Source organism: Brienomyrus brachyistius, chromosome 23 (genome assembly GCF_023856365.1).
Source record: "Brienomyrus brachyistius isolate T26 chromosome 23, BBRACH_0.4, whole genome shotgun sequence".
NCBI classification, from domain to species: Eukaryota; Metazoa; Chordata; class Actinopteri; order Osteoglossiformes; family Mormyridae; genus Brienomyrus; species Brienomyrus brachyistius.
Genome location: NC_064555.1, coordinates 11505341 through 11607572, shown reverse-complemented (window position 1 = coordinate 11607572; position 102232 = coordinate 11505341). Strand labels below are relative to the sequence as shown.

The 102232-nt window shown below is 42.4% G+C and overlaps 4 protein-coding genes across 8 annotated transcripts; 2 read left to right on the top strand and 2 right to left on the bottom strand.

The window, feature by feature from the left end:
* The first annotated feature begins 8433 nt into the window (after window positions 1-8433).
* On the top strand, window positions 8434-19832 carry LOC125718979 (ephrin-A1-like). The gene is made up of 5 exons (XM_048993338.1): window positions 8434-8712; window positions 16488-16783; window positions 16993-17058; window positions 17435-17497; window positions 18487-19832. The coding sequence occupies exons 1-5, from the start codon at window positions 8543-8545 to the stop codon at window positions 18606-18608; spliced, it is 717 nt and encodes a 238-aa protein (XP_048849295.1). The 5' UTR covers window positions 8434-8542; the 3' UTR covers window positions 18609-19832.
* An 8017-nt stretch (window positions 19833-27849) lies between these two features.
* Window positions 27850-30271, bottom strand: LOC125718991 (dolichol-phosphate mannosyltransferase subunit 3-like). 5 transcript variants are annotated; one of them, XM_048993361.1, is made up of 2 exons: window positions 30231-30271; window positions 27850-28290 (listed from the first exon to the last, which is right to left on the bottom strand). In XM_048993361.1, exon 2 carries the CDS (start codon window positions 28240-28242, stop codon window positions 27964-27966), a length of 279 nt encoding a protein of 92 aa, XP_048849318.1. In that variant the 5' UTR covers window positions 28243-28290; window positions 30231-30271; the 3' UTR covers window positions 27850-27963. The 5 variants fall into 5 exon arrangements, with proteins under 5 accessions (XP_048849318.1, XP_048849316.1, XP_048849321.1 ...); XM_048993359.1 differs by having other exon boundaries at window positions 30153-30244; XM_048993364.1 differs by having other exon boundaries at window positions 30205-30234.
* Window positions 30272-53344: 23073 nt separating this feature from the next.
* LOC125718943 (tripartite motif-containing protein 46-like) lies at window positions 53345-79663 on the bottom strand. The gene is made up of 12 exons (XM_048993272.1): window positions 79124-79663; window positions 74961-75216; window positions 74338-74488; window positions 69391-69589; window positions 68357-68503; window positions 67752-67847; window positions 63635-63888; window positions 63126-63247; window positions 61533-61847; window positions 58176-58405; window positions 57851-57918; window positions 53345-56726 (listed from the first exon to the last, which is right to left on the bottom strand). Exons 1-12 carry the CDS (start codon window positions 79145-79147, stop codon window positions 56333-56335), a joined length of 2256 nt encoding a protein of 751 aa, XP_048849229.1. The 5' UTR covers window positions 79148-79663; the 3' UTR covers window positions 53345-56332.
* Window positions 79664-94248: 14585 nt separating this feature from the next.
* LOC125718988 (protein S100-A1-like) lies at window positions 94249-96405 on the top strand. The gene is made up of 3 exons (XM_048993356.1): window positions 94249-94403; window positions 95762-95922; window positions 96158-96405. The coding sequence occupies exons 2-3, from the start codon at window positions 95782-95784 to the stop codon at window positions 96326-96328; spliced, it is 312 nt and encodes a 103-aa protein (XP_048849313.1). The 5' UTR covers window positions 94249-94403; window positions 95762-95781; the 3' UTR covers window positions 96329-96405.
* Window positions 96406-102232: the final 5827 nt, after the last annotated feature.

Below are 102232 nucleotides of genomic sequence, written 5' to 3'. Positions count from 1 at the left end.
AAATCGACTAAGGCTGCAAACAATCTCATATTCGCATTTGCGTTCAATGAGAACCCTCAGTGCCAGGATGTGGTCGATGGCAGATTTATCATATACTATTTTATTTAAATCCATTTAAATCTATTTAAATACATTTTACTTAGCTCTATACATATATATACAACTGTGGAAAAAAATGAAGATTTTTTTGTTTCATTCATTTCTCAATTTATGGGTGCGCGTCTGTGAATAATATATATATTTTTTTGCAAACTGAAGCCTGGTTCTTCTCTGTTTCTCATTAATGAAGGGCTTCTTTCTTGCTTTATGGGACTTCAATCCTGTTTCTAAGAGCCTGATTCGGACTGTCTTAGCAGGGCACTTCACACCTGCATTTAATGTTTCCAATTAGAACATATGAACATAAGAAATTTACAAACGAGAGGAAGCCATTCGGCCCATCAAGCTCATTTGTGGAGAACCTAACTAATGGCTCAGAGTTGTTAAAAGCTTATCTAGCTCTGATTTAAAAGAACCCAGGGTTTTAGCTTGCGCTACACTAACAGGAAGACTATTCCATACTATAACTACACACTGTGTAAAGAAGTGCTTCCTCAGATTCAGTTTAATTCCTTTTTAAGGTCACTTGATGTCATCTGGTGATTCACAAGAAACTGTCAGATAAGCTAACTGTCATCTCTGGCATTAGAATGTCGCTTCTGCCCTTTACCTGGCTGGTTTTTGCTCATTCCCAGTGTCTCCAGCTCAGCACAGCCTTCAGAATCACAATTAAACCAGGATTTAAAAATACAAATTTGCTTAAAAATATAGAGTGGTGTTTTTCTCTGCGTCTGTGTATATATATAAAGATGTGTGTATGTGTGTATACCCTGTCTTTTGTACCTTTTCTTGTCTTCTGAGCAGTTGTGATAAAAACCAATTTCCTCCGAGATTAATGAAGTGAATCTGATTCTCATTCTGCTCAATTTTGCACCAGCTGACGTTTATTTAACGATACAGAAGGACAAGTAGAAAGGTTTTTCTGCGTGGACGGTAGAATGCAGTTCTAGTAATATTTCTTATATGACCATCGAACCATAGATCTGAGTCAACTAGAACATCAAGATCTCTGAACACTGTGTTAAGCCGAATAGGAAGGCCACCAAGGTTTCAGTTGTCGAACTTAATTTCAGCAGCCTTAGAACCAACCTTTAACTATCCATCCCCAGATGTCTAAAAGAGAACAAGATCACTTCTAATAATGTTATTAAGTAGTACCGTATATAAAGTGAAGAGTAACAGGCCCGACACTGATCCCTTTGAGATACCATATTTAACTGTAGTGGGCTTTAAAGATTTGAATTCACATGAACAAACTGATAACAATCCGTTAAATCTGAGTAAAAGAGGTGTCCCCTTAATGCCGGATTCTACACGGATTCTAGCCAGTCAAAGAGAATATTATCAGTATCGAATGGTGCGGTTACTGTGCATTTCATAACACTAACAAAGATATACAGCCACTCTTATAAGTGAATCATTCATTACTTGTACTAGGGCTGTTTTTTTGGTTTTGAGCTCTGAAACCCTTAAAAACATACCCAGAGAGCTGAAATTCTGACCTGATTACCTGGGGATATTTAAGACTTGCCCAACTGGGGATTATTGGATTCTGTAGAGTCTCAGGAACAAATATTCTTTCCATGATATTCCATTTGCGTGCTAGAACCAAGTCTAAACAAGAGGAGTCCTATTCCGCGACTGGCTCATGCTGATATTTTGCCCTCAGTAAAGCCACTTGGGAACTACATACTGTACATAGTGCCGTATACCCAGAACCAGGAAGGAGGGTCTCAGTTCTTTATCAGTCTGTAGCTCTGTCAATCAAAACCTGGAAAATAAAGGAAATAACCAGGGCTGAAGCAGGATTTCTCACTTAGCCGGGTAACTTGTCATAATTAATCTAGTCTGAGCTAAATATAAGTGAAAGAAGATAAGGTCCATTAAACTAGGGTACCTGATATCTGACAAGTTACGCAACTAAGCTAGAAATCCAACTTTGAGATACAGGATTCTGTTCTCTCTTTAGTTCAGGGAACCCCAGTTTAAATGGACTTTATCGTTGTTCACTTACATTTAGCTCAGACTACATTAATTACGACAAGTTATCAACCAATCGTGTCTTGTGTTTTCACACAGTCAGTCAGCAGCGTGTCAGATGGATTGTTGCAGACATGCTCACAATAGACCAGAACAAATATGTGTGATTTTAGGATTTACAGATGTGAGTTTGTGCAGCCAGATTTCTTATAAAAAATAAAGGTTGTAATCATATTAGACCTGTCCTATGTTATATATATTTTATCTATGAAAAAATGTTAGTGGGTTTACAGTTAGTGGAAATAAATTGCTGGAGGATAATTGGTTCATTAATGGTTTTCACTGTTAGCGGAAAGGCTAATTCACTAATGAAAAAGTTAGCTCTGCAAACTAGCGGTTAGCCTGCTCACCACTGTACGTGTAAAATGGTGGTGAAATTTAACAAATCTGGAACCAAAGCAGTGTACTTTCAGCCATCCAAAAAGATATCAGTAACTTTTTGGAGAACAAAAGAAATTTGTGTTGTTTTTATATTGTGTTCCAGTTCATTTCCATGTCTTGTAACATGAAATTCTTTTTTTCTGAGCAAATATACACTTACTACTCAGTTAAATAGCTTTAAGCACATTGTCTTTTGCATGCCACTGTAGGTGTTTGTGTTTATCCAATTGGCTCCTCTATGCTTCTAGTTCTTCACAGCCACTGTGCTTAAAACCTCCTCTACACCACACAGGGACAGCTGGGAGGTGGGGGCTGGGTTGGGGTTGTATGTGGTGTCTGTGCTGAGGGTGAGGAGGAATGCACACGCCAACACAAGGCTTTTTTCGGGGAGTTCCCTGTCCATCTCGTGACAGTTTCATCTGACGCTGATGACTCCAGTCCAACAGGAAAGTGCCCACGCAAGGCAATCAGTGCATTTGACAGTGCTTATTTTGGAAACATTTGGTCTGGAGAGGAAATATGCGGTGCAGTCACTCTCAGGATGACCCCGTAGTGACACATCCAAGGGACAGGGGCACCCTGCAAATTCACAGCCCTCACCTAGACCTGCGCCTGGTTAAGCGGGAACATAGGCACTTCCGAAAACCCACAGTGAAAAAATAAGCCACAGAGACATATACATACAGCAGTGGGAAGGGGAAGATGAGATCTGCGGGCAGTGGTGAGTCCATGGGCCTGTAAGCCGGACATGATTTGCTACTGGTCACGTCCGCACCATGAACACCAACAGACCACCTAATGACACTTTTCCTCTGCCATCATGAACTGAGCTGTATCATAGCTGTACCGCAAATTGGCAGTTTTTAATTGCTAAGTATACAAGCCATACCCGCCCTGAAATAGCTAGCAGGGCTGAAAGAGCGACAAAATCAAGCTGGTCACGCATCTGATTGGTCGAAATGCAGTGAGAAACCGGTGATCTGCACTCATATGTGTGCATTATCTAAAGGAAAATATGAAACATTATTAGATGTATTGCACATCACTATATATATGTGCATTCCTGATGACTTGGAACTTGAAAGTCCAACCTCCTACTTAAAAATCAATGGTATGGAATGGATTTGTGAAAGTGTCATAACTAAACACACCTGAGGCTGGATCCCCCAACACAAACTAGGCACGCAGTCACTTCATAAGGTCAACACTAGACACCTGTATGCTAATGGGGGGCCTAGTACCCCCAGTGAGGGATATGTTTCCTGAAGCGTGTCACAATGAAGGGAGGGAGCTGCAATGGGGAGCAGGAGTGAACATAGGAGGGAAGCAGTTACTGTAAATATCTTTTTATAAAATACCTTTTCACTACCTCTTTGAATGAAGGGCACAGGGAGGAAGGGGGTTAAAAATGTTGCCCCCACCCCCCCTTCCCACATAGCAGACCATATGCTAAACTAGCCTTTATAGAATGATTGAGTTCTGCTCAGTAATCCATTCACAGCAATGGTGAAGCGACACGATGTTATTAGCTTGGCGGGAAGAACCACTCAATTATTGTTTCCTGCCCGGATTTAACTGCCATCATGGACGTCACCACGGTAACCAACAGCATGCACCAGTAAATCTGAGTCATGTAAGATGGGCTGACCTTGCAAATATCCTCAGCATCTATTGCATGATAATGCTGCCATCAGTGGGAATGTGCCATTACTGCCTCTTTATGTACTGTAGGACGTGAAACCAGCGCAAAGGCCAGCTGGATTTTGGAAGTGAAGGGGGATTTCCAGAATCTTCTTTGGCATAAGCAGCCTTTCACTTACATATACACTCGGCTTTGTTTTGCTCTTCATTAATGTCACTTGTCTTGTTCCTGTGCTGCCTGTCACGTCTCTCTCCCATTCCACCTTCTCCGCCTCACATCTTTCATTGTCAAGTGATAGAGGCTCGCCTCTCACTCTCCTGTCTTCTTTCACTGAGGTGGAATCCCCCATAATGCCTTTCTTGTTCCTTTTCTTTTCCAATGCCATCCATCTCTGGCTTGTGTCACTTTTTCCTTCCCCCAGCCTTATTCCTCCTCTTTACCGCTTTTCCTTGATCTATCTTCTCCTGCTTCTCATTCTTTGATTTATTCTGCTTTAATTCTTCATCTCCTGCCTCTATCTCTCCTCTAATTATTCCCTTTCAGTTTCACCATTTACTTACTCTGTTCTTTGATATTTATAATATTTCCCGGTCCTTGTCTTCTCCACCATCTGCATGTTTGTAAAAGACAGAATCTGCTGTAATAAGAAGCTTTGAGAGGAACTCATTGAGTGCAGAACAACCCAGAAAGTCACTGGAGAACAGGGCCATTTTGGAACCCTCTAGAATATAGAGCCATAAGGAACATTCTGGAACACAGAGCCATGGACAAACATTCTGTAACACGGGAGCTCTTAGAAACACATTGGACCACACAATCTCTGAAGACCCAGAGAAGCACAGGGTGTCTTAGAAAACTTTTGAGCACATAAACCCATTGTTGCATTAAATCCCTTTGCATACTTCATTTGAGGATCTCAGGAAGAGAGATCAGGAAACACAGGAACACAGAGCATCTGAGGAACCCAGGAGCACAGAACCCCTGAGGAACCCTGGGAACACAGAGCATCTGATGAACACACAGTATTGTTATTTTAGGGCCAGTTGGCATGATTAGCTGTCAGGTGATGTGGCAGTGCTGGTTGAAAATAGCCAGCATGCAGAATTGAGATAAAACAAGCAAATACAAAGACCTTAATTAAAATGTTTATTTCGATCCTCAAATAAAGCCGAAAATGTCTTGGAAATACAAATCGCAATATTAAATAAAACTAACTATACTTTACCGTAATTTACCATTTTAATACTGACCACAAGGCAGAGCTGAAAGCCCTTATGTATGTATTTCATTGTGTTATCCAGAATTCCAGTGCAAGACCTGCGTTTGATTATAACAGGAATAAAAACACTGTGAGGATGGGCACAGAACAGCTTGAGACACACTTGTTATAACAAACATCCATAAGCTTCTGAAAGCACTGAGTGATTTTTGTCTTCTTCAAATTGCTAAATTGCTTTTCACAGAACACAAATGCAAAGATCAATTTGAGCTTATCCTGACCAAGAAATACACAGGGGGGGGCACAGCTGAAGCTATAGGCTGGGGCTGTTTGAGTAGCTGCTGTCCCAGGGAATGGGGGCAGAGGTGCCGTAAAGGGGGGGGGGGGGGCTAGTTAGGACGATTCCAAGGGCCCTAGAGTGACTGGGGCCTTAAATAATTTGGTAAATAACTGGATTGGTCTGGATTGGCCCAGTATGACATGCTTTCATGGGGCACAAAATTTTTAGCAACGACCCTGAATGGGGGAGAGGATTCAAAACAATAATTCCTTTATATGCCATTTGCACAAGTATTTTAGTACATTGTACCTCTGAAGGAGTAAGACAGCAGGCTGTATTAGAGCCAATCCCAGCCCAGGGCAGTAAGCACCTGTCTCCACAGTGTCTGGGGAATATAGCCGAGCAGAAACAAAATGGCAGTCAGGCTCTCAGACAGGAGTCCTGGCCAAGGATAGGTGAGCAGATGATTAAATTATTCAAAAGATGCAAATCAAATATACCATCAAACAAGTTAAAAGAGCTTCTTTGTTTAGAAATGAATGTTTTAAAGTGAATTTGTGGACTGATTATGATGAAATAAAAGTTAAAGATAAATAAGTAAAGTTAAGTAAACATGTTTTAAGTGTTTCAATGACTTGTTTTCATCATTTTATTAATCAATAATTAATTAGGTTACAAATGAAATGAATTGAATCATTTCAATTGTCTAGTTCACTTATTCATTAATTCCTGTTCATTGATATATTGATATTTCACAGAGTCTAATTCAATGTATGATATTTTATTAAAATATCGATATCTATATCAGCCTTCCAGCAACAGGACAGAACTCAGTGTAGAATCTGAACAATGCTTTATCTTTGACATTTTTTTTATTGTGCCCCTAGTATTAGAAATAGCTCAGTCAAAACAAAAATGCTTTTTAATTAAAGGTTCGACTACACCAAAAAACGAAAGGCCTTATAGAGAGACTGAGAGCCAGGCTTTAGGGGAAGCTCTGTATTCTGTATCCGGAGCCCCTCGATGTAACATGTACATTCATGCATTGGCCAATATACAGCTCTGGAAAAAAAATTAAGAAATAAGTCTATATATTTTTTTAAAAAATGCATTTTAAAACTGTGGTTTATCCAGGTTCCGCTGGCATAAGGCTACACTGTGAGGCAGGCTGCTTTGAAGCCTTCAAAGTTTCTACGACAGCAGTAAACAAGAACAAGATGAAGCAGGAGACACTGCTAATGACCAAAAACCAACCAGGTAGAGGGCAGAAGTGACTTTCTAATGCCAGGAATGACCATCAACTTATCCGGCAGTGCCTCATAAATCAGAGGATGGCCTCAGGTGACCTACAAAATTAATGGGAAACATTAAGTGGTGTGAAATGCACTGTTAGGAAAATTCATAACATGCTCCTAGAAGCAGGACTGAAGACACATCCAGCAAGGAAGAAGCCTTTCATGAATGAGAAGTGGAGAAGAGCCAGGCTGGAGTTAGCAAAAAAATGTATATTTTACACAGGTCCATAGTCATAAATTCCGAAATGAGTGAAACTGATTTGGTAAGGAATCAGTCAGCAGGAGGGTAAACAGTCTTTACAGACAACTGAAGGTCCCTCCAAAATTGATGGAAAGACAAGTCGAAAACTGGTGTAGATGTGTATATATATATGGAAGGAGCGAGAAGACCTTTTTTGACATTTGTATGAATTACAGCAAGGGAATCCGCTAAAGCTAACTGAAATCCCAAGAGCGATGACATCCTGTGGGGTTTATATTCCCATCTGGGCAGAAGCAGGATTCACATTTGGCGGCTTAGTGATTTTGACGCATTTACTATACTAGAGATTTTTGCCGAAATAGTTCAGGTTAAGTACCTCGCTCAAGGGTACAGCGGATCCCCGTGTGGGAATGAGGCTGACAACCTTCAGATTGCTCGTCTGTGTCCTTAACCACCACACCACATGCTGCTCCGCTAATGGCACTTATTAACACATATTTCTATAGGAAGTTATGATAGCTCACAGCTTTGTCGCCGGCATTATTAGTTGCGGAATGGTTTGCAGGTAGATCCTGTTCATCTCGGCTGAATTTTCCGGTGGCCGAAGAGTGAGAAAGCGATTAGTGGAGGTGGTGCATATTGTGCTGCAGAAACATCCTTCACGGCACGAATGGGTTGTTAATCAGTAAATGTCATGGTAGGACACCCACGCCAGACTGCTGCGTTCAGACCGAGGGAAGGTCAGTTTTTAGGACAAAATCTTTCCAAATACATCATGTTTAAAAAATGAAAAAAATTAAAAGGAAAATACGCACGTAGATACAAACTGTTATTCTACTTATATCATACATTTTATGTAGCCTATTTGGCCTAGTGTTATGTTTTTTATATTTCATACAGGGCTTTTTAAATTTATTTTTGTGGTTGTTGTCTATATGGCAAAAGAAAGTCTTTTTTCTCTAAGTATGCATGCATTTGTTTTAGAAATTTATGTGCGCTTCTAAGATAACAGTCCAAGCAAACTACGAAAACTATGCGCAAAAAAGGAAAATCGACAACTACAATTATATCATGTCAAAATGAAATTCACTTTTCAGAATTTACCTAGAAAATAAACTTTCGATTTATGGCTCACTAGGGAGGCGCGTGTTAATTGATAATACGCAAATTACTTTCGGTTGCTAGTTTTCATTGGCTGTCAGTCGCGGAAGGGCGTGGTCCCGTCTGCTCGCCGTCAGACAAAACCGCCAACTGGCACATGAATCATTCATAACTTAATCCAACAGTTTGCGGTTTCTTTGGATGTGTTACTTTGTCCTTACCGATCAGCAGCAGTTTAATATTAAAACCATTCTATGTCTTTTTTTGCAGCAGGTTGTTACTTATGAGTTATAATAGCGTACATAAACGTCACGAGATATTTTGCATTTACGGTACAATTTTGCGCAAATCGGCAATGGATTTGGCGTACTTCATGAGTATGGTACTGTGTTTGAGCGCCTGGTGCACATCGGCCGAGAGGCACAGCGTCTTCTGGAACAGCTCAAATCCTAAGTAAGTATTTATTTGTATTATCGAAGTGTCGACGTTATAGCGTTTGCGTTGCAGGAGTATCACAGTGTTGTATTGCGTCCCCCAACCCTCCGGTCACACACACACACACGTTTGTATTCTTATCTTTGTGGGGACTCTCCATTCATTTATATGGGAAAACCCTAATCCCAACCTTAGCCCCTTTTGGTATGTTTGGTTTTTTGATCGCATTCACAGATTATTATAAATTTGAGGTTTATATTGTGGGAACCAGAAAAGTAACCCCACAAGATAAAAAGTGACAGGTTAATTGTGGGGACATTTGGTCCCCGCAATGTTGCAAATACAAGCCCCCCACACACATAGATTGCATTATATGACATGATTTGTTTTTTAATTTCTTTTGTTTACGTGCTGCCCCGTGCGGAGTTCATGTGAGTTCTCACAAGCCATTATGCCCGAGTTTGGGAATAAGTATAAGATCTCGGTGTAACCCGTGACTTTGCTAACATGACTGAAGTCTGGCAGGGTTTTACGCCATACGTTTTCGTTTTAGTTCGAAATCATTGCATAATCCCATCACTGATTCCCATTCAGTGTCCACGTTGTTTTTTAACCCGTGGTTATACAAGAAGTAATTTCCTGTATCTTAAAGATTATCATAACGAGATTTTGTTTTATTACCTAGGTCTTGGGTAGAGGGGTGTCCATGCATGGGACGTAAATATACGCACATAAATTTCCCTATAAATAGGGACTATAATGAGTAGACTGACAGAAACACACTCGCTCAGCATGTCTCTCTAAATGTTGTATTCTTCACCCAGCAGGAGCCTTAGCGACTTGTAATTAGGATGTGGTGCAAGTACTCATTGAGCGCAGTTACATGAAACTGTTGTGATTTGCGTGCTTGGTATCGTTACAAAGTAATATGTTGTATATTGTTCTTACAAATAATAGCAGCGGATGGCCACTACAGCGTCTGGTGGCGTAGTGGTTAGCAGGCTGGACTTAAGAAACAGGAATGACCATTTAACTTTTTGAGATTTGTTCTACCATATAAATGTGTAATGTATAGAGTTGATTGCTGATAGCTGAGGAGTAAAGATAGACAAATTATAATTTGTATGATAGAACCATGAGTCAGTTCAGACCTGTAGGTTGTCATTCCGGCTTTTCCAGTGACAATGGGCACTCAATGAAACTTGGAGAACCCATGAACGGTGCCAGTTTAGCTTGTCACCCAACTTAATATGTTCACTTAGCTGTTAATTAGCTACATTAAGCTTGTCACCTCTGGCATCCCTCATCTGAGGGGGCGTTGACAGGCAATTTCACTGTAGATAGGAAGTCACCTTTAGGATCAAGCGGCCCTCTTTGCCAGTGCAGTGTTGAAGCCGGAGTCTCAGAAATACATGGAGAAATGGCTGCTGTTTACGGAAATATGCAGCGGATGGGAGTTATTGCGTAATTAGAGGGTGTTACTGAGCAGGGCAGCAGCCCACACAAGGCCCACAGCGTGACTCTGTCAGACACTCATGCTCTGCTGCCTCCTGGACTCCAGACTGCCTGGGGGCCACGTCTATTGTGTACATTCTGTAGTATGCCGATTGGGGGGGGGGGGGGCGTGAGCAGAGGCAATGGGACAAAGGGGACAAAAGAAAGGATGAACCTCTTGGCCCCACAGCAATGAACTGGCAGTGCAGTCCCACATTCTGAGATCTGAAGTGGACCATGTAGGAGCCACAGTGTTGGGCTTGGGAGTTGGTCTGCCTGCTCTCGGCCCCCCCCCGGCCTTACCTCCAGGGTGGGCCCCCATATCCTGGGGGGCCCACGACTCTGCCAGATCACCTTTCAATTAGGTATTCATTTACACCTTAAACAGCAGGTGAGGGGGACTTGCTGTCCACATAATGACTTCAATCACATCATTACGGACTGAGCTGGAACAAAAGTGAGATGTGTAGCCCTGAGCCTTAGGAGTCGGGGATTATGCTGAACATCTGCCCCCTTTACACTGCCTTGTATTCCGGCAGGGTCCCTTTAGCATAACCAAATCCGTAAGAATCATTTCAGCAGGTTAAATCTACCTTATGGCTGCTGTAAATATTAACACCCCTCCCCAGATTAGGCTGCATGATCACACCTGTTCTGGATGCATGACACATAGAACCAAAGGGGCTTGTGCACATTTGTGTGTATCTCTGTACACAAGGACTCATACCTTTACACACGCCAACACGCACGCAGGGCAGGGGGGGGGTCTAACTTCCCTTGGGGTTCTAGACTGACATGGATAGGGGCCCCCCTAAGTTGGTTATTTGAGCTATTTTTTTACAGCCACAAGAGAAAGAAGAGGGAGAACATACTGATCAGGGTGGGGGCTGGAGTGTTGTCATTAAAATTCACAGATCAGGGGGAGGGGAGGTATCACTCCGGTGGATTGATCGGCCAAATTTAAGAAGTTTAACCGTTCCCTCTTTTGCCGTGGCCATAGGCTATGGTGACCTGATTCTTACTGCACCCCTGAGGCTAAGGTTAGTCTTGAATTTTTGCATATGTTCGTTTAATTGTGTTTTCTCCACATATCTTCACAATTTGTCTACCATTCTAGTAGGATAGTATCGAAGACACAGAAGATGTAATGTTAGTCTTGTATCTTTATGCTGTTTTCTTTTAGGCTACTTTGTATTGGTTCGCATGGCAGGAAAATAAGCGGTCGCCTGCCACTAGACTAACGTGGAATGTCAGAGTAGGAATAGTCCTTACATTACTTATGGGACAGGGGGTAACTTAGTCTGGTATTTGCATAGTTTTCAGGATAGACAATCATTTAAATGATCATATATCCATCCATCTTCTAAACCACTTATCCTTCTGGGTCACAGGGAGTCCAGAACCCAGGACAGGGGGCCAGCCCATCGCAGGGCACACTCACACAGCAGTCATTCACACATGCACACCTATGGGCTATTTAGTAATTCTAAGCCTCAGCATGTCTTTGGACTGTGGGGGGAAACCGGAGTACCCGGAGGAAACCCCACGACAACATGGGGAGAACATGCAAACTCCACACACATGTGACCCAGGCGGAGACTCGAACCCGGGTCCCAGAGGTGTGAGGCAACAGTGCTAACCACTGCACCCCATTTAAATGACTATTTAATGTTGTATCCTTAAATGAAACTTCTATAAATTCTATCTTCATGGAACCAGGGACCAGGTGCCTTATGATAAGTCCTCCCCTGACACAAGGAAACACTTAGATATCCTGCACATACAAACACTCATGCAGGTCCCCTACCTGTAGCTCTGCAGTCTGTAGTGCTGACATAAGAGCCTCTCATCCTCCACAGTGGAGGGGAAATTAAGTCAAGTGTCCAGGTCTCATCGCATCATGGAGGGGTTCTGCAGTTTTTTTTTAATTGTATTTCTTTGCTAAATCACAGTCAAATCCAGAACTCCTGCAAAGGAGGGGCAGTATTTTGAATTTTCCACTGTCTTGACCTGCCCCCTCGGCCCCACCCCCCTGCTCCGCCCCACCTCCCTGTTCCATCCCACCTCACCTCCAGGTCCCTCTGCATGTCTCACCCCTCGTCTCTGAAGTCAATATTAATCAGTGTGTGACTTAATTAGAGTGGTACAGCTAATTGAACACTGGCTATTGATCCTAGCTAAACAGGCTTGACCTAATTAACCCATGTGGGATAAAGAGCTGCCTCACCTGGTGCGTCTTGTTTGGAAGGACATGAGGACAGACGGGTGCTATCTATCGCGGGGCGGCTCTTCACGTCTGATGGGTTGAGACTTTCCCTGCCTCAGCAAGCTGGCCACTTTGGGTGTATCTGAGCCTGGCTGTCAGCCTGAACCAGTTCCACGTTACCTGTCAGCGCTTGTTGGTCTGTGTGTGTCACTGGGGCCCTTGCAGGTCTGTTTGCGTAGTATGAAGTGTATGAGTGATGGATTTCTCATGCTGCTGCGGAGCCGGCGGTGACAGGAGCGGCCCCGGGCCGCATTGCATAGCCTTACTCTGACGCACACGAGAATGTACGCTGTTGTGCAAATGTAGATAACCAGGTGATTAGATATCAGTGCCGTGCAAGTTATCACCATGCATGGGTGTGTGAGCACTGAGTCAGTCATTCAGTCCCAGCTCCCCCCCCCCCCCGGCTGTAGCGTGAGTAAACCCCTGACTACACCTGTTTCTACACACCTCACCCCACCCCTGCTCCCCCCCCCCACTCCCCCCCACCTCTTCCTGCCTCTTTTCTAGGCTGCAGTTTAGGTTCAGACTGTTTTTCTGGAAGGCACTGGTTCTTCCAGGTTTGCTCCAGTTCACTGGCTTGAGTTACTCTAATTCCATTTCTGTCTCTGATGATGATGAGTCAAACAGAAAGCAGACTATTAAGTATAAATGACAGTAAGAGCAAATCTGTGGATAAAGGAGCCCAGTGACTTTGATGGCTCTAATGGAAGGTTTACTTTTGTCTTTTTTTTATCAAAGTACTCGTTCTGTTATTTGTAGCCCTATCGAATATTCTTCTGATACCTTTGCAATGACAAAAAATGGAAACTCGGCACTGCTGTCCACGTTCGCTTTAGCGTGTTACTCTTGTAGGCAGAGCACTGCTCAGAGAGAGTCTCCACCTCAGTCTCCACATTCCTCTTTATTCCTGCGTTTTCGCACTGTACTGACATATTTGCTCCCTTTTTCTTTCTTCATTCCCTGCCGCCTCGTTAATCATGTTCCTGTAGCTTTCCTGGCTCGCCCTGGATTTTCCCCGTTCGCCCAGTTTATCATGCCACCTCACCATGGCCTGTGATTCTGACTGTTTTTCAGACTGACAGATTAAAAAGATACACGGATTCTTGCCTTTTCTCCCGATTATCTGATCCCCCCCATCCCACTCCACCCCCATTCAACATTCCAGATCTTATCCTGAGTTTCTCCCCCACCAGACTCTATGATCTGCTACATATAATCCTTTTGCAGCAATGAGCAGAAACACAGATTAAGGAATCGGTAAAGCCTGCTGTTCTGTAGGTGTTTGTGAGTCTCGCCGAACGTCTCTCTTATCTGAGCTGATAACGATCCTTTCTTCAGCTCTGTCATTTTCTTTTGTCTTGTGTAGAAAGATTAAGATTAGATGGTAGCAGGGAGACTGAACAGCACGGGAAGCAGCCAGTGAGAGAGGAGCTCGCTGTGGTGTGTCAGAGGGCATTTTGGCGTGTGTGGACACGTGGGGGTGTCGCTGTACGCTTCCCAGGAAAACAAGGAGTCTTGCCGCTGTTGTAAACAATTCCCTGATCGGCGTGCTGCGTCCGCGCTGTGTGCTGGCCGCCGGGATGCTGCACGCTCCTGGTCTAGGGAGGCCCACTTCCCTCTCACAGGACTCTCACAGGACTCTTCCTACACCTAAGTATCCTTATGTACCTGCCTTCTTTCATTAAATTGTATTTATTAATTCATCAGTAAAGTTGCTGATAAGCATTTTCTTTTGTCATGTGTGTGTGTGTAGAATGATGGCAATTTGTAAGAGTTTCTTCTGTTTGTGAGAAACACTGGATTCATTTACATTTATATGTTGGGTTTTTGCTTGCAGCCTTTCTCTCTCTCTCATTTCCGATAGTTTGTGGTTCGGTGGCTTCTGCAAAGCGTGGTTGGTGTATTCCCACTATATTTTTGGAGGTTACTGCTGCCCCCTAGTGGGCAGACAAATCCCACACAAATTCACGTTAAAATGCAGAGTATGAGAGCAGCAGACGGCTCTGGTGTTATTTGGAAAGAGAGCATAGATGGCAGGTTCCTCCTGCTTCATGCATTCACAGTGATCTCCAGCAAGCCCACTCCATGCACTGACAGTGACGATGCATGCTTCTCACACAGCACCAACCTCATTATGCAGGGTCCAGTGGGAATGAATAGAGGAGCACAGAGCCCCATGTAACCCCCCCACCCCCCATGAAGGGAGGTGCTGCAGATGTTAACTTTTTGCCTTCAGTTACAGGATTAAGTTATTTTTCAAAAGGATTTGAACACAAACTAATTTTAACAGAGCTTGTGGTAACATAGAAGTGCAGCCGACCTGTGAGCAGCGTCTGAATGGAGATAGGCTGTGTGCAGTGGCGCGTCTATCGTGTGTGTGTGTGTGTGTGTGTTCATCTGTCAGATGACTCTGTAAGACTGCAGCTTGTTTCCTTGCCCTCGTGACCCTGTGAAGGGCTGAGGCATTCCACAAGGACACACACGGGGGGGCTGGGCTGGTGAATATGAAGGCCCTCGGTCACGGGCAGTGATGCCACACATCCATCATGGCTGCCATCGTTGTATTAGTGCTCTCACATGACTGGCAGCCAATCCCCCGGGAAACACACACGCATGCGCATATACCCACCCAGGGTAAGCTTTATATCACCCAGCCAGATTCTCCTCCACTACGCTTAACCTTCCAGATGGTTCATATACACATGTTGTAGATTAGCATGGTCTGAAAGCCAGAGCTAAGCTCAGGCAAGCATGAAAGGCCGGGCAGGGAGGACAAGCGTGCAGGGGGTGTAACCAGCAGAGTGGGACTCTGCTCTTAGCAATGGTTTATAATTAAGGTCATTTGGGCATCCCGGAGTTTGGCTGGTTTTACTGGTGATGCCAGTATTGACAGATTCAGGCATCAGAGACAATGCTAATGTCATCCGAGAGTCAGGCCTCAGAGAAGATCTAATGTTAGCAGACAGTCAGGCCTCAGAGATGATGCTGCTGAAATGATGCTGTCATCTGAGACTCTTTATTAAAAATTCTCTCCCTAATACCCAAACTTTGAGGGCAGGGGTGTGGCAATGGAATTACCCCCCAGTAGGGAAACTGCAGTGGCTTTTATGTTTAATTATATAGCTTTTGACCTCCTTTTGTGGAATCAGACCATAAACAGATTTCAGTGTGTGTGCGTGTGGGGGGGTGATCCCTGGGATTGTTTATGGCCCCTGGAAAGTGCCTGGGGGGTGAAGGGCTGTTTGAGCTTTAAATCCCTCCTTTTACAGGGAGCAGAAGCTTTTCAACAAGCCGGAGGCAGTGTGGGTACATGCAAGGCAGTGTGGGTACATGCAAGGCAGTGTGGGTACATGCAAGGCAGTGTGGGTACATGCAAGGCAGTGTGGGTACATGCAAGGCAGGGGACAGCAGCGAGTTTGCCTTGAGTTTACTGGCATTTCTTTTAATCTTCTTGAACGGAGGCAGAGGAGTGGAACTGGGAATAAGACATCTCTCTCCGGCGAGCTGTTCCAGCAGGTCGCTGAGGCTAATGGGGTGTCGGGATGGGGGCTGGGAGGCCACAGGAGGCTCAGGGTCAGCCAAGCCAATGCCGGCCAGAAAATGGGAGTCGTCTTCTCCTTATCATTGTGGGCTTTGTTGCGTGTGAGCGGGACGCCTCGCCTGGCCCTTCGCACCCGGGTGACGTTTCCCTCAGCAGCAGAGCAATTTCCCGAGCAGGCCGCTTCGCCCTTGAGAAGAGAGCGGCCGGATCCCGTCTGTTTTACTTGGTGATTCCTCTGTACTTGTGATTACTGTTACGCCTCGGGCCAAACCACTGAGCAAAATGAATCAATGAGGCACCAGTCGCCCTCTGGCATGAAGCAAAGTCATGGACTAGATGTTGGGGGGGGGGGGGCTCTGTTTTTCTGTTTCTCAGTGTGTGCCTTAGTCCTCCGAGACTTCGAATGTTGGGAAATCATCTCTTCCTGTGCTGCCAGGCCCTTATAAATGGAGCTAAATGTAGTCTCTCTTCCCTCCTCCCTCATTTCAGATTCCAGTGGGACGATTACACAGTGAAGGTGCACATCAATGACTACCTGGACATCGTGTGCCCGCACTACCCGCTGGGCGTGCTGCCTTCCCAGGAGGCCGAGCGCTATGTGCTCTACATGGTGGAGCAGCGGGACTATAACGCCTGTCGGCCACAGTCCTACGAGCAGCTGCGCTGGGAGTGCGCCCATCCCTTCGCGCCCCATGCACCCGAGAGGTTCTCTGAGAAGTTCCAGCGCTACACGCCTTTCACGCTGGGGAAGGAGTTCCGACAGGGCGAGAGCTACTACTATATCTGTGAGTGTCCAGCATGTGGTAGGGGGCGGTTTGTGAGGCTGCTAACTAAGGGACTGGACTCACTGGATCGGTTTAATTGGGACTGACTCACTTAGTGAATTTTGTGTCAGATTAAAAGACTGGTACATTACCCAGATCCAGAAAGATTTCAGAGTAGGATAGCATCTTGACGGGTGCATCTGAGCTTCTGCCTCCTGCTCCCCCCACAGCAAAGCCCCTGCACCTCCATGGGTCGAATTGCCTGAGGCTTCGGGTGGATGTTGCAGGCCCCGCCGGTAAGACCATGCCTGTGCTGTCCGTATGAAGGAGTGCATGCAAGATGTGACCTTAACTGGGTTTATACAGGGGGCTTTTTTCTATATGCTAATTCTACACCTGACTATGTAAAGTAAATTTTGATTTTAGGTCCCCTGAAAAAATATGAGCCGTTGGTTTTGGGGTATCATTCCATTCTAATGCTGACTGCGTGTTGAATTTCCCATCTTTAAATTACCTACAGCTTTTCACATGAGACTTCAATAGCCAAACCCTAAATGAAAGCTATATGCCACATCTGGGATAAACTTCCTGCAAAAATATGAAAAGTCAGTCTTTTGTGCAGATAAGAGTGTATAGAGTTTCTCTGTAAATCCAACCTCTCCTCCTCCCCAGGGTCCCAGGAGTCAAGGCCAGGTGGCGGAGGTGTGCATAACTCATCCAACAGACTGCCTGCAGGTATGCCATCAAGATTTAGGCCTTTATGTAATATTCTGGAAACACTGTGTGCTCTTGGATGAACTGGAGAGGTGTTCGTATTGCACAACAAAATAAAGCCTTTATGCACTTTGAAGGCATGATGTGCAAATGATGTGCAAGTGTGCAAAAGGCCTAAAAACTACAAAACAATTTTTTTATTCTACCAAACATTATTTTTTGATTTTCTCTTAGGCATGTATTGATCCACTTTTCTGGTATTCTAGTCCAATCCATTCAGTATTTATGTCTGCTGATTCAGAGTCCCAGTCCCATACACATGAACATGTAGTGGGTGTCAGTGCATTCTCCATCTGAGTAAGCCTTGCCATTTCACAGTATTTCCTTATATGATGTTTCTGCCTAATTAGACGGTTACTTCCTTCACTCAAAAGGATGGCATTGCAAACATTGCAGGTAGCTCTTCCGCTACTTTCAGTTCCAATGTAAAGAATTTCCACATGGCTGGCATCTCCATAGTTTGTACTTTCTAGCCATGTACCTCAGGTTTCCTGTAGCATGTGACAGAACCTGACAGTCTGCGCAACTGATGTAAATGAGGTGGACGTGGGAAATTAAATAGATTGTTCTTTGGATCGGGCTGTGGTAGCTGATACCGATCAACTAAAAATGCCTGAATCGGCCCCAGTTCTGATCCTTGATATCAACTCTGTACATCAATGTTTTCTACCTATAAGTGCTTTGAACGCTATGAAGACTGTTCTGAAGCTGCCCAAACTAACAATAGGAGACTCTGGATTATTAGAATTAGGCTCTCAAAACTATATTAAATGAATATACATCTGAAGTACTTGCAATGGGCTACCCCTTTATGCTAAATGCTAAACCTGTGAAATGAATTGTTGAAAACAACTTACATTGTGTCACTAACAATAGGACTGCATATCAGTGTTTGCCTTTGTGCTCATGTTTTCCTGTGGCCGGTTGCTGCATTTTCCCTTCCTGCACAGATGAGCCCATTGTCCTGCCCGAGGTGCAGAGGAGTGTGGCTGCTGGCTCCGGAGTGGCGACAGTGGCTGTTTCGTCTTTCCTGACATCAATGTCTGTCTTGCTATTGCTGCTACTGCGGTGAAGAAGTACGAACTCCTCCTGTGGGCTCATGGATTACAAATCTGCCCAATTTGGGGCAAAGAACAGTAGATGGGTCCCTCTGGCCCCATGCATAATGGTCAAACTAAAATGACAGTGATCCACGAGGCATCTAAAGGCTGTTTCATACCCCACTGCTGGTCACTGGAAGGAAACAGATTTATTTTTTTAAAGAAAATAAGAACAAGGCAAACTTTGTATGTGAAGGACTGGAATGAATTTTTTTAAAAGCTTTGATAGACTTAATAGAACAGCTATATTTCTGTCTACCTGTGTCACTTTTAAGAAGTGGATTTTTTTTGTTTGTTTCTTTGTTCGACAATCCAGCTTTTTCCAAACAAATTAATAGTTATCACAGAGAGATGTTAAAAACTGGAACAAAATTCTGGACTTGCCTCTGATCCACACAGCAGTCCATTCTGTAACTGTGCTCATGCATATTTTAGCATGGAATGTATTTAAATTCCTAATGATCGACACTTACAATGACTGTCATAATTAGAACCGACTGTGACTGTCGCCCTGCTGATGAATATTCATAATAGGCTGCTTTTTCCAGTGCTTGAGTTAAATGTAGAGCAGGACTTTCCAGCGATTTTCTTTTCCAAAGAAAAATCCTCCTGTCTTCTTTGTAAATTCCATGTCCTGTGTTTTAGGTGCATATGTTTAACTGAGAACTAGTGTGAGGTAACTCAATGCAGCGTGCAGTTTGGTGGGGGGGAGGGTAATCCTTTTGCAGAATGGACCAGCAATCGGCAGCTGCTGCATGGAATATAGAATGAACAGACAGCATATGAAGGTGTTGCACTTTCACTGGCTCAAATACACAGTAAAGAACAAGATATGTAGGATAGGCCCTCTGAGGAAGAGGAAATGACCTTCCCCAGGGACGGGGGAACTGGGGCTCTTACGGGGAAAGGCAGACGAGCTGTGTGACTAGAGTGAAGCGCAGCTGGCCTCGTTTTTGCTTGATGAACCTTCAGGAAAATCATTTCACAGCACACACACTTGCAGATTGGCACTGTGCTACGTTACACAAATTAGCAGGGTTAAACTGGACTGGGATCATGAATACATGGGCTCCTTACTAACTTGTACAATTGTATGTAAGATGTTAAATATGTACATAGAATATTATATGAAAGGGTTTTGATAAATAGAACTAAATGTGAAACTGGCAAATAAATTTTTTTATTAAAAATGAAAATTTAGTTTTGTTTGTCTATCTTCAAACCAAACCTCTGCTCAGCGTTAAACAGAATTTAGCTGTGTAGATCGGTTCTGTATTTTTTTTTTTTGTTAATTTCATATCCTAGGCCATATTTAAAGTGCTGTTTAAAATGTGGAGTTCATGAAAGTGTGAGTAATATGGTGATACTTGTGCAGTTTTTAGCTGCCAAAGTGAAAATTTTTGAAGGCTTTAGAAAGCCTTGAATTAAAGTTTGAGTTTATGCAGATCATAGTTTTTGCCATTTCTGTTTAGTCGTTCAGGATTTTATGATTCTGTGATCACAGAAATTGATGCATTTTTTGCAAGAATTTTCAAGCAGCAGTATATCTTTTTTCAAAAAAAAAAAAAAAAAAAAAAAAATATATATATATATATATATATATATATATATATATATATATATATATATATATATATATATATATATATATATAGACAACAGTGACCCAAAACATTATGACCACCACCCCCCACACCTATCATGACACATTACACCCATGATTATCATGAAAATCATCTGCCATTTGTGCCACATTCATATGTTTTTCCCTCCTCTGAACATGTGCTCACTAGGGCTGACCATGAGCAGCCCACAAGCCTTGTTGTCACCTAGCCATAATGATTTGGCCCTTGTCAAGATCATTTTTCTCTGCTTTCAGCATGTCAACTTCAAGACCAGTACCGAATGTTAGCTAAGGGTATCTAAGGGTGTACTCATACATGGCCCGGATACCTTGTACTGTGCCTGAGCTCAATTGCCACTCCCTCGCTGAACTGTGCTCACACTGTACTTAACATTCTGGGCCTGAGCAAGGTTTCATCATCACTGTGAGACATTCTGTGAAAAGATAGAAAGTGCTATGCACAGCACAATGGAGTTTATGGTTAATGTCTTTATTTTGTGGCTTATTTGAAGTCTTTTTGGCCATAATGACACACTGCCCACTTACAGATTTATTGCATATGCAAGTCTGCGATTTTCATTTAGTCATGCTGCACATATCTGGTATTTTACCAAAAATCTCTTAAGTTTTTGTGTTTTGCATCTAGTTGTTCCAGACATTTACAGAAAATGCTGCACCTCTAACTGCCATGTTTGTTAAGTGTTTGTCACTACCAGATCTGTACAGCCTACCCGATCTGTTCCTTCCTGATCCAGTTCATGTTTAGTGTACATGCATGTTTTTCAAATTATTGCATTGTGGGGACCAGATTTCCCCACAATGTGATAAATCCTGTACCTTAATACTTGAGGGAGGTTCCTACAAGGTTAACCTAAATTTTATAAAAATGGTCGGTCCCTCCAAAGATATGAATAAGTGTGTGTGCCAATTGCATCAATGACGTCACGTCTGTGTTCCATAGTCGGACCACACACTGCATCCATATTGTGCCAAATGAACCATTCCCAGGTCCACTTCTTCAAACATGCTCAGGCTTGGCACGTATCTCCTAGTGTGAGTACACTCAAACATATCTTGACACACACCGTTTTTACTAGATTTTATTTGATTCATATGGTCATAATGATTTGGCTTATTGTGCATGCCCCCACAAAGAGATAAAAACCTGTTATTTTGATGTTGTGGGAACCACCTTTTCGGTCCCCACAAGGGAAAATTCAACTTTATAAAAAACTGTGACTATTATCAAAAAACTAAATAAGTCAAAAGGCTTGTGTTTTATTTAGCTACTTATGGTTAAGGTTAGGGCTGGATAGGGGTTTAGGATGTCATTTTTGGGATTCATGATAAACTGTCATCTCTTGCGTCCGTCCTTTACCTGACTTGTTTCTGGTCGTTCCCAGTGTCTCTTGCTTCATCTTGTTCTTGTGTACTTTTGCTGTTTTAGAAATTTTGAACCTGGAAGCAACCTGCCATCTCACCTTCTGCCAGCAAAACCAGAATTCATATATGCATACCTATATACAGCTCTGGAAAAAACTGAGACCACAGCAACATTTTTAGTTTCACTAAAATTAGTGAAACTAAAAATTAAATATACATGTTATTGCAAATTCCAGCCTGGCTCTTCCCCGCTTCTCATTGATGACAGGCTTCCTCTTTGCTTTATGGGTCTTTAAGGGCTTCTAGGGGTCATAGCAGTGAACTTCACACCACTTCACATTTCCCATTCTTTTTGAAGGTCAATTTATGTCATCCTCTAATTCATGAGACCCTGTTGTATAAGTTGGCAGCCATCCCTGGCATTAGAAAATCGCTTCTGCCCTCCACCTGGCTGGTATTTGGTCATTACCAGTGTCTCCTTCTTCACCTTGTTCTTGTGTACTGCTGACTTAGAAACTTTGAGCCTAGAAGCATCCTGCTGTGCAGTGTAGCCTTCTGCCAGCAGAACAAGGATTAAAGCAAGACTTAAGAATGCAGATTTAAAAAAAAAAATATATATATAAAATGGTTTCTTAATTTTTTCCAGAACTCTGTGTGTGTGCATGTGTGTGTTTTGCCTGTACACTCCAGGATAGGCTCCAAACCTCCTGCGACCCTGAATAGGACAAGAGGTTTCAGAAAATGGATGGATGGGTGGATATCTCACGACAAGGTTCAACTTTTCACATTGATGTATTTTGGAATGATGGTTTTCCGAAGTAGCTTTTATTTCACAATGCCATTTTTCATAATCCATCCATCCATCCATCCACCCATTAACTCCCGCTTGATCCAAGGTTGGGTCACAGGGGCAGCAGTCTCAGCAGGGAAACCCAGACTTCCCTCTCACCGGCCACTTCTTCCAGCTCCTCCAGGGGAATCCCAAGGCGTTCCCAGGTCAGCCGAGAGACATAGTCCCTCCAACGTGTCCTGGGTCTTCGCCGGGGCCTCCTCCCAGTGGGACATGCCGGAACACCTCACCTAGTAGGCGTCCAAGAGGTATCCTAATCCTTGATGCCCAAGCCACCTCATCTGGCTCCTCTTAATGTAGAGGAGGAGTCCCTCCCGAATGACCAAGCTCCTCACCCTATCTCTAAGGGAGAGCCCAGCCACGCGGCAGAGGAAACTCATTTTGGCTGCTTGCACTCGCAATCTCGTTCTTCCGGTCACTACCCACAGCTCGTGACCATAGGTGAGGGTAGGAACGTAGATCGACTGGTAAATCGAGAGCTTTGCCTTTTTGGCTCAGCTCTTTCTTCACCATGACAGGCTGATGCAGCACCCGCATCACTGCTACCGCTGCACCGATCTGCCTGTCGATCTCCCATTCCATCATTCCCTCACTCGTGAACAAGACCCCAAAATACTTAAACTCCTCCACTTAGGGGGGGACCCCATCCCCAACTCGGAGAGAGCATTCTACCCTTTTCCGGCTGAGGACCATGGTCTCGGATTTGGAGGTGCTGATTCTCATCTCAGCCGCTTCACACTCGACTGCAAACTGTCCCAGTGAGAGCTGAAGGTCACGGTCCGATGAATCCAACAGAACCAAATCATCTGCAAAAAGCAGAGACCTAATCCTGAGGTCACCAAACCGGACACCCTCAACGCCCTGGATGCGCCTAGAAATTCTGTCCATAAAAACTATGAACAGAATCAGTGACAAAGGGCAACCCTCACCGGAAACGAGTCCGACTTATTGCTGCCCATGCGGACCAAACTCTGGCACCGGTCATACAGGGAACGAACAGCCCTTAAAAGGAAGCCCAGCACCCCATACTCCCAGAGCACCCCCCACAGGACTCCCCTAGGGACACGGTTGAATACCTTCTCCAAGTCCACAAAACACATGTAGCCTGGTTGGGCAAACTCCCATGAACCCTCCAAAACCCTGCGGAGAGTATAGAGCTGGTCCAACATTCCACGGCCAGGGCGAAAACCACACTGCTCCTCCTGAATCCGAGGTTCGACAATCCGGCCGACCCTCCTCTCCAGAATCCCTGAATAGACCTTACCAGGGAGGCTGAGGAGTGCGATCCCTCTATAGTTGGAGCACACCCTTCGGTCCCCCTTCTTAAAGAGGGGAACCACCACCCCGGTTTGCCAGTCCAGAGGCACTGCCCCCGATGTCCACACAATGCTGCAGATGCGTGTCAACCAGGACAGCCCCACAGCATCCAGAGCCTTAAGGAACTCTGGGTGGATCTCATCCACCCCCAGGGCCCGGCCACAGAGGAGCTTTTTAACCACCTCAGCGACCTCTGCCCCAGAGATAGGGGAGTCCACACCCAAGTCCCCATACTCTGCTTCCACGTTGGAAGACGTGTCGGTGGGATAGAGGAGGTCTTCAAAGTATTCCCTCCACCGACCCAAGACGTCCCAAGTTGAGGTCAGCAGCACCCCATCCCCATCATAAATAGTGTTGATGTTGCACTGCTTTCCCGCCCTGAGCCGCCGGATGGTGGACCAGAACCTCCTTGAAGCTGTCCGGAAGTCATTTTCCATGACCTTGCCAAACTCCTCCCACACCTCAGCAACCACCGAAGCCACATGAGGTAAACCTCAATGTACAGGTGCCCAGCCAGGGGGCAATAAGTCACTCTCTCCACGGGCAACTCCAGAGTGTAAAAGGGTCCAACCTCCTTCAAGGAGACTGGTTCCAGAGCCCAAGCCGTGCGTCGAGGTGAGCCCGACTATATCTAGTTGGAACTTCACAACGTCGCACACCAGCTCAGGCTCCTTCTCCATCAGAGAGGTGACATTCCATGTCCCTAGAGCTAGCTCCTGCAGCTGAGGATCGGACCGCCAAGGTCCTCGCCTTTGGCCACTGCCCAACTCACATTGCACCCGACCCCTATGGCCCCTCCTATAGGTGGTGAGCCCATTGGAGGGGGATCAAGCTGTGCCTGACCAGGCCCCATGGGTGCAGGCCTGGCCACCAGGTGCTTGCCATCGAGCCCCACCCTCAGGCATGGCTCCAGGGGGTGGGCCCGGTGACCCACATCCGGGCAAGAGAAACCCTGGATCCAATATTTTTCTTCTTCATTAGGGGTCTTGTGAGCCGCACTTTGTCTGGTTCCTCACCCAGGACCTGTTTGCCTTGGGTGACCCTACCAGGGGCATAACTCCCCAGAGAACATAGCTCCTGAGATCATTGAAACAAGCAAACCTTTCCACCACGATAAGGTGTCGGCTCCTGGAGAGAACTTTTTATAATGACAGTAAAAATAAAATTGAGTAGAAATAAAAATGAGAACCGAAATGTGATATTTTTTTTTATGTGACATAAGAATAAATACACAAAGTCATTACATAGGTTTCTTTCTTCACTGGCAGTAGTTTAAAAATCTTAATTCTGAACTTTTTTTTTGCTAATTTATGCAAAAATGCATACAGAACTTTGCTAGTAGAATCACAAATTTTGAGAAAAGCAGTTCATGATTTGCAATGATGAGGGGAACACATGTCGCTCTCTTCACCACCTAGTTAGATGGCTCTGATAGATGATATTTACATGGAGAAGAAACAAGCAAGACTCAGGAACCAAGAGGAAGAACCTCAGACCATTTTATTAAAGAAAAAAGTTACTTGAAACTACTTGTACAAAAATGTTGAACTTGCATCAGCCGATGAATGGGGGGGGGGGGGGGGGGGTCACATAACCTGGGAGTCATTGTGCCTGTGGAACACGAGCTCAGAGATCTCATCTTTCTTCCATTTCCAACGTCGTCTCACTGCTTCCCCTCTCTATCTACCACTTCTTTGTCCTTAATCACTAGCTACAGTCATTGAAATAAAAGCTAGTATCTTTATAATGATGCAAATCAGTTGGAATATATCTAAATGTAGCACATTACAGATAGGGTGAACAGCAATAAGGGTGTAATGGTGAATCAGTAACTATTACATTTAGGGGGATTTTTTTATTTCCAGTTATTGTTGTTCAAGTTAAGAAAGAGCTAATGGCCCTGTTAGGTAACGGAGCATTTGAAAGCTGACGTTTGCAGTATTCTGCATGTCAGCTGTTCATTCATACACTTTTTATACCGTAATTCAGTCAAACTTAATATTTATACCTGACTCTTTCATTCATTTCCTGATCTCCTCTATCCTTCTTTGACAGTCCTCGTTCCTCTCTGCAGGTCTCCATCTGCTTGTTTGGGTCCTTTACAAAACCTGCATTTCTTTGCCTGGTCCTCTCAGCTGACCTACGACTAGAACCTTCAACACTGAAACTGAAGAGCCTTGGGCATGCTGGCCTTACTTGTCACTTCTATTTTGTAGAACATCAAAGAAAAAAAATATGAAAAAAAAAAATATGAAGCCATTTCTGAAAAGGTAAAGAGATTAGACTGCAATTAGAGTGTAAACATGCGAATGTTATTTAGGGCCTATGAATGATGCTCACCCCAGGGGGGCTGATTTATTGAAACTGCGCATAACGCCTGAATAACAGTCATTTTAAATATGTGCATTTATTGGCTTATTTGTAAGTCATCAATTGGTGGCTGCAATCTTACAGAAAATTAAATCAGTTATTTAGAAGCAAACGCTAGTTCAGCCAGACCAGGGCAGGAGACTCTGGAACTAAAAGAACCTCCCCCACGCTGTTCCAATGCAGTAAGCCTAGAAATGTTGCCATGGGAACAGGCCACTTTGTCCCACAGGCGTACTGAAAGCATGCAGCTCAAGCCTATTGTATTTCCAACAGCCAGGAATGTAGGAATTGCTTGTTAAACACCCTGCTACAGGGCATTTTTGACAGCTGGGCACTGATTGATTTTAAGTGTTATTCGCCATCAGCAGTCTCTTTGGGAATGTGAGCACAGACAAAAGAGCACAGCCAGCGGTCCGTAACTGTGTGGTCTCCAGAATAAGGCAGTGTGCTGCTAAGCCTAGTATTGTGGGTTTGGGCCCCATCTGGGCTGAACCTCAGCTTTCTAAAGTGGCATGAAGATTAAGAACAGAGTCAGAACATTTAGGTTTCATAGCGATTTAGTAAAATATCAAACTGCATACAAATATTTTCAAAGATTAATTATATAAAATAATATTAATAATAAAAAACCTTAAACCCTAATCCTACCAACTAACTACAGAGCCAATGTGTCAGGCTGTTGCACATGAAGACACATTGCTTGTAGATGTCCTGCATAGGATTTTGCCATCTTCTTCACTAGTTTTCCACGCCTTAGTTGCATATCTAACCCTGATCCCTAACCTCCCCATTCATACGTCACAGGTTCTAAGAGAAATGCATGATGTCACCCTCCCAGCAGTAAGTTGCAGCCTCCAGCCATAAAACAGGTGATTATGGCTGTGAATATGGATGCCTGCCAGGACTGTAAGCATTGAAGCACACAATTAATTTTCTCCTGACATATTCTATGTGTCCTCTGCATAGTCACTTCTCATCTTCTCATGTTGCAGATGCCACAGTGATGCCGCTTGGGCTGGTTCGACCCTCTTCTCTCTGCAGTAGTAACTGATACTGCAGGCCCAGGGCTCACAACGCCCACACAGAGTCACAGTGCCCTCATCCATGTTGACCCCCTTCCTGGTTTCTACACCCCAACAGCCTCTCAAACCACAAGCATTAATTTAAGCTATTGTGGTGCGATCTGTGCCATCAGGAGACCTCAGCCTGCATTGAATTTAACAAACCTCCATCCGACATCTGCATCTAGTATCTGATTCATATGATGATATTTCTTATGTATCAGGTCAGATGCAGCTAAGTGAGTCAAACCCGGACGAAAGATCTCACACAGCAATGACTTACCGTTAATGACTGGCAGAAGCGAGAGGATGCCCAAACCAAGGCATATGGTAAATTCATATTCATATTTCCACAAATAATGAAGCTCAAAGATTATTACTCAGACCACAATAAGTGCTGGTACCTGTATATTCAGCTACACATTTTTTTTTAAATTTTGGGATGCACTGATTATATGGACTTATTCATCATGCACACAAAAAAATGTAGAAACTTCCCATTATAGCTACAGATAACTGCATTAACACATAACAAGTGACTGATTCCTGTCACAGAACAAGACTTTCAGTTCATCTGTCCCACAGGACAATGAGATTCATAACGAGAGTTTGGAAAAACAACATCGCTTTACTGCACATCTCAATGCCAAGTCATACTGGATACACCAGGGACAACGTGATCTTCCAAAGAAGGAATGTGATCTCATATCACAGACTACAGTTCAGAACTTCAGTCCTTTCTTCTGAAGGTCCTGCTTGGCTTCCTTGATCTGGGCCTGCAGTTCCTGGGCGGCTTCATTACAGTCATTAAAGGTAGCCACCCTGTAGCCCACTGTGGCCAGAGAGTAACAGCCAAACACCACCAGCAGATAGACTGGCATGGGCCACGCCACCTCTTTGTACACCAGCGGCAGCTTCAGGTCCAGCGGGTCGAAAGTCAGCAGCCCCCAAGTGCACATCACCACCAAGATGCACAGCAACCACTCCAGCAGTTTGGTCATGATGAAGAGTCCAAATGGGATGTGGGGAGCTCAGAATCACTAGTGGACCTGGCAAAGTGAAACAGGATTTCAACAAATTTACCCGGAAAACTATATTTCTCTCTATTACTCCAAATGTATTTGGCAAAAGCTGCAAGCTATAAACTCCTCAGTTAACTGAACATTCTGATTCTGGTTCAGCTGATGCTGCATGCCTAAATATACCTTTACTTCAGTTGTATAAAAACGTAGAGTTTCAACCTGTAGGTTTTCTATTCAATTAACCAGATTAGATTAGACAAACTTTATTGATCCCAAGGGATATTTTTGTGCATATAGCAACAAGGTACATACAGCACAGAAAAACATACATGTAATGTAACAGACCAAGTGCAAAGACAGTGCAAGCAACAAACATAACTCAGGCATGAAGGATACAGCAGAAAAAAACATGCGCAAAGCCATCAGGATTAGCAACCTCTACGTCCAGTTAGCTGGCCTGCTAACTGGCAGCTACCATACTCAGGATTTCTATCAGTTTAATAAATATATTCTGCATCACCTACTCATGTACTCATGTTACTCAGGGCACAGACATACAGCTGGGGTCTCTTCTCTGCAGCAGTAACTGACACCACAGGCCTGGGGCTTAAAACTCCTACATGGAGCCTCTCAAACCGCAAGCATTAGGTTAAGCTCATACAATGTGATCAGTATGGCAAGACAAATTGTCTTTTAATAATAAAAATAACATTCTAACTAATAAAAATGTAATTTTTACTAGAAAAAATATCATTTTAATTAAAACGAACTATATTTTTACTAGGAAAAAATAGGTCAGTTTTTACTCATATATTTATACATATATTTCATTGAATTTTTGCCTCACATCCAAAATTCCAGAAGTCATATTGCTGATATCATTAGTTCAATTTTGACTAGTACAAACTAATATTGCAGATATCTGCTTCTGCATTTTGACTAGTCACAAATCCAGGTCTACATATCCATAATTCATTAGTAAAAATGTAATTATAGATATCTGCAGTTATATTTTAGAGATCGGAAATAAATGTCTTAAATGTGAATTTCTACTAGTAATAACTTACTAGTAAAAACTGAATTAAAGATATCTACAATACTTTTTACTGGCAAAAATTGAATTTTGGATAAGAAAGGCAAAAATTCTATGGAAGTAAATAGTAACATATTACTACTTAAAAATGCGTTATAGATATCTATAATATAATTTATTAGTAACAACACAGTTCTTCCTAGTAAATTCTTATTAGTCAAAATTGATTAATAGATCTTAAGAAATATTCATAATAGCAAAAAAGTAATTTTTTACTAGTAAGATCATTTGTACTAGTACATTTTAAGTGAAGCTGAGTCTTATCTGATGAAAAGACAACTAGGCTTGCCATTCGATCAGTGCTATCAGGAGTCCTCAGTCTACACTGAATTTCACAGCCAAGTATCTGACACTGCATCTTAATATCTGACTGATGTGATAATATTTCTTAAATATCAGGTAAGGTACAGGGAAGCAAGTCAAACCCGGACGAAAGATCTGACACAGCAAGGACTGGGTGTTAAAATCTGGCAGAAGCGACGGGATGCCCAAATCATGATACATCTGTTGGGACATGGCAAATACAGAGCTGTATGTGTAATCAGAAAAAAAAGTCTAGATTATATCTAGATTAATTCACTGCACACAGAAAAATTTAGACATTAAATACTACATCAGTATACAGTAAACTAAAGAAGTCCGGTCAGGTCTAAGAAGCTCCACGTCACTTTATCTAGCTAGCTGGCTAACGGCAGCTACCTTATTCTTATACCTTATAAAGATACTACCATTGTTCTATATTGCACATATACAACAATGTATTTTCGTGCATTAAGTAAGCATTCCGGGAACATACCCAGCAAACCCAAGACAAACTATACAACATGTTTCAATTAATAAAAAACTACCACAGCTACCGCCGTCACTGGCTTACCACTTCCCAGTCCCATGTGAATGACGTCACGGACCTGGAGTGAATTGTGGGATTTGTAGTTGGCATTTAAACAAGCTCATGTCATACTCTCTATTCTCATTTGACTAAAACTGAGACTTTGGTTGTAACGGAAAAGCCAGTTCATTCAAATTCTAGCTTCCGTGTTCTTTAAGGTGAATTATTCAGCAAATCAGAATCAGCTTTTGTCATCTGTTGCCCTTTTGCGTTTGGAGTATGTTTTGGTATGCATTCACCATTCTTGTCACATTAACATCTACATGCTGTAGGATAATAGATTCATGGTAAAGAAAAGTCTTTACACGTGGCACATACAAAGAACACACAGTGATTAGAATGAGGTACGACTGAACAACAAGAAATACAAGACAGAGATGCTTGACTATGGAATGTATGTACTAATGTGGAATTCAGCAGGCTAAGCCACTGTGCCTGTGATCGGAAGTTTACCAGTTTCACCTGGCTTCAGCAGAAGAATAATATCTAAGTTTATCTTCAGCATCTCCTTAGGATTTCTCATTAGATTGCAGGGAAACAATGACACTTATTGGTCTGCTGCTGCACACTGTCCCTCCAAAATAACCATTAACTACAGAATAAACAGGTAATCTTATCCTCAAAGAGCCAGGGGGTGTTTCACAAAGTTGGGGGGGGGGGGGGCTGTTCCACGAAGCAGAATTTCTCAGTTAGCTTAGTTACCTTAAGGTACAAGTAATGATCATCCAATAAGAGTTTAGGTAAGGAGCATTCCAATTGGACAATCATGACATTCTGCTTAAGTTAACCCAGCTACATGAAAAAACCCCCAATATGTAAGCAGGTTTTTGGAATAACCTTTAGGTCAGCTATTCAAACCCAGCTGTAAGAACTCTTTAGCCAATCAGTTTGTAATCTAATGTGGGACTTGCAGCAAAAACCTGCACACACACAATGGTTCTTTCTGGATAAAACTGGCTACCCATGGATGGTGTTCCATGAAGCAGGATTTCTTGCTTAGGTGGGTAACTTATCAGATTTAAAGTAGTCTGGGCTGAATGTAAGAGAAAGAAGATAAGGTTCAAAGATAGACTACCTTAAATCCAATAAGTTATCCAGCTAAGCAAGAAATCCTGTTTTGTGGAAGACCCCCCTGAACTATAGGATATTTTCCTTATCTGACACAAGTCAGTCATATGCAGAGACGTAGAGAGAGTCGTGTCAACAGAAATTCAAAATACTAGATCATCATGTGGTTTATGTGGACTTCAAATAGTTCCAGGAAGTGCTTGGCGGTCCATTTGAATGCATTAAATACAGAGAGATAGAACAGTGATTTCTGGCAATTAATAGTCATTAAATACAATGATTTACAATACTGATGTAGTCCATCAAGGTTACCTGCCTTGTTGACATATTCTAGGCCAGAGGTCAGCAACCTTTTTAAAGCAAAGAGCCATTTTCTCCTAAATGTCTGACCCAAGATTTACAAAGAGCCACAATGGGTAAAGAAGGGGGATTGAGATACGATTTTTCAATGTGATATGTGCATTTAACACAAAAATAAAAGTGCAAGTACTTACAAAAGCTATTATAGAAAAACTTTTTTTTGTGGGGGGGAGAGTGGGGCATCTCTGGTTTAACAGCGCAAAGGTGACTAACAGTACAACACTGATTAGTTGTGTAGCGATGGTCTTCACCCTCATCCTTTCGTTTGGCTCTGTAGTCGTCTGCTCTTCGTTCTCCACTTCACTACTTGTAACTCTGCTGACCGAGCAGTGCAAAATGTACTCACCACTCCGAATTCAGCTGGCTATAAATCAGAGAAAATCAGAGAAAATATAATAATTTTTACGAAGACCTGGGAAAGCATGGTGACGATTTATTAAAAAAAAGTATTTGAAAGAATTATGAATCCCAATAAACATTGAAGCATACATCCAATCTCAGGTTCTTAAGAAAACTCCAGAAAGCATACCATTTAATCAGAGACGTAATCTCGTTTTAGCAAATGAAGATGTAAATTATGCAGTTAAGACGTAACACCTAGAAGCGTGCGACGGACTGCCTCATTCACATATAGGTAAGTAAATATGTAAACGAAAAATAATAATATTAACCTATAAATAAATGATTTATCTTTACAAAAGTATTATCATAATATGTTAAGACATGAAAATGTGAATTCATCTATCATTATAAGAAGAGTCTTAGCCACGTGGTAAAAGACCCGTAGGTTGCCGACCCCTGTTCTACACTTACTTTGGTTACAGTGTCTGTTGCTGCTGTTTATTGCTTTGGATTTATGTTTTCTTTGCATATAATCTCCACCATGGTTTGCTAGGCTACGTGGGGATGCTCCAGTCATTGAGAGAAAGCTGTAGAATTGTACAGTTTCTCCAGTGACATGGAGAGGAGAAAAAAAACGATTGTCTCAAGTCAGCAGGAGAAATTTCAGTGTAACTAAAGATTGCAAAAAAAGTGTGGTAATCATGTTTAAATGCTGCATTTACAGACCACACCTTTGGGAAATTTAATGTTTGGTTTATTAAAAGTAAGGGACCGGGAAAAGCTTGCAAAACCCAGGGAGTTGTGATCACATGCTAATATATTATACCTAATATTTAACTGCTGTCACTCTGCAAAAAAAAAAATGTTTCGAAGCCTTTTTTGTATAATTCCACAACGTTGGATGAAATAGAATTAAGAGAACGTAATTTACCATTAATAGGCTTTTCATGGGTAATGTTATGCGTTGCTAACTATATCCAATATTTTAACTTTATCTGTTAATGTTTCCTAAATATGATATTTTAGTAGGGGATAATTCTCTAAATGTTTTAATGCACATGTTAATTTGATACTGAGGCACTGATAATATATAATCCGATTTTTAAACCTTCTTACCCTTTTTAAGTGTATCACAAATGATCTATCCTGCAGTAACTCTATTGTGCTGTTAGTATTTGATGCTACCCTCCAGGAACTATTGAGAAATTCCTCAATCCACCACCCTATGAAAGTGGTGAAAGTGGGTCCATGTTCCATGACTTAGCTAAAGGTCAGGGGCTGTGGATCGCTGGTTTCTGGTTTCAGTGCTCTGAATTGCATCATTGGACTTGGTACTCCAGTACTGGTGGTGTTGTTAAGAAGATCGTTCATATCCTTGTGGGCAGACACTGGAGGCTCCTACAAAACTGCAGGGTCCAGTGCCCAGTTTGTTACCACAGACTTGTTGTTACTACTCTGAAGATTCAGCTTCAGTCGAGTAGACTACCACCTACTAGGAGAATGAGGCTGGACCTGGCCAGACTCCCAGATCAGGCTGTGAATTTGCACACAGTTTGTATGAGGAACTTGCAGAAATGGGTGTGACTGCCGTGACAAGACCTTGAAAGTTGCTGAAGATTGTGTTAATCTTGCCAGTGTTCCCAGGAGGTGCGATATGCAGGACGCTCTGGATATTATCAAGAGCAGTCCGCAGCAGAAGGCTTGATGGCAACTCTAGTTTGTACTGGGAACTGAGACGGATGGCTGCAAGGGCTCTGAGGGCAGGAAGCGTTTTTTAAAGAGATCTGTGAGCATGTGACACAAATGGACATGGGTCACTAGACTCATTACAGAGGAATCGAGGCATTACACAAATCCAAATCTGTTCTGCAGAGATTGCATGGGTGGTGAATCTACCGTTGATTGCATCCTGGCACTGACGGTTCTTATCAAATACAAATCAAAGTCAAAGTCAAAGTGAACTTTATTGTCATTTTTCCATATACACGTATACAGAAAAACGAGATGGCGAAGTTCAGTCTCAGAATATATATATAATTGAATTTTTACACATAGTGTAAGTTGACACAGTAGTCAGGAGATACTGAGAAAAAAAGACAATTCTAACTAAGTCGTCAGAGACCAAAGAAGAGTGCAAATGAACTGAGAACTATTTTAAGTACAATGGCAGTAAATGCTAACAGCTTTGTGGAGCATAGTACAAAATAAGATTGTTTTGTGCAATATGATTTTTGTGCAAATACAGTATAAATACAATATGAAATCTGTGTGCAAATACAGTATAAATACAGTGTGATATTTGAGTGAAAATACAGTATAAATACAGTATAAATAGTTTGATATCGGTATAATATCAGAGGGTGTAGCAGCAGAGTCAGTTTAAAAAAAAAATTGAAAACAGTGTAGGTCAGGTGGGTTAAGAGAGGGTTGAGGTAGATTGGAGGACCCTGGGGGGCAGTATGGTGTGATGCTGCAGAATCTCTTCCTGGATGGCAGCAGGGTAAACAGTTCATGTGAGGGGTCCTGCACAGTGCTGCAGGCTTTTGAGCTGTCCTTGTGGTCCTTGTGGTGAATGTGTCTTGTAGTGATGGGAGAGGCACCCCGATGAGTAACGCTCTCAGTGGTGCCTCTATAGAACGTGGTGAGGATGGGAGGGGGGAGGCTTGCTCGTTTCAGCCGCCGCAGGAAGTGTAGTCTCTGCTGGGCTTTCTTGATTAGGGAGATGGTGTTGGTCGTCCATGGGAGTTCCTCTGTGATGTGCACCCCATGGAGATCTGAATATTGCCAATCTTTTTTCGATGTTCTAAGGCGTTCGACTCAGTTGATCAAGCTGCCGTGAGGGACATCCTGAGATGGTCGGAAGAACTGATATAACAAAAAGATCAGAATGGCATGAAAAGAAATTTAAAAAGTATTTTGTTTAATATAGTAGGACATCACGCATATTCTGTTTTACATGGTACAGTTATTGCAAGCAAAGGATGTGCAACTAAATATTAAGTATTGTTCACTTTAATCTGTTTCTATACTTTTGCTCACCTAAAAATTTGGTGTCCCATTACAAACGATGATATCTTCTACATTGTTTAATATATCTAGATGTAAATACCCAAAAATAAAAGCTGAATTACTGATTTACTGTCTCATATTCATTGTTTCAGTGTACAGCAAAAATAAAGGAATTGACCTCACTGGTGGAGGGAACTGTATATGACTATGTCATACTTTGTGTATAATTGTGTATATTTATTGTGATGTAGACAAACTATAATACATTTCAAATGAATATAATCTTAAATTATTTACTACCTAAGAAGCAGTGTAATCAGACGCTAATGCAGTGTGGGGATGCAGTGTGGGGATGTAGTATGAAACTTCCACATATTCAAAGAAAGGGGCGTACAGGATACGGAGGTCAGTGTGCAAAAGGCAGAGGCATAAACATTATTTGGACAAAGAAAAGTCAGTTCCTTCTTGTTTCTGGCTCACGTGCTCCTTTGTTCTCAGTGAGAGTAACAGTATGCGTGACTGCTGCACTGTGGGAACGGCGCTTTGCTCTGTGAAAGCCTCTGTTTTTCACTCCCTCACTATGGCCACACAGGAAGCCTACACACAAACAGCTCTGGCAGACACAACAGTTGGGAGACAGCAGATCAGTCGGCAACTCATACCAAAGCAAGTAGGGCCTACTTATATCAAAGCCTGGGCGGGCAGGTGGAGGGATCAGCCTACTAAGTAAATCATGAGAAAAAACTGAAACACTAAGCACTGAGGTAGTGGGAGTGAGTGAGAATTTGGACAGGGAGCACTGGGGTAATGAGTAGGGAGTGAGTGAGAATTTGGACAGTGAGCACCAAGGTAGTGAGTAGTGGTGAATGAAAATTTGTACAGTGAGCGATGGGGTGGTGAGTAAGGGGTGATGATAAAGATTTGGGACAGTGAGCACTGGGGTGATGGGCAGAGGGTGAGTGGTGAGGTACTGAATATGTGGAAAGTGTACAATACAAAACAGGGAGACAGTGACAGCTGCCTAAACACCAATACTGACACAGGTTACTGTAGTTCTGCTAGTGAATTGTGCATCTTGAATATCCTGGTCTTCATAATTATGAAAAGGATTATTTGATATTAATATACCAGTATATACACTTGCGGAAATGGCAATATATTTAATTATACTCAGTTTTAAAATATTTTTCTCTCAGTAGAGCGGAAAGGGAGAGATAAATATGTGTTTAATGTTCAACCAAGGCAGTGCGTCTAGGGTATGGGGGAAGGGGGACCAGGGCTGAGATGACTGTCCCAGATTCCACACTGAGAATATGAAAGGATGCATATTGTTCAGCATGTTCTTCAGAGTGGCAGAGAAAGACTTGGGTAAATATGTGTGGGAGACTGTGTATGTGAGAGAGAGGAAGGCGACAGTCAAGCACTTAGTTAGCACAACAAATGGGCCACGCCAGGCAAACAGGATCCCTCTGCTTCCTGATATAAACACTGACTTCTGGGCCAGGCACACACACACACACACACACACACACACACACGTTTGTATTCATATCTTTGTGGGGACTGTCCATTCATTTCTATGGCCATAAGCCTAATCCCAATCACGAGATTCTTAACCCCTACCCAGCCCTACCCTTAACCCTTGGGGGTCTCGGGGTAGGGAAAACACATTCACTGACTGGGGCATGGTCACACATTTCTTTCAATGTCATAAACTTCATTCATGGCAAATAAATTATTTCTTATATATTTGTTTTGGCATTACACTCATCTTTATTTTAATGTACTTTGTAAATACGTCATATTTATGTGAAGTTTATAGTTTGTCATCAAAGTACAGACATTGCAAAATGCAGTTTGGAACACTTGCAGAAACATTATATAAGTACATGGTAAGCAATGGTGCCAGTTTGTTTTGATCCCAGGTATCTGTGGTCTGTACTACGAAGCGAGGTTACTGGCTTATTGGGGTAACTTGTCGGACTTAAGGTACCGCAATTTAAATGGACTTCATATTCGTTCACTTACATTTTGCCCAGACTACCTTAAATCCAACAAGTTACCCCGATAAACCAGTAACCCCGCTTCATAGTACAGGCCCCAGATGATACATGAAGATGACTAAATGGTGTAGTTGCAACATTCAGTTGGATAAATAAATAAGAAAAACTGAACTCATGTCACTATTTCTGGCTCCTTTCATTGAATATGTAGTAACTTTCATGTGTATGCATGAGCCATTCACACCTGGCCAAACCCCCCCCCCCTTTTTTATGGTGCTGATGGGGATGTATCTGGGGATATACAGCGAGAAAGATATGCGGCATCGTCAATGATGCCATTGACCCCTGAGCCGTTGAACCGTAAATAACCAAACAAAATACAGTGGAACCTCCAGTTACGAATAACTTGGGTTACGACCAAAGTTTTAGTTTTGACTTCTGACTTTTGGTACGAAGTCTTCAGTTACAACTTGAATGCTGGTCGAGGCCAAAATGTGTATCCAATTGTGCGATTGTAAACTCGAGATGCCCCAAGATGCCCGAGAAGCGTTCGTAATCGTTAGTCTGAGCCCAGACACGTGTTTGTGGATGTAATTTCGGTCAGTGCAGTACTTTATATAATTAATTTCTCTAATTGGTATAACGTTAAACTGCATCCGGCCCTGCAAGTGGTCCTCCAACTTGCAGGGAAACACTGAAGGCGGAGGCAGAAAGCAGATGCAATGCCATCATCCCTGGCAAACACCATCTTGCCCCAAAGACAAGAATCGCCTTTGTCAAAGCTGGAGAGGAACCCTGTCGACAGCGAAGAAGAGGTTCAGGTCTCCTACACACAGCCTCTGACTGGCAGCTGCAAGCCGACCTGGGGAAGCAGCTGAAGTTCCCCCTGCATATCGCTACGACATCACTCCGGCCAGATATAATCATCATCTCGGAGGCAACAACACAGCTGATTGTGCTCTAACTGACAGTGCCCTGGGAAGAGCGGATGGAAGAGACAAATGAAAGGAAATGTGCAAAGTACCAGGAGCCAGTGGAGAAGTGCTGGGAAGAGGGCTGGAAGACTCACTACTAGCCAATAGAAGTGGGCTGTTGATGTTTTGCACACTCTGCAAAGTCCTCAAACAACTGGGCCTAACAGGAGGGCTAAGAAGAGGGCCATTCGATCTATAAGTGAAGCCGCAGAGAAGGCCACAAGGTGGCTGTGTATAAAGAGGGCTGATCCATGGGCGGTTGCTTCTGGGACGCAAGCTGAGGTCTGATCAACCTCAGCTGGGTCGCCTGGGTCGCCTGGGCGAGGGTGTCTGATGTTGACCCAAAACACCCAGTGACCCCAGGTTACATCACTGATGATGCGTCCCAGTGCATCCAGAAGATGTATCTTGTACAACAAATTACTGTAGTTTAAACGCATATAAACTGTAATATAAAAACCAATACAATAAAGTTAAAATTACAACACAATGGTGTGAAAATAATTTTTTTTTTAATCATGTCAACTTTGTTAATACTGAAAGAAGCCGTGCTACATTTTACAAATTAATATTCTGTGCTTTACAGATGAGAAAACTTTAAATGAAACTTTAATGATATATCAACACTTGCTTTTTGCTTCGTGTGTTACAAACCAACAAGAAATAGCCCACACAACTCTGATCTTCTGGTTTTGATGGTACATCCGGGGCTTCCGTCAGAACTTCACCTCGTGGCAACACCTCTGGTCAGTTGATAAGAAGGTATTTTTTCACTGAGGTGATAAAAAATACTGAAACACCCGTGGGGTGCATGTCCCAGCATGCCCCGCATGCAGTTGTAAGTAGCCTTTGTATTGTTGTTGTTATTGTTAATAGTTATATTTCCTTGTTGTTGCGCGTGTGTTTACCTGTGTCTTGTGTGTACCCTGTCCGATCTTCCTGTGTAATTAGCTGACGTAAATCTCCCACTGTGTGGGCGTCTTACAGTTGAGCGTCTGACAACCTCGTGTTTCCTGCGTATGACTGTTTTGGTGCTTGTTAGGTGTCTGATGTAATTCTTTTCAAGGGGGTGTTCTACGAAGCAGGATTAAGGGGAAATCTGATTTATTTCCATAAGTGTGGCTAATTTAAGTGGGAGTTCCGTTAACGTATCTTAAATGAATCCCCGCTGAACTACCATAGTAACTTAGGCGAGTGAACAAGTTTGCGCTGGACCAGGTTAACTGTCTCTATTAGTTAAGCATTGTCTCAAAGAACGTCAGATGTGTAGGGACAGATTCCCAAAAGATCGTTCCATCGGACGAAATTCCGTGATCTTACTACTCATGTCATGTAATCTGTTGAATGTGTCCTCATCTGTCATAATATTTTACATTATCTGACTGAATTATTTCTGTTAACCTGTAAGGTGTACCAAAATGACATGAGTTTGTTTGAGTTAGCGGGAGAATGAGTCTTGTGTATATTAAAAAATGGAAACCTGTAGGTCAGTGCTGCGAGTAAAAATAAGACGAGAAAGGAGAGAATAAAAACCACATTTTCTGAAATAATCCTCTGCGTGATACTTCCATAATATGTAGAACAGAGCTGAGATTGCAACATAATCAATATAATAAAGCCAATAAAAATCATGCATAATAACGTTAAAGTGGACTCGCTTATAACGGAATATCGTCCATAATGGACGAGGCCTGCTGGTCCCGGCCATGCGCCTTTAAGAACATGCCGAAAAAGCATCTGATATAGCGGATTTGCATATAACGGAATTTCGCTTAAAATGAACAAACAATTTGGTCCCCAGGGCCGCTTTTAGCTGTAGTTTTATTCGCCTATAACGGACATGCAGGCTCCGCCTACAAGGCACGTAACGTGCCGGTGATATTCAGCGTAATTTTGTTCGCTATAGATGGTTTTTCGAACACGTGACTTCCTTTGTTTACCGCCACCATGTTGGAGGTGCTCAAGGTAAACGAACTGCATGTATTTTGTGTCTAGAATTTGTTTCACATTCATTAAGAAATGTCTTCAAAATCTTTGTTAGATTATAGGAGTAAATTATACAAAGTGAAAGATATGAAGATAAAATGATAAGCGAAATTGATCGAAAAATCAGCCTGGACTGACGAAGTGTCGAAGTATGCGGATGTGTCATATTATGACATCGTTAATTATGTGGTGTACTACAAAATGCCTTGATGCATACAACCAGTTTGTATCCGGATGGGTTCGTGATGTAGGCCTATGCATTGTACGTGACCTTTGCGTACACATGGATAGGGTGCTCCATTCGCAGAAACTTAATGAGCCACCGTTACCTCCCTGGATTATAACTTGGCCAAGGGAAAGTTTTACTGTCCTGACTGTAACAGTGTACCACGCCTCAAACGTAAAGGACAAAGTCGTAAGAAGTAATCATTTTCTCTGTACATCTTTATTCACTAATCATAATGAGTTTGTTTAGCCATGTATCAGTGCATAAGTATGAAATCAGGCTATAGTTACAGATATAAAGGTCATGAAAATTTGGAAAACTACAAAATACATGGCCCACGCCATGACACTACCACCACCATGCTTCACTGATGAGGTGGTATGTTTTGGATCGTGAGCAGTTCATTTCCTTCTCCATACTCTTCTCTTCCCATCACACTGGTACAAGTTGATCTTTGTCTCATCTGTCCATAGGATATTGTTCCAGAACTGTAAAGGCTTTTTTAGATGTTGTTTGGCAAACTCTAATCTGGCCTTCCTGTTTTTGAGGCTCACCAATGGTTTACATCTTTAGTTGAACCCTCTGTATTCACTCTGGTGAAGTCTTCTCTTGATTGTTGACCTTGACAGACATACACCTACTTCCTGGAGAGTGTTCTTGATCTGGCCAACTGTTTTGAAGGGGTTTTTCTTCACCAGGGAAAGATTTCTTCGGTCATCCACCACAGTTGTTTTCCGTGGTCTTGCAACTCTTTTGGTGTTGCTGAGCTCACCGGTGCGATCTTTCTTTTTAAGAATGTTCCAAACAGTTGATTTGGCTACACCTAATGTATTTGCTATCTCTCTGATGGGTTTGTTTTTATTTTTCAGCCTAATGACGGCTTGCTTCACTGATAGTGATAGGTCTTTGCATCTCATATTGAGAGTTGACAGCAACGGATTCCAAATGCAAATAGCACACTTGAAATGAACTCTAGACCTTTTATCTGCTCCTTGTAAATTAGATAATGAGGGAATGACACACACTTGGCCATGGAACAGCTGAGCAGCCAATTGTCCCATTACTTTTGGTCCCTTAAAAAGTGGGTGGCAGATATACAAACTGCTGTAATTCCTACACCGTTCACCTGATTTGTATGTAAGTACCCTCAAATTAAAGCTGAAAGTCTGCAGTTAAAGCACATCTTGTTCGTTTCACTTCAAATCCATTGTGGTGGTGTATAGAGCCAAAAAGATTAGAATTGTGTCGATGTCCCAATATTTATGGACCTGACTGTATGAACATCAATTAAAAGGCACAACAGATTTGCTTAAATTTGATAGTGCACAGCAGACTGACAATCTTGTAGATTGCAGGCGTACCGTCATTTGATAGTAGATAATCAATTGGGAGCGTATCCTGCAATATTTTGTATTTGTTTCGCATCAAACCAAAGAGCCGTTCTATATGGACCACTCAAGCAATGTCGTGTCGTTTCAACAGCCATTACTGATAGCTGTGATGCTCCTTTTGTGAATGCAGGGATTTTCAAAACTGCACTTGCCTGTGCAACACTGTCTGCAACATTAAAACCCCTATCTGCCAATACAGTGTTGCCAAAAACAAGTATTCCACAATCATTAGTAATTGCCCTGTCTGAGGCTCGCCCTCCATATCCTTTACTAATGAAGGAAATAGATCCCTGGGGAGTTATACCGATCAAATACTCGGCTGTGTTATGATGCTTATAGGAAGACCATGTCAAGGTCCTAGCTTTTAGGTTGGAAGGTCATTCAATAAATATTTCAAAACAGTCAATTATTACTGCTGTGTCAAGTCCAATATGTTTCCTAAATTCCACTGGCATTGTTTTCCTAAGCTCGTCCTAATCTGGCCAATAAATCAGATGCTGCAACTTGATGAACAAGACATTGAGTGTATTGGAGAAAATTTTTGATACAGTGCCAGTGGAAATGCCAAAAATATGAGCAATATACTGAAGAGGAAGATTCAGCTTCAGTTTCATAAGCACTAAAATTAATTGTTGAAACTTTGTCAAAGCATTATTGTGCGTCTGTAGCAAAAAGTCAGAACACACCCATTAAGACTTTGAAATTGGGCAATCCAGTAAATAATTTTACTTTTTCTTCATCACGTCGAAACGTCTCTTCACACAATTTTGAGGACATGATTTTTTCCCTCAAATCAAAGTTCTCCATCGTCAGCTGAGTAATGACCCTTGCATGTCTGTCTGTGCTGATGTGCCACATTCCTCATCTGCAACAGGAATATTTACTTCTTCATTCATTTTGCCCTCTTCATCAATGACAGTAATGCTTCTGATGCCTCTAGTTTTCTCCTTTTCTCTTCTCTTTCTCTTTTCCTCTTCCCCCTCTCATTCCCCACAGGTTTGGTGCATTTCAACTTTCCATGGCCAAGGTTCAAGCTCGATGCCCAGTCAATGTCACTCTCATCATAGACCATACAACCAACAACAGCGCAGAAACTAACCATTTTCTTCATATGTTCCCTGCCCTTTTAAAGTGCACGCTGTCCGACCGTATCAAGAACCTCTTCGATTACTTCAAGATGGCCGACATGCTGTGTGCACAGACTGTCGTGACGTCATACGAAAAACATCTATAACGGGCATGCAGGCTCCATGTGCAAGGCGTGTGGCATGCCGGTGATATCTAGCGTAGTTTTGTTCTCTATAAGGGGCATGCAGGCTCCGCCTACAAGGCGCACGGCATGTCGGTGGTATCAAGCGCAGATACGTAGTCGGGATTATTAATAGTCACGCGTGCGTTTTAACGGGATTTTACTGTAAAATAAAAGCGTAGGCATATTACAAAAGTCAAACGTGAAATGCAATGACTAAAATTGGAAAAAAAAAATCTGTTAACATAATATGAACGGGAAGATATTTTTGTATTTTGTTTAGTCACTGTCTACTTTGAAAGTTAATTACTAAAATAGCAAAGACAAGATATGGTTATTTGTGCAGAATATTTCACATGGATGCGATTGAAAGAATTTTACGTAGATAGAATAATACAGAATAACATCATACAGTAAGAATGACACGTGAACTCAACCCAGAAGGTTCCCCATTGGCTATGGGGATCAAACCAGGAACTTTTGCTGTGTAAGGTGACAGCATAAACCACTGTACCATTGTGCCACTGTATTAGACACTTGTAACATTTATGTAACTTACTCATGTAGTCTGTCTGCAATTTATTGCCAAGCCAACTCCCTGGCTTTATTTATGGCCACAGTATTGCCTTTTTTAGCAATTATATCTTTGTATTTTTCATACAGGTCCATCAGCAGCGTTTGTTCTGCAGCGGAAGGAAACACCGCTCTCATTTTACATGCTTTCTGATTCATTTAGTCAATCTATCCTTCATCCATTCATTTAGGCTTCTTAACTATCTCGGGTGTGCACACTAAGTAAGACTATAAGATAAGATAAGATAAGATAAGATAGGACTTTATTGATCCCACAGTGGGGAAATTTGCGTGTTAACGCAACTCCAGACAGCCAACAAGAATATAAAAGGATAGAGCAAATAATAATAATAATGAATAATAATGCCTATGTGCACCCATACACCGTATGAAATATGGGTAGTGGGTTGTAATAAATATCAACTGTTTAACTACTATATATACAATTCCTACTGAGGTAGTGCTGGGTATTGGCATGTACATATATACACCCGTTCTATGCACCTACATCCATACATACATACATACATCCATACATTATATACAGATATGCCAAACAAGAAAAAAGAAAGAAACGAGCTGGGAGCTGAGGTAACCGGCTGCCTACCATGGCGCCATCTTGCAAGTCTGCCTTGAATGAGCCTTGGTTAGTTAAAGCTGAACTGCATTCGTGGAACGACATGAGGCTAAGATTAGAGCTGGTGCTTGGTTGAGTCTGACTTTTTCGGGAAAGTCTGTCTTTCTTTAGCTACTTTCATGGAATACCCCCCGGACTGCTAATAAAGAGCGTGTTTTCCCGAGCAAGCAAGTGCTGACAACTGTGGTTATCAAAATAATTTTGTAAAAAAATACAGTAAACATGTAAACAGCTTTACAAAAAAGCCTGTTAATTTCACATACCAACACTGTAACATTTTACATAGTAAATTTATAGATTCAACATCTATCTTAATTTAGCAGGGCTATGCTGCTGTTGTACCAGTTATTTCAGTATACAGTAATTTACATCTAATCGTTGGTTATTCTACAGTGAAACCAAGTAAACTTTACATGTAGTTGGTGGATGTTTTACATTGAAAGCCAGTAAAATTGACTGATGTTTCTGTAAAGTTGTACAGTATTTTTTTACAGAATAATTCTGGTAACCACATGTAGGACGTCTACTGGTCTCTGAAAAAGTTCCCAACACACAGCTGCCAGCTTTTTTCCATAAAAATAATGGGATTTTTTGTACAGTGCATGATATAGAGGGCAGTGTGCTGTATAGGGCTAAACACTTAAGTCCATGACACTCCTACCCTTCCATGTGACGTTTAAGAGCTGTATGGCCCTAGGGACAAAGGACCGTTTGTTTTGCAAATCAGAGACAGGAGCCTACTACTGAACATGCTCGTCTGTTTGGAGAAAGTGGTATGCAGAGGGTGACAGTCATTGTCCAGTATTGAGAGCAGTCTGCTCAGGGTCCTCTTATTTGCAACTGATGTCAGTGACTCCAGCTCCATGCCCACCACAGAGCTAGCTTTTCTCACCAGCCTGTCCAGTCGTCCAGCATCCCTCTTCCTAGTGCTGCCTCCCCAACATACCACAGCATAGAAAAGGACACTGGCCATGACAGGCTGGTAGAACATAAGCAGGAGTTTGCTGCAGACATTGAAGGACCCCAGCCACCTAAGGAAGTAGAGCCTGCTCTGCCCTTTCTTGTAAAGTGCTTCAGTATTGGCAGACCAGTCCAGTTTATTGTCAAGGTGGACCCCCAGGTACTTCCATGTACTGACAGTCTCCACATTCACCCCGTCGATGGTGACAGACAGCAATGGAGGGGCAGACCTCCTGAAGTCCACTGCCATTTCCTTTGTTTTGGTGATGTTCAGCTGTAGCTGGTTGGTTCTGCACCATCCCACAAAGTCCTCCACAAGGCTTCTATACTCAGCCTCCTGCCCATCCTTGATACAGCCTACAATTGCAGTGTCATCAGAGAACTTCTGCATATGGCACGACTCAGAGTTGTACTTGAAGTCCGTGGTGTACAAGGTGAACAGTACAGGAGAGAGAACAGTTCCCTGTGGTGCCCCTGTGCTGCTAACCACAGCCCCAGATGTGATGTCCCGCAGGAGGTGTTTCATCCCACAGGGCACCCTGGATATTATCGAGAGGAGTGGCAGTGCACATCTTCTCAGGAACTGAGAAGGACGGCTGTGAGGGTTCTGAGGGCAGATAAGGAGGTGTTTGTTAGACAAATCTGTGAGCAGGGGACACACTATCTGTGATCAGTGACCCATGTCCTGCTTACAGAGGAATTGAAGCATTACGCATATCTGAATCTGTTCTTCAGAGACTTGCAGTCAGGGCGAATGATGGAACGGTCTTTATGGATGACACTGCAGTTGTGACCCGCTGAGCCAGCTACTTTGAGCAGTTGTTTAAAGCTGACCCTCCGACTAGGATGTTGGACATCTCTGGGTCCACGGTTCTTGAAGCTGACCCTCCGATCAGCTGTGAACCATCCAATCTCACTGACACTCTCATCTCGCTGGCACTATGAGTGTTGTGCAGAGTGGAGGGAGTGTGCAGTGTGTTCTTCCCAGTTGATTCTAGGTTTTGCCAGTGTTCTTGCTCCTACTCTGTTCAATGCTTGTATGGACTGGGTGTTGGGCAGGGTCGTGGGGTCCAGCAGCTGTGGGGCATTCATTGGTGAAGAAAGATTTACTGATCGTGACTTTGTTGACGATGCTGTGATCTTAGCGGCGTCAATGGAGGCTCTGATCAGGACTCTCAAGAGACTGAGGGAGGAGTGTCTGGGATTGTGGGTGTCCGGGATAAAGACCAAGTTCCAGGCATGTAATTACTTCTTGGGCCCAGCCATCAGTAGTGTGTCTGCGGGGAGAATGTCGACCTTATCGAGAGATTTACCTGTCTAGGCAGCGACATTCATGTCTCTGGTGACTCTTCCTATGAAGTCAGTAGACGGATTGGAAGAGTATGGGGGTCATGAGGTCACTGGAATGGGGTGTGTGGTGCTCCCAATATCTTTGCAAGAGGATGAAGGTCCAAGGCTTTAGAGTCCTGGTGCTCCCTGTCTTGTTGTATGACTGAGAGACATGGATGCTATCCAGTGAGCTGAGACAGGGACTGGACTCCTTTGGTACTGTGTCTCTTTGGAGAACACTTAGGTACCACTGGTTTGACTTTGTGTTGAACGAGCGGTTGCTAGAGGAGTCCCCAATGAGGCACATTACCTGCATTGTAAGGGAGTGTCAGTTATGGCATTATGTGATGCATTTCCCTGAGGGTGATCTGGCTCACAGGATCCTCATTGCTGAGGACCCAAGCGGCTGGACCAGGCCAATGGGACACCCACGTAACACCTGGCTGTGGCAGTTGGGTGGCCATTTCCGAAGATTGGTACTGGACCGTGTATCTGCCTGGGGTATCGCTGGCATGGATACCAAGGAGTTTTGCTGTGTGGTGGGTGCAGTAACGCGCTGCACCAGCGCTTGCTCCCCAAGCTGACCTGACCTGATGGTAAAGAAAGCAATCACAATCGAAAAGAAGAAGGAAATTATGGAGAAATATGAGAGTGGCGTCCATGTGACCAATCTCAGTAATATGTACAGCATGTCGCAATCCACCATCTCGACAATCTTGCAAAGAAAAGATTTGTATAAGGAAGCTAGTGCTGCTAAAGGTGTTACTCAAATTAATAAGTCACAATCAACAAAGTTAGAGAAGGTAGAAAGGCTATTATTAGTGTGGATAAACGAAAGGCAGATGCCAGGTGATAGCTTATCTGAGCCTATAATTTGTGAAAAAGCTAGGGCTATAAATGCCGATCTCGTAAAGGATAAGCCATCAATGAGTGACAATGGTGAAACATTTCGTGCCAGTAAGAGGTGGTTTCACACTTTAAAGCGAGAACTGGGGTTCATAGCATAGCTAGACATGGTGAAGCAGACAATAACCACCTTCCACTTCATCCTCCCCCTCCCCCCATCCTGCAAGCCAAAGATGTTAACTTGAATGGTGAGTACAGCATGAAATTGTTGTTTCTGATAGGCTAGGCACATTTAGCAACTTTGTGATGAGTACACTAGGGAAATTATTGGTGTTTCTGGTAAATTACGTGCATTATACAACCCTTTTTATTATGAATACGTTAGGTAAAGGGTGCTTTAGGAGGTTCAGAACGCATTAGGAGCATTTCCATTATTTCTTATGGGAAAAATATTCTTGACTTACAACTAACTTGAGTTACGACCAGCCCTTACGAATGAATTGAGTTTGTAAGTCAACGGTCCACTGTATGAGACTTTTGGCATTTTTACTTTTTTGACTGCAGTCACTGATTTTTATAAAATTTATGTTATCCAAATGGCGACCTGAAAAATGCCCCCAAAAGTAAGGAAGTATCAGGTTTTACCACAGATTGGGGACTTTTTGGTCCGCAAATATGATCAATGCAACTCCCCCCCCCCCCCCCCCCCCAACACACACACCACCATGAATTCTTCTACTCTCTGCATGTAGTTCAGATGCCTAACTTTCATGTATGTTTGCAGATAGGCCTACTTAAAATTAAAGTTGGAGAAGTGTTGGTAAAGCCAGTGGTATAATATAAAATAGATTTCAGCAGGTGTGGACTTGCGATTGATATGTAATAAATTTGGGGATGTCACCAAAACCCTAAATCTGGGAAAATAGAGAGTCTACCCTGAATGAGACAGATAAGGAAACAATTAGCCTGAAAGTTTTAAAAAATCACACTGAAGAATTGCAATGCAGAAATATGACCTCACCAAGCTACTCCTGAATACGGCGTTATCTGGAACATCATATATGACCTGCACACCTAAAAGGCTAATTCTGCTTTAGAGCAATATCTACATAGTGCAAACATCTTTCCATACGAATCACTTTAGTCCTGAGTAACTGACCTTTCGGGGAGGGGGGTCCAAGCTAATAGGTCACATATGCTGAGTAAAGAAGACAAGTCAGCAAAACAAAGGAAGCATTTTTAGTTAAACTTAGTAGCACTGTGGAATCGGATTTGATATTAAATCTGATTTTGCAAATATTTTAGTGTACTAATAGATCTTTTTAATGTGTGCCATGCAGATCATGTTAGCACTGTAGAGTTGTGTGTTGTAGCATCTTAGCATGCAGATATATGGTTGTGTTATGTGTAACTGTTAGTGTGTATCTATACTGTACATAACTGTCATTGTTGGCTGTGTTGTATGTTCTTGTCAGGGTGTGTATCTCGGTTTTGCCATCATGTGGTGTTGCATTCAGATTTTCTACTCTGACCAAAAAGTCTGGAATGTTCCTCTGAAATTCATTCTTACAATTAACTTCCTATTTTTCAACGACTAGCTGGCACTTCATTGGTCTGTTATTTCCTTTCTCACTCCATCCTTTGTTCATAAGGGGTGCTAACTTAATTGTTTATATTTCTGTCATGATTATTGTGGTTCTTTTGTTCTTCCCGTATTTGTCCTCGATTAGTCTTCCATGATTCACTTGGTAGCGAACTTTTTTCTAAGTTCCCTCAAGGCATAGTACAGGCATTTTTTCAAGGCAATTGGAGAAAAAAAAACTGAAAACCCGTTATGTTAACAATAGAAAATGACTCCTTGTCTCATGATTTGAAAGTTATTGAGTATAAATCACAGAAAATACTTAAAAAGATAGATGAGATATAGGAAGAATGGCAATTAATTTTAGCAAGCTTGACTGAATATTTATCAGTGTTCATTGTTGCTGAAGTAGCTTTTCAGATTCATTGAAATCACTTTTCTATGCAAGTTAGGAATTAACCAAAAGCACTGCTTTTGATCGGACACCTCTGTTCTAGTCATAGTTTACCAGTATATGGAATCAAAGTGCTCCTTGTTTGGCAAGCGGTTAAGACAGCCTGGAATGGGGGCACTTTGTCTTTTGGAATCAATACAAGACCTCTTCCATTCTTGATTGCTGTTCACCCCTGAGTCCAAGTACACGTAACCCGCCATTTCCCAAAGGCACCTGTCAACCTTTGACCTTTTAGGTGGGGGGAGGTGCAAACCCTCAACTGTTGTCTCAGTAACCACTAGGGTGAAAGGTCACAGGCATTTAAGAGATGAATGGCTTTTCTGCTTAAAACATTTTCGTGTTCCCTGCTCTTTCTCTGCCCCGTCTTAAAGGCTGCACACAGCATTGCTCTTCAAGGAAGTTTGTCAAACAGTCCTGTTTAACCAACTCAGCCATAATTTAAACACCATCTGATAACCCCACTTACCTAATGTGTCAACTTTTGTTAGTCCTATTTAAGCTGATTCTTTTCAGTGTTTTACTGCCGTATTTCCAATAAAATGGGAAGAGATTGTTTATATATTATAAAATTTCTGTAGTGTCGAAAAATTTGGTTCAAGAAAACCGAGAAGGTGATATCACTCAAATGAAAAAAAAACAAGGAATCATCCCATAATGTACAACAATGAAAAGACAAGTATTTTCCCCTCACTTTTAGTTGTCAAGTCCTTAGCGTGCAAATTTTATGAGGCTTTTGAAATCCTACATGGAAAAACATTGAACGAGTTCAAATCCATCGTTAGTTTATGGCAAGGAGTTTTATCTCATTTGCTTTTAAATATAATGTAATTTCATTTGGATGAAAGTGTAAGCTAAGCACCAAAAATAATAGTAATGAAAATAACAGCAAGATTGTATTATACCCGAAGATACACCCTTATGGAGATGGATTTTATTACATCAAGGAAACGGTATTTCAATGCATGCTGTACTTATACATGGATGTTTTGACAATAAAGTCTCGAGTTTTGATCTTGAGTCACATTTGAGCGAAATCCCCCAATGCCTACTGCCTTGTAATAGAGCAATGGCGGCGCCTACTGTACATCTCTGGAACTGATGATAGTGCTGCCCGGACTGTGTATGGAAATGTATTGTGGGCGAATCATACCGCCATTGTGAAGCTTGTAACGTATTGTTTAGAGCATGCACGCTAGTTTGATGGGTAACTGACAGATTTTAATGCATAAATAATTATCTGAATTACATTTATTTAAAAGATATTTAAAGTGATTTATCTGACATTTAAATGATAATTTAAATAATCCTTTAAATCAGCGTTTCTCAAACTATGGACCGCGGACCGGTGACGGTCCGTGAGAGGGTTCCTGCCGGTCCGCGGAGCCTCGCTTCTGCACCAATCAAAATTCAGTCAGATCAGGTCAGATATAATAATAATAATAATTCTATTTATCTACAGTAATAATATCTGTGCACATGTCTGTCTGTCTATCTATCTATCTATGCAGATACGCATCCTCGGGGAGTTGGGGGCGGTTGTTTATGCAGGGCCCTGCAGCCCCAAAGCCTGACATGACTGATCCCCAGGACAAATAAGTTTGAGAAACGCTGCTTTAAATGACATACACTATATTGTCAAAAGTATTGGGACACCTGCCTTTACACACACAAATGAACTTTAATGACATCCGAGTCTTAATACATAGGCTTTAATATGGAGTTGGCCCACCCTTTGCAGCTATAACAGATTTAGCGTTTCGGGGAAGGCTGTCCACAAGGTTTAGGCGTGTTTATGGGAATTTTTCCACCATTCTTCCCGGAGAGCATTTGTGAGGCACTTATGTTGGGTGAGAAGGCCTGGCTCGCAGTCTCCGCTCTAATTCATCCCAAGGATGTTCTATCAGGTTGAGGTCAAGAGTCTGTGTAGGCCAGTCAAGTTCCTCCACCTGCGACTTGCTCATCCATGTCCTTATGAACCTTGCTTTGTGCAGTGGTGCACCATCATGTTGGAACAGGAAGGGTCCATCCCCAAACTTTGTCACAAAGTTGGGAGCATGAAATTATCCAAAATGACTTTGAATGCTGAAGCATTGAGTTCCTTTCACTGGAACTAAGGGGCCAAGACCAACCCCTGAAAAACAACCCCACACCATAATCCCCCTCCACCAAACTTTACACTTGGCATAATGCAGTCAGGAAGTACCGTCCTCCTGGCAACCGCCAAACCCAGACTCATCCATCGGATTGCCAGACAGAGAAGCGTAATCCATCACTCCAGAGAGCATGTCTCCACTGTTCTAGAGTCCAGTGGCGGCGTGCTTTACACCACTGCACTCTACACACTTTTCTTGAGCTAATCTGAAGGCCACACGAAATTTTTAGGTCTGTAGCTATTGACTCTGCAGACAGTTGGTGACTTCTGCACACTGTGCGCCTCAGCATGCATTGTCCCCGCTCTGATTTTACATGGCTTACTGTGTACCAACAGCCAAGTTGCTGTTGTTCCCAATTGCCCACTTTGTTATAATACCATTAACAGTTGACTGTGGAATATTTAGTAGTGAGGAAATTTCACAAATGGAAGTGGCATCCTATCACGGTACCACGCTTGAATTCACCGAGCTCCTGAGAGAGACCCATTCTTTTGCTAATGTTTATAGAAGCAGTCTGCATGCCTAGGTGCTTGATTTTATATACCTGTGGTTATGGAAGTGATTGGAACAGCTGAATTCAATGATTCAGAGATGTATCCCAATGCTTTTGACTATATATATATATATATATATATATATATATATATATATATATATATATATATATATACACACTCACACACACACACACACATACATTCAGACATACACACACACACGGACAAATTTGTTGGTACCTTTCCACAAAAAACAAACAAAAAAACAACTATCTCTGAAATGATGAAACTGACACAAGTTTAATGGCATCCTTTATTGTTTATTCCATTTTAACACAAATCAGACCATAGTTAAATATACGTTTTTCAAGGGGGAGAATAGCAATCAGTGCCTTTGGGTTTTTTTTTTAGACAGCAAAACAAACGTGAAGGGTAGGGTGGATACATGGGGTGATGAAAGGTCACCTGCTTCCAAAGGGGAGCATGACAGAAGAAGTTTGAGAACCACTGCATTAGAGGACTTCAGAAGGCATGATACTGAAGTGCATGTGCCGATGCCAACAAAGGAGAGTACGCCGGCCACAGCGCGGGCACGGAGGGATCAGCTGGCAGTGCTGAATCGTCTGTAGCCTGGTAAGGAATATAAACTGTGAGATGTAGAAAAACACAGCCCTATTGCCTTTTATTTGAGCATATTAAAAGACCTTAAAAAACGGTAGATTGTGTTTTGTTTCAGCAAAGATTGCACTTTTATATTTTGCAAACTGCAGACTGAAAATTAAAATAAAAAACACACAAGCATAATTAAGTCCCTGTTCCCAGCCGCTGTGCTCATTCAGCAGCGAGCTTCTCTTTTCCCTGATCATCTGACATCATTATACCGCTTATGGCACTGAGTGGGTGGGCTAATGATGCCAGAAAATGAGGACACACACCCTGCTCCTTCTCAAAAGGCTTAGGTGGAACAGCGGTGCTTTCGAAAATGATGTGCTCGCACATATTCACTTCGCACGGGAGCAGCTCCCTTTTCCCCGGGTGAAAAGTCATCTGGCTTGCCAGGCAGACGCACCATTGTAATAGCAACCTGCTGTAGATCATGTGCCACTGCCAGGTTAGATGACGCGTCATTCTGATTGGTTTATTGCTTGTTACACCCACATCATGCCTGAATGATTAAGAGAGTTAGGACAACCTTTTTGCACCTTTCAATGACGCAAAGTCTGTTTTTTCCAGCATCAAAATAGGTAAATGGATTCGGACATGCCTATAAATGTTAGTAGTTATTAGATTGTCAAAGTAGAGTTCCTTGTGTCCTTGTGTTGGTACCATAAGGACAGCCCCTGCACCCACCCACCCATCCCCTGGGCTGGTATCTATCATGTCACCCCAGGGCTGAAAGTCAGACCCACCCTACCCTTATATACGTGTGCATTCAAAAGGAAGCTCTCAGCTTAGCCATGTTCCTTTCAAGCATTTTGTTTATTATTACTATATACTTTTTGGCTTTACAACAATTCCATCAGTATGGCCTGTCCTTAATGAAATGCAACAGTCTAAAGTCATTTAAATACTATGCTGCTTGTTAAAATGAGCCAAAAAAATCAGTAATTAAACATTCCGTTTCGTAAAATCACATAAGCCATGAGAATGAAACTAGCCTAGTTTAAACACGACAAGTTTAAAAAATACATTTAATTCGAAATAAGTGAATAGTTTTTACCATTAGGCACACAAGCCGCATACTGACATGCTGGCACATTCATTCAAAGCATAGAGGCACACAATGGAGATAAACACAAAAACACACACAAAAACTGAAAAGAGGGAAACCTAGGTGACCCCCTATTAGATAGGCAAATGATTAAAGCATTATCTAGCTGTCTCACAACTAGAGGTAAACCTACAAGAACTTAGCACTAAAGTGCCTGTATTGTATTACACAGGTCATATTACATGGGGTTACATAGATCTGATAATATCTTAGCCGGCCTTTCTATACTGCCCATATAAACTAAAAATGTGTATATAGTGGGAATTACAAAGTTAATTAATTGCTATAGTTTAATATTATATTACATTACAGTAGGTTAAATATATGATAATTACAAATTTTATTATAGCATAATTACCTTAGAGAAGACTAAATAAAGTCTACATTCATATTGTATTCACATTTATTGCTGTAAAGTGTAAGTATCATGGAAACAAAAAGAAAGAATATGATGATCAGAGGTGGACAAAATACACAACTACATTACTTAAGTCAAAGTTTTGATACTCATAATTAAATATTACTTCAATATAAGTGAAAGCTGTTCAGTCAAATTCTTACTTAGAAGTTAAAGTACTGGAGTACTTCATTTAAAAAATGCTTAAGTATGCAAAAGTACATTTATTTTTTATGTCAATGCATTGTTGTGTTGTTGCCACAATTCATTTAGTGAACCCAATGACTGAAACAACCTACAGAATTGCACTGACTTGATTGTAGAACCTGTAGAAATAAAAGCTTGTGGAACATGCTATAATGTCTTTACAACCAATTGTCAAATTGTCAAAAGGACAGCCATTGTTGTTTTCATTTAATTTTATTTTTTTTAATACCCGACATCCACAAAACCGCATGGCAGCATTCTAACACAACTCTGGTGGTGCGTATGTGTGTGTGTGGTCATGTATATACTATATTGTGGGAACCGCAGCATGATAAAAGCGTGTCATTTTGACTTCATGGAGACATTCTTTTGGTCCCCACTAAGAAAAAAAATGCTAAAAGTCTTGTATTTTGATTGGTTACTTATGGTTAAGGTTAAGGGCTGGTAGGGTTGTCATAGATGGAATTAGGGTTAAGCCCAAGGGAATGAATGGAGGGTCCTTACAAAGATATAGGTAACCTAGTGTGTGTGTTTGTGTGTGTGTGTTCTTGCACATGTGTGCATCAGGCAGACAGTGCAATTTCTGTAGATTGCTTCCTTAGAATAAAATTATAAAAGTCAACCCATTAACACACCTCCAGCTTTATAACTGCCCAAGAGCAACATGACTGATAGTGCAGGAGTAGTTTACTGTAATTGTTTTTTCTTCTATGATGAATACAACATGACCTATCGCATGTTAGAAAGCTGTTACCCGCTGTCTTCAAAGCTATTACATCCTGCTCATCATGTCCGCCTGACCCTCCTGTCTCCTCCCTGATGTGGCCCTGATGAGCCAAGCCTGTTGCTTGTTACCCCTCATTAGTCTTTGCATTTAAGAACCTGTTTGTCTCGTCAGCCCCAGTCTGGTCACTGATGTCGCTCCTCATGTCTGCTGATGTCCTTCCCCATACTAGCCTTCTTGTTTTGACCCCTTGCAGTCTCATTTGTTTCCCTGGTGCTGTAAATAACACCCCTAACACCCATCTTTGAGTCCTTTGTCTCGCATGTTAGACTATGCTTCAAGGTCCTGAGTAACAAGAACCTTCATAGAAATGTAGTTGAGTCAAAAGTACAATCTTTGTCTTTCAAATGTAGTGGAATTAAAATCTTAAGTTTCCAAAACAAACTTCTACTCAAGTAAAAGTATAGATACTTGAAAAATGGACTTAAGTACAGTATTCAAGTAAATGTACTTTGTTACTGTCCACCCCTGATGATGACTGTGATATAAAAAGGCCTGAGAACGAAAATACAAATTAAATCCTCTCAAGCACTTGATATCTGCCCTAATTTACAAACACCAACCATTTAGATAGGTTAACTGACAATGTGTAAGTGAAAATACTGAATGCAGTTCTGCAAAAGGAGTGGGAATGTCTCCTTTCCACAGCCTCATCGAAACAAAACTCATGTAATAATGAGGAATTTAAGATCCTGTTTACACTTGGCTTCAAAATATATCTTGGATGATGGGATCGCAAGTGGACAGAGCTAAATAGAAGTGTAAAGAAGCACCAAGACACACTGTGATCAGATCACCCAAACCTCTTGCTGAGGTGGTCTAGGAAACATGTGACTACATATGCTTTGTAATGAAAATGTTAATGTGGATTTATGCATCCCAGACAAAGACATCAGACAAACTGTACGTGGGGCAGGAACAAAGTCTGAACACAAACTGGATACCTTGGTTCTCCATTTGGTTCTCCATTTGTGATCCAGCCACCCAAGACACATTATAGAACCACGTGTACACAGTGCCTAAGATGCGGATATTAAAAGATGAACATTACCTGAATATCAATATAATCAAATATATCAAATTCACTCATGTAAGTAGCAAGCATAAATAAGTTTTATGTAACTCCCAGAGAAAGCTCTTATTAAGTTCTTATTAAAAACAAAAAAGGCATTAAAATGACAATAAAATTAATATTTTGTTATTAAAAAGTAATATTTTCATGGAAGCTCTATTAAAAAAAAAAAAAACTTGAGGTAACTTTATGTTAAAATCCACTGAATTACTGCATCTCAGTTGTTCAGACTAGATGTATGAGATTGGATCGTCACCCTTCTTGGGGTGGTTGGCTCTGTGATGCGATTGGCCATCATCTCTTGAAGCTGTAGTGCCCCTCCACCAATGAAACAGAAAGCTGGGCAAACAGGGCCGGTGCAATCGACCGGCCCCTCCCACAAGGGGCGGAGTGTGTGAGCGTCATAGTAGACGACGCGGCCTTTTTCAAAGTCAAGGCAGAGACCCAGCCGAGAGGGTAGGGGCAGGGCCAAGCTGCTGGGGCTGTTTGAGTCGCCGATGCAGGCCTGGGGCAGGAAGAGCTTGCCCATTCCTATTGTGAGGAAGCAGAAGGGGGGTGGGCCATCTGGGCTGTCCTCAGCTCCACTGTCATGGCCACTGTCTGGGTCGTAGCTGGTTGGAAGGAGGAGATGCAAAGAAAGCTAAATGATGAACAAGCTAGACGAATACAGTGCTGTCTGACTGTATCACGGTGACGCAGCCTGTATGAGTGTGACACAGTGACACTGCCTGGCTGTCTGTATCACAAAGTACGTTTACATGCAAAGCTAAGTGGAGCTACGGTTGTAGCTTGACTACGCCATTTAATCAAACTACTGTCCTTGTCCCAGTTTACATGGACAATGGATTTATTGATGGAAGTATGTCCGACTCTGCTACAATAGGCGGTGATATGGCTCCTTTCAGCTTGTTGGGCTTTTTCCAGTTGACCTATTATGTCACAGACGTAAAAATAAATAAATAAATAAATAAATAAATAAATAAATAATAATAATAATGGATGCATGGACCAATGAAGTGATGCAAGCTTTAATTGCGATCAGTTTGGCATAACAAGAAATTAGGTATTTTGTATAATATACTATGACAGCACGGTATTGGAAATTTTTCAAATATTGCAAGATTTTGTTGTAATAAATATTGGGGTATTTCCATCCATCCAATTTCCAAAACTGCTTATTCTACTGGGTCGTGGGGGGTCCGGAGCCAATCCCGGAAGCAATGGGCACGAGGCAGGGAACAACCCAGGATGGGGGGCCAGCCCATCGCAGGGCACACTTACACACCATTCACTCACACATGCACACCTACGGGCAATTGGGAAACCGGAGTACCCGGAGGAAACCCCACGATGACATGGGGAGAACATGCAAACTTCACGCACATGTAACCCAGGCGGAGACTTGAACCCAGGTCCCAGAGGTGTGAGGCAACAGTGCTAACCACTGCACTAACCATGCCGCCCCTTATTGGGGTATTTGTGAAACAAAAAAGTTTCTCATGTCTCGGAGTGATTTTAACTGGTTTTTAAACATATACTAAATAATCTTGAAAAGGAATAATCATTAAAAAAATATATATATATTTTTTCCTATGAGAGAGTGGGGCATGGTGGAGCATGGTAGGGCATGGTGGAGAATGGTGGAGCATGCGCAGAGTGCCTAGGCTAGCTTGAGTCATTTGAGAATGTATATAGGTGTATACAATGTATACAAGTTCTGCCCAGCCAGTCTCACCGAGGACTTGCCATGTCCTGAGGCAGCTGGAACCACTCCTGCAATTTGGCTTCAAGACCCACCCCCACCTGGACGACAGTGACATTGAGAAGGAACACAAGGTCAATGGACAGAGAGTATAGGACCCATAAACCAGAGTATGAACAAATAGCACAGAGACAATAAAAGAGACTTAAACCAGAGTATGAACGTGTGAAGCACTCTAATGAATGATTACTGCTATTAGCTCACTTCAGAATCTTCTCATGCTTAAAACTGGTACAGTCATACAGTGAATACTGCCCCCTACCTGCTGCTTCCCCCCCAAAAATCTGTCCCCACTTGCCTTGACTAGGTAGGAACCAGGGTCCACAGAGCACGCCCAGTAGTGTCTGCCCTCCGTGACAGCCACGCTGCCCACCAGCAGGTCGGAGGTCAGAGGGCAGGAAGTGAGGGCCTCACCGGCGGCCTGCAGCAGTGAGAGGCCCGGCACACTGCGCACGCAGCGCTGCTCCCGGCTCAGCTGCAGGTGGTCAGCATGCAGGGCCCAGCGCGCGTCCAGCTGGAAGCCCAACACTGACGAGGGGGTGAAGAAAGAGGGTTAGCAGAAGAGTTACCAGTTCAGGTCATTGTCCATCCATCTATCTGACAACCATACATCCAGGAATCCAATCAATATAAATCAATCAGTAAGTCAGTCAGTCAGGGTCACGGGAGGTCCGAGGCCTATCTTAGGTCTGACATTGCTTCTTGCAGGCATGCAGCCAGGATGGGGTGCCAGTCCACAGGACACAATCAAACAATGGGAGACACCAGTGCCCATATTGATAAAGCATCTTTGAGTAAGAAGACGGTTGTAAGTGGTCCAAAATTCTCTTACTTATTTGATTTTGGTTTGACTTTCAATAGTAGGAGTGTTTTTATTAATTTTCTCATCCTAAGATAGCACTCCCAAATCAAGCAGATTTAGGACAGTTCCAGAGCAGTTCTAACCCGCTACAAGCTGCCAAACGATGGCATTCAGGCAAAGATCAGCAGGCACATTCCGGGAAAGAAGGAACGTGAAGGAGACGCTGGATGACACAGAACTTATAAAGAGATATCTGGGTTTACAGGGATGGAATAATATTTGCTACCAGGCTTGCACGTAATGCAACTGTATGGAGCCCCAAAGGGAACAAGGAAGGAGAAAAAAAATTAAGGAAAAAAATAAGTATCATGAAGTACTTTTACATCACTGTTAATAACTGCACTGTATCAGTCCGAAGTACAAAAGATAGAATAAATGGACTAATAAGTATAAAGCTAGATGACACAGACATGTCTGGTAATGTGTGCTTTATGCATTAAACTACGAGGGACAACGGGCATCATTTGACATTGCAATTATGTACTTACATACATATTTATTAATAACCGCACACAGTGTCCATTCATCACATATTCGAACGATAAAATATTAATTAAAGTTCCCATACAGAAATCTGGAAAACCAGCTGTTTACAGTCACTGGTAGTGAATGGCAGTGGTGGGCATTGTTGCGCTAATCCACTAACCGCTAGTTAGCAGATTAGCATTTTCGCTAACTCTACAAACCATTAGTAGACCAATTAGCTTCCACTAAACTTAGTTTTGCTAACTCTAAATCCGCTACCATTTTTTAGCTAGTAAAATGAATGAAGTTTAACAGTTTAACATTTGTAAACCCTAAAGTCATATTTGTTCCTGTCTGTTGTGAGCTTGCCTGTAACAGTCTATCTGGGATAAACCGTTGAACTTAAGGTAGTCTGTGCTAAATGTAAGTGAATGAAGATCGATTTAAACTAGGGTACCCTGAACTAAGTGAAGAACAGGGGCCTGTAACACAGCTGGATTTCTTGCTTAGCCGCATAAATGTGTCAGATTTAAGGTACCTTGATTCACTTGAATTTAGCTCACACTACCTTAAACCCGACAAGTTATCTGGCTAAGCAAGTAATCCAGCCGTGATACAGGCCCCTGGTTCTATTTTACAGGTTTTGATTGACAGAACTATGGAAATGCACAGATCCGCACCGCAGCAGTTCTGCGACGCACACGCCACGCATCCTGTGCGTTACACGCTTGAATATATCTTCTTTCGAGAATTCTAAGGTGGTATTCTCAAAAGCAGGTCCAGATTTAAACCTTAATTCCATCACTATGGTGAAATTAGCTTTATATTTAGTTTTTCAGCTGTAATATCTTTCAACACTGCGATGGGCTGGCCCCCCATCCTGGGTTGTTCCCTGCCTCATGCCCATTGCTTCCGGGATAGGCTCCAGACCCCCCGCGACCCAGTAGGATAAGCGGTTTGGAAAATGGATGGATGGATATCTTTCAACAAAAGCAATACCTCTTCGTCTTCCAGAATTCTTTGTACTATACAATGGTTATTATTAGCAGTAGCAGTAGTAACAGCATGGGCATCATTAGGTCTGATCACTTGGGGCTATAGCCCCAAGTATTTTACCCCCGATGCCAATCTTCCTTCAAAAAAAACAAAAGTCAAACCCAAGGTAAAGTTGACTCCTCCCCTGATCATTTCAATTGCTAGAAATGCCCCTGAATAATAGTAATAGTAGTAGTGGGTTTTGTGCATTAATGTTCTACTCTCTCTTTATGTAATTTCTTTGCTGTAATATCAGAAAATGATTTGTCATCAATGTAGTACATGGCTCCATCTACAAGGAGAACTCATGTGCTCTCTGCCAATATTAAAGTATCGGTTACATCAGTAGGACAGGTAACAGGTGGGTAACGGTAATGGTCAAAATCATCATCACCACCATTATAATCATAATTATTATTACTATGCAATAAAGAAATACACGTCACCGCGATTTCAAAGGAGATCTACAAAATGCCGTCCTCAAAGCCATTTATCTGCTCCAGGAGTCCTGAATTCATGGTGTTACTTTCCCTCAAACACAAACTCCTACTCCTAGCTCAGTGGGTGTAGGAAGCTTTTTTTCTTCACACGTCCTCCTCTGAGGTAGAACAAAGTCTAATCCTGAGACGCTTTATAAATAGGGACACAGTTCATCAATCCTTAGGCTGTAGGAGGATACCCATAGTGGACCAGCCATTCAAATCCATACAGTTCATTCTTGTATAGTGCTCTTACTTGTATGTAGTGCCGTTATTCTTACATAATAATCTTACTCGTATGTAGTGCCGTTATTCTTACACAATACTCTTACTCATATGTAGTGCCGTTATTCTTACACAATACTCTTACTCATATGTAGTGCCGTTATTCTTACATAATAATCTTACTCGTATGTAGTGCTGTTATTCTTATACCATGCTCTTACTCTTATGTAGTGCCATTATTCTTATACCATGCTCTTACTCTTATGTAGTGCCGTTATTCTTACGCAATACTCTTACTCATATGTAGTGCCGTTATTCTTACACAATACTCTTACTCTTGTGTAGTGTTGTGTTTCTTACACCATGCTCTTACTCTTGTGTAGTGTTGTGTTTCTTACACAATGCTCTTACTCTATTATAGTGCTCTTCCCAAACAAATCTGTCCCAAAACACTTAAAGATCCTGGAGAGGAAACAGCATCACACACAGTGTCACAAATGGTGAAATAATCACAGCATGCAGGAAGCAGGAGGTGATAAGTACCACTCAGGGTGCATTTCCACAAGAGGACGGTGAGACCGGCACTCACCAGGTGCCGGCGGGGTATGCAGGTACACCTCCTCACTGTAGTCTCCGAAGCCAGCCCGGTTGCAGCCCCTCACCCTCAGCGCATACACGCAGCCAGCTTCTGGCTTGTCGATCACTGCGCTTGTGCCGGTCACCTCGTGCAGGCGCTGCCAGGACCGCCGGCCTCTCCCAATGGCCCCCCGTAGCCCGGGCTCCCGTCTCTGGAATTCAACGGAATAGTGCCAAGCGGGGGCGGAGCCCGGGGGCAGGCGCCAACAAAGGAAGAGTTGATCATAGGCCAGAGTGCGCTGGGTATCAATCACAGGTGCCAGAGGGGCTGAAACAATAAGAGGTGATAATGAATTCATCATTTATTTATCAACATCCTGATGATTCTGTGCAAATTTGTGTCAAACCCAAACGTTTTTGTTTCAGAATGGGCAGATCTGTCAGGAGCTTGGCTATGAAAAGGACAGGTATCCCCCTCAGAGCAAATTTAAGTACATTTGCTCTGCGGTCTCTCTTGGTTTTTTGTTTGAAGCATTAGGGAAGGTATCGACTATGTCCTATTGATTTTCAGCAGGGTATCATTTTAAAGGGTCGAAACAATGAGGAAAAACAATTTGTCTGCTAAAAGACCGCAAACCATAGTTTCATCTTTTACTAACACCGGTGCAGCTGAGAATTTACTTAGATGGAGATGTTTAAAATGATTATGTCTGGATGACTCTTGATCAGTTTTCCCATGAAAGCATTTTACACTTTCAGGACGTTTCAATCCTTTATAATCTGGTTTAAAAACCTGCTCATATGTTGCTGAGGTCACAGGGTTGTACATTATATTATTAGTTGCAGACTCCTCTCACTCTTCCCATTGTTCACCATATGCACAGGTATGTATGAGTAACTACAAATAAACCTGTGTGCTGAGCCATGACCTCTGGTCAAAATGGCTGTGTGTTCAGCCATGATAGAACAGAATAGCGATATTTCATTGATTACCATGGGGAAATTTTGGGCATTGCTCAGGGGCCCAACACTGGCCTCAGTTTCCTACCTTGGAATTTGACCCAGCAACCTTCCAGTTCCAATACTAACATACTGAATGTATGTAACATACCCAAACAATGCAGATGGGATTTAAACCCCCCCAACATAAAGGTGTAAGGCAACAGGGTGACCCTCTAGGCCAACCCATTATTCTGACCCCTAATAATCTTGGGATTATTAGGGTTAACACCTTTAGCCTCCCTCATCCTTAAGAAACTTGTACATTTCTATTTTGATTTTTCTTTGTATCCTGTAAAGTCAATCCCAATCCCTTTCTCAAGTCCTCATTAGAGATGAGTTAGCATTGTTGAATATTCAAATATTTGAGAAAGTGTATAAAGTAAAAATTCAAAATCCAATGAAATACAGTTCATTCTGAACAGTTCACAGGGTACCATCATATTTCAGGTCCTACTATGATATCTGTAAGTCACCTTGGATCAAACTGAATCGTACACGTATAATGTATGACATTACCAGCCCACAACCTCATGTCCTTCATCAGTCTCACTTCTTTAATCTCTCTCTCTTTCTTTCTCACTCGCTTGTTCTCTCATGCTCATACCCCCAGTGAAATCCAGGCTAGTGAGAAGCTGCAGCTCATGGGTGATGTCCAGTTGGAAGTGTCGCAGAAAAGGATCGGCAGACACTGAGAAGCTTTGCAGAGACTCGATCGCCTTCATCAGCCTGTCAGAGTATGGGGGGAGGAAATTAACCAATGCATAAAGAACAACAGTCCCAGTCCCCCAAAAACAGACAGAAATCTGTATCATTTATAACATTATACTTCTTGGTGCCTGTCTGTATAGTTTGTAACACTGTACTCCGTAAGGTGTGCATGCATCCCTGCAGCTGTGTGACAATGCCGGAATCAGCGTTTCCACTTGTCTACCTCAGGCAATCCTGCATGTGACTGTTTATAATATCGGGGACATTTTGTCACTTGACAGACAGTCGACAGAGTATAGAGCTGCCCTTTCTCTTCTTTTTTCCAGAAAGAACTTTAATTTCCCTTCGCTTTAACAAATACAGTGAGACACGGGCTGGGGTGCAAAGAGAAGGCGTATGGCCCACCTGCAGTGAGCGGGCAGGGCAGCCTGCAGGAAGCAGGGGGGGTCGGCCTCCTTCAGCAGTTCTTGGGAGAAGGCCAGCAGGCCCGCGTTCTCTAGCAGGCTCCACCTGATGGCTAGCTGTGCCGCCAGGGCCCGCCCCCGCTTCAGCCGTGCACCATCCAGCTCCTGCTGCAGCTCCAGACGCCTACCAGCCAGGGCCCCTGCCAGCTCCTGCATGCTCTGCGCCAGGTGCTCCTGTGCAGAGGCGCTGTTCAGCTACCCAGAGGAAGAAAAGCACGTATCATGATGTAGGCCAGTGTTTCTCAACCTAGTCTGGCAGGGAACTGGAAGGGAGCAAAAACATGGACCATCTGGGGTCCCTGAGGACCAATGATGTAGAATATTCAGCTTACACCCACTGTGGTCGGATATATTTATGATTTAAGCCGTTTTCTCAATCTTTGCATCAAGTAAAAGTCTGTCATTGTGCTCATCTGATCCCTGGGAAAGTCACTCGATTCTGCAGCACATTAGCGTCCCCAAGACACATTCGCGTCCCCCAGACACATTCGCGCCCCCCAGACCCATTCGCGTCCCCAAGACACATTCGCGTCCCCCAGACACATTCGCGCCCCCCAGGACCATTCACGTCAGCGACGTGGTTCTCCAGGACAGAACAGTATTTTTTTTTTTTGTTTACATAGTTATTTTATGCAAAGTTAAGGTAATCTAACATGTTCTTCAATGTTGTTCTGTTGGTTAGTGATTAATAAAACCCAAATATTTTCCCCGTTTTTTTTTTGTTATTCACCCCCAAAAAACCCTCCTCCCTCCCCCCTCAGAAAACAAACTGAACCATGGCTCAGACACTGAGGTCTGAAACAAACCACTGGTTTGGGAAAACTTCACACCCCGAATACAGATATTACAATCATCTCAGGCTACAACATAACATAGCATGCACCAGTGCATTCAATTCCCTATAACAAGGCAGTCCAGCTTGCAAACATTATTTCGATAACACTTTACTTGTTAGAGCACAAATAACATAATATTATGCTATTACTTATGTATTAATTAACCACAAACTAATCTTAGTTAAATAGTGATCTCATGTCAGGATTCATTAATAATCAGTAGTAGAGTTATTAAGTATTTGCGTCTCATCAAGAAGTGTTACCATTATTTCCAACCATCAGAACAAAACCAAGAAATATGACATTCGAAACACAACGAAATCTAAAAATTATTGGAAAAAAAAAAAATCAAAAACCGAAGATCAAAGCAGTTAAGTTACTCATCAGAAAATTAAAGTTCAAGAAGCGGCTAATTTACATACATACGCCCTGGCTGATCTATTACTGGGCAGTTATTAATTCAGCAGTCACTTTTGTCTAAAGCAACACATGGTACCAGTCAAAAGTTGACAAACCCACCCCGTTTGTTTGTGTTGTTTTTTGCATTTTAAAATAATTATAAAAGACATAAAAACTATAGAATAGCATATATGGAACTATGTACTGACCAAACAAAAAACAGAATTAAATAGTTGGGGGGGGTGCAGCCCTAAGGGCTGGTATTCTGAAAGTTGCTTGTTCAAATTCTGTGGTTGGCAGAGTGATCCCACCACTGGGCCCTTGATCAAAGCCCTTATCCCCAGTTGCACAAAGACTGTCTGACCCTATTGTCTCCTCTATGCCAGTTTGATGAGGTGACCTCCTGTGATGCCTTTCCAGCTGTCCTGAAGGAGTTCCCACATACCATATATACGCTAAGTCCTTGTTGGTTGCTTTTCCTTCACTCTCTAGTCAGACTCCTTCAAAACCATCTCTTCCGTGTTTAGGTCAGGTGGGCAGGTCCTCAGATGCGACACTATCACTCTCCTTTGTAGACGGCTTGGCATGTCCACACTTTTGACTGGTCCTGTGTAAGTGAGGACAGCCTGGACTGAGAGAGCGGGGGCATCCAGCACCCCTGCAGCAGCTGGCATTCAACTGATATTACTCTACAAGCCACAGGAGCTGAAACCACAAGCTTGACATTGAAGAAACACATAAGATCAAATGCCTTCAACTAAAATCGGTAATTAAATCTAAAAGTAAGTAAACACTAATAATAATCTATCACCAGCCCCATCGACAGAACAAATTAAAAAGGTAATAGCCAACAACAAATTGCTCTTCAGATTGCATGAACTGTTATCTCAGACTGACGTAGTAGATTTGGGCATGGGTGTTAGGGACATTTAGAGGGGCGGGGGGAGAGTTCAGGGTTGATTAGGGTTAGGGGCCGTGTGTTTAGAGGGGCCGGGGGACAGTTTGGGGTTGATTAGGGTTAGGGACCGTGTGTTTAGAGAGGCGGGGTGAGAGTTCGGGGTTGATTAGGGTTAGGGACCGTGTGTTTAGAGAGGCGGGGTGAGAGTTCGGGGTTGATTAGGGTTAGGGACCGTGTGTTTAGAGGGGCGAGGTGAGAGTTCGGGGTTGACTAAGGTTAGTGACCGTGTTTTTATAGGGCCGGGGGGAGAGTTTGGGGTTGATTAGGGTTAGGGACCGTGTGTTTATAGGGGCGGGGGGAGAATTCCGGGTTGATTAGGGTTAGGGACCATGTCTTTAGAGGGGCGGGGGGAGAGTTCGGGGTTGATTAGGGTTAGGGACCGTGTGTTTAGAGGGGACGGGGGAAGAGTTCGGGGTTGATTAGGGTTAGGGACCGTGTGTTTAGAGGGGCGGGGGGAGAGTTCGGAGTTGATTAGGGTTAGGGACCGTGTGTTTAGAGGGGACAAGGGAAGAGTTCGGGGTTGATTAGGGTTAGGGGCCGTGTGTTTAGAGGGGCGCGGTGAGAGTTCGGGGTTGATTAGGGTTAGAGATCATGTGTTTAGAGGGGACGAGGGAAGAGTTCGGGGTTGATTAGGGTTAGGGCCCACGTGTTTTGCAGGGCGGGGGGGAGAGTTTGGGGTTGACTAGGGTTAGGGACCGTGTGTTTATAGGGGCGGGGGGAGAGTTCAGGGTTGATTATGGTTAGGGACCGTGTGTTTATAGGGGCGGGATGAGAGTTCGGGGTTGATTAGGGTTAGAGACCATGTGTTTAGAGGGGCGGGGTGAGAGTTCGGAGTTGATTAGGGTTAGGGACCGTGTGTTTAGAGGGGACGAGGGAAGAGTTCGGGGTTGATTAGGGTTAGGGACCGTGTGTTTAGAGGGGAGGGGGTTGAATTCGGGGTTGATTAGGGTTAGGGACCGTGTCTTTAGAGGGGCGGGGGGAGAGTTTGGGGTTGATTAGATCCATACCAATGTTGAAACCACACCTATGCCCTTGCATCAAATCCTTTCCAAATGAGAAATTGGGAAAAAAAAAAACTTGAGTATGAGGTAAATCACAGAGTACACTGTGCAAGCAAAAAAACGTATAAAATGGGATTAAAAGCCTTTAGTACACATATTCAACGCATAGAGAACACACTAGAAACTCCCTTCAAGCCATCTCGCTACGATCAGCCACAGTCGCTGAGCACTTATCGTTTTACCCTCTGACTCTGTATACTAGGTGACCTTAGAGCATTTAGTCTGCGTTTTCCAAATGGAAGTTGACAAGTTGCATTAACTGTTGCCGAAAGAAAATTTAAACCGGAAAACAAGCAATCCAAAACCCATTACACAATGCACAAACCACAGAATACATATTCATCGAAAAATAATCTGCCTTAACCAGAAACAATATTGCAATCATAGAAGAACCTTGGCAGCCATTTATGGGAAACGCAAATCCAAAAAATACAAGCTTTATTGGACAGCCAGAGCCACATCACAACACTTCGTCAGATATCAGGTCTTTTCATACACACAGATATACAACAAGATATCAAGCCACATGCACAGCCAACAAACACACAAACATTCCTTGGCACCTTTAACTCCAATAGTGTGTTATTACAGTAATAATAATGGGAGAGAAGGGGGTGGAGTAACATACACAGAAGGACAACATAATAAATAAAAGGAAAATTAAAGCTGGGTCAGGGATGTACAGCACAGCCAGGCACGGGGCGGTTGCAGTAACCAGAGGAGGAACAAGGAATGATTACAGAAGTGTTTCTGAATATTCATCATACAATATTGACTACAGGTAGGTGGGTATGAGTGTTTTACCTCAGTCTGAGTGATGGCATTCTCCAGTTGGCTGAGCTGGGTATGCACTGTTTCCTGATTGGCTAAGACATAGTTAAGTCCTTTGGCAATCTTGTCCTAAGGGGTCAAAGATCATATTGTTTGTACAGAAACAGTTCCCATTCATGTAAAACACAGGTCTACATATTAATTTGGATTGAGAAAAAAAATTATGGAGTGAAAATCAACAGTGTAGTATGTAATGTAAATAAGATACTAACAGTGTCTGTCCAAAGACATACTATACTGATTAAGGGACTAGCTTTCTGTACAATGGAATGAGTGATTGTTCCAGTAAACACTGTAATATGTGATTACCTTTCTGCACAGGGGAATGAGCGCCCGTTCTAATAAAAACTGTAATAAGTTACTATCTGCACACTGCAACAAATGCTTGTCCCAGTAAACACTAATCAGTGATGAGTTTTCTGCACATTGCAGCAAGAGCCTGTCCGGGTAAACACTGTAATATGTCATTAGTTTTCCCACACACTGTAGCATGTGACTGTTCGAGTAAACACTGTAATAAGCGAGTAGTTTTCTGCGCACAGCAGTGAGGGCCTGTCCTCTCACAGGCCGCCGCCCACCCTGAGGCTCTGGTAGGCATGGCTGATGTGGACGATCCTGTGGCCACCATGAGCTCGCCGCAGCTTGCAGAGGGAGCACAGGAGGCGCTGGCAGGGTTTACAGTAGAAGTGCAGCCGTTCCTGGTCATGCTCTGCACAGGTCAGCATCTATGGCGGGGGGGGGGGGGGGGCATGGAGATAACATGGAGAGGAAAAAGGAAACATGCTGCCACATTGTCCATGTGCTTCATTACTTCATTACGTACATCGGACCTGCTGTCTCCAGATTAGGAGAGCTGTCCATACTGCAGGTGAAATCAAACATAATTAACAGTAAACTCTGGGATCTAACCCCGCATGCCCTTCTGCACATGCACACTCCTGCTCACACTCACATGCTCTTCCACCCACCCACACACACACACACACACACACACACACACACACACTTGTATTCATATCTTTGTGGGGACAGTCCATCCATCCACTTTCCAAACTGCTTATCCTACTGGGTTGCGGGAGGTCCGGAGCCTATCTCGGAAGCAATGGGCACGAGGCAGGAAACAACCCAGGATGGGTGGCAGCCCATCGCAGAGCACACTCACACACCATTCACTCATGCATGCACTCCTACGGGCAATTTAGCAAGTCCAATTAGCCTCAGCATGTTTTTGGACTGTGGGGGGAAACCGGAGGAAACCCCACGACTACATGGGGAGAACATGCAAACTCCACACACATGTGACCCAGGCGGAGACTCGAACCCAGGTCCCAGAGGTATGAGGCAACAGTGCTAACCACTGCACCACCTTGCTGCCCCATGGACATTTCATTCATTTATACAAAATATAAGACTTTTGACCTGAAAAGTGATCCCCACAACATCAAAATAACAGGATTTTATCAGATTGTTGGGACATTTGTTCCCCACAATGTAATATACACATAACCTACACACACACACACACACACACACACACACACACACACACACACACACACACACACACACACACACAAATCACAAGACCAGTCTGCATGCCCGCGCAGCTCACCTTGGGCCTGAATGTCAGCGTGGGAGGCACGTGCTCATGTTGGGCCCGCGGTGTCCCCCACGGGTGGTACAGCTTGAAGCACTCGTTGCAGAAGTTGGCCCTGCAGTCAGCGCAGCCCTTGGTGGCCTCGAGGGTCTGGGGCGGCTTGCAGAACTGGCACATGACGACCACGCCGCACATGTGAATTGCGCTCCTGTACCTGAGGCCAGGGAAACATCAGCACCTGTGCTGTGGAGGTACACCCTCACACACCCCATCTCCATTCTTAACTTAAATAAGAATAATTATTCTTAAATAAATTTTTATGAAAAATTAAGGAAATAGATTCTGGATTATTTCAAACAGTTTCAGCAAAGTTTGACAGACATCAAGCAAAACAAACATCCTTTTATATAACTGGTGCCCAGATTGTGAATCATCTCTCAGTTATCTGGACACAGCCTTTTTCACAGAAATGTTATGTTATGCTAAGGGTATGCATATTATATATCGTACCTCACACAAATACACACACATAAGTACTATGCTGTACTTCTTATTGTTATTTTAGAGTGTCCTCTTTCTGCTTTGCCACACGTAACTGTAATACTCCCATTTCAGCCTAGGCATGTTAGCATAGTCATTGCATCTGTCAACAAAAGATTTAACAGTGCTTAGTCATGATAGTCATGCAATTTTTATCAAGAACTCCAAACAGCAAGCTGAGCAGCTCGTAAATGTGTTGTGTGTAATCAATTTTAAGATCTTTTTCCAATTTATATATTTGTTTAGCTAACCAAAAGTAGGCTACAGGCAGTACATAAGCCACTTGTCACTGTCAGTATCACAGACTTTGTAATGTTGTTTACTGCTAGCCTGGGGTACGTTTCCCAAAAACATAGCTGCTAACGTTAGCAACTATGCTGTTGGGACCATAGGCAGCTGAATGGTTCCAACTCAGAAGTTGCCAATGGGAGTCTTTCAGAAACATACCCCTGAACAGAACTTATCTTCTTAGCCTACTAGTAATAAATAACCTTAAATCAATGACTGTCAGTATATATTTTTCCCTTGCCAGGTGCACTAGTGGTAACCGCACATGCCTGCCCTTCTCGAGAGAGAAAGTGTATGTTGCAGGATGTGCAGATCAATGGGGCTTGAAAGTGGGCTAGTATATGTTAAGCTTGGGGGTGTATTTATGTAACAGTCTAGGATTTTTAATCGGCCTGTTGTATCACCTTTTTTTTTTTTTTTTTTTTTTTTACATATGCAGGATTTATATTTGAAAGAGAGACCAGTAGTGTTTCACATTCATGGTTCCGGTTCCATGCCCTGAACTCTCCTTATTCAACTATAATTTTAGCTTTAATTCATTTATAAAGCACTTTAAAACAACAGTTAACCAAAGTGCTACACACAGGCATAAAAATGAAATAACAAATAAAACACTAAAACAAAAAGCCAACATCTCAGACAGATTTAAAAGCCAAAGAGAAAAAAAAAGAGTTTTAAGAGAGGTCTTACAAACAGAAATGGAGTCGGCCTGCCTGGGGTTCAAGGGCAATTCATTCCATAATGTTGTAGCAACTACTGAAAAAGTATCGTCACTCCTAAGCTTCATCCTTGTCTTAGGGACAACTAACAATGAATGATCTGCCGAGCTGAGAACACGTGGGGGACCATACGGCTGAAGCAGTTCGGACAGATACTGTGGGAAAAGGCCATAAAGACATTTAAAAACAAATAAAAGTTTTTTAAAATCAATACGAAAACGTACCGGAAGCCAGTACAATGGTGCTGACACTGGAGGAATGTGCTCGTGTCTTATTGTACCTGTTAAATGCCGAGCAGCAGCATTTTGGACCAGCTGTAGTCGGTCAAGTGACCTCTGGTTAAGCCCAACATAAAGTGCATTGCAGTAACCCAAATGATTTGTAATAAACGACTGGATTAAGATCTCACAATGATGCAGAGAGAAAAATGGTTTTACTCTGGACAGTTGTCTCAATTTAAAAAAATAAAGCTGATTTTACCCACCGAGCCGATCTGTACATCAAATTTCATTTCACTGTCCAGTCTGACACCCAAATAATTTTTTGCTGTATGTGTCAAGTATTGACTTAATGAACCCAAGTCAATGTTAACTCTATCACTCATACCACCACTTGTTCCAAACAACATAACCTCAGACTTGTTTTCGTTAAAATGTAGAAAATTGAATGACATCCATGCTTGAATTTCTGCAGTACACCCCAGTAACTGACTAACACAGTATGCATTTCCTTGGTTTAGTGGCATATTGTCATGCCCGGGATGTGTCGATGGGCGATCGGGTGGTTCAGAGAGCGAGCGAAAGCAGGCAAAACAACCAAGATACAGGGTAAACGGGGATTTAATGGGGAAACTCAGGACACGGAACATTCGACACCGACTAACATCAATGACAGACAAGGGGTAGAAGCAAGACTTAGACTTAAATACACCAAACGAAGCAAAATAACAAGACACAGCTGGGTATGATCAGGGAACCACACGTGGATAATCAGGGGGCGTGGCACACACGAGGATCGTACAAGCCGGGCATCACACATATAGATTTGACCGTCATCGGCATTAAAAATGGAATGCAATGTCATATTTACGAAAAATTTAACCCAGAGGAAGTACGTACAAAGAGAAGAGGCCCGAGAATTGAACCTTGAGGCACTCCACACATAAGAGGTGCTGGAGAAGACTCAGCGGCACCAATATGGACTTGACGCCACTCTCAGTTAATTAAGACCTAAACCACTCTAAAACACCACCCTGAATGCCCACGCAATTGCACAAGTGAGACAGGAGAATCTGATGGTTCACTGTGTCGAAGGCAGCTATTAGGTCCAGCAGTACCAAAACAACACAGTAACCAGAATTGGTGGCTACAAAAAAACTAATTTAAAACTTTTATCAGTGCCGATTCAGTACAACAGCTTTTAAAACCAGACTGAAACACTTCAAGAATATTGTACTCATCTAAAAATGATTTCAACTGATAATAAACTATTTTCTCCAAAACTTCAGAGAGGAAAGGGAGCTTAGAGTTAGGCCTAAAGTACAGGGGAGTCAAGGCCAGGCTTTTTAATCAGAGGTGTAACCACAGTGTGCTTAAATCTCACAGGTATAATCCCATTGGTTAAACTGCCATTTACAATACTGAGTACATAAGGTGCAAAAGTGGGAAAAAAAACCTCCTTAAAAAGATGTGGTGGAATTGGATCAGCGGGAGAACCTGCAGGCTTCATATGACAAATAATTTTTTCCAGATATGATAAAGTGACAGGCTCAAAGTGGTCAAAGACAGCTGGACATGTGACATAGATAGAGGGGTCATAGGAAGAGGGACACATGAGAGACCTGGTGCTCGACACCTCATTAACAAAGAAATTCAAGAAGTTCTCACACATTTCAGTCAAATTTCCCATGTAAACTGATTGTGGGGAATTTATGGTTTTAAACAGTACACTAGAGGCAAAAATATCAGAAAAATACTTGGTTTTTGCAGCTTTCGCAGTTCTCTGATACCAGCGCCAGATGTCTCTCAATATCTAAAAAGATACCTGAAGCTTGTCCTTCTTCCACTTTCACTCAGTTCTCCTACATTTGCGGCTGGCAACGCGCATAGCTTCATTTAATCAGGGCTCACATCTACATTTGGAGAGCCTTAACTTCAGCGGAGCCACAGAATCCAATATATTTAGACAGACTGGATCAAAGCAAGAGGACATTGCCTCCACGTCTAAGTAAGAACACCGAAATTCAGTGTGATCAATCGCTGAGTAAAAAACTGCGGAAAACTGAGCAGCAGTGGATGAATTAATAATACGCCTGCATTGCGCAGGAGCGCGAGGTTTAACTGTATGACAAGGAAGAGGCAGGTGAAATACAACAGGCATGTGTGAGAGCACAGCATCACAAACACCAAGGTTATTCAATTATACAACGTCAGATTTTTGTTCTGTGGCATCTTTAATTTCCACAGGTAATAACCTATATATGCATACATCTTTGTGCCTTTATCTTTATAATAATGCACAATATGTCTCCCGTTCCAAAGTTATTCTCCTGTAGCTTATTTAATGGACAAAAACTACGCTTTGTGGTAATTTTAGTTACCACTTACAATGTTACTTAATTTTAGTTACCACTTACATGTTTATGTATCAGATACTTATTCACTTATCTGTCTATTTATTTATTTAGATTAATTTACCTTTTAATGTGAAGAGAAGCTTACATCACATTATACACTTTTACTGTATGTTCCAATAAAAACATGAAATAAAAGCCAGAACATCCTAGAAGCAGGAAAGCATACTGTATATGTAGATGCCTTTGATGTCAGAGTTTTCACTCCATTGGCATCCCTTACATTCCAGCTCCAGACGACACAAGAATTAAATCACATTAACCAGCCTTTTCAGAATCTCATGCCCTTTGCATGTCATTGTGTCTGGCTGACGGGAGATGGACCTCATCGATCAAACTGTCAATCCTCATTAAGGTTGCCACTTTCGATAAAATGTGCTGGGGGGGGCATTAGTCATGCTCCCCAAAACTATGAGATAAAGCACGTCCCATATTGGTTCAAAACCGGATTGGACACAATTTTATTTTCCTCAATACAGGGCAATCAGGCATACATAATGGATGCAAACTCCAATTCTCACATTTCCCAAAAGATCTAATTGCATGATTACATTGACATGTTCCTTTTGCACAAAAAAAAAAACATTCTTATATAAATTATATACACAGGATTAGCTACAATCAACAGGAAGAGTATTTACAAATGAAAAGTATTTTTATCTCTTGGCTCTTTCACTTAGAGGATACCAAAGCCATATTTATTCCCCGTCCAGGCCTGTAATAAGGGTTTCTGAGTAGTTGGCTCAAAGAGACACTTAGTGTAGGGCCATGGGATGGGCGTACCTCTCCACAATGCGCTCCAGAGCCAGGTTGCGCAGGCAGTCGGCCAGGCCTCGCTCCCCCAGCTCCACATCCCTCTGGCAAGGCGGGCAGGGGAACAGCACCACGGGGGGTGGGGGCTCCTTCCGCCTCCGGCCCGGGTATGTCCCGCTGCCTGGAGGGGGGCGGGGGACACGTGGGACATCCTGAGTCACCCTCACTGAAATCTGCTCATAGATCAGTTGCTTATTCCAGACCTGATTTTGAAAAGATGACAGTAAGGGCTACCACAAGCAAGGAGGCAGACTGACAGCTGGGCTTCAGCAGCAGCTCAAACTTCTCACATCTCACACAGATGCCTTACGGCAGCGGTTCTCAAACTCGGTCCTCGGGACCCACTGCCCTACTTATTTTCCAGCTATCCCTGCCCCATACACAAGTCCCAGCTGTCTTTCAGCTTCTGATTGACTGAACACCCCTGATCCAGGTAATCAGCAGTGTGTGGGGCAGGGATAGCTGGGAAACAAGCAGGGCAGTGGGTCCCAAGGACCGAGTTTGAGAACTACTGCCTTACAGTAACAGAATAATGGAGCAGTTTCATTGACTTTTAGACCTGCTAGTGTACTGTCACACACACAAACGCAAACCTGTTCGGAGCACTCGCTCAACGCGGTCCGACTTGGGCATGGGCCGCCGGGCCAGGCGTGGGGAGCGGCTGTTGGGCGTTGATGCGGGCGAATTGGGCTCGGGGGACATGTCTGGGGCCGGGTATCCGTTCTGTATGAGCAGCTGAGAGGCGCAGTGAAGGCAGACGCTGTGGTGGCAGGGCAACAGGATGGGCTGCTTTACCAGGCCTTTACACAGCGGGCACTGCAGTTCCTGCTCCAAGGCCCTCGTGTTAGCCTCAATGGAGCGTCGCGAGAGAGGACAAGATCCCGGGGGAGACAGTGGGAGGGAGGGAGGAACGGGGAGACACAAGAAGGGGGAGAAGACGGGGAACACAGAAAGATAAAAAAAAAAATATATATGAAAATGGTACAGACAAATGCCATGCGGTAACCCTGCTCTACATGGTACAGATACTGTTAGACTGCATCAGTGTCCTAATACTAACAGAACTGTGCAAAGGTGTTAGGCAGGCAAAGAAAATGATGTTTAGATTATTCTCGTGTTGGTGTAAAACTATATGATATTATGCCTGTCAAAGTGTGTCAGCTTTTCCTTTTCAGAACCTCTGTTAAAATCATCCTAGTATTTGTAGCGACCGTCCAGTGCAGCCATGTATTTTTTGACTTGGCCACTAGCACACCTCATTCAGCTAGTCAATCTCTCACTGACTTTTTAAACCAATACATTTCATTATTTAATTGAGCTGTTGGTGAAATTTAACAAAATCATGGAACGGCTGAGGTGCCCCTGAGGAGAAGTTTGGGAACTGAAGCGGTGTTCATCTAGCCATCCAACTCGATATCAGTAACTTTTTAGAAGAAATTACTACTAATTTTTATTGTGTTACTCTTAATTTGCACATGTTCTAATGTTAAATTGTGTTTTTTGTTGTAGGTCAAAGTAGACTTGCTACCCAGATAAACAGCTTTAAACATTTCTTTAGACTGCCCAAGACTTTTGCACAGTACTGTATGGACCTGTAATTTTCTGTCTGCATACCACCACAATGGATCTGAAATGAAGCAATCAAGATGTGAGGGGAGTATAGATTTTCAGCTTTAATTTAAGGGGCTTAACAAAAATATTGCATTAAACTTTACATCCATTTTTCACAGAATCCCTCCATTTTCAGAGGCTGAATAGTAATTTGACAAAGTAATATAATATACAGTAAAATATATGCATTGTTTTAGTACTTGGCTGAAAATCCTTTGCAGTCAATGACTCCCTGAAGTCTGGAACTCATGCACATCACCATACACTGACTTTCCTGCCCTGAGATGCTTTGCCAGGCCTTCACTGCTGCCGCCTTCATTGCTGCTCGATGTTGGTCATTCTGCCTTCATGCTCTGACTCGGCCATTGAAGAAAATCCCATTTCTTTGCCTTGAGAAACTCTTAGGCTGCTTGAGCAGTACGTTTTGGGTCATTATCCATTAGTACTGTAAAGTTTTGCAGCATTTGGCTGAATCTTGGCAGAGGGTACAGTACTCTGTGCTTCAGATTTCATCCTGCTGCTTCTGTCAGGACTCACATCATCAACAAACACCAGTGACCCAGTTCCACTGGCAGCCATACATGCCCATGCCGTACCACTATAACACTGCCTCCAGCATGTTTGACAGGCAATGTGGTGTGCTTACGATCATGAGCTATCCCTTTCCATCTCCATATTTTCCCATTATTCTAGTACAAGTTGATCTTGGTTTCATCTGTGCACGGCTTTTTTTTTTTTTAAAGATGTTTTCTGGAAAAGCCTAATCTGGCCTTCGTGTTTTTCAGTGTTACTAGTTGTTTGCTTCTAGTGGTAAACCCTTTGTATTTAATTTTTTTTTTTTTTTAGAATTTTTGATCAGTGTTGACAAACCACAGCACACAGTGCACAGCAACGAAATGTGTCCTCTGCATTTAACCCATATGTGACACTGTGACACAGCAGGGGACAGCTAATTCAGTGCCCAGGGAGCAGTGCTTGTGGGCGGTACCTTGCTGGTTGGGAATTCAAACCAGCAATCTTTCAATTACAAGAGCACTTCCCTAACCATCAGGCCACCACTGACACCAATATGTGTCTCTTGATTGTAAACTTTGACAGTGATGCACCTGCCTCTTCATATGTGCTCACGACCTAACTAGATGTTATAAAGGAGTATTTCTTCACCGAGGAATGAATTCCGCGATCATCCACATTAGTTGCCTTCTGTGGTCTCCCAGGCCTTTTGGCGTTGCAAAGCTCACCAGTGCTTTTCTTCTTTTTAATAATATATCAAATTGTTGATTTGGGCACTCCACGAGTTTTAGCTATCTCTCTGATTGGTTTGTTTTTTGCAGCCTAATGATGACCTCCTTCACTTGCATGGACATCTCTTTGGACCTCCTGTTGAGTTCCAGTGAACAGCTACCAAATGCAAATTCAGTACTTGGAATCAACTCCAAACCCTTTATATACTAACAAGGGAACAGCCCACACCTGGCAATGAAACTACTTGTCAGTCACATGACCAAATACTTTTGAGCATCTGAAAATGGAGGGACTGTGAAAAATGGCTGTAATTTCTGAAAGCTACTTGGAAATCCTTTGATTAACCCCTTAAATTAAAGCTGAACGTCTATACTTCTGTCACACCTTGACTGCTTAATTTCAAATACATTGTGATGGTATGCAGACGGAAAATTACAAAAATTGCAACAATGTCCAAATACCTATGGGCCTAACTATAAATGCCACATGGTCATCTTGCTCTATATCAGTGGATACCAACCACATTCCTGAGATCTACCTACCTACAGAGCTTAGGTGGATAATTTAACACACCTGATACATAGTTTCGACATAGCTGAATACTGAGATGCTGCTGAAGGGCCTGATTGTTTGTATCAGGTGTGTTAAATTAAGGGCTGCACCTAAGATCTGCAGGGTGACAGAGCAGGGTTGGTGACCACTGCTCTATATGGTACAGAAAAAAAATCCATGTGGTGGCACTGCCCTACATGGTACAGATAAATACCACCAGGTGGCACCACTCTACATGGTATCGATAAATACCACATGGTGACCCTGCTCTACATAGTACAGATAAATACCAGAGGCCCTGCCCAACATGACACGAATAAGTGCCACATGGTGGCCCTGCTCTACATGGAGGTGAGGGGGGCAGAGTGATGGTAAAGTAGGCTGATCGTGAAAATGAGGTTGTCTGCATGACAAGCTCCTCCCCTACTGTCTTCAAAGTTATAACAGCAGAAAGACCTAGAAAGGTGTCCACTGTAGCTTCAGTTAACAGCGGCAAGATGTATGTTAATTATTTTTTCAAAAACAATAGCAATTTCAACATCCTCAAAATTGAGGCTTTGGGGAAAATTAGTAACATACACTACATTTTATTGCAGAATGACGACTGGACTACTCTTGTAAAAACAAATGTAAAATACCCAGGCAAAACTATTGTAAATGCTGTCAGAATATGTATTGCAACTGCACACTGTTCGGGCTGTGCACCGGCTTCAATACTAACACGTCGTGTAGGAAAAGCAGAGGCTAATAATGATCAAGGAGCCCGTCTTGTTTGTGAATTGTGTCCCTGATGCCCTCACACTATAGAAGCCGAATGTAAGGACCGTAAAGCTCCTCAGTAGATAACATCCCATTGATCAAAGTACCCGGCGTTCTAAGAGGACAGATGAGAGATGACATTCCTAAATAATTACGTCTTTTTCCGAGTAATAGCTGTATTCAATGTTATGGGCTTACCGATTCGGATGCAACAGCTGATGCACGATGTTCGTACGCTAAAATTCCCGACCGTCCTATTGATTGCAGTAGCATTTCGCCCGAAATAAATACGTAGCAGTGACACAGAAACACACATCTACACTTGGACACATTAAAATAAAGGTAAAGAAAAGAACATCGATCTGTTATAAATTAATGAATCAAAGTGACACGACCTGTTTCCCATATCCATCTCGCTGTCATTCAGCAATGTCAACCTCCGGCCCACCGCCTGCACTTATTCCGAAAAGATTGCGGGCTGAAAATGACGCCGCGCCTGCACATTCATTCTCCGTCTGTCCCAACTGAGCAGGCTCCGCGCATGGCCGCCGATCCTCCGTTGTGCAGCGCGTCCGGCGTCCGCACTTACCTTCAGCTGGCTCCTGGGCGCCATGGCAGGAGCGCTCCTTCCCCCTAATAAGGCCGATCTTATCGAGGGGGTGTGTTACACGCAGGCACGGCGATTCCAATGCCCTCCGGAGGAGGGAAACAGAGAGCCTGCATTTCCGTGTTACGTTTCGCTCTTTCCTCCTTTTCTTTTTTGCGCTTAGTTGCATGATTATATTTTCCCTTTCATGTGGGGAAACAGTGTGATTTAACAAGCGATATTTGATTTTTCATGTGTTTAATCCATTCTTTTAAAATTGCAGATCTGAGGTTTTAGTTACTGATTCAATAACGAGCTAATTCTTATTTTCTGCTACTAAAAATACTATTTTACTCCCTGGCATATTGTACCACGTTTTAATAAGAGCCGGTCCATTTCCTCTTCAATCTTGTACGGCGCGCCACGGAGCCCTGGACAAACCACAACTTCAGCGCCCGCCCCAGTGAAAAACGTGTGTACCCAGCGGCCGCCCCTCCACTACCAAAACTGCACTATCCGGTACTGTCATTTTCCATCCATCCATCCATTTTCCAAACCACTTATCCTACTGGGTCGCGGGGGGTCCGGAGCCTATCCCGGAAGCAATGGGCACGAGGCACGGAACAACCCAGGATGGGGGGGGGGGGGGGGGCAGCCCATCTCAGAGCACACTCACACACTATACACTATGGGCAATTTAGCAACTCCAATTAGCCTCAGCATGTTTTTGGACTGTAATATTATATTGTATTATGTGTACCTCTGTCTTTTTCGCCTTCCACCCCTTATTTCGTCTTTTTTTCTAAACTGGGCACCTATGGGTTATACTTTTTCCTATTCATTTGTGTTAATTTAACGGTCGATACATTACCCATCCCTCAACACTTTCAGTAATGAGTAGAAAGTTAACCAGTTCACCGTGGTGGCGTGCAGACTGGTTGTATACTGTAGCGCCGGAAAGATGTCTCCGCGGATGGATGCTGCGAGCACACATAAATAGCCCTTTGTGTGTATTTGTAAATGCTCCTGTTGTATTTCCCTATCGTCGCGCGTGTGTTTGTGTCTTGTGTGAACGCTGTATGATCTTCGCGTGTCTTTAGTATTTAGATGTGTATAGAGCCCGGTGTCTGACCTCCCTGTGTTTCGGTGTTGTATTTGGTTTCGTTGCTCGTTAAATCTTTCAGGACTTAATTAAAAAGAGGTTTGTTTTATCTTGAAGAAATCGGTTTATCGTTTGTTGTTGTCGGGTCTCGTTCTGCCCGCCGTTACAACATTAGTCTGAATGATATCCGAAAAAAACAGAACAATACGTCTGTTAAACTATATATTCCTAGTATTATAAATAAAGTGTGGTTATTAATTGGTAGTCAATTAATAACCATGTCGTACTTCTGAGTAGAGATGCACCGATTGCAATTTCCGATTTTTATGCAAGTATGACCGAGAACTATCACTGACAGCATATACAAACAAAAATCAACTTTCCTAAAATGCAATTTTGGGTTTCATAATAAAGGAAATTGGTAAACTTTACCATTTCCCCCAAACTGCATTATTAAGTTACAGGATCATCTCTCACTTATAAAAGTCTCAAAATGAAGTGCTCTGTGACTGGAAAGATACAAATAACGATTTACTGAAAATAGTTGCTGTACATCCAACTTAATCTGACATATTTTACTTTACCAAACATCAGATACAACTTATATCAGTTTCCATTATATCATTTTCCAGTATGTTTAAATTCACCAGGTAACACAACATTACCCTTTTTCTCTTGTCTGATAAAGCTACATGTACAGTAATGTTTGTACCTCTCTGCCTTGCTATCGGTGCTGTTGCCCTGTGTCCTTCTACGTTCCTCCCACGACTTCTAGCTTTGGCCAGATTGAAACGAGCTTCATCCACGTACAGGAATATTGGTGGTTCAGCACTGGACTCCACCTCCATGATCCTCTGAAATCACAACAAACATTTTATAGGTAAACACATGAAAGACCATATGAAAAGAATCACAGGTTCTGCATGCATGGAATTACAGGAAATTTACAGTGAATGGCTATGACTAAAAGATGACTCATTACCTGTACATACTGATGTCTCAGCTCCTTCCTCCAGTCACTGATCCTTCTAAATGGCACTCTGTATATGTTACATGGTTATGTTGTGACCTTCAAAGCCCCTATCAACAGTTGATATACTTCCTGAATGAATATTATGAGGTGTGCAATTACAGCAGCCCGTACATCCCATGAACATTTGTTTAAAGTCAAACTACATAACAACCAGAACCCTTTTTTATATTGTGTTAGCATCTGGTAATTGGTTTAGAGTTGGATTTGCAGGCAATAGTTAAGCAACTGCAAGGCTGGCCTAATTTGAGGAAGTGTTTTGGGATTGGGAATTAGCAGCTGCAGCCATTTTGTTGAGGTTTGCTTGATCAAATGCTTTCATTTGATTTTTGTACTAAGAAATAAGCACTTTATCTATTGTTTTGCAAAAGTTCATTAGGAATGGCAACTGACGTGAAACCAATGAGACAGTTTTCACTGTTTTGCAAAAATGTGTGCTGTTCTGCTCATAAGTGTTTAGAATTGACAACACGCACTGATGGATTGATAAATGCAGTTCAGCACCTAAGAAAAGCTGTTAAGCCATTATTTTGTTCTGAGCTGTAATGTTATGTTACAGTGATGTGTCTGTTTTCATTATCATTACAACAATTTTGATCTGATTGCACATAAGTGAATATTTTTTATAGGTAAACTGCAGATCGACGTATTTGTTTCAAGATCTATTTATTTGCTGATGTGTTGTTATAATTGCTCACTTGTTTAACCACTCCCAGAGAGCCTCCGTTACTCCTGTAACAACTGGTTTCCCTGCCAAGAAAGATGGAGAAGTTCACACATGTGGGTGTACTGTTAACATATTTGTTTGCATTTATAACACTGGTCTTTGCATTTTGCCTAGCCTGTACAAACTTATGCGTGTGGAATATATTACTTGTATGTTTATTGGGGGCAGCACATGGCTTAGCGGGCTTCCATGTTTCTATGGCTAACAAATCATACAGAGTCAGATGAGTCTGGCATCCAACCCCTGTTTCAAGATCATCTGGAGTAGAGCTGACATCTTCAGACCCTGAAACAGCAATGGCATTTAAACATTTGCAAGTCTTGGAGTGTCCTGGGTGTAACTTTAAATCGCATCCGGCATTGCAAGCGGTCCTCCAACTTGCAGGGAAAAAAGTTTTGGGGGTTGATGGTGGGATTGACACTCCAGCCACCGTAAAACAATTCACAACTATTTGATTTAAACAGACACAGTACCCTTCTGCTCACTGCAGGAGTAGCTCTGCTGCAGCCGCCTGCAGGAAGGCTGCACGCACCATGAAGGGGATGGGGGAAAGCCTTCAGGAGCTTCAGCCCTGGATGAGTTCAAATCAGTGGAGAGCTAATAGGGTCAGGCCTGTTGGGGATTGGGGCTGGTGTGGTGCTTAGGCATCACCTGCTGCATACTCCTTGCGTGTCTTGTCATTTGTCTCAGTGTATGCTCTGACCGCGGTGAGTGATGTCTCGTTGAGGGAGACATTTTACTCACAACTTCAATTGATGATTGAAGGGTGCCCATAAGGTGACACTCCTCTGGTCATGGGTGGCTTCATTGCAACCACTGGCAGGGACAGGGCTGGCTATGAGGATTGTATTGGTCCCCATAGGTCTGGAGACTGGGGTGAGAGTGGCTTCATGTTCCTTTTACTTTCTGAAAGGTCAGGGGCTGTGGGTCGCTGTGGGTCACAGGATCTGTGATCACTTGCACCGGAGCAGTCTGGTTTTACGCCTAAGAAGTCTACCATAGACCATAAGCATGAATATCGGCAGAGGTTCTTTGCAGCCTTTGCTGATTTTCGTAAAGCATTTGACTCAGTTGATCGAGTTGCCCTGAGGGACATCCTGAGACTTTGTGGGATCCCCCCGAAATTGCTGGACGTCATGGCCAGCCTGTACGCTGGTACTATGAGTGTTGTGCAGAGTGGAGGGAGTGTGCAGTGTGTTGTTCCCAGTTGATTCTATAGGGTTTGCCAGTGTTCTTGCTCCTATTCTGTTGTATGCTTGTATGACCTAGGTGTTTGGCAGGGTCGTGGGGTTCAGCAGCTGTGGGGCGTCTGTTGGTAAAGAAACATTTATCGATCTTGACTTTGTCAACGATGCGGTGATCTTAGTGGAGTCAATGGAGGCTCTGATTGGGGCTCTTGAGAGACTGAGCGAGTAATTTGAGTGTCTGGGATTGTGGGTGTCCTGAATAAAGACCAAGATCTAGGCATTTAATGACTTCTTATGCACAGCTATCAGTAGTGTGTCTGTCTGCGGGGAGAATGTCAACCTTGTTGAGAGATGCACTTATTACAGTGTTCCCAACTGTTTAAGCACATTTTCCTGAATGTTCTCTCATTCTCTCAGAAGTTTAAACACAATATTATAACAACTCATTCATCTGTGCAAATCCCAGACTTCCAGCCCAAAAGCAAAGCCAACTTAGAATCAACTCTGCAATGCTAGCCTTGATTTATTGTCATTGTTCAACTTGTTCTCAAAAAGGTGATCTAGGAAGTTTAACAGATGTGCTATGTTGTAAGGCCCGGAATGGAATGGGGGTGGAGAGCTCCATATTCACTTATGGCTGCACACATGGTCACATGACCTCCCTGCTGCCCAAGAATTTCCACAATGGCATGCTACCCAATAATGTCCTTCTTCTTTTATAGTAAGGTTAAATTCAGCCTAATCAAGAAAGATGTATTCATGTGGAGTGTCATTGGCATCAGGCTCACAAATTCTTTACAAAGAAATGACTGAGATAAGCACAATGTACAGTAAAAAGTTTGAACTTTGTGCAATAAATTAGTATTGTATTTTATTGTATTTTCTGATCTGGTACTACAGGTATATACTGTATAAGATTGCAATGATCTTAATTGTATATATTGCAGGCACTGGATCTTTAATACGGTCTGAATTCCTTTCAAAAGGGACTTGCAATATGGATGTTTTTCTACAGATCCAAGGAGACTGTCCCTTTAATTATGCAACATAAGTCTGCTAAATGCCATAAAAGTAAAGTGATTTATTTGTTCTCTATTCTGAAGGTACACACTATGGAAGCAACTGTATATCGTCACCCAGCTTATTTCATTTTCAAATCATGGACAAGCACATGATTAACCACAGTAGTATGAATATCATTTAATATCGCAATTCTTTGCCTTTCTCTTTGTCTTCCCTTTCCTCTTCCAGCTCACTGTCCATTATCCATTGTAGGTTATTTATTATTCAAAAACAACCACAGTAAACACACAAACAGATTCATGTATAAGCAGTCAGTAGTTTAGATTCAGGTGTGAAGTAATTTGACACACAGTGTTTTCTGAGTTAGCCGAGTGCTAACTGCGTTTGAGTTTTGACACCTTGTATTTAATTAGAGAGGAGTGTTTTCAGATTGGTTGTATGGTGAAAAGTGTGCTTTCCAAATGGGATTTGTGTTTGAAGATCTGCTCACAGTTCATAATTTTGGCAGTATAATGTGATCATTTTCAGGACTGACTTAAAGCAACTGATTATCTAGCTGACTTTTCAAAATATAGGTTTAAGCAGTTGGGGAAAAACTGCAAAGTATTTATTTTATTTGTTCAGTGGGGCCTTCTTGGTGTCAGTACAAGCTATAAATGGCCAAATGAAGCTTCATGAACCATTTCCTGTTCTTTTTGTCCCCACTGGATGGTGCTTTCTGTCCACAAAGCCTACCCCAATGCAAACCAAGAGCACCATCTAGTGGGGACAAAAATACAGCAAATGGTTCATGAAGTGTCATTTTGTCTATCACTAGTAATAGCATCCCTGGATGTGTGCCTTTCATTTAGCTAACCGTAACTCGAATCATATTTGAGCAATGCTTATCCTTTTGTAGTATGGGGATCTTGGATGGCTGATTTCAGGAGTTGATGTATTTAAGTTGATGTTTATTCTGTTTAATTACTGTTAAAGTGTCAGCATCATATTGTTAAAAAAATATTTAATTTATGTTTATATGTAAAAATAATTTAGTTAAAAAAACTGTACCTGGAGGGATGATCCAATCAGCAGAAGGAGAGAGGGAGTAGCAAGTAGGGAGAGGCAGGGAGAAGGGAGGCGTGGGCAGTAATCGAAAAAAAAAGTTAGGCAAAGTTGGTAAAACACCAGCTTTAGATTTGTGACGGGGAATATGACTGATAAACGGATAGTGAGTCGCTTAAGAACATTCTACCCACGTTGTTTAATGTTACTGTGGTGCTTGAGTAAAACTTACCCAGATTTTACCACACCGACACCGGAGAATGCTAGCCAAACCGAGCTTGCTATTTGGAGCTTCAAGGGACTGTGCGAGGAATAGCCTACTCGGCCCTCCTGCTCTACGCCCAGGACCATGAACTTCGATCCCCGGTGACATCCCTGCTTGGGATGATGGCTTCCATTCTCATCCACTCCGCTCCGCTGATAAGATTCCTGTGTGATCAGTAATAAGCACGTGATGATCAGTAGGTACATACTCTTTCCGTTTCAAGTGTCGCTAATATCATAGCGTTTTCATATTTCCTGGCATATTTGTCTATTTGCTGGTTTGTTTTCACATCTGCTGGTGTGTCTTCATATTTGCTGATGTATTCTGCCCTTCAGGGCACAGATTTGACACTTCCATATCTCCCACACCCAAGTGTGGATCTATTCTTTCATTCAAATTTGTCATATGAGCTATATATATGTCCTATTGAGCTTTTTTGTGTTTGCCTTTTCACATGTTGTGCATCAAAGTTCTCTCTCTGCTCTTGCTTTAATGAGCTACCCTGATACACTATATTGCCAAAAGTGTTTGGACACCTGCCTTTGCCCACACATGAACTACAGTATAATGACATCCAACTTTTAGTACTTAGGCTTTAATATGGAGTTTAAACCCTTTGCAGCTATAACAGCTTCAGCTCTTCTGGGAAGATTGTCCACAAGGTTTAGGAGTGTGTTTATGGGAATTTTTGACCATTCTTCCAGGACTGCATTTCTGAGGTCAGGCACTGATGTTGGACAAGTCTCCACTATTTCATCCCAAGGGTGTTCTATCAGGTTGAGGTCAGGGCTCTGTGCAGGCCAGTCAAGTTCCTCCACATCAGACTCGCTCATCCATGTCCTTATGGACCTTGCTTTATGCAGTGGTGCGCAGTCATGTTGGAACAGGAAGGGACCATCCCCAAACTGTTCTCACAAAGTTGGGAGCATGAAATTGTCTAAAATGGTTTCAAATGTTGCAGCCTTAAGAATTCCTTTCACTGGAACTAAGGTGCCAAACCCAACCACTGAAAAAGAACCCCTCACCATAATGCAGTCAGGCGAGTTAATGTGTGTTTCACGTCACAGGCAAGGATGGAGGCAAAAGCAGACATGGGGAAAACCAAAAGGGCCTTTATTAAACAAAAACAATCGAAAGGAACTGGACCACTAGGGATCAAAACAAGAAATGGAAAATCAGGCGAGAATAAAGGATGCAGGGCAGACTTGGGAGCACATGCAGGCAGTAACTCAATGACTGGACTGGGGAGCTCAAGACAGGGAGGCACTATATACATCACTGATAAGGGAGCAGACGAGAGGCACCTGGGATGATCCACACAAGGGCTGTAGCGAGAGGCAAGATTAACGAGGGGAAAGGAATGCAGGGCATGACAGTGTGGACCAGGGATGCAACGGTTCTCTGAAAAAAGCCTCACATATTCAGTGCTTACATGAAATCCAGATCCTTTTAATTAAAATGGCAGTTTACAAATCCTGTCCGGGATGACAGGGATTATCTGGTCACCCTACTTCAACTTGGACAGACACAAAGCTATAACAAAAGCACTTCGAAACATTTTCGATTGTACCATGGTGATTCTTTGTGCTACCTGTTGTTTCTGGGGCAGTTCAAATGAGACACAGTGCCTGTTACAGAAATATTGATTCAGGGTATTATAGAAAGAGATGGACAGAATATTCATAATAGATAAAAAAAATGTTTCTCAACCAGTACTACACATGACAAAATATTTTCACCACTGAGCACACTTGAGTTTAAACATGGAGTAAAAATCCATACATTCTTCTCTAAGTTTCAGGTGAAGCAGCAGGAACCAGTTTTCAGCACTGGATGATCAGTCTTGAGGGCCATGTCATATGTGGGTGGATCCAGCCAAACATCTTTTTATTTTTCACATTCTGCAACTTTAATGTTCAATTTCAGGAAGAGGCAGCATGCATACTCATGTTTATCCAAAGGTTTGATAATTGTAGTACCTATATTGTTTTTCTTAATCTTTTTTGATGATATGCTGTTGCACATCTTTGCATTTGCTACCTTTTATTGTGTTGTTAATCTGAGTTACGCAACTTGATTTTTACACACCAAGGTTGGACGGGGCAAAGTCTCACCAAAGAAAATTGGTCTAGTCATCAACTAAAAGGCAACAACCCACACATATCCACTCTACTAGGAAGACTCGTGGACTTTGTGTTAAAACTGTGAGCTTAAGCCATCCCATTACTTGCATATATTTATCAAAACACCAGCTTGACTTTTTTATCTGCATAACCTGCTAAGTCAGTGTTAATTTATGGTAAAAAAAAAAAAACTAGGTGTATTTAATATACATGTAAAAAAATACAAAGTAAAATCTGCATTGAAACAAATTTTTTTCAGTTTACAGTAAAATACTGTGAAGGTTCTCATTTCATTTCTTGCATTAATGATGCCACTGTGTACACTGAAATATTGAATTTTGAGATTTGTGAATCTTTTGGTATAATTCTGACTTATCCAATATTTCTTCAGCATTCACGCGGAATACTACAGTATCATGCTTCCTGGGATGAGGTGTCATATTATTCATAATCTAGCTGGGGCATGACACTGTTACCTGTACAATCTTAGCCTTTCTCTTTGCTCCTTCCAGCTCTTGCACTTTTTCACCACTCAGTGCTCTGTCTGCTCAGTGGGAAATGTCTGTGGTGAGCTCTCATCTGAAGCATGTCACACACAGGCTTTCTAGTTTCCCTGGCCTTCATTTCGTTCTCTGCTCTCAAATGTCTACACTTGAATGTTCCCCTTGGCACAAAGATGTTGTTTCAGGTCAAGTCAAGTCACCTTTATTGTTATCCAATCTATATGTGAGTATAGAATGAGACAAAGCTGTTTGCCTGCAGGAGAACAGTGTATAACATAAGAAAAACAAGAGGTAAAAATAGACTGGAGTGCTATGTAGACAAGTGCAGTATGATACAGTAAATACCCAGGACAGTATGAATAGATACACGAGCCTGCAGGAGCCCACATGAGACCAAAAACAGCATATAAAGGGTTAGGCAATCTTATCTAGAAAGGACTGTTGTATGAGCAAGTTTTGGCAGCAACTCCCTAATTAGATTACTAATTAGGCAACTGATGGGCTGAAGAGCCCTCACACCTGGGTCTTAATAACTGACCAAAAGGTTACCACGAAAACCTGCCCACTGGTCCTTTAAGGATAAAGTAGCCTATCCCTGGCATAGATGTATGTGAGATTAAGCAGCCTGATTATTACCTGCAAATCATATGTAGTAACATATGAAACAAACATAGTAAAGATTGAATTAGGGAAACAGTTCCAGAGAGTTAAATGATAGTCCAGAAAAAGACTAAACTCTCTTTAAGTTGGGGTTTCTGGCAGCAGGCATGAGGGGCTTGATTAGCCTGGTTACCATTAGCACCGGGAGGTGTGTACATGTGTCTCCCAGCCCCGTATTCTGCTCTGGGTGGCACGATTTCTTGAATGTCATTTAGAAAATATAACACAGTTACAATACAATATGTATCTGCTGTGTGACATTATTGTAGAAGTTCAGTTTGAAATGTTACACATGTATTGGAAAGGACTGTACCTTTTTCCACAGTATCGTATGATATCGGTCCCAAAATAGTTAAAGCCATACAGATACAGATTCACCATGGCAATGAACTCATGAATCTGTGATTATTGACAGAAACTTTACTTAACTAAAGTAGCATAATATGTTTTTATTATATGATTTTTCCAAAAAGATAAATCTAAATAAATATGCAAAGTATTTCACAGCAATAAGCCTAATACATGTAATGTCGCAATGCTGTTGTCATGACTTGCTGACACACCTGTGAACTTCCTGTACTTTTTCTAACTCATTCATCTACTAGTCCTTTCACTTTGAGTTTAAAAATTTTACCTTATTTTCAGGGGCATAGATTTGGGTATGGATGTTAAGGAAATGTCCCTACCAGTAATTATGGGAGTACCGTGTGTGTTTAGGGGTCGGGGGTTCGGAGCTGGTTTGATCCCTACCAGTAATTATGGGAGTACCGTGTGTGTTTAGGGGTCGGGGGTTCGGGGCTGATTTGATCCCTACCAGTAATTATGGGAGTACCGTGTGTGTTTAGGGGTCGGGGGTTCGGGGCTGATTTGATCCCTACCAGTAATTATGGGAGTACCGTGTGTGTTTAGGGGTCGGGGGTTCGGGGCTGATTTGATCCCTACCAATAATTATGGGAGTACCGTGTGTGTTTTGGGGTCGGGGGTTCTGGGCTGATTTGATCCCTACCAATACTGAAGCCAAACATATTCTCATGTTTATTTTTTATTGACTTTTAAGTCTTTCAAAAATTAATTGCCATACTGTCACAGTTTGGTCTAAGTGAACTACATTTCACACAGTTCTGGTTTCCGTTACTTGCAAGCTGCAGATCATGTTAATCACTATCAGGCAATCAGTATTAGCACCTACCTGTATGGACATTTAACAACCTTATTAATTGTTGTCTCGGTTCCCCACCCGACTGATAACTTGGTTTGCAGTTGAACAGTCATGTTGTGTTTGATCTCTGGCTTTTGGTCTTTTTCCTGCCTTTGGTTCTTGCCTTGTAGATTATGATTTTGATTGTTTTCTGTGTTACCGATTCTTGGTTTTCGAGCCTCTTGACTTCAGTTCTGTCTGCCTCGCCAATCCTTTGCCATTCTGCCTGCAGAATGACCCAGGCTTGGACCTTGATGATGATTCTTGCTTTTTCCCTGCCTGTCAGTTTGTAGCGGCTGTAAAACGTGTTTTACCCAAACTTGTTCTCATAAACTGCCACTTCCACCATGCCAGTAATTCTCCTTGTCTGTCCATGACACTAATGTATTTCAGGCAAGCCACTGGATCTGAGGATGCCTTCCTTTCAGCATGAAATTTTGAAGTGTGTGAGAACTGTTCTGCTATTCAACCCTTGAAACAGCATTTACTGCATTTTGTATATTGATAACAAACATAGTGGCCAAAAGAGCTGCTTTATTAACAAATAGTCCTGTGATGGTGTATCATTATCATGCATTCTGTTTCAGTTCCATAATGCTATTTTCAAAGGTATATTTAAAATAGAAATATTGCAGATAAATAAAGCCTGAAAGGGGGTGGGACAGGTGAATGATAATACAAAAAGGGCCCAGGAACAAAGGGAATGAATCTGACTGCGATAATGAGATTATAACTAGGACAAAGATACAGACCACTGAGGTGGTTAAAGGGTAATTATCTGTAGAATAATTATCATGTACTGTAGGATTTCAGTGGCTGTGTCAGTTTAACCATGGTGTTTTATGTTCAGGGAGAGGCAGATCAGAAGCGCCATCTACTGTTCAGTTTTAAAGGCAGCATAAGAGCAGTTTTTTTAAGATCTTGGGATAAATTTTATGCTGATTTAATTTCATGCATGCTATATGAATTTCAAATATGCCTGTATCAATTACTGCCACTTGAGAAGTGGAAGCTAAAAGGTCTGATTTTGGGTTTAGAAGAACCTCATTTATCCGAATCGTCCTCCACCACATTTTCTGAAAAATATTTGAGCGTTATTTATGCACATGGACATTGGACAGCATTTCAGAGCGTCTGTCTGAAAAGTTACTTTGATTCTATTGTGAAATTTATTCAAATTCTATATGATGATTATTTAAAGATTGTTCACCCATTTTCCAGAAGCTCCTCTCTAATGCAGGGTCACAGTTAGCCTGGAGCAAAATAGAGAAAATCCTGGAAGTAATGGGGACACAAATGCACCCATACACACACCTACACACAATCTCTCTATCCACATGCAGAGAGCTGGGGGCATGAATAGGTCCCCAGTTGCTGAAAGAACAAGGTTACATGGCTAACCACTAAGTTGTGGTTGCAAACCTCCCAAAATGCAATGGGATTAATAGAAATGTATTGCCTTATTTAGCATTAGTTTCACTAATGTAGGTTAATTTGCTAAACACATAGAATGCATTGTAATTTGTAATGCGTTGTGACTGCACATCACATACGTTGAAGAGCTGGGATTGCCAGGCTTACTGGGCTCATCATCCTCTAGTGGTCACAGACAGTAAAGCTAATGAGACAGAGGGGCTCCTCTCTATCTCATCATCCCCTTTCAGGGGTGTGTGTGTCTGTGTGTGTGTGTGTGTGTGTGTGTGTGAGCAGGTATACCTATCCTTATGGGGACACAATGTCCACATAACGTGATAAATTTCCGTTTTTTTCCCTTATGGGGACCAGTTTCCTGGTCCCCATAAGGGAAAACTCTATTTTATAAAAATCGGCTATGAAAGAGTTAAAAATACAAAAAAACTTGTATTTTGCTTGGTTACTTATGGTTATGGTTAGGGCAGGGTGGGGGTTAAGGTTGTCATAGTTAGCATTAGCATTTTTCCCAAAGATGTGAATGAGCAGGCCCCATAAGGATAGGTATGTGTGTGTGTGTGTGTGTGTGTGTGTGTGTGTGTGTGTGTGTGTGTGTGAATGCACGTGCATGTGTGTGTATCTTAATTAATTTTAAACAACAAAAAACCTAGTTCTGTTGCATTGTTTTCTTATGTTCCGTAATTGCACAGTTTTTAGATTGAAATATATAAAAGTACAATATCACAGCTCCATAAAGTCGCATGAAATATCTGGAATAAATAGAAAAATAACCAGGACAAAGGACTCATGAAATTACATTTTACTGATGCCTGTAAAGTATTGAAAAACAGATCAGTCTTTTGGTAAATTAATTCTGTTCCATTAATCATAACCTGACTCAAAATAATACACAATTTAATCATGAAAGCCAGTGTAATACAAAGAAATTGTTCCAGAGATAATAACAGTACATGTATATCATTAAGAGATAATGATGTAGATTTAAACCATATAACACGAACTCTACTTGCATGACAATTACATCAGTGAACAGGAGTACTTGTCTTTAAGATAAGAATATGCTAAATTACAGCAAATGACAACAAACATTAAAAAGTCTTCTATTTTATTTTAATTTTCTGAGGATTTTCAGCTGACTGCAGGTCTGTAATACTTGATGCATTTTTTGGAAGCTATACTCAAATTATCTGCATATTCTCTCTGAACTGGTAATGTCCTGAAAAGTAATCTAGGTCAGGAGGTCAGATTTATTTTGGTGTTTGTTTACATTCTCTGTGGTACCTTTGACACTGGATCATTGATTGAATTCGAATTTCAACCCAAACCCAACCCCCCCCCCCCCCCCCCCCCCCCCCCCCCGCGCCACACAATTTGTATCTGGTTGTCTTAATTCAACAATAGAATGATAGGAATATAACCAAAATAAATCTCTATACATAAAGTATAGTACAGTTATATCTACGGAACCGATTGCTTTAATTACTTTATCAAGAGATAGTTTGTTCATAATAAGACTTAATGCAAACTGTCAAAGTTAAATAATTCAATGCCACTATCTATCAGTTGGAGTATTTTAATTTAATATCCTGTTTTTTTCAAGTGATATTTTTCACTGTTAGTAAGTTGATGTACTGATGTTTTATATCATACTATTGCCACTTCATAATATGCTTCGTGCTTTTCTACTAATCTGAGTTTTAAACTGCAGTTTAAATCAAAGCCACAATTTCCATTAAATGCGTAATCTCTTCATTTTACAGTAATGTCAGTTATCACTAAACATTATCTAATATGTCCAATGGCATTTAACCTGCCGCGAGATTTCATTAGTAAATTGTGTGGTTGACTTAACCCGGAGACCTGGGATAAGCAGCTGGAAGATGGATGGATGGATGGATGGATGGATGGATGTTTCACATAGTCATGATTAATAGAGCTACATTAATACTTCGTAAAAGGGTCTTCTTCTTCTTCAGGGAGTTTTTTGGTCACCGGGTTTACTTTATAGATTCCCTATTCATGACTACGCCATGAATATTGAACATGAAAACAATAAAAAGTCATTTCACCATTTTATGTAACTGATAATTGAATATTTGAAATGGTATAATTTCATTTCATTATTTATAGTATTTAAAAATTTGATTAATTATCAATCCCTAATCACTATATATCTGGATACAACACAAATTAGAATAAAAAGCGTAAATATTCTGAGCACCAGCAATGTTAATTCTACTTAGGAGTGGTATTAATTGAGAAGTAGAAAGAGGATGTGAGAAAGCTTTCTGATTAATTTTAAAAGCTGCCCGTGGACTATAGGCACGCTAATGAGTTCTGAGTTCGGTGGTACTCATGACTACACAGGTCTTCGACAGGCTCACACCAGTTTTTAATCACTTCAGCTACATTCAATACCGACTGACGTAATCAGAGACATGGTTATCTGGCGCGTCCAGAGAGTGAATTGGTATACGCTCTACTTGAGTCTCCAGTACATGATCAAGCAGGTATTTTCACGCACGGTTATCCAGTTACAGCGAAGTCATTGTTCACCAGGTGCCCGGAGCAAATATAAACTAGTGTCTCAAAAGGTTTTACCTAAGCGCTCATCATTGCAGTTATATGAGAAACAAATAATCCTCTCTATGGCCGAAGCACAGAAACAAGTAAACAAGCAAATAGATGCGTCAAATAAAGCTAGACAGAGAACGGACTTTTTTGGGCTCTGAGCACAATTGTGTGGATGTCTTAGACTTTGTCTGAAGTTTATTTTAACTCTGAAGTCCTGGAGAACGACAGCCTAAGCACACAGTTAACACCCACCCTTGAGGTAGGCGTCGATGACATCAGCGGGGTCTTGCTCAACCCCCTTCCCTTACTCACTAAGCTGAGACAGGGCGGTGTCCGCCTATAAATACCCGCCCCTGGATGTTACAACTTTTGCGCAGTTCATCTCCTCTCTGCTGCAACGTTTCACCTTCTCTCTGGTAAGACAAGTATATTATGTATGCTATTATACTTCTCTGCTTTTTATTACGTTGCTTTTCAATTATATGTAGACACGCCATAGATGCTTAACTCAAACTTCAGCGATGCCGTTCTTGTCACAATAGGTGGATCTTGCTTTACCCATCCTGATTGTATTGTTACGTGGCGATAAGTAACTAATATGCCCTACGGTCCTCGTTTACGTGTGAAAGAAGAGGGGGAAAGGCCTATGGGCATTTTATTGAATTAAAATGAGCACACTCAGGTGATGTCTGTTCATTTCAGATCGACCTGTGTGTCTCTACCTCTCATTCCGAAGTCGTCTTACCATTTTTAACACGTAGCATTGCAGTACTGTAGCTACATTTCTTACATTCAAGAACTGCTTCGTAGACGAATTTCTGGGATTGTTTTAAAGTTACTTTAATGACATGCCATGATAACAACATTAAAATGTAAATATGTGTGTTATTTTACTGGTGTATATCTTAACCAAGGCTGAGGTGAAAATCGCAAAAGTTATTTTTGATTGGTACCCTTTTAAAAAGTTCTTTAAAAAATCCCCCGCATGACGTCTTTCCACAGCGGCCGCCCCCTGTAACTCAGGGTGTGATCCAGGCTGATGCGTGCCTCTCGGTATATCTCCCCGTGTGCATTCCTGTGTGTTTCTTCGTGTCGAACAAAATAGTATATCATGTCATGGTATCATGTATCAATAGTATATCATGTCGCGTTAAGCGACCTGACAAGAAAAATTAAGAAAATGCTTATTGCACAGCAAAGATTTCTTTTAACATTAAAAACCAAAAGAAAAAATAAGTTAAGCATCCTTCCAAGTCCATTGCCTGTGTCTACAACCTTTCTGGCATAAATATCCATCCATCCATCCATCCATTTTCTATATCTGGTTGTCCTATGCAGTGTTGTGGGGGTCCTAACCCTATCCCAAGCCATCTCAAATCCAAAAACGTACTTGTGTTGTGGTTTATTCAATTCCAATTCAATTTATTTTTGTAAAGCACATTTTGACAATATTGCATTGTCTCAAAACACTTTCCATTGTCCCTGCCTGAAGCCCCCAGTGAGTCAGCCAGAGGAAATAATGGCAAGGAAAAAAACTCCCCAACATAAATATACCTGGGGAGGAACCATAAAGGGGGAAAATCCCCTCCTGGAAATGTCAGCAATAACTAAACCCTAATTTATAAAGTATTGAAAAATTTATGATTAAAAGTGAACAGACTGGTAATTTGCTGTAATGTTGTATTAGAGTATTAACAATGAGTTTGGTGATTATGGAATGGCGAGGGTCTCCCTGTCCCCAGGTGTTTTAGTGATCACTTGTCCTCTTTGACAGTTTTGCCACAGTCTGCAGCCATGCCGTCTGAACTGGAAGGGGCCATGCAGTCGCTCATCATGGTGTTCCACCGGTATGCCTCCAAGGAAGGGAACAGCACCACCCTGTCCAAGCGGGAGCTCAGGTCGCTTATGGAAAACGAGCTGGCAGGGTTCCTCAAGGTGAGTTCTCGCTTGGTCTTGGCCGGTTCTTGTCTTTGGCCAGACACCACGTGTTTTGAAATACTGCACTGGTCCTGTGACACTTCCCCTTGTGGTGACCCTGGGTCATTGCGATATGGAACCCAGGGGTCAGTGCAGTGCACTGGGGCCCAATTCCCACATCAGTCCACTGTTCAGCACGCCTGAAATGTCCTGCCAGCACTGAGTTGCTCTCTCAAACACTCTACCCCTCCAGTCCCAGAAAGACCCCGCTGCCGTGGACAAGATCATGAAGGACCTGGATGCCAATGGCGACGGGGAGGTGAACTTCGAGGAGTTTGTGTCGCTGGTGGTGGGGCTGTCCATCGCCTGTGAGCAGTGCTACCAGCTTCACCTGAAGAAGCAGCAACAGCAGAGCAAGCCCTGATGGGAAGCTGACTGGAGCGGGGGCACGCCTCTGTGTACAGAGTCCATTAAACACACTGGGACCCCCCAGCCTGGGAAGCTGTGTCTGCAGCTCATTCTGTGTGTAGCCGTTCTTTAGTCCATTATCACTGTTGGTAACTTGTACGGGTGATACTGCCCCTGGCAGTCACTGGGCATTTGGTTCCGAGTGTCCGAAATGGCTCGATGTAGTAGACCCTTGTTACTCTGACACATTGTTCATGAACGTGGGTGTGTGTATTTTACACAAGTGGGCGTGTGCTTATCCATAGGCCGGTCCCTGCTTTTTGTGTGGCTGTATCTGACTGGCAGTAATACCAGTAGTAGTAATTTCATCCCATGTGATGCTGTGAGCAAGTACCTCTGACCCTTTCAGATCCCCCTAGATCAGAGGTGTCAAACTCCAGCCCTGCACATTTGAGTTTCCGTTCAAATTCAGTACACCTTATTCAACTCCTTGTGCTAATTACCACACAGCTCTTGAGCTGAATCATTTGTTGTGGAACTGGAAAAGAACTAAGCTACACAGGGCTCTGGACCTCCAGGAATGGAGTTTGTTACCCCTGCCCTAGATGGTCTACTAGTCTTTTAACTGAAGCTCATTCAGTGTAAACACTTTTCCAGATTTATAGCTTGAATATGTGACTTAAAAGCATATGGAGCGCAGTAGGGGGATTTTTTTCAGAGAGAATCAGTGATGGGGGAGAAAGTGGAGAAACAGCATCGTCCATGCAGCAAGTGCAGCATAAATTAGCAGCCTGCTGCATGCAGCTCTATCTAACTTTATTGGGCTGCCGCACAACCAAGAAGTTAAGCTAGAAGGAATGCTTGTAGGAGCACATGAAGCATAATCTCATAATCATGGGGTGTTATGCTGGGGTGTGCCTGTGATCAGAGGATTTCTGGTCCCATGGCTGGCAGAGTAATGTCACCATTAGGCTCTTTCTGGCCCTTAACTCAAATTTCTCCATGGATGCTGTCTCAATCTGCCCTCTGATCCTCACCTGTAAATCCATCCATTACCATAACTGCTTAATGCCAACTGGGGATCACCTGGAGCCTATTCTAGGAAAAAGGGGCACAGGTGGGAACCAACCCTGGGCAGATGCCAACACACCGCAGGGCATACGCATGCGCACACACACCCACACACTCACTCACACACACACAAGACCAATTCAGAGTCAGCAACCAACCTGCCCTGCACACTTATGGACTGTGGGAGGAAACTAGAGCCCCCGGCGGAAACCCATGCAAACACAGAGAGAGTATGCGCACCACACAGAGAACAGGGTTACGCCCGACCCTGGGATTGAACCCAGGACGTTCCTGCTGCGAGGCAGCAGTGCCACCGTGCCACCCACCTGTAAATCCCTAAGAACAAAAGCATTTGCTAAATATGTAAATGTAAACCATTGGGTTAATTAGTTTTTAAGGGTTTTCAAACCATTCCATTGGAGATATCCATAGCAATTTGGCTGGCAGACCTGCGGAATGAGTCCCACGTGAACCATATTCTGCTGTACGACCTTCACAGGACGTTCCGCTATTCACCCATATTTGTGTGTGCATTTAAAACGGAAACAATGCACCAAGGACTGTGATGTCGCAGAAGGCGGCGCAGGGCAGGCTGGTGGCAAAGCAGAACTGCTCAAGGAAAAGCTGAAGGCTAATATCCTAATAATCAAGATTTATTAATGGTCTCTGCTCATTTAAATATCCAGCAGTAAAACTGGGAATGGAAAAACTGGCTAAAAGGAACTGCTGTTTTGCTTGCTCTGAATCAATCCACCCACAATGGAAAATGACAAAACACTGTCACGGGTAACCTTACATCAAGCATTGCTAAGGCAATTAGCAATTTCACCTAATTATCTACTAGTAATTTTGATACACAGACTTGTTCTAAAGTATGCAGGCTTGCTGCCATGTCCGGTGGTAAGATGACACTCTCTAGCCTAGGGGTCACCAACATGGTGCCCACAAGGACCACATCAGTCGCCCATGGAAAACTCACCAGTGACCGGCGTCTAAAATGTAATTTTATCCTGTTACTATTCTTCTTTAACCACATTTGCATTTATAAAGATTGGTAAATGACAATATTAAAAAAAGCATTTAAAACATGTTTATTATACATGAAGTTTAGATATGTTTAGGAGTGTGTTTCAAACTGGTAGCCCTTCATATGGCTCAGTACCCGTGAAGTAGCTCTCAGTTTCAGAAAGTTGATGTTCCCTGCTCTAAGTAGTTTTTAGCTGCACAACCTACAAATGAGAGGAAAGTAAGAACTAGGGCTGAATGTGCAGAATAATACCACTGCACAGATTAGTACCACTGGGGGGGTCAGATACAGGAAGGCCAGCAGGGCGGACAGCGTAAGGCTGGTTATGGCTCTAGGAGTCATTTGCTAGATCCATAACAGCTACTAGCCAGCAACACAGATTGGCACTATTTGGCTAAAAATGCCACTGGAAGTCTGTGGGTGTGGCAGAGCTATGGGCCTGATCTGTAGTTACTTGTTCGCTTCCTGCTAGTGATGGGTACGGTCCAGAGAAATTGCTCAAATTCCATTAGACTGAGTTAAGTTCTGGCCGATTGGCTGTAATTAAATTGATCCTTGTTTCCACCCACTATAGAAATCCATAGAATTTCATCTCTTTCCAGGACAATGACTACAAATAGTTTTGTTCAGTACACAGACTTTGGAGGAAAAGTTAAATTCATACATTGGTCATGTAATAAATAATACTTTCCAAGAATAACCCATTTTGCATAAATACTTTGCAGCAAAATTTCTGCCTGCTTATTTGTTTTGGCTGCCTTCCAACAGGGAGTGTTGCATTTAGTTCTGAGAGAAGGGAAGTGAAGCTGAATCATTCTGTAAAAGTGGAGAAAACGGCACCACATGCTTCCGCGTGGGTCTCCAGGCAACCCCACTGTGTTGTTGGTTTCCAGAAAACACAACGGTTGGTAGATTATCGCGGGCAGAGCCAGGCAGAATAAGGCCTTGCGTAAACATCATCTTTGGCTCTCACTGTCATGAAACAGAATTTCCTTGTCTTGTAATATTTAACTTGCATTGCATTGCAGGAGTTTCTAAATGTATAAGTTGAGTTAAAAAATAACATTTGACTTGCTAAGAGGAATGTAGAAAGGAAGATTGCATTGGAGGCTAAGGGTGACATTAGACGTTTCTTCCAATACTTTAACTCCAAAAGAACTCTAAAAGCTGAAATCAATAATTTGTAGGATAGTAAGTGCCTTATAATTGAAAATGAAATTGATATAGTAAATGAGTTTAATGATTATTTTACATGAGTGTTCACAGTAGAGAACACGAGTAATTTACCACCATTTAGTACAAATACAGTGTCCTCTATGACCAATATATGTATAACTGAGGCTGATGTGGTACCAAGCCTAGCTGAGCTCAAAATAAATAAATCGCAGGGCCCCGATGGCATCTTACCTATAGTTCTAAAAGAGATGAGGGATATTATTAGCCATCCTTTACTATTCCAGAAATCCTTATCTGCTGGTGTGGTACCTTCTGATTGGAAGCATGCTAATATAACGCCCATATTCAAAAAAGGGGATAGAAGTAATCCAGCAAACTGTCACTGGATGACTCATGTCAGGAGCCTAGAAACTCACTGACTTTTTATACACACCCACTAATTACAAGCAAACAGATGAGGATGGTTACCTTTAGTAGTCATTTACACCTGTGTGTGTCAACCTGTGTCTATGTTATCATGCCAAAATTTCCAGGGTATGTAAACTTTTGATCGGGGTCATTTGGATATTTTCTGTTGTCATTATGATGTAAAAAAGGCAAACACAATTGTTTGATAATAAATGGCTTCATCCAACCACTAACCACGAGTGACAGAGAGGTTATTGTGTTATCATTCATATTCTCTGAAAAATGGCCAAAACATCACAAATTCTGCCAGGGTATGTAAACTTTTGAGCACAACTGTACAATAAACTGGTTAAATTTGCAGATGGCACAGCAGTAATGGAGAAAAACAACACATACTTTAAGTGCAATGAAAGGAATAAAAACAAATAGCTGATTTTTAATGTGTTTGAAAAGTTCAGTCAGGAACTGGACGAGATGTAGAAATAAGCACACCCCAGTTGGTTTTCACTTGTCTAATATTTTTTTATGATTTTGAGCGGGGATGCTTCAGTTTTTTTTTAATTCAAGTTCAAGTTCTGTTGGTGAAGTTGTGGCTCTGAGGCTAGAGTTCTGCGTTGGCCATCGGAAAGTTACTGGTTCAAATCCTTTGAGTGTCTGGAGTGATTCTACTCCATTAGGCCCATAACCTGCAATTGCTTTGTCCTGGGTATGACATTAATCTACATCCAGCCCTATTAGGACGTCCTCCAACTTACAGGGAATAATTTGGGAGTTGGTGGCAGGATTGGCACTCCAGCCACTGGAAAACTGACAGTGGTCCATTCGGACTAGTGTGGTGCTGAGGTATTGCCTGCCACACTCAGGTTCTCATCCCTGTGATGGGTGTGGCAATGCACTGTAATCAGTGCATGCTCCTTACCTCTATGCACTGGAGTTCTTTCTTATAATATTAATAAAAAACATGTCATATAGATGTATGAGTATTTAGTTTGAGACTATTTTTTTATTTAATTTATGTTTTATTTAATGATAAATAAAGTTCACATGATGCTGTTTTAGAATTAGAGCGGTGCAGTTAAATCCGTGTCCCTATAGATTGTATAGCCAAACCTCATGCCAAGCCATAATAACAGCATTACATATGTTCACTTCAGGAATCTGTAGAAGATAGAGGTAGACTTGTGTGATTAGGTTTATATTACATTGTGGGGACCAAATGTTCCCCACAATGCAATAGAAACCTGGTATTTTGACATTGTGGGGGTCATTTTTCATTGTATTTAGTTGACATTTTTTGCTACAGAATGTGCCCTATCATTCAAAGTTGTTTTTAATGGAGTCTGACGATCACCAGATAATCCCATGGCATTCAGGCTTATTTGTCAGCCACTGCAGTTCTTTCAAAACAGCTGGATTTCCGGGGAGTTTAATCAGGCCTAGACTAAACTAAAGCAGCTACATCCTTTCATTCACTATTCAAGCCTGTCTGTAGTCATACATCAGCAGTAACTTTTCTGGGGCCTAACAGAAGCTTAAACCATGGATTAGCATGACATTTGCAATAGCTCACAAACACTTCCAGAAGGGAAGCTTACTCACCATGCACAGTGTACACTGTAAATCTAAAATTACTTATTAATTTTAATGGTAATTCATAATCAGTGTTCATAATGCTCCTCTTGCCATGGCATTGAAGCACATCAATTGTTAACGGCAATTTAAGCTTTTACATTGATTAATTTCAGTCTTAAGCAAGAGTACAAAAAAAGAAAATGCTGGGGCTTAAGGATTTGTGAGTTATAAAGTGCTGCAGTTTTCGGTCAGCAAATAAATCAAGGCTGAGATTGTGGAATGTAGAGAATGAGGAAGCGCTCAGGGTCTTGGCCAGCAATGCAGTGAACATCCCATAGATGTCTCCCCAGCCTGCAATAGGCAGAGTCAGTGTTTCAGCAGAATGTGCTTAGGAGGGTGGGCTGTTGAAGCAGGAGGGACTGCCTTGGACCCAAAGGATGCTGAATGGGTTTGTGTGATGGAACCACTGTCCGAAGGTACTTCTTTGAACTGAGGAATTCGGAGTGTGAGCTACAACTAGCAGCCAATAGTAGGATGTGATTTATGTATTTAGAAAGTATGAAAACAAATCAGTTTGTGTGTCATGGTGATCTGGTTACTGAAAATGGAACAGAACCAGGGGCCAGTAGCCCAAGTAACAGGTGACCAGAATCAGCATCAATTCTC

Bases quoted from the DNA above. Each gene is read 5' to 3' on its own strand.
- LOC125718979 (XM_048993338.1), top strand. From the start codon at position 8,543: ATGAGTTATAATAGCGTACATAAACGTCACGAGATATTTTGCATTTAC. The intron at 16,784-16,992 runs GTGAGTGTCCAG...CTCCCCCCACAG, and splicing joins CGAGAGCTACTACTATATCT to CAAAGCCCCTGCACCTCCAT. The intron at 17,498-18,486 runs GTATGCCATCAA...CTTCCTGCACAG, and splicing joins ATCCAACAGACTGCCTGCAG to ATGAGCCCATTGTCCTGCCC.
- LOC125718991 (XM_048993361.1), bottom strand. From the start codon at position 28,242: ATGACCAAACTGCTGGAGTGGTTGCTGTGCATCTTGGTGGTGATGTGC.
- LOC125718943 (XM_048993272.1), bottom strand. From the start codon at position 79,147: ATGGCGCCCAGGAGCCAGCTGAAG. The intron at 75,217-79,123 runs GTAAGTGCGGAC...CGCTCCATTGAG, and splicing joins CGCCCAGGAGCCAGCTGAAG to GCTAACACGAGGGCCTTGGA. The intron at 57,919-58,175 runs GCAAGTGGGGAC...ACTGTCGTCCAG, and splicing joins CTGGTTCCTACCTAGTCAAG to GTGGGGGTGGGTCTTGAAGC.
- LOC125718988 (XM_048993356.1), top strand. From the start codon at position 95,782: ATGCCGTCTGAACTGGAAGGGGCCATGCAGTCGCTCATCATGGTGTTC. The intron at 95,923-96,157 runs GTGAGTTCTCGC...CTACCCCTCCAG, and splicing joins AGCTGGCAGGGTTCCTCAAG to TCCCAGAAAGACCCCGCTGC.